The sequence below is a fragment of the Peromyscus maniculatus genome, chromosome 21 (assembly GCF_049852395.1).
Source record: "Peromyscus maniculatus bairdii isolate BWxNUB_F1_BW_parent chromosome 21, HU_Pman_BW_mat_3.1, whole genome shotgun sequence".
Lineage (NCBI taxonomy): Eukaryota > Metazoa > Chordata > Mammalia > Rodentia > Cricetidae > Peromyscus > Peromyscus maniculatus.
Genome location: NC_134872.1, coordinates 52,574,881 through 52,719,059, shown reverse-complemented (window position 1 = coordinate 52,719,059; position 144,179 = coordinate 52,574,881). Strand labels below are relative to the sequence as shown.

At 45.7% G+C, this 144,179-nt stretch overlaps 1 protein-coding gene and 1 long non-coding RNA gene across 5 annotated transcripts; one reads left to right on the top strand and one right to left on the bottom strand.

Moving 5' to 3' along the window:
* Positions 1 to 29,350: 29,350 nt before the first annotated feature.
* LOC121824764 (uncharacterized) lies at positions 29,351 to 44,431 on the bottom strand. Of its 4 annotated transcripts, XR_013046773.1 has the most exons (6): positions 44,245 to 44,431; positions 43,788 to 44,021; positions 42,077 to 42,347; positions 36,064 to 36,207; positions 35,391 to 35,728; positions 29,351 to 34,805 (listed from the first exon to the last, which is right to left on the bottom strand). It is a non-coding gene; the product is annotated as an uncharacterized LOC121824764 (long non-coding RNA). The 4 variants fall into 4 exon arrangements; XR_013046772.1 differs by having other exon boundaries at positions 42,077 to 44,021; XR_013046775.1 differs by having other exon boundaries at positions 36,084 to 36,207; positions 42,077 to 44,021.
* A 21,015-nt stretch (positions 44,432 to 65,446) lies between these two features.
* Positions 65,447 to 139,995, top strand: Tnfrsf21 (TNF receptor superfamily member 21). Its single transcript, XM_076557837.1, has 6 exons — positions 65,447 to 66,020; positions 86,963 to 87,611; positions 89,076 to 89,570; positions 115,350 to 115,615; positions 137,125 to 137,353; positions 138,615 to 139,995. The coding sequence occupies exons 1-6, from the start codon at positions 65,925 to 65,927 to the stop codon at positions 138,842 to 138,844; spliced, it is 1,965 nt and encodes a 654-aa protein (XP_076413952.1). The 5' UTR covers positions 65,447 to 65,924; the 3' UTR covers positions 138,845 to 139,995.
* Positions 139,996 to 144,179: the final 4,184 nt, after the last annotated feature.

Below are 144,179 nucleotides of genomic sequence, written 5' to 3'. Positions count from 1 at the left end.
CATCCTGCTTTAAAATTTCTCAAAGTATTGAACTCTTTTTGGAGGACTACAACTCAGAGATCTGACAGCCTCTGCCTCTTGAGTGCTGGGATTGTCTGCTCCACCACGCTGGTCTTGAACTCTTCGAACTTAAAAAATGTGTTACATTTAGTTATTTATTTGTGTGTGTTGTGGGGCATATGTGCTGCAGCCCTCACGGGGAGTTAGAGGACAGCTTCAGGAGTCATTTCTCTTCTATCTCATGGGGTCCAGGGATTGAACTCAGGTCATCAGGCTAGTTAGCAAGTGCCTTTACCTGCTATCTTACTGGCCTGAGCTCACAGCTTCAGCAGGATCCTGAATATTATGTATTAGTCTAAGACGATTTTGTAAGTGTTTTCTAACCTAAGCACAGATTCATCATTTTACATTGCCTTTATGAGGAGCTGTTCTAACTCAAATGGGGCTCTGTTATCTTGACGCTATTGCTTGTTGGGTGTTTATAATATCTCCAGCACTTTCCACTTATCCAGTTCTCAGGACGGCACAGCAGAGTGGACATTATCTGTCATTAGACATACTGTTAGAGAGGAAACCGAGACATGGGGTGAACTGACCTGCCAAAGGCAAAATGATGGATAAATCCTAGTATTTACAATTCAGTCCCAAAGCCATGAGGAGGGAAGACCCACTCAGAAGGTGGATGGAAATAATCACCAAGTGAATCAGTGAACTGATCCACCTCAGTGAAATCATCAAACAGATAAACAGAACACAAGTGTGAGCCAGGTAGCTGTGTTTTGTTTGTTTGTTTTGATTTTGGTTTTGGTTTTTTTTTTCAAGACAGGGTTTCTTTCTGTGGTTTTGGTGCCTGCCTTGGAACTCACTCTGTAGACCAGGCTGGCCTGGAACTCATAGAGATCTGCCTGGCTCTACCTCCCGAGTGCTGGGATTAAAGGTGTGTGCCACCACTGCCCAGCGATGTTTTATGAACATGCTTTTGTGACTGAAAAACAGAATCATGAGACAATAATGTCAACGTTTGGGTCTTGCTACGATTGGAAAGAGTGGGAATGAGGCATAGAAAAGGAAAATGGCAGATTCATTCACAAGAAGCAAGTGGCGAGGCCCCACAGTGGACCAGGCCTTGTGAGAGGTTTTTGAAGTCAGATGAACAAGGCCTAGGGCCTGCTTTGCAGTGATTCTGAATAGTATAGGTGGCGAATCTGTGGTGTTGAGAGGCTGGAAATCCAAGGAGACTCAACCCAGCCCCCTCCCCTTACCCAGAAGAATGAGGTAAACTTGCAGGGCCTCCCAAACTACAGTGGTGGAAAAGACATTTTCCCTTTACACAGCCACACTTTCTCCATTAATTTCTTTCCATAAAAAAAATAAAGGAACATTCTATTAACAACACTGCAGCCATGGCCAACTCACTCACTCTCAGCTCATGAAACGAAAAAGAATTCTGTTGCCCAGGATAGGGAATTTGCTCTGCAAAATCTTGCTATTATAATCCCCCCACCCCCCACCCCACCCCCCACGCTGAGATAGGGTTTCTGGCTGTCCTAGAACTCACTTTGTAGAGCAAGCTGGCCTCAAACTCACAGAAACCCACCTACTTCTGCCTCCCGAGTGCTGGGATTGAAGGCATGCACCATCACCACCTGCCTGTCATAATGTTTTAGGAAACAAAAATCATGCCTGCACAAATGACTTGAAATGGTCAGTAAAATCACCAGTCGAGGTTAGCAGGATATGGAAAGGAATTTATTTGATTGTACAATCCTCCAACTCAAATATGCCACAGGCCAGAAACTGCTTTCCACGGAGGTTGTTTGCAGTGGTGTTATTGAGATAGAGTCAGAGTCAGAGCGCACCCTGTAATCCCAGCACTTGGGAGATCGAGGCAGAAGGATTAGGAGTTCAAGGTCAGCCTGGGCTACAGGAGACTCACTCTCAAACAACAAAAAGGATAGAATTAGGACCGTCAAGATAGCAAAAGGGTTTGCCTTACACACCTGGAGACCTAACTTGGATCTCCAGAATTTGTGAAAAGGTGGAAGGAGAGAATTGACTCCACAGAGTTATCTTCTGATCCCCACACACGTGTTTTTGTGTACACACCCACAAGTACACACACAGCCCCACACAATGTTAAACATTCATTTTGTTGTTGTTGTTTCTAGGCAGGGTTTCTCTGTGTGGTTCTACTTGTCCTGGAACTCACTCCGTAGGCCAGACTGGACTCGAACTCTGAGATCTGCCTGCCTCTGCCTCTTGAGTGATAGGATAAAAGGTATGAGCCACCGCTGCCCAGCTTAATAGAGACATTTTAAAAAAAAGATTAAATTAAAGAAACACAGGGGTAGTTTCGTATCTGTAATTCCAATGTTTGGAAAATCTCAGAGGCAGGAAGATGAAGCCACAGGTCAACCCCAGGTGTTCCTCCCAGGCACTGGCCACCTCTGTTCCAACTTCCTAATGATTGTGTGCAACTGTATATGCAGGAAGCGTGGTGTGAGAGAGTGCATGTAGAACTTGGAGAACAACTTTGTGGGGTTAGTTCTCTCCTTCTACCTTTATGTGGCTTGTGGGGTTTGACCTCTGGTCTTTAGGCTTGCAGGGTAGGCACTTTTACCCACTGAACCCTCTTACCCTCCCCCATACTTGTGGAATATTAGTTAAAGATGTGTTCCATTTGTTTATGCTGTGGAATATTTGTTTATGATGCAAAGATGTGTTATATCCTTTTGTGTTGCATTTGTTTAACTCTGTGAAGCTGTGTTACTTTGCCTGTCTAAAACAACTTGATTGGTCTAATAAAGAGCTGAATAGCCAATAGCAAGACAGGAGAAAGGATAGGCGGGGCTGGCAGGCAGAGAGGATAAATAGGGGAAATCTGGGAAGAAAGATGAAGGAATGAGAAAAGGAGAGAGGATTCCAGGGGCCAGCCACCCAGCTGTACAGCAAGCCATGGAGTAAGAAGTAAAGAAAGGGATATAGAACAGAGAAAGATAGAAGCCCCGAGGCAAAAGGTAGATGGGATAATTTAAGAAATGCTGGCTAGAAGTAAACCAAACTAAGGCTGGGCGTTTATGAGTAATACGTCTCCATGTGTATTTATTTGGGAGCTGGGTGGCGGGCCCCCAAAGAATAAAAGAGTAAAGAGTAAAAACAACCGACAACACCACACCTTGATCTTTTGAGGCAGAGTTGTTCATTGGCCTGGAGCTGTTCAGGGGAGTCACCCCGTAGGCCGACTGGCGAGTGAGCCCCAGGGATCAGCCTGTTTCTGCTCTCTCAGTGCTGGGGGTTACAATGCATGCCACCATGAGCTGCTGCTGCTCTTTCGTTTCTATCTAGGTTCTGGGGATGGAATCCGGGCCCCTTGCTTGCAAGGTGAGCACTTTCTAACATCCTAGCCTGATAAGAGAGCTCTTTAGCTGCCTCATTTTACAGTGGGGAGGGACGGGGTAAAGACTTGGGTCACTTAGGTCAGTTTCTCAGACCTCCCTGCTGATCTGTAATGACCCAGAACTGGAAGCCAGGTCTGCACAGTCGGGATTCCTTCCTCCCATCCTCTCTCTCTAACCACACCCCCCTCCTCAGTTTCAGCACTATTCTGAGCATTTTCAGGGAACTCACCCTCTGGTGATTACTCCAAAAACACTTGCGGAATTGAGACATACCCCAAGCTAGGCTTGTCCACCAGACAGAGGGATCAGGCCTTCAAAGAAGTAGCCAGCAAAGCCAGCATGCAGCAGGGAGGGACCTAGGGACCGGGACCTAAATGCTCCCTACTGCTTCCCCTGACACGTCCACTCCAAAGGGGAAGGGGTTCCAAGTGAATCTGAGTTAATTCTGCAAAAGTGGGACAAAGAATTCAAAGCACACATTGCCAAGTCATTCGAGAGAGACCACTAGGAAAGGATTTGACTCCAGCTGAGCAGAAATTGAATGTTGGCATCCACCCAGCTCAGAAATAAGGTCAGTTATTTCAAATTGTGTCCCTAGGAAAGCTCGGGTGTCACCAGTGATTATCCTCAAAGTCCCCTGGAAAGCATGGTGGGGGTGGGGGCAAGCATGCATGCTTCAGTGTTTTCCCCTCTGCATTAGCTCTGATCTGCTCCTTCACTGTTTGGCTTCTGTGTACAGGGTTTACTCCATGCCCATAGCTGCCAGGCTACCCTGAGTCATCTAAAAGCTCCCTTCTCTACAGCAGTAAGTCTTTGTCCGTATTGCTCTGGTGTACTGCATACTTCTCGGGGAGGGCAAGCCATCGTTCTTGTTGATCTTCAGGAGGCAGCCAATTATGGATTTCTACAATTAGGATTCTGAAACAGGCCACTTGAGCCAAGCCTTTTCTCATCCAGAGGCCCCTAGGGCTTATTCTAGTTATGAACACAGTACAATGCCCACAGACTTTCAGAGCGCCCTGGAGAAAAGGCTCTATGTTGATCAGGGTCTTAGTGATAGACAGCTAGCTCCTGGGCCGGCATGTTTTGAATATTGGAAGGCTTGGTATGTCACAGGCTGATAACAAAGGGTTGGAGAATTCCTCCTGTGGCCCAGTGGGGCCTAGTTCTATTCCGGCTATGTTAAACTCTGTCTTGGTTAGGGTTTTATTGCTGTGATAGATGCATGACCATGGAAACTCTTATAAAGAAAAATATTTAATTGGGGCTTGCTTACAGATTCAGAGGTTTAGTCCATTATTGTTATGGAGAGAAGCATGGTGGCATGCAGGCAGACATGGTGCTGGAGAAGTAGCTGAGAGTTCTGCATCTGTATCAGCATGCAGCAGGAAGAGAGTAACACTGGGCCTGACTTGGACTTATGAAACCCCAAAGCCAACCCCCAATGACACACTCTCTCCTACAAGGCCACATCTACTCCAACAAGGCCACACACCCCAGTAGTGCCGCTCCCTATGAACTTATGGGGGCCCATTTCCATTCAAACCACCACAAACTCTAAGGGTTACCGGGGTCTGCCCTGCTCCTACACCATTGAATTGAAATAGGACCTGCCCAGCCTCATAGCAGAGAAGCAGAACAAACTCCCCCAGCATATCAGAGCTTCGAGACACTGGTTGTAAACATGGAGGAGAAAACAGCAGGTGGGAGGCACTCATCTTGAAAACTCATATGGTAGACGTGCCGACCACACAAGCCTGGTGGGAAGAAGGAAGCAATACAGTAACCACATTGATCTTTCCAGAGGTGTAAAAGAGGCCACATCTGTCTAGTGAGGATTTTATGTTTCACTTGGACACCACTCAGTATGAAGGTCTCATTTGTCCTTATCTTGTTCCCCTCTGGAATTCAACCTTGGGACCTGACCTTTCTGGATCCTGGCCATCCCCGATAGAGGAAGTACAGTGTGTGCACAATATCCTAGACCGAGCCTGGAGTTAACTCACGTCACTGGTGCTTCAATAACAACAGCCCTAAACCCAGAGCCTTCATGACCCCGGATGACTCACTGTCATATTAACTCCTGATCTTTTTGTAGAGTATAGTTGTCAGACTTCACAGCTGTCAACTTGACACAAACCCTAGAGAAACCTGAGAAACACAACAGAAGAGCTGCCTCAATCAGATTGGTCTGTGGGACATTTTCATAATTGGTAACTGATGTAGGAAGGCCCATCCCACGGTGTGTGGTGCCATTCCTAGGCAGGTGGAGGCCTGGAAAGCAGCATTCCTTCATGCATTCTGCTTTAATTACTGCCTTCTGGGTCTTGCCTTGGCTTCCCTCAGTGACCCTTTGGTCCAAGTTTCTATCACAGTAACAAAAAAAGCAAATCAAAACAAAAAGGAGAGGAACAAAGACAGGAGGAGATGCCGGAGCATCTTTTCTCAGTTGGAGCTGCAGTGTGCATGCATGGAATCGGGAAGACATAAACTCTAGTCTTCCTGCCGGTGATTCTCAATCCCGTGTTGGGTTAAGTGTCTGATGTCCACCCTGGTCTGCACCGGAGGAGCTTCCCTGAGTACCCGGGCCTCTCACAGCCAGGTTTAGCTGTGCAGTGTTTCTCTCAAGATGGCCTCTAGCCACAGCCTTCTGAGTCTTTAGAGAGTGACAACATGGGACTCCTCTCTGCTGGGACCCATTCTCCCAAGGAACTACTGAGAGCTTTGAGCACAGTCTCGCCACCAGAGTCACCTGGCTGCCTCCTGCTTCCCCTCCCCCACCGGGGAGTGGATTCCATGAGCTGTGCTCAGCTTGTTTTGCCCACGCCTCCTCCTCCTCCTCCTCCTCCTCCTCCTCCTCCTCCTCCTCCTCCTCCTCCTCCTGGTCAGTTCTTTTCTTCACTCTTCACTTCCAGCTGTCCTATTTCTGAAGCTCCCTCTCTGTGGAATAATCTATTTATCCTTTGAAGATTTTTTATTAGCGTATGTTGATTACGCAGAATAATGGGTTTCATCATGGCATTTTCATATATAATGTATTTCCCCCTCTTATCCTTCCTCGTCCTCACTCCTTGCTAATTCTCCCTTCTTTTCCTGACTAGCCTCCTGTCTAGTCGATGCTTTTTTTTTTTAATGACACATTGTGTTGCATTAGGGATGTCGATAGGAGCTTGGGTGGCGGTTTGTTTACAGGCGTGTGGGCACCTTGCTCTCGGTAATCACCACTGAAGAAAATATCTCTTCTTGCCCCATTGACAACATGTTATCTGCCAATCACTCCGTAGAGGGGCGGGGCCCCACGAGTCTCCCATTGTTCTATGACACTGTTACAAGTCCAACCCTGGGACTATCTTGTTCAGATAATTACAGCTGTTGTGAGTTTAAGAATGCAATGGCCGCGTCCTACCCAGGAGTCAACATTCCACACCGAGTCCCGCCCTTCTTCTGGCTCTTCCATTCTTTCTGCCTCTCCTTCTGTGATATTCCCCGGAGCCTTGGAGGGAGTTATGTGGATGTCCAACGTATAGCCAGGCATTCAACAGTCATGTGGTCTCAGTCCTTGAACCCATTTTGAGTCTTGCAGCTATTGCCAAAAAGAAGCTTCTAGGAGCAAAACTGGCGGGCACTGGAATAGTCTAGCTTTTTTCCTCACACTTCCTCATCGGGTCAAGTGAGAAGCCTCTAGTCCACCATCTTTACCCGGAAGTCTCCACATGCCTTTTATCTTTCCACATACCTTCTAAATATTACCTATGTGATACAGGCCGGGCACAGTGGTTTATGAATATAACTGCTGCATGCAGGAGGCTGAATTAGAAGAGGCACAGTTCGAGGCTAGCCTGGGCTGTAGAGTGAGACTTCGTTTTATTTTTTTCTTCTTTAAACATTTAAAACGTGACTTATTTGTTTGTTTACTTGCTTGTTCTTTGAAACAGGGTCTTACTGTGTGTAGCCCCGACTATCCTGAAACTTGTTATGTGGATCAGGCTGGCCTCAAACTCAAAGAGATCTATCTGCCTGCCTCTGCCTCCTGAGTGCTTGCTGAGGTGTGTGCAACATGTGTGTGCAATGCCCATGGAGGCCAGAAGAGGGTACTGGATCCCCTGGAACTGTGACTGTGGAGTTACAGACAGTAGTTGGTTGCCATGTGGGTGCTGGATGGAACCCAGGTTCCCTGGCAGAGCAGCCAGTGCTCCTAACCTCAGCCATTTGTCTAACCTAAGACTTTTTCTTATGTTCTAAAGAAAACAACAAACAAACGGAAACAAACCCAAACAGTGACACCATTACTTTCAGATAATTCTCCACCTTTGTGAAGGGACATGCCTGTGTGTAGTGTATCTGTGCATGTTTGTTCATATGTGTGCACACGTGTGTGTGCATTTATGTGTGGTGATAGGTGTAAACACTCATGTGTGTATGTGTGTGTGTGTGTGCATTTATGTGTAGTGATAGGTGTAAACACTCATACAGGTGTGTGTGTACACATGTGGAGGACAGAGGTCAGTGTCTAGTATCTTCTTCTATTGCTGTCCTGGGCTGTCTTCCTTATTTTTTAAATTTTCTTCCTTCCTTCCTTCCTTCCTTCCTTCCTTCCTTCCTTCCTTCCTTCCTTCCTTCCTTTCTTTCTTTCTTTCTTTCTTTCCTTCTCTCTCTCTCTCTCTCTCTCTCTCTCTCTCTCTCTTCCTCTCTTTAGTGTGTGTGTGTGTTCCCTTGATTACACCTCCTAAGCTCCACTTGAGCTTTTTTTTTTTTTTTTGTCCAGAGCTGTATTATTGCCACTGAACCCACAGATGAGGGTACAATCCCAGAGATACGACTGCACCCAAAAGGTCAGTGGTTTTCTTGGTCCTTGATGCTTAAGTTAAGACAAACAAACAGAAAGCAAGCAGTCAATTCTGTTTTATCTTGTACAAGATTTTCCAAGCCAGTTTTTAAAAGGTGGCTTGGTGGCTGCCTTGGAGTTTCTATTGCTATGATAAAACACCATGACCAAAAGCAATTTGAATAGGAAAGGGTTTATTTCAGCTTATATTTTGTAGTCCATCACAGTGGAACATCCAGGTAGGTGCCTGCAGGCAGGATCCTGGAGGTAGGAACTGAAGCAAAAAGCCATGGAGGGGTGCTGCTTACTGGCTTGCTCAGTTTGAATTCTCATGCATCCCAGGACTACTTGGCCAGAGTTGGCACAACCCACTGGAAGTTATGCCCTCCCACTTCAATCATTAATCAAGAAAATGCCCCACAGGTTTGCCAACAGGCTAATCTTTTTGTTTGTTTGTTTATCTACTTATTACATATATAGTGTTCTGCCTATCTATCTGCCTGCAGACCAGATGAACTCAGGTCCTCTGGAAGAGCAGACGGTGCTCTTAACCACTGAGCTGTCTCTCTAGCCCCCAACAGGCTAATCTTATGAAGGCGTTTTCTTAGTGGATGCTCCCATTTCCCAAATGACTCCAGCTTGTGCCAAATTGACATAAAACTAACTAACACAATGGTTCATGCTTGGGATCCAGAGTCACAAGTTCAATTCCAGACTGTAAGCCCTCCAAGGACTACGTAGCAGGATCCTGTTTTGAAAAATTGGAAGCGAGTGAGAGAGAGAGAGAGAGAGAGAGAGAGAGAGAGAGAGAGAGAGAGAGAGAGAGAGAGAGTGAGTATTTTTTTTAAACCCTACCTTGGCAAAACATGTTTTAATCCAAATTCCAAGCAAATTGTTAACATGGACCGTGTAATCATCTGTAGCAAAAATCTAGAAATCTAGCACAAGAGACTTGGGTTGCTTCTAAGGCATCTTAAGAACATCCAGTCTGTTATTTATCTCCTCAGTTTCCCTGTCATTAACATTTCAGTAATAGAAGTTTCTTCCACTTTCCTATCTCTCCCTGTATTTTTCAAGTTCTCTCTTACTTATGATTTATTCATATTGACTGCTGTGTTTCCCCGACACCACGAGGCTGAGACTGATGCATCGAAGCCTTCTGGGACTCCACCATGCCAATTATTTTCATCACATTCGCTGTCTGTTGTCTCCTCGGCAATAAGGCTCGAGGAGACATTCCAGCATGCTCTTTGAGTCATCACACTTTCTGTAATTTTATCTTGGAATGATGTAGGACTTGAAAGTAGTTGTTTAAAAAAAAAAAAAAAGACAGTAATAGAGGGGCTGGGAAGATGGCACCGTGGGTCAGAGTTACCGCTGCGAGCGCAAAAGAGCTGAGCTCAGTGGGCTGCACGTCTCCATTACTCGCATAGAAGCTGGGTGTGTGTAGCCCTGGCAGTGGGGGATGGACACAGGTAGATCCCGGGGGCTCAGCTCAGCCAGATGTCAAGCTCCAGGGTCAGTGAGAGACCTTGTCTCAAAACTAAGGTGGGCAATGATACAGGAAGACAATCAGCATCCTCATTTGGTCACTACAAGTGCACACACACACACACACACACACACACACACACACACACACGATTTCTAAAGAAAAGAGGTATTCATCTATATGGTGATTTGAAACCATTAAAAATTATATCTATAGGCTTAATAATAGAAAATCCGCCCACAAAATTTCTAAATTTATTTATTTTTAGAATCATTTACTTTATATCATGTGTATGAGTGTTTGCTGGCATGTATGTTTGCATGTGTACTGCAGGCACAGCCAGATTTCTGGGAGGACAGAAAAGGACATCAGACCCTCTGGAACTGCAGTTACAGATGGCTGTCAACCACCATGTGGGTGCTGGGTACTGGACCCTGATCCTCTGCAAGGGCTCGGAATCAAGGAGTCATTTCTCCAGTCCAAATTTATACAATTTTAAAACAATCTCAAGGGCCAGTGAGATGGTTTTATGAGTGAAACCTCCTGTTGCCAACCTAAATATCCGAGTTTGAACCCTGGGCCCCACACAGTGAATGGAGAGGACCAAATTGTCCTACAAATTGTCAGCACACCTCCACATAGACCAGGGAATGTCCACATTCACACAATAAATAATAAAAAAAATATGTAATGAAAATGTATTAACAATCTCAGAGAACACGCATTGGATCGATGCTTTCTTGCCTGCTTGGTACGCAGAAGGTAAAATCTATGAGATAATGATGAATTTTTTTTCCAAATTAGGTTTGTCTTTTAAAATAATTTTTAAGCTGGGCAGTAGTGGCGCATGCCTTTAATCCCAGCACTCAGGAGACAGAGGCAAGCGGATCTCTGTGAGTTCGAGGCCAGCCTGGTCTACAGAGCGAGATCCAGGAAAGGCGCAAAGCTACACAGAGAAACCCTGTCTCAAAAAACCAAAATAATAATAATAATAATAATAATAATAATAATAATAATAATAATAATAATAATAATTTTTAAAATCTATTTTATGTATATTTGTGTGTGTATTTGTGAGTTTATGAACACCCTGAACATAAAACTAGAGTTACTGACAGTTGTGAGCTACCATGTGGGTGCAGGTCCCCTGCTGGAGCAGCCAGTGCTGCTAACCACTGAACCACCTAGCCAACACCAATCTCAGATCTCTTAGTTCAAACTCCTTGCAGTAGTGGTTGAGTTGATCTGCCTCCGAGGCTTCTACCTAGAAATTATGTTAGCTCTTAAAGCTTCTAAAATGGTAGGTCTGGCTTCAGTTTACAAATTCCTTTAACATTTCATAAAAATAAAAAAAATCAAAATATACTTCTCTTAAAATTTATTCTCCTTTATGTGGGGATGAATCAAACCACTTAAAGTCTGTATATGGAGAGGCCCACCTGCCCGCCGCGTAGCACTACAAAGAGCAAATCTATGGTGGAGAAATGGGAGAGAAAGAGAAGCGGGGTGGTTCATGTGCTGTGGAGAGAGGTGGGACTGGGGAGGGGACAGTGGTGACCGAACAGGCTGATACGAGTGGCCTGTGCTGCCAAGGAGAGCCATGTCTGGGTCTGTGGCCCTACGGCAGCTGGGGTCTGTGTTGATGTCCGTGGCCCATGTTACCACCAAAGGCCATTTGGATGCCTGTGGTCTGTTCTGCTGCTGAAAGCCATGTTAATGTCTGAAGGCCGGGCTGAGCTGGTCCTGCCCCTTGGCTGGCCCTGCCCCCACCAGCCTTGGTGGCATGGGTACGAGAGAGCTGGCCCTGGTGGGCTGAGCATGAGAGAGACGACCCCGCCCCTCGCTGGCTGCCACATTTGGGGAAACTGACCCTGTCCCTTGCCAGCTGCAGCGAGGTGGCACCAGTGATGATGTGGGCTGACCAACTCAGGTACCACTTAGGCCCACATCCAAGGTTTTGAGTTGGCTGCTCCAACATCCATTCCGCCTTTGACCTGCTGGAGGATGTGAAAAGACTGGTCCCGTGGAACCCCAGCCACAGGATCTCCGTGACTCAAGACACCAGCAGGATATCAGAGAGGAGTTTGAGTGTCCAGTATTGATGGTGTACCAGAAGCCAGAGGCCTTTAACCAGACCAACAACTCATTACAATGAACATTTACAAGTAAAGTTGTTTGGGCGAAAGTGTGTACTGCGCAACACACCAAAGCTCCTGATATCACGAGTGAATATGTGATGGGGGGGGGGGCAAGATGGAGGATCAAAGTGGGGTACTTTTTTTTTCTTTTGGAGATGAGCGCAGACATGGAAGGACTGGGACATAAGTGGGACTGGGGTGCATGATGGGAAATTCCCAAAGAACCAATAAAAAAAAAATTAGTAACTTGAAATTCAGGGATTAGTCACAGCAAAAAGCAAAATAGTATTTGACTAGTCTGTTAAAAGGTCAAAATTAAGTATTCAGGCTTTCTGTAAACAGGGAAATCAGAGAACACAAAAGAGCCTGCTTGGATTTTATGCTGAGGGAGACCCATGGGACTTGGGGTGCTCTAGAAGTCAAGGGCACCATTTCCATCTCCCAGTGAACTTGGAGTGACCAAGCTAAACACTAAACAGCTAAACTGAGCAGCTAAGCCCTGCAAGGTGGTCAAGTCTGGGAGCAAAGCGGCCAGTTGGGATCTGTCGCTTCAAAGGTCACTTTTGAGCTATCGAGTCTCAACAGGAGGTTCTGTTTGGATTTGACTTCCATCTCTGGTTTGCACGGAAGCTACAGTCTTTAGTGTTGGTGGCCGCTAGACAGGCGGGTTTGCTAACCTGATAACATTTACTGGTAACCCCCCAACCAACACTCACGGTGCTTTTGAAGTTATCTTCAAACACACATACGGTTGTGGTCTCAGTAGAGGCGGTGCTGTGTAGAGGGCAGACCGGCCTTGTTGTACACGCAGATAAGCCCTGGAGAAGCCAGGGAAGTGAAACCTCTTCAGTGGAGTGGGGTGCACAGCTCTTCCTGGAATGCCAGAAACGATGTGGTTTTACAGCCTGGTGATCCTTGCTGTCTGATGAGGCAGGTTCCGCCCGTAGGCCCCAGAATTGATTTCTCTCAGACAATACCGTTTCCCCTTAAAGCCTTGAGATTGCTTTTAGGTCATGAAACCCATTCTTACGAGTGATGTCACTTGTGCTTCACAACAGCCTAAGTGACTTCTGTGTCATCTTCGGGCCTGGCCAACCCTGCCTCCACAGGCACTGTGTTTCCCTCAGTCCATCTCCCTAGACCCTTTTCTTGAGCATTGTGTCTAAGCCAACAAGAAACCATCTTATGGATGAAGTCACGTGTGCTTTGCAAAGAGCTTCCATGTAAACATGTCTTAAGCTTTGCTGTACTCATGGGGCTGAGTTTATTGTCACCTGAGCACTTTTTCCAAAACTGGGCTGTGTGTGGCTGAAGAAAAATGATCTGGGCCAGACTCTAGAAGTCCTGGCCGAGCAGCGGTGACGATAAAATCGGGCTGAGCTGAGTTTCCTCCTTACCTCACCCTGACTGGGTTTTCCCTGCCGGCTGTAAAGTCTGCAGAATAATCACCACGGTACTGCCTAACTGAGGATGAGCAAAGCGTGTTCCTCTTGTTCCAGCTAGTATGACAGAAACAGATGATCCTTGCCAAATCTCTTTAGTGCCACATTTTTCATAGTTTTTTTTTTCTTTTTTGTTGGTAGATTTGCTCTTTAGGATGTTCCTAGGGGGCCTTGGAGAGATGGCTCAGCAGTTAAAAATGCTTGCTGCTCCTCTAAAGGACCAGATTCAGTTCTTAGCACCCATGTCGGAGGACTTAACAATCACTTGTAACTTCAACTCCAGGAGATCTAATGCCCTCTTCTGGCCTCTGAGGGCAGTGCACTCATGTACACATACCATACGTATGAGCATGCATCCCCCCCCCTAATTAAAAATAAATCTTTTTAGCTGGGTATGGTAGTGCACACATTTAATCCCAGCACTTAGGACACAGAGTCAGGTGGATCTCTGAGTTTGAGGCCAATCTGGTCTATATATTGAGTTCCAGGCCAGCCAGAGACCTAGTCTCATAAATAAATAAATAATTTACTTTAAAAAACAATGTTCTTAAATACAGAAGTTGTAAGATGAATTTGAAAAAATAAGTGTGTTAATTATTTTTATCCTTTTCTGTGAGGAAATAAGAGAAAAGTTAGAAGTACTGAAAATACTGGGGAAAATTCATGTAGCTACTGCATGCAATCTCATTGAACAATATTTTGTTTATCTCTCATTTAATTACTTACTTATTTGATATTATTTGTTTGCCGCTCCTTTAATAAACAATATAGGGGCCGGAGAGATGGCTCAGAAGTTAAGAGCACTGACTGTTCTTTCAGAAGTCCTGAGTTCAATCCCAGCAACCACATGGTGGCTCATAACTGTCTAGAATGAGATCTGGCATCCTCCTCTGGCATACAGGAATACATGCAGACAGAATACATAATAAATACATAATAATACATAATAAATAAATAAATCTTTAAAAAAAACCAATATAAAACATGGCAGATAAAGTGGAAAGTCTCCTCATTCTATTATTTCCTCTCCTTCCTCAGGGGCAATGGCCGTTACAAATTTTTTTGAGCAGCCTTTATTCTGTATTTAGTGCATTTTTCACCGGAAAGCTAGATCTAATGGTATTGCATTGATTCTTGGCATTTTCATCATTGGCTTTGGGCATGTGATTGAACAGATTCAATAAATATGGTGGCATATACCCACTATCTCAGCACATGGAAAGCAGAGGCAGGACAATCATGATAGGACAATCAGGACAATCATAATCAAGGCCAGCCTAGTCTATATAATAAGCTCTAAGCTAGCCAGGACTATAAGAGGAGCCTCTGTCTCAAAACCAATTAACCAACCAACCAACCAATCATCAATCAAAGTTAGTTTCATTTCTTTTAATGACTCTAGTATCTCATCACATGAATGTATTATTCATCCTCACACTGGTATTCACAATTACTTTATTGCTATTTTAAGCAGGGCTAGAATGAGCATCTTGAATTTTTTTTCTCCTTGTATACACATGCAAAACGTTTTCTTTAAGCACATATGCCTAAAACTGGAATTGCTAGATCAGTGAATGAACATATTTAGTTGTATGAAATAGTTTCCAACTGGCTTTCAAACACTTGGAGTTTATATTCTTGCACCCAATCTGTGAGAACTCAGAAAAAGCCTGAAAAATGTTTATGTTAGACTCTTTGGAGATGTCTATTTGAGCAGCTTGAGGCTGGAAAATCTCAGGCTCCTTAGAGGTGAAGAATGAGTTTCTTTTCTGTCCAGTGGCTTCTAGTTTTTGCCATGCGATCTAAGAGCTAGGTAGCCCCTAAAATTGTGCCTACCATTGTGTGTGTGTGTATGTGTGTGTATGGTGGGGGTGGGTGGGAATAGAACTCACTCATGCTAGGCAAGTACTCTTGTCAAGTACTGAGTCAATCTCCAGTGTTTAAATTAGATTAAATAATTTTGGAGACAGAGTCTTACTCTGTAGGTCGGGATTTCCTACAACTTGTTATCTAACATAGGCTAGCCTTGAACACACAGTGATCCCCACTTCAGCTTTCTGATGGTGGAAATTAGAGGCATATGCCATCACATCTGACTTAAAATTGTGTTTTCAATACTACCTCCGATGTGGGAAATGCTCATGGTATAATATTTAATGTGCAAGGACCACGAGAACACCCAGCTGTGATGGTGCATCTGTGAGCCAAGCAAAGGTGGGAGGAAGAATAACAGTAACAATGGCTTTTCTCAGCCTTCATTTTTCTTTCCCTGTTCTTGTGTATTCTGAACTTTCTCAGAATATGATGTTTTTACAATCAGAGAAAAACTGAATAAGCATTAAATAATGATAAACAAATGTCAAAGTCCTAGTCCTTTATTGTTGTTGCTTTTCTGAGACAGTCTCACTCTGTAGACCAGGCTGGCTTTGAACTTGCAGCGATCCACCTTCCTCTGCTTCCTGAGTGCTGGGATCTAAAAGTGTGCACCACCCCAACTGCCCACTCCTAGTCTTTGTTAAAACCTCCGAATGCCAAGATCCAAACCAAGAATTATTTTCTTAATTTTTAATTATAAATGTGTAAGTGTCTGTGTGTACCTTTGTGGAGATATGCTCATATTTGAGTATAGATGCCTTCGGGGGCCAGAAGAGAATATCGGATTCCCTGGAGCTGGAGTCACAGGCTGTTGTGAGCCATCTGATGTAAGTGCTGGAACTAAAGTCCTATGCGAGAGCAATGTGTGCTCCCAACTGCAGAGCCAGGTCCCCAGTTAATCCCGGTGACTACCAATTCTGTTGCTTAGTTCTGAAAGAACATACTCTCCTAAGATGACCCATTTGCGTGCACTTTCTTGCTGTTTAGCACTTCATCCTTGTGTTCCTTGTCTCCTATCACTGAATAACACAGGAGCCTCAAGGCCCCACCTTAATTCTACATTGCTCTTCAAGGTTGAGTACCACTCCGGTGACCCATTTTTCAGTTTAGTGTGATGAGGGTGGAAGAGAACAAATGGATGGGTGGTAGCAGGAGTGAGGAGGGGCCCGTGAAATATCATCAAAGAGCCACAGGACTGCCAGGACACTGGACGGCATTTGTGTGGAAACTGCTGAAGGGACTAGGCGTTCTGCAGCTAAGCATCATAGACCGGTGTGTCTCAGTAGAGCAAATTCGCTTGTGGCAGCTGCAGAAATACTCGGCAGCGCTTGCCTAGGTATGCACTGTTAAGACGCAAAGCAATTGTGTAGATGATTACTTGGCAGCAAGTGCGAAAAAGTTCTGATATTTTATGAGACATCTTGCCAAATTTTACTTGAATGGTCTTACAGCTTGTTGTTAGCTTGAATTAGACTTTGGGGGGAGGCAAGTTTTCTGCAGTAGTAAGTGCATCTGTTGATATGTAAAACAAGCTGCTAGGACAGGATCTTGTCAGAAAAGCAAGGGAGGATTTACGGGACTAATGGTAGACCAGAAGGTTGAAATGGGATAAGATATAGAAAGCACAGAGCACAGCTATCTTTCAGATTCCACATTGTAAGTAATCTCTAAGATACCACCAATGAGCCTTTCTTTTGGAGGCAGGGTCTCATGTAACCTAACCTGGCCTCCAACTCTCTATATAGCCAAGGATAACCCTGAAGTCTTGATCTTCCTGCCTCCACCTCTTGAGTTATGGGATTACAGACATCTACTATCATGACTGGTGTAGGAAAAATGTGTGTGTGTGTGTGTGTGTGTGTGTGTGTGTGTGTGTGTGTGTGTGTGCATTGTGTGTTATACATGTATATATAAATGTTTGAATTTGTGTAGATGTGTGTACTCACGTGTGTGTGTGTGTGTTGTACACGTGTATATAAATGTTTGAATTTGTGTAGATGTGTGTGCTCACATGAGTGAGTGTGAGTGTAGCTGTCTAAGGTTGACACAGAGATTCTTCTTCAGTCACTTTCCACCTCATTCACCAAGACAGGGTCTCTTAGTTGCACCCAGAGCTTGGAGATACGGGTACTCTAGCCAGCTTGTTCTGGGAGTACCCCTATCTCCACTACCTTCCCAGACTTGAATTACAGGTGGCAGGCATTTCCATTTGGCATTTCCATGGCTGTTATCACACTTGTGGGACAAGTACTCTATCCACTGACCTATCTCCCCAGCCCAAGACCAATAAACTGTTGACAACCTCTGAGACTCTAAGGCAAGAGAAGCCTTTCAAGTTGGCATCCTGCCATGGAATTTACCAGGAGGGAAGATAAGCCATTATGTTTCCTGCTGTTCTATTGGAAGACTATGTTATGGTTAGCCTTTTAATATCTGCCATATAAACAAAACCAAGGAAAGGCTGGGAGGGAAGCGTGGGAGAAAGGCACTGTGTCTCATTAAATCTGCCAGCCAAGCAGATAGACTGAGCTCAGCTTCCTTTCTGCCTGGCAGCAGCCATCATGTGACAGGAGCTGGGTGGACACGAGTACACCCTGGAGCTGCGGAGGTGGCAGCATCGGCAGTGACTGGAAGTACTGCCAGCAATCTGTGCTCCACCGGGCTCCCTGCCCCACCTGACTGCACGCAAGGCCAAGTAAGGTTATGCCATAGTCAGGATTCATGTTCGCTGGGGTGGCCTCAGATGCCTGTTCCCTCAGGGTGCCTCTTATGGTAAGCCTGGCCATCATGGTGTGAACCACCTAAAGTTTGATGAAGCCTAAAGTCTGCTAGTGAGGAGGGAGGTCAGTGCTACTACTGAATTCTTACTGTGTTGGTGGAGTCCGTAAATGAATTCTTTGATGTTATACTTATTGATTCATCCCAAAAAGCTATCAGAAGATGCCTGACTCCCAGAAGATTACTGAAGTCTGAAAGCACAGGGAGCCTGGTGGGCTGACATCTGTGGGTCGTAAGTTTCATGGCATCATGGATGGTTCTCACCATGCATTGGGGAGGACAGTACTCTCCAGCTCTGCAGTTAACACTAGCATAGGCAATGTGCATAACAGTCTTACCCAATAGACAATTTAGGACAGTCATGACTGCTTAAGGTGTTAAGCCTGCCAAAACCAGTTTGCAGGGGCTGGGGAGAAGGCTCAGTGGTTAAGCGCACTGACTGTTCTTCCAGAGGACCTGGGTTCGGTTCCCACTACCCACATGGCATTACAATCTCTGTAACTCTAGTTGCAGAGGGCCCAATGCCCTCTCCTGACCTCTGGCACACATGGTACACAGACAAACAGACAGGCAAAACACTCATACTCAAAGTAATTTTTAAATATTAAAAAAAAAAAAACCAAAACCCAAAACGGGCCTGCAGTTTATTTCATGCATGCTTTGTGGAATTATAGTAGCTAAAGTGCAATAATGTTTGAAGACCGTGATGGTACATCTTATTTCTGATAGATAAACGTGTGATCTTTGTGTTGTCTGATTTGGAAGTTATGAGTATAGTGTGTGTAACATGCTGTGTAGCATCAAAGGTGTCAAAGAAAGTCTTTAAATGAAAGATTTTTTTTTTTTTTTTTTTTTTTTTTTTTTTTTTTTTTTTTGGAATTTTTGAGACAGGGTTTCTCTGTGTAGCTTTGCGCCTTTCCTGGAACTCACTTTGGAGACCAGGCTGGCCTCGAACTCACAGAGACCTGCCTGCCTCTGCCTCCCGAGTGCTGGGATTAAAGGCATGTGCCACCACTGCCTGGCCTGATTTTTTTTTTTAAATCAAGGCCTGGCTCATATCCAGCATTGGGTCTATAGACAAAAGCAGAAGCAAACAAACAAACAAACAAAACACCCCTGAACCCCCGCTCCACATCGCTGAATGATGGACAGACAAGAACCTGAGAACTGAAGCCGTGAGAACAGGGCTAGTGTTGCTCTTCCTCACACAAGGAAGAAGAGTAACTAGGTAAGATCATTTAGTTAAGGAGTTCACGGTAATGAATGATGAAAAGAGCCATTTCTTTCTTCTTTTCCTAAGCCCAGACTTAGTACAGGTTAATAATACTGGGTTGAGTTAACTACTTGTGTATGCAGGCTCTGTTTTTATTCTATTTGTGCCAAAATTCCCAGCTCAAACAGACCTCATCCATAGCAAAAGATTCCAGTTTCTCCACGAGCAGAAACTAACCCGTAACTGTTTCCCTAATGTCAAGGGACCTTCAGTGTGAGCAATGTAGCTTAGGAGGAGAGACATTGCCGGCGTTACCTCAGCAACCTAAAATCACGGCAACGACGGTGTGCCATCCTTCCCTGCCAGATGTCTGTGCTCTTTTCCTGTTTTGCTCACAGCTCAATTTTGTCTTTTCTTTCTTGCTTACTTTTTTTAAATGTGTGTTTAGTTTATTATCCTTTGACAAGTTTCTACATGTGTATATTGTATTTCGGTCATTTTCATCCTCTGTGACCCCTTCCTCTCCCACTGAGCCTCTCCTTTCCGACAGGCACCCCCACTCCTTGCATGCCTTTGCTTGTTGGTGCATTTGACCAACTGAATTTTATTAGAGTTGCTAGTATGAGCACGGACGGGCAACTTAACAGTGGCCACACCACAGCGGGAAAATACCTCGTCTACCCCAGCAGCCATTCACAGCCAACAGCCCTTTAGGGAGGGTGGGGCTTCACGAGCCCATCCCCCACCCACGATGACCCATTGAGTGGTCTGCTCTCGTTTAGGTAACTACAGATGCTGTACATTCCTGAGCGCAATAATGGTCATCCTGTATCCAGAAGCCAGTGTTTCACGGCACACCTACCGTTGTCTGGCTCTATATTCTTTCCGGCCCCTCTTCCAAGGTGTTCCTTGGCAACTCACTTTTTCTTTTTAAAACTGTGTGTGTGTGATGTGTACACATGTGTGGGTGGGTAGATAGATATATGGAGGCCAGAGGAGGGTGTCAGGTGTCTTTCTCTCTCACTCTGTCTTGTTCCTTTGAGGCAGGCCCTTTTGTTGAACCCAGAGTTTATATATATGTATATATATTTGTCTAGGGTAGCAGCCGGCAAGCCCCAGTAATTCTCCTATCTCCATCCCCCTCAGCGCTGGAGTTACAGGCTTATATGAGACCACATATGTGTATCCACATCTTTCTATGTATGCTCAGATCTAAACTCACACCTTCATGCTTGCATAGTAATCACTGCTAACTGCTCAGACGTCTCTTCATCTCTCACTTTTCTTTCTTTTTGAAAAAAAATCAATTTTTTATACATTATCTTTTGATTATATTCTTTCCCTTCCCCAATTCCTCCCAGAACTTCCCTACCTCTGTACCTACCCAACTTCATGTTATTCCTTTCTCTCCCAAAAAACAAAAGAACCAGAAAAACAAATAACAAAGATTAAAACAAAGAAGCTAAAAAAAAAGACAGAGAAAGGAAGGAAGAAAAAAAGAAGAGAAGAAGGAAAGAAGGAAGGGAGAGAGAGAGAGAGAAAGGAAGAAAGAAAGAAAATAAGTAAGACAAAAAAAAATGTACCAAAAGAAAACATAAAGTGGTTTTGTGTTGTCCAATGACTCCCGGGCACAAGGCCTTCCCTGGAGTGTGGTTGATACACCCGGTGACATTTCACAGGAGAAAACTGATTTCCCCTTCCCAGCAGGTGTCAATTGCAAAGAGTTTCTTAGTTAAGGACAGGACTTTGTGCTCCTCCTTCTCTGTCCTGGTCCTACCTATAAATGTCTGTGCAAAGATGTTGTTTATGACGCAGGCTGTATTTCCTGAGGCGAAGCTCTGAGGAAGATGCTAGTATGCAAGGAATTCACTGGAGAGCGTTTGAGGGTTCAACAGCCAGGAGAGGGAAAAGAAAGAAGAATTATTAAGTGGAGGGATAAATTGAACCCCAATACAGGTTCAGCAAATGCCCCACGTGGTCCTTAGGAGCTGCTCCAAGTTGGGGCAAGGGACTAGACCCTCATTTCCCCCACACTCACTCATTGGTGTAAACTGCTTAGAAACATGGTCTGACCTGTATGAGGCAGTTCTCTTTAGCAGAGGGCATTCACCAGAGTGGACAGAGGCTGCAGAGCAAATTCTTCAGTCAGAGCAGGATGTGGGACGGGCTCTGTCAGCCGGCACCAGGGGGCCATCAGCTCATCCATGCATACTGGAGGCTCCAACTCGCAGAGAAGTTTGGGTTGTTTATTTTTCTGAGATGCTGTCTCATGTAGACCAGGTTGGCCTCAAACTTGTTAGGTAGTCAAGGAGGGTCTTGAACTTCTGATCCCCTTGCCCTCACCTCTAGAGTGCTGGGGTTACAGGCCTGGTTTATGTGGTACTTGGTACTCAACCCAGGGTTTCATGAACCATAGGCAACCACTCCAATTGAGCGACACTCCCAGATTCACAGTAATCTTTTTTTTTTTTTTTTTTTTTTTTTTTTAAAGTTATAGAAGTGTGTCCTGAGGATGAAACTCAGACCATCAGGCTTGGCAGCAAGTGCCCTTAGTCTGCGGAGACATCTTGCCTTCTGGTTTGGTGTTTTGGGGCGACAGTGTCTTATGTAGTCCAGAATGGCCTTGAACTCCTGATTCTTCTGCCTCTCAAGTGTTGAGATCACAGACATGAGATCCCACAATCCGGTTTTGTCTATAACCTTCTTTTTGTTGTTGTTTTGTTTGTTTTTTTGGGAACAGGGTTTCTCTGTGTAATCCTGGCTGTCCTGGAACTCACTCTAGACCAGGCTGTCCTCGAACTCAGAGATCCACCTGCCTCTGCCTTTCGAGTGCTGGGATTAAGGCGTGCATCACCACTGCCTGGCTGTCTATAGCTTTCTTGGCATTGACAATTGGTACGTTTTCTTTCTTTCCCATTAGTCAAGTGTGAAGTTTGTCAATTTTACTGTACTTCTTAAATAGCCACTTTTTAAAGTTATTCGTTTCTCTTCAACTCTGTTTCACTGATTTGAATCTTATCTTCATTATGTACTTCCTTCTTACTTCTTATTTCCTTTATTTTTTTTTTGGAGGGGGTTATTTGTTCCCCTTTCTGTGTTCTCTTAGCCCAAGTCTTTCTTTTTTTTTTTATTTTTAAAAATATTTATTTTAGCCAGGCATGGTGTCTCACACCTTTAATCCCAGCACCGGGGAGGCAAGGCAGGAGGGTCTCTGAGTTCCTGGACAGCTAGGGCTGTTACACAAAGAAATCCTGTCTCAAAAAAAAAAAAAAAAAAAAAAAGATTTATTTTATTTTTATTTTTTGTGTGTCCATATACCTGTGTGTGGAGGCCAGAAGAGGGCAACAGGTCACATGGAGCTGGAGTGACAGGTGAGCCACCTGACATGAGGGTTGGGAACTGAACCCAGGACCTCACCAAAAGCAGCTGCAGGGTCATCTCTCCAGCCCTTATTGATTTAGTTTTTAAACATTTATTTATTTGTTTATTTATTTGTTTGTTTGTTTGTTTAGTGTGTGTGTATGTGTGTGTGTCCCCTCTTTGGTGATAGGCCCTCTCATTAATCCAGGTCTCATCCATTAGGCCAGTCTGGCGGCCAGCGAACCGTGGGATCCTGTCCCTACCTCCGAGGTGCTGGGATTACGAGCGTGCACCACCGTGCACAGCAGTTCTACATAGGTTCTAGGGATCGAACTCGGGGCCTTGGACTTGCCAGGCACACATTTTACCAACTACTCTCCCAGCCCCTTCCTTTCCTTTCTCTCCCCTTTCTCCTTCCAAACCTTTCATGATAGAAAGTTTTCTCTAAAAACTATTTTAACTGTATCCCACGAATTTGGGCATGGTATGTTTTCCCCCTCCCTCGTCCCCTCCCTCCTCCCCTCCCCCTCCCCCTCCTCCCCTTTTCTTTTTTTCTTTTCTTTTCTTTTCTTTTTTTTGTAAAGAGGCTAGCTTCACAATCCCCTGTACAGCTGAGGATAACCTTATTCTTTGAATATATATTCATATATATACAGGTAAAAGTGTGATAAAAACAAAAGGCCAGGTGGTGGTGGCGGCGGCGGCGGCGGCGGCAGCAGCGGCGGCGGCGGCGGCAGCAGCAGCAGCAGCAGCAGCAGCAGCAGCAGCAGCAGCAGCAGCAGCAGCAGCAGCGGCGCACGCCTTTAATCCCAGCACTCGGGAGGCAGAGCCAGGTGGATCTCTATGAGTTAGAGGCCAGCCTGGGCTACAGAGAGAGTTCCAGGAAAGGCACAAAGCTACACAGAGAAACCCTGTCTCAAAAAAAAAAAAAAATCAACTTGAATTTTGCAGGAAACAGAAATGAATTTGTTCTGATCTTCTAATAAAATGGTTTCCATCCTCAAGATATAAGATATTTATATATATATATAAAGAGGGGGGGGTTCTACTATGTAGCTCTAGCTGCCCTGGATCTCACTCTGTAAGACCAGGCTGGCCTTGAACTCATTGAGATCTGCCTAGCTCTGCCTCCCAAGTGCTGAGATTAAAGACATGTGCCACCAAGATACTTTTTGTTCATTCTTCAAAAAATGTATACATGTTTACAACGTGTTGTGGCCATTTCCAACACAAATCCCTCCTTCCACTTCCCCCTGGTGCCCAAACACACCCCCTGTGGTACCCCAACACACACCCCCTTTCTACCATCATTTCTTCTTTCTCTTCCTCCTCTTCTTGTTTTTAATAACCCACCAAGTTCAGTTAGTGCTGTCTACATGCATGGATGGAGGCCATTGGCTGAAGCATGGGCTGTCTGCTAGTGATTACTATGCCCACCCAAGGAGAGCATTCTTTGATCACATTAAGCAAGCTTTGTTTTCTGTCATTCAGGGCTATCTCCCTAAATCAGGGTTTGAAAATATAGCATTCAACATAGGAAAAAGTGTGGCTTGTATAGCCCCCCAAAAACCCTGCAAGCCTAGGAGGTTTTCAAAGTTTGGGGGATTTCCATAAGAATTTTGGTTACGTGGGAACTTGGCTGAACATTTCAAAATGATTTGGCAAAACATATTATCTTATCAGGGTAAATTCAAGGTGTGAATCAAACTCCATAGGGTGGGGAGCGAGTCAAATTCCAGAAACAGGTAAAAGCGTGATCAACTTGAATTTTGCAGGAAACAGAAATGAACTTGTTCTGATCTTCTAACAAAATGGTTTCCATCCTTAAGATGGAGTCAGGCTGGTCCATCAGTGACCAAACCCCTGAAGAAAAATTGCTTCCCCTCCCCTGAGTGTCATCAGTTGCCAGCAGCTTCTCGCCTAGGAATGGAGTTTCCTGAGCCCCTCTCCCAGTCAGACTGGATGTTTGTTGACTGGCTTGACCTTATGAGTGCCACAGCCATGGCACATCCAGAAGACGGCACCTCGCGGCGCTCCTCCCCCTCCTCTGGCTCATATGTTCATTTTGTTCCCTCTTCTGAAATGTACCCCCAGCCTTGCAGTAGAATTACTGCAGATGTCCCATTTGTGACTGAGAACTCCACAGTCACAGTCTCAGCACTTTGGCCACTTATGAGTCCCTGCGTTGTCTGCTGCCCACTGCGAAGTCTTCTCTATACACTAGAGCAGCGGGTCTCAACATGTGGATCTCGATCCACTGGAGGATGTCAAATGACCTTTTCAGAGGGGCTGCCCAAGACCATCAAAATATCAAATATTTATATTATGATTCGTAACAGTCGCAAAATTACAGTTATGAAGTAGCAACCAAAATAATTTCATGATTGAGGGTCGCCACAACATGATGATTTTTGTGAAAGTGTCACAGAATTAGGGAGGTTGAAAGCCACTGTCCTAGAACCTAGCTTTCCCAGCCCTGGGACCTGGACCAGTTTGCATCACTAGACATTAACTTTTTCATGTGGAGCAGCCACATGAAAATTCAAGTAAAATTAGAAAGCAGTTAGTTACCTCCAGTAACTGCCATGTCACTATTATATCAACAGACATTTCCTATAGCATGCAGGGTCCTTAGATGGTAAGTCCATCTTTTCCCCAGTGGCACGGTAGCACTTTCTAGCACGATAAAAGCTAGCCCGTGGAGAGGAAGTTTGTAATGACCTTGTACTTCTGATCTTCCTGTTCCACCTTCCGAGGGCTGGGATTAGAGGCCCGCAGCACCACACCCAGTTTGTGTGATACCAGGTCTCCTGCACACCGAGCAAACACTCTATTTAGCGGAACTACACTCAGTCCACAGCCATTTCATTTAGTCTATGTGTGGGTGTTTATTTTCTGTTCAACGTGCAGCAATTTATTTCCTGTGTGTCCCATTCATGTTTTTATTCCCTTTACTTTTCCTGCTTTGTTTCAGAATGCACGTACACACACACACACACACACACACACACACACACACACACACACACATACACACACGAGTTCCATTTTAGGGGCTTTGGTGTAGCTCATCGGTGCAGCATTTGTCTAGCATTCCATTTTATTTCTACTTTTGGCTGTTAGCTCTGCTTCGTCTATTGATGTAAGATTTACATTTGTTGTTGTTGTGTTTTGTTTTGTTTTTGAGATAGGGTTTCTCTGTGTAGACAGGGTTTCTCTCTTTGGCTGTCCTGGAACTCGTTCTGCAGACCAGGTTGGCTTCGAACTCAGAGATCCTCTTGAGTGCTGGGATTAAAGAAAGGTGTGCCACCACCACCCAACTTGTTTCAGTCTTGGGTTCAAATAACCGTAAACGTCTCTTTCTTTCTTAAAACCTTGTCTTTAGCAGGGTGGTGGTGGCGCATAGCCTCACGCACATGTGGTCCCACTTAGCTTCAGCTGTCAGCCTGTCACAGAGTCACCTGAGGGAGTTTCAGCTGAGTGATTGCCTACTCCAGACTGACCGGTGTTCATGTCTGTGGGAGATCATCCTGAGTGATAATTGATGTAGGAAGTCCCAGGCCATCGTGGGCGGTACTGTTAGTATTCTGACCCACCCCTTGGGGCCCTGTCTGGTGTCCTCCTGACGCCATCCTACATTCCCTTTAAGACGAAGGCACCTCCCCCGTTTGCTCTTCCTTCCCCGCCGTGAGGTGTGGACACCTCCCCTTTTGCTCCCTTCTCTCTTCCTCTCTCCCCCTTTCCCTGTCTTTCTCTCTATCTTCCTAATAAACTCTCTGCACATGGATGCAGTACCTGGGGTGTGAGTATCGGCCCACCATGTTCTCCTCACCTGCAGGACACCTGGGCCCGGCCAGCCAGGGCCTCCCACGCTGTATCATAACAGGTACCGTTCCTAGGCAAGTAGATGTGGACTGCACAGGAGAGCAGCTGAGCACGAGCCAGTAAACATGCTCCTGCATGGTTTCTGCTCCAGGCCCCTACCTGAAGTCCCTGTCTTCACTTCCCTCAGTGTTACAGTGTTGCCATGAAGTGTAAGCCAAATAAACCTTTTCCTCCTCAATTGCCTTCAGGAGGAATGCCGGCCATTTTCATGAAACTCAGAACTGATCTTGGAAGATGCTGGCTAAAGTTTCTGAGTTAGGCCAGCACTGTGGTCTACAGCTTTTCTCAGAAGCCTCTAGCAGACACAAGCTCCGGTTGCCTATGCCAAGGCCTCATTCTTTGGTATCTCCCATGTTTGTTTTCTTCTTTTTCCCTGTATTATTTATTCATTTGTCCCCAGACCTTCCTGGGATTGCCTTTTACACAAATTCTTCACACCCCAAGGTTCCTTTCAGGGTCTCCTTCTTGGAAAAACATCCCAAGTCATTAACTGTGACCAAAATGATAGCACATGAATGGGTGAAATTTGGGGGAAAATGCAGCAATAAAAGATGACTTAAAAAATGTAGTTAATGTTAATAATAAGAAGATAAACAATGTATGTGATAAATGTTCTCTGTAATGTCTATTAACTGAAAATATACAGTACAGTGAAGTTGACTCTCATAATTTGCTGTGTGAATAGCACATTACAGCAGAATGGCTACAACTGCCATGTAGCTGAAGTTTTATTTAGTCCTGTCTGGCCAACAGTCAGGACAAATCTCTCTCACCTTCCAGTTCCGCAGCAGCTCAGACCCAACCAAGTAAACACACAGAGACTTATATTGCTTACAAACTGTATGGCCGTGGCAGGCTTCTTGTTATCTAGTTCTTATATCTCAAATTAACCCATTTCTATTAGTCTATAAGTTGCCACGTGGCTCATGGCTTACTGGTACCTTATATCTCGCTTGTCATGCTGGCGGCTGGCAGCATCTCCTTGACTCAACCTTCCTGTTCCCAGAATTCTCTCTCCTTGTCCCGCCTATACTTTCTGCCTGGCTACTGGCCAATCAATGTTTTATTTATTAACCAATCAGAGCAACACATTTAACATACAGAACATCCCACAGCACTGCCATGCCATCATCCACATGTTCCTTTATGTCTCATTTCACCCATTTGTATCTCCTCTCTCCTTTGAGTATAGTGTTTGGAACTTTATTTCTCATATTGTATGATCGTCTTCCTTCTTTTCCCTGAATCTCTGGATCTGGAAAAGCTGCTTTTATTTTGTTGTTCTTCAGTGATGTTTCCAGCCTGCTTGCTAGCTAGCTTGCCTTTCTCTCCTGGAAACGCAGCAAATCTAATGATCATCATTCTTTTCCTATCCCTGACATTGCCACCCCTGACTTGTAGATTCCTGAAGAGGTTAAATTTCATGTGCTGACCAAGTTTCCTTCTCAGAATCTTTGAACTCTTTCTGAGAATCTGTAAATCCAATTTTAAAAAAGGACTTAGTTTTGTGTGTTTGGATGTTTTGCCTGCATTCATGTCTGGGTACCATGTGCATGCAGTGCCTGCAAGGGCTAGAAGAGGGCATCAGATCCTCCTGAACTGGAGTTACAGGTGGTTGTGAACCTTTGGAATCCAACTCAGCAGTCAGAGCTATTAACTCCTGAGCCATCTCTCCAGCCCTTACCTTTTCTTTCTTTATTCCTCATCTCAGTTCTTTCTCAACACCTTTTTTGCTATCTCCTTTTAAAGGTAGATGTTTCCTACTGTTCTTGACTCAGCTGTCCTACCCCATTTTGCAGGGAACAGGGGTATGAACAGGAGTGATGTAGGGCAGGATTCCACCACCTAAGCCTCAAGGCTGTTAACAAGGCAACCCGCTACAGAGCAGCCAGCCCAGCCTTTCACTTATCTATTTCCTTCTCTTCCTGGGAGCTTTCGCATTTTAAATGAGTACCATTATCGTGATCAGTCTGAAGACAGATCTGAGTGTTTGTCAGACACACCAAAGCTAACAGAATTCTAATGGCCTTGTCAAACATTTCCCCAATACTACCTATAGAAAAATTGTTATTAAAGTTTAATGATTTACTTTAGTGTTTTATCAAGTACATATAATGTTCAATTCTTTTTCCCCACTGTATTCATTGTTTAACCACAAAAGATTACTCACCTGTTCTAACAAAAATGCCCTTCATTCCCCCTTTCTCTCCCTCCTTTCTTTAACTCAACAAATATTTGTTGTGCACAACTACTTTCCAAGCTCAGTTCTGAGTGCTGGTGTGATATCCATAAAACATCAACTCTAGATGTCCTGCCCTCATGGAGCCTACATTAGAGAGAGGTTAGTGCAGACACACAATGAACACTAGGGATAATGAATGAGTAAATTAGTACCCTAAAAGCTAGGAAGAATAAAAATAATACATATGGGAAAGCGCAAGAATATGGTTTCCAGCCTTAGCGTGTGTGTGGGAGCAGGTTGTAAAGAATAGAGGTTGGTCAGGGAGTGTGCGCAGCAGATTGAGAGCCTCACAAACAGAGGGGGCCTCCAATGCAAAGTTCCTGTGCTTGACTCATCAGAGAGCAAATTAACTTCAGCATAGCTATTCTGCCAGGACTAACAGATTCTCCAGTGCCTCCGTGCCCGTGCATGTCACTCATAAGGCACTTTGATGGAGAAAGCAAGGAATGGATAATGTATTTAAACATATACTTCTGGGTAAGCAAGATGGCTCAGTGAGTAAGGGTGCTTGCTGCCCAGTGACCTGAGTTCAGTCCCTGGAATCCACATGGTGGAAGGAGAGAAGCACCTCCTGAAAGTTCTCCTCTGACCTACACAGGAGCACTGTTGTGAACACACACACAGACAATCAATGAAAATTTTTAAAAAGAAAAAATACCTCTGGTTAACATAGAATGCATTTTTATTATTTTAGATGTCTGGATTCCTAATACACACCAGCAGAGACAGCACAGATACACTGGGTAACATATGATAGCAAAGCGACTTACACCAAAACACATTAAATATTTAAAATGGGAAAACATGAAAAGCCAACATTTTGTTCAATATGAAAAGAAATTGAGAAGTCTTACTTAGCAGCAGGTATACACAGAGATGGAAAGATATCAGAACCCTCTACACACATGCACACAAGCTAACTTATGTTTTTAATCTTTATAGATCCACTTATTTTTTAGATATATTTATTTTATGTGTATGTGTATTTTATCGGCATGTATGTCTGTGCCATACTTGCATGCAGTGCCCAAAGAGGCCAGAAGAGGGCGTAGGATCCTCCAGGGACTGAAGTTACAGATGGTTGAGAGCAATCGTGTGGGTGCTGGGAATCTGAGCCGGGTCCTCTGGAAGAGCAGCCAGTGCTCTTAACATCTGAGCCGTCTCTCCAGCCTCATATATTCCCTTTTGAAGTAGAGGAACCCTGGGCTTTTCATTTTCGTAGAAATGACTTAAAGCATAGTCTGTGCTGTTTACAAACAGCAGAATGTCATTATCATATTCCAAAAACATTAGACAAACATTCAGACACCGTTAAACAATATTTTTTATTTGTTAAGGCAAGTGCTTCTAAGAGGCTCATGTTAGAGAAACTGAGTAGCACCAACTTAAAACACATGTTTTATTAGGGCTATGGAAATGGTTTAGAGGTTGAGTCGTGTGTACTGCTCTTACAGAGAATCTGAGTTTGGTTCCCGGACTCACGTCAGGGGGCTCACAACACAGCTTTCTGTAACTGCAGCTCCAGGGGATCCACTGCTCTCTTCTGGCCGTCTCAGGCACCAGCACACATGAGGCAGACATGCAAAGATGCACGTATACATGAATAAAACCAAAAATAAAATCTTTTTAAAAATCCAGTGTTCTGACAATGCTCCTGTGATTTACTCAACCATGACAGGTGGTGCTCCCACGTTTGTGACTTCTCTTTTTGAGCTAAATGTCATTCTCTGTGTGTGTGTCTGCCGTGTGTGTGTGTGTGTGTGTGTGTGTGTGTGTGTGTGTGTGTGTGCATATGTGCACAAAGCCGTTCCTTTCTGAGAGACCCTGGAGGGAATAAAACCTGGAACTGTGAAGCTTTTGGTATATGATGCTCTTATAGATGAATTCCTGTTACCATCTAACACTCACCACAGGGCCAGCAAGTTGACTCAGCAGGCAAGGGCATTTGCTGCCAAGCCTGATGACCAGGTTCAAGCCCCAGAACCCACATGATGGAAGGAGAGAACTGACGTCTGAAAGTTGACCTCTGACCCGCGCATGTGCACAATGGTACATGTGCACTCCTCTCCCCAACACATGCACATAACAGATATAATGGTAATAACTTACCCCCCTCCCAAGAGAGCCTGGCCTCTGTGTCTCCTCACTCCTCTCTGTTCCCGCTGGTTTTCTTCTGGTCCTTGAGATGCCACGTGTGCTACGTGGCCGTTACCTCCCATCAGACACTGAGTCACTGAGCACAACATCCCTGGCCTCTGTCTTGTCACCTACTAAGTCCACGTTCTTCTGCTACAGAAGCCGAGTCATCACCAGCCCTGTCGGTGTCTCATGTGTGTGATTCCTTGTGTAAGCCCTGCTCAGAAATGGTTGTCTTTTCTCTCAATCTGCCTTTGGCCAGTGTAGCTAAAAGGTTTCTCTGGTCCCATGCGGCTCCGTGGTCCCACCCAGCCCTGCAGTCCCACAGCTGCTTATACAATAATCATTCAGAGGCTTAATGTTATTTACAAACTGTATGGCCTATGGCAGGCTTCTTGCTAGCTAGCTCTTTTTGTCTGTTTGTTTGTTTGTTTGTTTTGTTTTTTGTTTTTCAAGACAGGGTTTCTCTGCATAGTTTTAGTGCTTGTCCTGGATCTACTCTGTAAACCAGGCTGGCCTCAAACTCACAGAGATCCGCCTGCCTTTGCCTCCCAAGTGCTGGGATTAAAGGTGTGCGCCACCACTGCCCAGCACTAGCTAGCTCTTATAGTTTAACTCAACCCATAACTATTAATCTATGTATTGCCATGTGTTCTGTGGCTTTACTTGCATCCTATTACATGTTGTTCCTAGGATGGCAGTCTAGCGTCTCCCCCATTCTGCCTTTTACTTTCCTGTCTCTCCCCTTGGATTTCTCACCTACCTCTAAGCTGCCTTGCCATAGGTCAAAGCAGCTTATTTATTAACCAAAGGGAACAACATACATTCACAGCATACAGAAAGATATCCCCCAGCAGGCCATCCCAATTTGTGAGCCTCTGCTGGGGACCCTGGAAGATAGTAACAACAACAACAACCAAAGAAACCATTTCTCTTCCTCATATCATAATGCCAACGCTGGTTGTTATTGTATAAACTACCAGTTGAAGATGATCGTGTTGTCTCTTACATTTTTATTTATTTGTTTTTTTTGTTCATAGATACATGTGTATGCCTGCTTATCTCTATGTGCACCACATGCATGCAGGTGCCCCTAGAGGATAGAAGAGAGGTCATTGAATCCTCTGGAGCTGGAGTTACAGGAAGTTGTGGGTGCTGAGAACCAAACTCAGGTCCTCTGGAAGAGCAGCCAGTTCTTATCAGCTGAGCCATGTCTCTAGACATCAAGAGTTTGTTTGTCTTGCTCAGCTCCACAGCTCTAAGACTTAGAAGAGTGCTTAGTAAGCAACCTGAGGCTCAAAAGATACTTTTTTCTTTTTCTTTTTCTCTTCTTTCCTTCCTTTCCTCCTTTTCTTTCTTTCTTTCTTTCTTTCTTTCTTTCTTTCTTTCTTTCTTTCTTTCTTTCTTTCTTTCTTTCTTTCTTTCTTCCTTTCTCCCTTCCTTCTTTCCTTCCTTCCTTCCTTCTTTCCTTCCTTCCTTCCTAACTTCCTTCCTTCCTTCCTTCCTTCCTTCCTTCCTTCCTTCCTTCCTTCCTTCCTTCCTTCCTTCCTTCCTTGTAGCTGAAGTTTTCCTGTGTCCCACCTGGCTCAAGGTCAGGACAAATCTCTCTCACTCACTAGTCCTGCAGCTGCTCGAACCCAAGTAAACACACAGAGGCTCATATTAATTAAAACTGCTTGGCCTTTAGCTCAGGCTAACTATTGACTAGCTCTTACACTTAAATTAACCCATAATTCTTATTTATGTTTAGCCACATGGCTTGGTACCTTTTCTCAGTTCTGCCTTCACATCTTGCTTCCTCTGTGCCTGGCTGGTGACTCCTAACTCAGCCTTCCTCTTCCCAGAATTCTCTTCTCTGCTTGTCCCACCTATACTTCTTACCTGGCTACTGGCCAATCAGTGTTTTATTTATTAATCAACCAGAGTGATATACACAGCTCTTCCTTCCTTCCTTCCTTCCTTCCTTCCTTCCTTCTTTCTTTCTTTCTTTCTTTTTTTTTTCTCTAAAGATGCTTTTAAAATAAGGTGAGAAAGGGCTCTGGGAAGTGACTCAGTTGACAGTTCTCATGCGTGTCCTGGTCTTTCTTAATTGTGTCATTTCTAGGGTGGTTCTGGTACTGTCATCTCCCGGGGAGGAAAGAGCATGAACAGACACCCAGGCCGGAGATAGTTTATGGTCTGAGCCTCTTTGCTGACTTCACTGAGTCCATTGCTCTTAAGCTCAATCAACCAGACTCTGTTGAGCCAGCCTCAGCCACACACTACACAGATGGAATCGAAACCCGAGGAAGCAGGACCAGGTGGAGGTGCCATCCCTAACTCCCACCATGTTTACCTGTCTCCTTCAGGGTGCCTGGAGGGTGGCAGATGGGCGCCACTCACTTACCTCACCAGATAGGAAGTGAGAGGGACAAAAACATGGTTTAGTGTGCAGCAGCTAAGTGGCAAGCACTGTGCCCTCCACCTACTCACGTTGGCTGTCCTCTGCCACTCTGAGCTGCTCTGGCTTTCGTCTTGTTTACCATCTTGGTCTTGTTTTCTTCTAGGATATCAGCTCAGTGCAAACTGAACGGAATGTCCCTGCATTTGGATACAACACTACGTGCAGGAATCCGAAATCCAAGTCAAGACTAGGTCAGTCACCCTTTTCCAGATTTGTGAGTCTAGATTTTTCTGGAGTCTTGTTTTTCTATCTCTAAAATGATGACCTCTCCCCCAGACACCTTGGGTATGGTTATTTGTAGCAGACTCAATACTCTTGTACTTGAATAATATCTCTCTTTGTACTTGGACCAAACTATTCACAAAGGGGAGGCTTGTCTGTCTGTCCATCTGCTGAGTCCTCAGCTTAGCATAGGGCATATGGGTATCCTGCTGAGGCTCAATAAAAATCTGTAGAACCTGTTAATCCATGATGCATGCATCACCTCATGTGTATATTTTTTAAATGTGTATGGGTGTTTTGCCTGCATGTGTCTGTGCACAGCTCACATGCAGATGCCTGAGGAGGCCAGCAGAGGGCATCAGATCTCCTGGAACTGGAGTTAGGGGTGGTTTTGTGTCACTATATGGGTGCTGGGAACGGAACAGGGATTCTCTGGAAGAACAACTCTTAACCACCGAGTCGTCACTCAGGCCCCTACCTCATCTTATTGAGGAGACTGAATGCCAAATGATTCAGCCTCACTACAGACAAGTGAAAATATGTGTTTTTGACCCTCTCAACCAAGAAGTGGGGGTCCTCCCTTGACATAGAAGCCAGAGAACAGCCCATGCTGACTTGACAGCATTCCTGTGCTATAGCTGTATTATTGTTCTATTTTCCAAATGCCACTGTGTATCTATCCCTGCAGATCTCTGGGTAGTGTGTGTGTGTGTGTGTGTGTGTGTGTGTGTGTATTCTAATTGTAAAGGAGATTTTCAGCTGCCTTTTAAAGGTCTTCAGTGCTACTGTATTTCTTTGCAAAGGTTACATATCAAAGCCCCCTTCAGGATGAAGAATTCATTATTATCGGGCAGGCAAGATGGCGCAGCAGTTTGAGGTGTTTGCTGCCAAGTCTGAGGACCTGGGTTCAACCCCTGGAATCCACATGGTGGGTGGGGAAAACTGTCTCCCACACGAGCCTACAGACATGCATATGCATGCACATACATGCTAATTAAACATAAGGGAAACTTTTTTTTAAAAGTATGCATTATTTGTTTTGTAAGAGAACATCAAAAGTGTCTTGAGAAGTATGGTAATTTCAGATAATTTGTCCTTCTGGAAAATACTAAAGTGGTCCTTTCCCCCATAAATTAGTAGAATAGTTAGCTTTATCTCAGGGGTGATCTAGATGAGCAAGCGTTTACAGCCCAGTGGAACAGAGTATTGGGGTTTTTCTTCCTATTTGTTTTCAGTAGTTCTGCTCCTCCATCCTCTGTGTGCCTAGCTGATCTATGAAATGGGTATGTGGGCACCGTACCTTCCCACAGGACCATAACAGACGTCAGCGAGCTTCATTAGATGCTGTTTGTCTGACTAAAGAGAACGGGGGGGTGGGGGTGGGAGTGGGGGTGGAAAGGATCTTAATTATCTGTCTTCCCACATGCCAGGTGCCTCTTGTCCCGTGTGCACACTGAGATTGCATCAGCTGACTAGGCAAACAAGGAACAGTGGAAATGGGAGACTGAGAAAGAGCCCAAGAGGGGCTGCCACGAGAGAGGGACTCACTGCTCCTGCTCCGTTCCAGGAGAGTGGAGCAGAGACACTTGTGGGCGGAAGCGAGGCCAACTCGGGTTCACATCTGTGCTGTGCACAGCAGCTGTGGGTCTAATGACTTAAACGCTTCAGCCCCGTTTCCAAGATTAAAATAGGGATGATGACAGAAACTTCGGGAAAAGGAAGAGACATGCATGTAAATCACATGCCTCCTTGTACCACTGGGTAATTGGCAGGAGTGGCTGTTTCTGACTCTACAGTAGCGAGAAGGGAAGCTTAATGACAGGTACTGTGTGTGCAGGTGGCAGAGAGCAGCTAAATATGACTTTCTAGGCTGAAAGAAAGCAGGCTAATTGTGGGTTTTAAAGACTGAACTCTGCTTCAAAAAAAAATTGCCTTCCTTACACACTGATGTTGCTTTAGTTCCTTTTCTCCGGAAGCATCCTCCGGATGGACTTGCCCTCGCTCCAGCAGACACCACTGGAAAGGAAAGGAAAGTGACATGTAAATTGTGCTGTGCCGAGGCTCCCCCACCCCTAGGCACACCGTTTTATTGTCTTTTCTCACATCTCATGCACCATGAGCCCAGTCGGCAGCAGAGGAATACCTCAGAAACACAGCAACCGTGCAAACACTCGAAGTCCCATGGATAGTTTCTCATCCCACTACCCAGCAGGCTTCTGGTCTCTGAAGTCAGAAGAATGCACACAGCTCTCAGGAGCAGGAAGTGGAGGTGTAGGAACCTTGTGTGAGGAGCCATACATTGTATGGTTACTTCTTTGGGGCAGCTTGTGGAGGGGGATAGCACAGAACCCCACTCCAGGTTAAAAAAAAATAAGACTCTTCCTAAGACTATGTATGGATAACCCAACACACAAGGAGAGGGTTAAAAAGTGAAGGAGAAAAAGAAAGAGTTGGCCATTAATCTTGCCAAGGTATAATTCCATGTGTTAGCAGGTAACTTCAGTTACGCTCTCTGTCCTCAGCCTTGTTCTCCACAGCTGTAAAATGGTGACGATACCTACTCCAACCCCTTATCAGCATGCTTAATTAGGATAGTGGTGTTGAAACATGTTACCTAGACTACCGATCAAATACCGTCTGTTCTGGCACATCTTCTGACGTCCAGTCATGTGCTGGAGCCGGCTCATGCCAGAGCTGCACTCAGCTGGGTGGGTCCCTTCCTCATTGAAGAACAGACATCATGCTGGTGCCTTCAAATCTGCAATAATGGGAAAATTCAAACCAGGAAAACTGGCAAATGAAACAAGTCAGCCTTTCCTCAGGAGTGTACTCTCCTTTCAGAGAAAATGAAATTTCATTTTAAAATATTTACAGTGTGTGCCCTTAACTGATAAGCCATCTCTCTGGCATCACAAATGCTTCTGAAAAAAAAATGATTAAGAGTAGCAATGATGAATGCTACAGAAGATCCCAGTGACATTCCCTCCTGAGAAGGACACTCAAGGCATTTCCCTGAGCACCCTGGGCAGGTAGACATCACAAGGCAAACATCTCAAAGTAGAAAATAAGGTCAGCATACTTACCTTCCAATCAAGCATGCTCAAGAAGCTGACAGACTGGAATCCTAGAATGCTGATGTTTGGGACACATCAACCACAAAGATTCTATCCGGTCTCTGTCTTTAGGGGGCTTGGCGCTAAATGGGAGCGGGCTGTCAACCCAGGAGAACACCCTGGGAAGAGTACTGTGGGTATCGGTGTTATTAGTCACATATGGGTATTGAGTTCTCCAGCCTGTGTGCATGTATACACGTGTGGGTGTGTACACGTGTGGGTGTGCATGTGTGTGGGTGCGTGCGTGTGGAGGTCAGAGGGCAGCCCTTGGGTATCAGCTCCGTCCTTCCACCATGTGTGTCCTGGGATCAACTCAGGCTCTCAGTCCTAACGGAAGGTGCCTTTGCCCACAGAGCCGTCTCACCAACCCATTTGGGTATCGAGAACTTGAAATTTCGCTTTGTGCACATACTAGACTGTGAAAATGTAGTGCTAAGAAAATAGACAATCCACAGTTTGCCATGTTGATTATATGTTGAAATATTAATGTTGTGAGTACATCGTATTAAGTAAAATGTTCAAATCAATTTCAGAAGGTGGAGAAACCGTTGAGGAAGACACACCTAGATGTGAACCCCTGTTCTCCATATACACGTAAGTTAATTAGTTAAAATTAATTTCATTTAATTAATTAATTCCATTTTAAAATGGAATTACTGGATAATTTACGATGGAATATGTAACTTCTGTTGGACATTTGCTTATCTTCTTTTGGAAAAGATGTATTCCAATCTGTTGCCTATTCTTAAATTGGACTGCTTGCTTTTATTGTTGTATTTTTTTCTTTCACAAATAATATAGTCTTAACAGAAAAATGATTTGGAAAAGTTTTTCTCAGTGTGTGGGCTCCCTTTTTTTTTTTTCCTTTTGAGACAAAGTCTCCCATGGCCTAGGCTGGCCTCGAACTTGCTAGGTAATGAAGAATAATCTTGGACATCTGCGCTCTTTCCCCCACTTCCTGGGCTGAGATTATAGGCATGTGCCACCACACACGGCCTTACTTTCTTTTTAAAAGATTTATTTTTTATTTTTCTCTCTATGTGTATGTGTCTGTGTATGCTCCATGTGTGCAGGTCCCTTTGGAGGCCAGAAGAGGGCACTCTACTCCTTGGAGCTGGTCGTTTAGGTGGTTGTGAGCTGCCTGACATGAGTGCTGGGAACTGAACCTGGGTACTCTGGGAGAGGAACCAGTGCTCTTAACTGCTGGGCATTTCTCCAGCCCAGCCTTACCTCCTTAACATGAGGATCTCTCCAGCCCAGGCTTACCTCCTTAACACGAGCATCTCTCCAGCCCAGGCTTACCTCCTTAACACGAGCATCTCTCCAGCCCAGGCTTACCTCCTTAACACGAGCATCTCTCCAGCCCAGCCTTACCTCCTTAACATGAGGATCTCTCCAGCCCAGGCTTACCTCCTTAACATGAGCATCTCTCCAACCTCAGCCTTACTTCCTTAACACAAGCATCTCTCCAGCCTCAGCCTTACCTCCTTAACATGAGCATCTCTCCAGCCCAGACTTACCTCCTTAACACAAGCATCTCTCCAGCCTCAGCCTTACCTCCTTAACATGAACATCTCTCCAGCCTCAGTATTACTTCCTTAACAGCCCATTTTCCCAGATTGCTTTATACTCAGGTCTCTTGCCTTTCCACACAAATCTGAGAATCAGCTGACCTATATTCTATGAAGTATATAGTTGAAATACTGACAAAGGCTTCCTTGACTCTGTAAGTGAGACTGGTATTTAAAAGTATGAAGTCTTCCAATCCACGCCTAGTTCTGTAGCTCTTCCTTAATATCCTTCTGCCACACGTGGCAATTTCAGTGCACTTGGACTTGCTTGGTTAAATCTTTTCCCATATATTTTTGAAAACACTAGGGTATGGACTGGAGAGATGGCTCCGTGTTTTAGGACACTTGCTGCTCATAAGAGGACTTGGGTTCAGTTCTCAGCACATGCAGGTAACAACCATCTGAAAACTCCAGTTCCAGGGGATCCAAAGCCCTTTTTTTTTTTTTTTTGCCTCCATTGGCATTGCACAAACATGGTACACAGATGTGCATGCACCTGTACACATAAAATAAAAACTAAATAAATATTTTAAAAATTAACTAAATAGATATTTTTAAAAATTAAAAAACCCATTGTAAATGACATTGTCACACTGGAGTGATGGAGACTTTATCAGGACTGACTTTGTTCATTTTTCTGTGAAGCCATCTGCTCTGCTGGTGCCAATGTCTAATTCTCCACTACTTAGCTGTTACTCCCATGGGTTCAGATCCCTGCTCTGTGGTCTGATCCAAGTAAATCCAGGCTCTTCTGGCCCTGAGGTCCTGAGAGCGGTTCCTGCCCCTCACCAGCTGCAGCACTTGGGAGAGCAGGCCCTGCACCTCGCCTGCACAGCATAGCAGAGCTGACCCTGTTGGTGGTAAGGTAGAGGGTTGGGAGTAAGGGGGTGGGGGAGCAGGTGAGCCAGCCTTGAGGACATGAGAGTCAGAGATCTGGCTCCACCCCTTACCTGCCATATGGTGGTGTGCGCAAAGGAGAAATTCTCCTCCCACCACCACATTCACTGCCTGTGGCAGTTGGGAGATCTGCCCTTGAGGCCATAAGAGTGAGAGAGCGGTCCCTGCTCCTCACCAGCTGCAGCACTCGGAAGAGCAGTCCCTGCATCTTGACTGGGCAACACAATAGAGCTGCTGGTGGTGTAGGTGTGGGTGGGCTGACCCTGAATGCATGAAAGCAGGAGAACTGGGCCTGCCCCTTGTTCCTTGCTACATAGGGCAAATTCGCTGGGGCAACACTGGAGAGCTCACCCTGGTGGTGAGGATGGAGGAGAGCTGGCAGACTGACCAGCCCTACAACTACCTAGGCCCAGAACCAGGGCTATGAGTTGGCCCACCCCAACATCCACCCCATCTGTGATCTGCTGGAGCATATGAAGGGACCAGTCCTGCAGACCCAAAGCTGCAGGATCTCCATGACACAGGGCAACAGGATATCCAAGAGGAGTCCCAGTGGGGGCCCAGCATTGATAGTGTAGCAGAAGCCAGAGGCCTCAAACCAGACCAATGACTCTGCAATGAACACTTGCAAGTAAAGATGTGTGGACTAAAGGGTTTACTGTGTGACTCACAGTGTCACAGTGCAACTTCTAAGACAAGACTGTTCTTTTTTTTTCTTTTTCCATTTCTCTCCTCTTAAATTTTATTTTATTTTACTTTGGGGAGGGGGGATTGCAAGGGCAGAGGGTGGATGCAAAGGGATGGGGAGACGAATGGAATCTAGATGCATGATGAGAAAGACATAAAGAATAAACAACGACAACAAAAATCCAGGCTCTTCACAAAGGTAGTTCTAGAATCGAATCTTTGGGGCTTATTCTGTTCTCTGGAGGGCTCTCCATAGCTGTCTCTTTCCCCAGTGCTTTTGGTAAACCAGATGGCAACTGGATTAACCTCTCCCTACAATGCATCATCCAGCCTCTTTCTCCATGCTCTCCACCAAAGTCTTATTGTTTTTCAAAGTGACCTTAGACTTGAACTTCCCCTAAACTCTCTTTCAAATGAGACCAGTTCCTTTGGGAAGAGTGCTGCAGCCTCCACACTTTAGAGATGCCTGTCCATCTTTGTAGTGTATCTGAGCTTTAAGGGCAGAGTGGGACAACACTCACTTAACAAGCTGGATGGGGATGAGAACCTCTGACCTTCTCAGCTCACCTTTCCTGGCATGGAATCTCAGTCTCATGAGCAATCTGGATTCACAGTCATTTAATAATAATTATTATTTGAAGTGTGTCACATCAGGGTCAAATCTTAGCCCCTAAAAATGGGAGATGGATGAATAAAGATGCCCTGTACCTTTTAGCTATACCTGCTAAGAATTTAGCCTCAGCAACATGGGGACAGAGGGGAGATAAACATGAGTGGGCTTCCCTAGGTGGCAGGCCAGCCTGTTGCTTGGCTGGAGGCTGAGAGGGGAGGAAGCTTGTTTTCTCAGCCACACGCTGCGGCTGAAGCTCCATCGCTGAGATGTGGACAAAGAAGAGGCGTGATGGCGGCTCTGGCTGCTTTTTCTGAGACTTAGGAAGTTTCTTGAACAAATGTTTCTTCACTTACTGTATGTCCTGAGAACAATTTCTACAGACTCTAAATGATCATTGTTATGCAGTTTTTTAGGAATCATCTGTTTCCCTGGAGTGGGTTCTCAAGAGTTCCTGATGCTGCCATTCTGGAAGTGGAATTAGTTGTGAGTCTTAGAGACAAAAAGTCTAAAACCGTGAAGAAGGAGATGGACTCATTTCCAGAAGAGCATTTGGTCAGCAAGGAGACAAGAAGTTAGCCAGTGCACACGAGTCAGCAGACTAAAGTGAGACCTTTACAAATACATGAATATTAAGATATTGCCTTTGTTAATGGATCCCAATTCTGTAAGCACACAAGAAAACAGGGAAATCCAATAGTAAAATGGACAATAGGTCTAAACAGGCGATCACAGTAACAAATTCATAAGTACATGTTTAATGCTACTGAGTCCTTTCAAATGCCATGCTGAGGAGATGCCTCAGCAGTTACAGAGCTTGCTGAGCAGCCAAGGGAACTGGAGTTTGGAACCCTGGTACCCAGGGAAATGCCAGGTGGCTATGGCAGCCTGCCTATAATTCTAGTGTTGGAAGGTGGAGGCAGGGCATCTCCAGAACCAACTGGCTTGTGAGATTAGCCATGTTGGTAAGCTCCGGGTTCAATCTAGAGAGCCTGAATCAGTGAATAAGGTGGGGAGTCACAGAGAGAGACTCCTGATGTCAACCTCAGGCCTCTGCATGTATGTGCACACATGCATACACATGCAGCCACACACACGTGTGTCCGCACACTTGAAAACAAGCCTTCACATACAGTCACACAAAAAAGACCCCAAAATAAGTAAGTCAATTCATGAAGAGTGGTTTAACATCATTAAGCATTTTTTTTAAAAATAAAATTAAGGGCCAGTGAGATGGCTCTGTGGTTAAGACTGCTTGTTGCAGGGGGCTGGAGAGATGGCTCAGTGGTTAGGAGCACTGGCTGCTCTTCCAAGAGGTCCTGAGTTTAATTCCCAGCAACCACATGGTGGCTCATAACCATCTGTAATGAGATCTGGCACTCAGGTAGAACACTGTATACATAATAAATAAATAGATCTTAAAAAAAAAAAAAAAAAGACTGCTTGTTGCCAAGTCTGAAGGCCTGAGTTCAATCTCCAGGATTCAGATGGGGGAAGGAGAGAAGAAATAGTGAATAGTGTCCTCTGACCTCCATATACAAGGTGTGGTACACTCATGCCCACACAAATATACATGCACATATAAACAAATATATGCAAAGTAAGTATAAACATAATTTTTTTAAAAAAATGAGTAAAATGCAATTAAAGTGAGACCACACTTTCCTCTTACTATTAGCAAAAGTAGTATGTTATTGTCCTACATTGTATGTTGTCTGTTGCTGGGATAAAACATGGACCCAAACCAACCTGGGGATGAAAGGGTTGCAGGTCACACTCCATCACTGAGGGAAGTCAGGGCAGGAGCCTGGAGGTCAGAACTGAAGCAAAGACCATGGAGGAATGCTGCTTACGGGCTTGCTCCCAGGCTCACATTCAGCTACCTTCCTTATACCTCCCAGGACCACAGGGTAGCACTGCCTTCAGAGGCACACAGACACGTCCACAGGCCAAGATCTCTTCTTCTTACATGACACAAGATTGTGTCAACTCTGTGAAAATCAGCACAGTTTACCAAATCCTGGTGAAAAACATGGAGAAACAGAAAACTTCATGAACTGTTGCTAATAATATAAGCTTTGAGGAGCAACTTGGTGGTATTAAGTGAAATTAGGTATATTTGGTGCATTACTAAGGAAATCACATCCTTGAGCCAATATCTTAGAACATCTTTCATAAACAAACTTTCGGAAGTAACTCACTATTAATGTGATCTCAAACCAACCTAAACACCCACAGGGAATGCATGATGATGCTAGTGTTTGTATGTCTACTCTGAAATATGGATGGGAATCAAAAAGACAGAACTGGTCCGTATGCACCAGCAAGGACAGCTTTTAAAGGTGATATGGATCATAAAGAGTAAAAAGCAGAATGAAATGATGGCATATTAACATCTATCTAAAATGTGAACTGATGCTTTATGTCGTTCATTGTTACACAGGTTTATGAATGAAGTTGTGGTTGGCACACATCAGACTCACAGACACGGGTACGGGTGGTGGGAGAAGAGATGCACATGTGTGCGTACAGAAGGCAAGGGGTTCTAGAGCCTGGGGAGATGGCTCAGTTGATAAAGTGTTTGTCATGCAAGCATGGAGATCTGAGTTCAAATCCCCAGCACCCATGTAAAAAGCTGGACATAGCAGCACATGTTTGTAATCTCAGAGCTGGGGAAGCAGAGACAGGCAGATCCCTGGAGCTCATGGGCCAGCTAACATAGCTGAATCCATGGGCTCCAGGTTCAGTGAGGGACTCTGTCTCTCTCTCTCACACACACACAGAGGAAGAGATTATAAAGGGGGTGGTGTCAGTAATGTGTGGCAGACAAGGAGTACGATTGGTCCTTCCGATCTGAATCTTAGTGATAAGATGAGATGATGGCATCAATGCTGGGCAGCACAGCCAGCTGGTGCTACATCTCCTTTCATTTCGGATTATCTTATTGGGTCACACCAGAACCAGGGAGAAACATATTCAAGACAGACTTTGAAAATCGCACACACACACCCTACGGTTTGAATTAGCTTTGTAAAAACCAGGTCTGAGCTGCTATTTTGAAAGGTACTATTTACTTGTTTACACTGGCCAGTCGCTCAGTCGGGTAAAAACACACCAAACGGGGAGGGCAGAGTTTCAAAAGAAAATGTTTCAACAAGACAGGCTGTCATGGCTTGTGTGAATTATACATTGAAAGTGAAAAATAAAAAAAAGCATGCTGGACCAAAATCTCTAAGTTCTGAAATATGGCCCAAGTGGTACCATCTGCTCACGAAAAGCATGAAGAGGCTTCTGGAACTTTCCAGTACTGGGTTGGGTTGTCTCCACAAAGCTGCCTGGGTATGATCCTGTGGCACTGGATGTCAGTAGGGTCCCTGTGAGGGAGGGATAACACTCTTCTGCTTTACCTCCGGGTTTCTCTCCGGCACCCCTGGATCGCAGGACAAGAGGGTCTACTTACCCTGTTAAGCCAATAGTCAAACGATACCTTCTCTTCTCCAGCTGCAGTCTGGGATACCTCAACTTTATTACGGCCGTGCACCCAACTCATAAGAATTCGTCAGTTCTCATTCCAAGCCCAAGAGAGGGTGGACTGAGCATGGGGACAAGAGATGGTCACATCTGGGACGAAGCTCCACTCGGGGCCAGCAGCATGAGGTTGCATGTGGTTTCAATCCCACTGTGCAGCCGTTTCCTGAGGAAAACAGAGATGGTATCTAGTTTTGGAGTCCCTGAAAGAATTCGATAATCTAAGCTCTCACTCAGGATTTGCACATTATTACAATTTATGGTCCTTGACGTCTCTGTCCCTGACCATCTGTCCTCTCAGAATTTCCCCGTCCCTTGTAGGCGCAGCCCCACAATTTACTGTCCTGATTGCGATCTCACTTCGTGGCAGGAATTAAGTCTTATCTTACCAGGAAGTTCTTGGCACGGGTGTTCTTTTCTTTTTCCTGACGCCCCTTCCTGGGCCTCTTCTCTCCGTTTCTTCTCTACACTGTTCAGGGAAAGAGGTTCTGGGCTCCAGGCAAGTCTCAATTAAGCGTGGGATGTCTGTACTGAAAAAGTTCGTGGCCAGAAAATGAAGCAAAGTGTTCTGGCTGGATCGACTGACTGCAGAAGTTGTTGGCAAGTGTGTCTGCATTCCCAGAGTTCCTCTGGTGTCCTGACAGTGCCTACCTCACACAGGCAACGGGAAGCATTTCTGATAGGGTCTTTCCTTTATCTTCCCTCATGATTGTTTCTTTTAAGGACGCCTGGCATTTATGGTGACCCCAGAGTTTCCCTGTATATAGCTGAATACGGCTTTAATGCTTCCAGATTCTTCCGAGGGAAGCAGCTGAGTCAAACACAATGTCTCCTTTGCCAGTAGAGAATCCTGCTCAGCTGACAAGGCCCTTGTTTCTATGTTGAAGGATAACAGCGATGGCCTTCATTTATTAACCTCATAACTAGACCTATGAGACATGCATATCATCGTTTATTACCTTATGTAGCTACCAACGCATAGTTAAATAAGGATGGAGGAAAAGGCATACCCATGAGACAATATGTGGAAATGCCTCCTCTGAAGGCCCCCCAGATTTCTCAGTGAGTAAATGCATGGCATAGGAGTGTTTTGTTTTGTTTTGTTTTTGTTTTTGTTTTTTTGAGACAGGATTTCTCTGTGTAGTTTTGGTGCCTATCTTGGATCTCACTCTGTAGATCAGGCTGGCCTCGAACTCACAGAAGTCTGCCTGCCTCTGCTTCTTGAGTGCTGGGATTAAAGGCTTGCACCACTGCCTCCCGGCGTCATAGGAGTTTTGTTTTCTGGTTCCCTAAAGAGAATAGGAAGGGATTAGGTCTCAGCAAGAACATGGCTTCTTAAGTGGTCAGCGGAAAGCACAGAAATCTTAGGCTTTTCCCTAAGGATGTCTTCAGGAGGCTTCATAACCAGGTGAGCCAGTTACTACCAGCTAAGAGAAAAGGGTTGTGTGACATGAAGCGTGAAGAAAAGCCTTCTGTATCTGGGAGACTGTTCTGTGGTAAAGTGTTTGCTGAGCAACAACGAGGCTCTGAGCTGAGCTCTCCAGAGCCCACATAAAGCTGGGCACAGTGGAGTACACACCATCTCCAATTCTGGCGCTCCTGTGGGAAGAGAGGAGGTGGAGAAAAGCGAGTCTCCAGAAGCTGCCCGGAAAGCTAATTGGCACGTGAAGTGGAGAAACAAGAGATGCCGCCTCAAACAAGGTGTACATGTGCCATGACATGAGCATACCTGCATCCACATGAGAGAAGCGTATAAACACACACACATAAACACACACACACACACACACACACACACACACACACACACACACACACACGAGAGAGAGAGAGAGAGAGAGAGACAGAGAGACAGAGAGAGACAGAAACAGAGACACACAGAGAGAGACAGAGACAGAGACAGAGACAGAGAGAGGAGTTTTAAAAAGGAAAAGCATTTCAGGGCTGAGGAGATGACTCATTTGGTAATGTGCTTGCCTTACATGCATGGAACCCTGAGTTGGGAACCCCAGAACCCATATCAAAGCCAGGGGTGGAATGTGCTTGTAGCCTCAGCACTGGAAACAACTGCCTGGCTGTCTATTATTGCCAAAGAGCTGCCAACAGGTAAGGACTGAGGGAGCCCCACTTGTCACATAAAACACCCCACAGACAGAAAAAAGACAGGTGAAGACTAGTCCTCAGCAAAGGGGAGACAGTCTTTCTTTTGTCCAAATGGTGTTGTAGCCCCCACTTTCAGAAGGGATATTCTTTTTCTACGTGACTTCACCTTTACATTTACAAAATGGGTTGGTTTTATCCCGCTGTTCTCAATCTGGAAATAGTTTGGTTTAATGAAGGAGGAGTAATAACTACATTTAGTATCAAACTTTTAAGCCATGTAGTTGAATTTACGGTCACATCACTTGACAGTTTCCCCCAATGCAGTAGGGAAAGGGAGGCTTCCTGCTTTTCCAGGACAAGGAGCTATGGATCCTGCTGGGAGTGAACACACACAGAGGGTCTTTCAGTTTCTTTGTCATACCCAAGAGCATCACTGAGCAGCTCTGGGATGTCCAAAGGGGATGCCCATGTCTCTGTGTGCCTTGTGGTCTTCAAAGGAGTGTAAAGCTCTGTGTTCTGACTATTATGTAAAGGGCACTTGTTCCAATCTAGTTACAGTTCAGTTTGTGCAGCCAGTATGTGAACAGCTGCTGTGATGAGAGCGCTCTGGAAACCTCTGAGGACAACTGTACTCACATTCTGAGAGGTAGAGGACCAGAAAACACAGGGGACTTTTCTTTCTCTTTTAACCAGCCACATTGAAGATTCACATACATGCCACTTAACTTACTCATGTGAAGTGAGTGTCTGGTCACTTCACCCGACAGTTTCCCTAAAATGTACTAGGACATTTCAGTAAATAACTCAATCACTTTCAGTAGATTTACAAACCATGTGAAACATTCATAGTCCAATTTTAGAACATTCCCATTATCACAAAAGCTAAAAGAAGAGGAGGAAGAGGGAAGAGAAGAGAAAAGGGTATAAGGAAGGAGATAAACAGATGGATAGATAGATAGATAGATAGATAGATAGATAGATAGATAGATAGATAGGTAGGTAGATAGATGATGGATAGGTAGACAGATGATAGATAGATAGACCAAATTTCACTTCAGACTGATTATTACAGGGTTTTTTTTTCTTGTTTTGAGTGAAGGGTTCGTGTATTTAAGGCTTGCCTCAAATTCTTTATGGAATGGAGGATGGCCTTTAACCTCTGGTCCTTCTGCCCTGACTTCTTGAATGCTGGGATGACAGGTGAGTGTCACCACACTTCTAAGTCAGAGTTGGTTTTTTGTTTTGGTGGTGGTGGGTGGCGTGGGTGGTGGTGGATGACTTCAGTAGCTTCTTAGGGAACCAGCTTTGGTAACATTTGCTAACTCTATGTCATGGAGAGCTGCCATGTGTACTGTGGTATGTTTCCAGGCATCCTTGGCCCCTTTCCTCTGGTTGCCAGAAACATTTGTAGACATGGACAAATGTCCTCTGGGGAGGGAATAGTTCTGAGGACCATTAATCTGCATTCTTTCTATCATGACTACAAACAAATAGGAAACTTGACAAACAATACTACAAGAAATTCAGAAACCAACATGATAGTATTTTCTTTGAGACAAAAGTCTCATGAGACCCAGGCTGGCCTTGAACTTCCTGTGGGAGTCTGTCAGAGTCCAGTTCTGACCTGCTACCACTTTTCAAAGGGTTCTTGGGTGGAGGAGAGAGGAATGAGGAAATGATAGATGGAAAGACAGTGACAAGGAGAAAGATAGAGACACAGGATAACTTGGGGAGCTTTATTCAAAGGGGCTTTTTGTAATATGCCAAGGGGAGAGGCAAAAGACCTCCCCCTTGCAAGATCAAATTGCACCATACAGCCAAATGCAGACCCTTTAAAACACCCAATACCCACACCTGTGGCCAAAGCATCCCATTATGCAGCCCTGCCGGGTAAAGCAAGCTCAGATTCCCTGACCCTGAGTAAGGTCCCACTAGGAAGCCTCTGTGGCCCATCATAGCTTCCTGTGCAGCCAAGGATGATGTTGAACATCTGGTTCTCCCACCTCTACCTTCTGAGTACTAGGATTATGAGAATGAGCTATGACACTCAGTTTATATGGTGCTGAGATGAAACCAAAGGCTTCCTTAGTGTAAGGCAAGGACTCTATCTACCAACTGAGCTACATCTTTGATTTTAGAAATTAAGTTGAAGGAAAGGAAGGGGCAAGAGATTACATTTGTTTTAAAGCATTGTAAGTGGTGAGATATTGGGATTTGTATTAATAGGAGGTAGACTGCTGTCCCGGTTCTTTGTCTGGTTTTATGATCTTGAACACCGTAGTCTGATTTGGTGAGTCTGTTTTCTCAGCAACTGTTGACTATGTCTTAGTCCAGTGCTATCTACAGAATGATGATGTATCTCTTCAGGTGCACCCTTGCCAAGGGAAGACATTGTCTGTCCAATATTGTCTTGCGTTGACTGGGCACTTACTCTGTGCCAAGTGCTGCTGTGGTAAATGCATTATTTTTTATTCCTTCCTCACGGCAATCCTACCAAATGGTAAAAATTATCATCCCCAGTTGTAGATAAGGAAACCGAGCCACTGATCCATTAAGTGACTTACCCAGCTCAGAGCATGGTATATGTAGAATTTAGGAAGTAGACTTGAAAACGGGTATAGTTGACAGCTCTGCCCAATGACGATGCCTGTGAAGTGTGGTCATCAGTAAGATGCTCTCAGTATTGAAGAATTCTGGGATACGTCCATAGATCAGCATTGCCTACAACCCCACGGATGACCTTTATGATTAGCCAAGTTTGGAGATGGTTATTTCATGCTTGGTAATGGTTCTTATCAGTACCAAATAAATATTAAATAAAAATTAGTTAATTAAAAATGAACTAAGTAAAAATTTCTGGTTTGGAAGTATATTAGTTACTTTTCTGTTGCTGTGATGAACTATCGTGACTAAGACAACAACAGATGGGAGATTTATTTGGGCTTATGCTTCCAGAGGGAAAAGAGTCTACCATTACAGGGAGTCTTGGCAGCAGGCAGGCATGGTGGCGGTACAGGAAGCAGACTGAGCAAACAGGAAGTGGGCCAAGCAATGAACTCTCAAAGCTTGTCCATCAAGGCCCCACCACATCCCCAGCTAGGACCACCACTGGGGGTGACCAAGTGTTCAAACGTATGAGCTCCTGAGGGCCATTCTCTTTAAGCCACCACATTCCACCCCCTGGCCTCCACAAGCTTGGAGCCATATCAGAATGCAAAATGCATTAGTTCAACTTCGAAAGTCCCCATACTCTATCACAGTCTCAACATCGACTAAACGTCCAAGGTTTCTTCTGAGACTCAAGGTAATTTCTTAATCTTGCCTGCTTGCAAAATAAAAAAGGAAGTTGCATACTTCTGATGTATAATGGCACAGAATAAATATTCTCATGCTGAAAGGGTGAAGGGGCCATAGAGAGGAAATACTGGAGCAAGGCAAGACCAGATCCCAGCAGGGCAACCATCAATCTTAGAGCACCCTGTTTGGTATCAAAAGCCTCATAAGGCTCTGCCCTTCTAGATTTAGTGACTGCCTCGAACATCTCTCATTAGCTGGCTCTACTCCCTGTGTGCGGCTCTCCTTGGCTCTGGCATCTCCAACATTTTAGGCTATTCACTGTAGCCCAGGCTTTACTTTAGCTTCAGACAACGGCCTCACACGGACTTCCCTGCAACACGTTGATGGCTTCGTTTCCCTCTGAAACAGAGGGGAAGAGGTAAGACTTCTTCTCTCTGGTGCTCTTTTTTTTAAAAAAAAAAAAATAATGATTTATTTATTTTTATTTCATGTGCATTCATGTTTTGCCTGTCTGTGTGAAGATGTCAGATCCCCTGAAACCGGAGCCATAGGCAGTTGTGAGCTGCCATGTGGGTGCTGGAAATTGAACCCAAGTCCTCTGGAAGAACAGCCAGTGCTTGCTCTTCAATTGCTGAGCCATCTCTCCAATCCCTTATAATCTATTTTCTTTTCTTTTTTGTTTTGTTGTTGTTTGTTTGTTTTTGAGACAGGGCTTCTCTGAGTAGCCACAGCTGTCCTGGAACTTGCTCTATAGACCAGAGTAGCCTCGAACTCACAGAGATCTGCCTGCCTCTGCCTCCCAAGTTCTAGGATTAAAGGTGTGCGCCACCACCCCCACTCCGGCACTTCATACCCCTAAAGCTAATTTTTTTTTTTGTGGACAATGCTGCCAAATTTGGGTATTTTTCCAGTTGGGATGACCCCTCACCCCCCTTACCACATTAGCCTCATCTTTTGTATGTTGAAGAAATTGCTTTCTAGGAGCCTGAAACTTTTCCTTTCAGAAAGAAACTTACCTGGATGGTCTTGTCTTGGGGAACCTCTCCCTTTGTTCCACTGCAGAGCAGGAGGCCTCTGTGTAAGTGCACTAATTTCTCTAACCATCACAGCCTCCCTGTCAGCACAAGCATCAGAAGTGACGTTCCATTGCCTCGTGCTCTTTTTCTCTCCAAACTGTACGTTTTGTATTTCTCTCTGCCCCACTTGCTCATTTTTATTTAGCCCTGAGTAAGGGAAATCAGCAACAAAAGCGGACTCAATGTTATCTTGACATTTCCTCTGCCCAAAATGAATCTATTACTTTTTAATTTAACCCCAGGCAAGTTCTCAGGGCACTGGCTGAAAACAGCCATATTTTTGCCAGAATTTCAAGTGAAGGGCCCTTGGCCTGGTTGCAAATACTGTTCTTCTCTGAAGCTTCTAGGGCTGGGCCTGCAAAGGGCTCATTTCTCTGAGCACTCCTGTATTCCAGGATTTTACCAGCATGGTCCTTTCTGCTCTGCTCACAACATTCAACCGCTTTTCTAGTACCGTTCCAAGATCTTCCACATTCCTCCAGCCAACAACACAATCGGGTTCTTCACGGCAACAGCCATTCTTTTTTTGGCTGTTGTATTACTGACTTTTATGTTGCTGTAATAAAACACCCTGACTAAGGCAACTTACAGAAGAAAGAATTTTCTGGGCTCACAGTTCCAGAGGGACAAGGGTCTATCATGGAGGGAAGACATGGTAACAGTCAGGCATGACGTCAGGCCAGAGTAGCAGAAAGTAGGGTCAGGCTAAGAAAAGAACTCTCAAATCCCACCACCAGAGATATGCTCCTTCAGCAAAGCCATGTCTGCTCTCCAGACAACACCATCACCTGGGGACCAAGTGTTCCAATACATGAGCCTATGAGGAGGAATATGTTCATTAGAGCCACCACAGCAAAGTTAGGACATGTATAAAATCCTCTACGCAGCTGGAAGGGGGCAAGGATTGACAGGTTGTCTCTGCTTTCCTTTAAAAAGTTCCTTAAAGACATAGAAAACAGATTTATATTTTCCTAAGTGTTAACATGATACCCTTATCTTCAGTCACATTGTTTTTATTCGTTTTAGATTTTATTTTTAATTATGTATAATTGCATGTGACTCCATGGGAGGGTAGAAGAGGCCATCAGATCTTGTGGAGCTGGAATTAAAGGCATTTATGAGCTTTTTGAGTGCTGGGAAGAAAACTCCATTCCTCTGCAAGAGCAGCAAGGGCTCTTAACAGCTGAGCCATCTTCCAGATCTATTTTTCTTTTCCTTTCTTCTTCTTCTTCTTCTTCTTCTTCTTCTTCTTCTTCTTCTTCTTCTTCTTCTTCTTCTTCTTCTTCTTCTTCTTCTTCTTCTTCCCCCCCCCCTCTCTCTCTCTCTCTCTCTCTCTCTCTCTCTCTCTATATATATATATATATATATATATATATATATATATATTATTTTGAGACAGGGTCTCGTGTAGCCCAGGTTGGCCTCGACCTTGCCATGCAGCGATAGATGATCTTGACCTTCTGGTTCCCCTCCTCTACCTTTCCAATGCTGATGTTGCAGACACACACCCTGGCATTGCAGGCATACACCACCACACCTAGTTTTATGTAGTGCTGGGGAATGGACCCAGGGCACTTTACACATCCTAGGCAAACACTCAACAACCCACTGATCTACTCTTCTAGTCCCCACATATTGCTGTTAAAGTTAAAAACCTTAAGTGTTAATTGGCATAATCATGGTGCATATATATGGGGTGCACTGAGATCATAGAGTGTGCAAAGATCAAGGCAGGGTGATTGGCGTTTCCAGATCTTTAAACTTTTTAACACTTGATCTTATTGGGAGCCTCCCCCCTTCTATTACTTTACAAAAGTACAATAATTCTTTAATCCCAGTGCTCAGGAGACAGAGGCAGAGGCAGAGGCAGAGGTAAGGCAGATCTCTGTGACTTTCAGGCCAACCTGGTGTATATAGTGAGTTCCAGGCCAGCCAGAGCTGCCAGTGACACTGTCTCAAAAAACCATCCTTAGTTGTCATTGCCATGCATGGCTTTTCCTCCTTCCTGCTTCCTCCTTCTCTGCAGCTGGGCCCTCTCTACATGTCAGCGCATGCGAGTCTGTGTGGATGGGACCACTGGCTCATTTGAGCAGACACGTGTCAACATCACTCGGAGAAAAGGCAGTAGACTCACCACATACACACAGCTAACACGATTGGGACCAGTTTGAGAGCAGCAGTCCTCTGGCCTCCAGATTCAGTCCTGTCTGTGTCGGGACTCTAGACTGTCTTCTTAGCTATGTTCCCCTTCCCTGTCTCTCCTTCCCAACCTCACCCCTTCCCTAACACACACACACACACACACACACACACACACACACACACACATACACACACACAACCTACACCACAGGTACACACTATACATACACACACACACCCCATGTACACACCACACACACACAGAGTGGAAGGGACAATGTGTGTGTGCGTGTGCGTGTGCGTGTGCGTGTGCGTGTGCGTGTGTGTGTGTGTGTGTGTGTGTGTGTGTTAACCCTTTGTCCTTCCTTTGCTGTTCTGTAACTTGTTAGGGTAAGTTACAATATCTATGGGGTTTCCTGGCAAGAAGAGGTAAATTCTTAGACCCTAACACCCTTGATTGGGGGGGGGGTATGATTATATGATATTGGATCCAATCCTAATCCCCTCCTATCATTATTAGATTCATAGAATCCTAAAGGCCAGAGACCTTAGATCCTGTCTTGTGAAATTCAACTCTCATTTTAGAGTAGTATCAGTCTCAGAGAAACTTATTTGTAAAAGACTGTGGAGTTGAAAGCAATTGGGGCTTGTTCTGGTTCTCTCTCTCTCTCTGTCTCTCTCTCTCTCTCTCTCTCTTTCTCTCTCTCTCTCTCTCTCGTGTGTGTGTGTGTGTGTGTGTGTGTGTGTGTGTGTGTATGGTGTGTACATATGTGGCGTGCGTGTATACTGGGAGTTACAAAACCAAGTGAAGAAGGTTAGACATGCTCAGTGCAGCTTGTACCCATGGTGGGCACACTCACTCAGTGCAGCTTGTACCCACGGTGGGCACACTCACTCAGTGCAGCTTGTACCCACCGTGGACACACTCACTCAGGGCAGCTTGTACCCACAGTGGGCACACTCGCTCAGTGCAGCTTGTACCCATGGTGGGCACACTCGCTCAGTGCCGTTTATACCCACGGTGGGCACACTCGCTCAGTGCAGCTTGTACCCACCATGGGCACACTTGCTCAGTACAGCTTGTACCCACCATGGGCACACTCACTCAGTGCAGCTTGTACCCACCGTGGACACACTCGCTCAGTGCAGCTTGTACACACCGTGGGCACACTCACTCAGTGCAGCTTGTACCCATGGTGGGCACACTCACTACTCACTCAGCGCAGCTTGTACCCACAGTGGGCACACTCACTCAGTGCAGCTTGTACCCACCATGGGCACACTCAGTGCAGCTTGTACCCACCATGGGCACACTCACTCAGTGCAGCTTGTACCCACCATGGGCACACTCGCTCAGTGCAGCTTGTACCCACCGTGGACACACTCGCTCAGTACAGCTTGTACCCGCCATGGGCACACTTGCTCAGTACAGCTTGTACCCACGGTGGGCACACTCGCTCTCTTTCTGTCTAGCCTCCAAATCCTCTGAGAGAGAGGGACTGGCTGACTCAGTCAGTTTTATAATTAGTTCTTCAGGAAAATATCTTTTTCCTTTTTCTTTTTCTTTTTTTTTAGTTTAATTTGTTTTAAAGATTAATTTATTTTATTTTATGTGCGTGTATGCTTTTACCTGCATATATGTCTGCACACCAAAGTCAGGAGAGGGTATCAGATACCTTGAAACCAGCCATGGACCTCTATGAACTCCATGTGGATGCTGGGAAGCAAGCCCAGGCCCTCCACAAGAACAAATGCTTCTGATGGCTGAACCATCTCCCCAGCCCAGAAAAATATTTTTGTGTGTGTGCCAGATTTTTCTGACCCATAGGTCAGCCCTGCCTGGATCCATCGCCTGTGACCAGCCTGGTAGTAGCCTTCATTCTTCTTGTAAGGGACTTTAGAGTATGGAAGCCATTAAGCTTTGTTGGACTTCCACTTCAAGCATATTCTCCCATAGCTGGGAGACAAAGGTGGACTTTGTTCAGGTGGGTGTTCATATTCCTAGTTCAATGTTTCTTGCTTAAAAATATTTTATTTTAGGAGTGTGTGTGTGTGTGTGTCTGTACGCGTGCAGGTGTGTGTGTGTGCGTGCGCACGCATGCGCCATATTGCACACATAGAAGCCAGAGCCCAACTTTGTGGAGTCGTTTCTCTCCTTCTGCCCTGATGTGGGTACCAGGATTTGAACTCAGGTCACTGGGCTTGCAGAGCAAACACCTTTACCTGCTGAACGATCTCATTGGCTCCTAGTCCAGTGCTTTTACTGTGGCTAAGTCATCTGAGTTCTCAGGGGGTCAGCATTTTCTTCCTCATGTCCTTCCTGTCAGTTCGCTGCTTCTCAGACCCTGCATAGCATCCCAGAGATTAGAGCAAGGCTCTTTCAGAGCTTGATACGATTCAAAAGTATCTGATTGAATTATAACCGAGAATGACTTACTCTATTCTTTTTGAGAAATTTACATTTGTGTGTGTGTGTGTGTGTGTGTGTGTGTGTGTGTGTGTGTGTGTGTGTGTGGTGTGGGTTCTTTTGCACCGTGAAGCGTCTGTCACAGAAGACAACTTGTGGAAGTGAGTGCCTTTTACCCATTGAACCATTTTGCTGCCTGTCCTGAGCACTTTATTAAAAACTCTAAATTAAAAATAATATTTTGGGGGCTTAGCAAACCAAGAACTTGATTCTCTTATATTTAAAATGTAAGTGAATATTTCAGATTTCACAGTTAGCCCCCTGAGATAACACCGAAGCTCCTGCTCCTTCACATCTGTTTCTCTTGGACATAAGCATTTATTGATGTAAGCTTCTTCTGGGAACCGTCTCTGATCATCTTGCGGGCCTGGGTATGTCCTGCTTCCGTTTCCATTTTCTCAAGATCAGTTTTAATTTCTCTCTCAACTTTTTCGTGACCTGTTGGCTATTGAGGAGCACATCCAATTTCCCGGGTTATGCCATTTCCAAAGATTTTGAAAGCACATATGCTACAAATGACAACTGAGTCACTTGAAAGTGTCTTCATTTCCTTGTGTCGGTACAGTTTGGTGAATTCTGAATTTACTTTGTTGTTTTGGCCAGTGTTTGCCATGCTCTATCTTCCCCTCTGCTGCTGTGGTAAAACACTCTGACCAAAAGCAACTTCGGGGAGAAAAGGGTCTGTTTGGCTTGTACTTCCAGGTCACAGTCCATTTTTGAAAGAAGTCAGGGTAAGAACCCCAAGCAGGAACAAGCATCCAGGAGCTCTGACGGGATGTTTCTTGCTGGCTGACTTTCTGGTTTGCTCAACTAGCTTTGTTATATAGTCCAGACCCACTTGCCTAGGGATGGTGCTGCCCACAGTGGGCTCGTCTCTCCCACATCAATCAATCATTATGACATTCTCTAAGAGACATGGCCACAGGCCAATAGGATCTAAGAAATCCCTCACCTGAAACTTCCTCTTCAGGTGACTCTAGGTTGTGTCGAGCTGACAGCTGAACCTAAGCAAGGTAGTCATCTTTAATCCGAAAAAAAAAAAATGGAAAGTATAAATACCCTTACCGTAAGGTTTTATGCTGAGACACCTGTAAGGAAAGGCAGATTAATAAGAAAAAGAGGAAACAACACAATTCAATGTACATTTTTGGAGATGAAGACCCAAAGAAGCAGGGCAGCCTGTGTATCAGTTACTTTTCTGTTGCTGTGTTGGTGGAAGAAGAAGGACAGATGTATATGGATGCGATGACTTCCTTACGGTGCAGGTATCAGCAGCAAAGTAGAGGGAGGACATAGGAGTGGTGAAGAGGGGGCATCAAAGATGGTTCTGGAAACTTGGCTTATACGCAATGGCTTATAGCACCATTATACGCAAACTGACGGCGGCAACACCTGAGCTGCTGGTTTAGCAAGAGGAGGTAAGAGGTGCTTTCTGAACTGAGCGAGGACATTTCTCTGTTGAGGAAGAAGCCTTTAGCAAAGCGATGGATGGTCTCACTGGAAGGATTGGGCCGGAGGTAAAGAGCTGAGGATGGAGAAGGTGTAACAAGGACAGAGACCCCTTGGGGAGCCAACATGCTCTCTGGAAGGAGGCAGTGCTCAGCCCCATGGGTGCTGGGGGTCTGGGGATCGGCAGCACAGAACAGGAGGTGGTGCAGATGGCCGTATGATGAGAGGGACGGCCAAACCGAAGAGATGAGGATGTGGATACGGAAAACAAATTACGTTTACTGGTCAAGAAGGAAAGGATCAAGTAGCAATTTTAAAACAACTTGAAGGTGGAGCAGGCTAACACGCCAGGGTTTGCTTTAATCCTTTAAGCGTTTATTGATGTACACAGAGATGACGACACCCAGGTGTCCTATGTCTGGGGACAACCAGAAAAGGGAGGTACTTCAAGAGGTCAGGAGAAAAGTTGGGAAGTGAGAGGAGGGAGCTATAAACTCACGACCCTAAGAAGCCTTGACAAGGACAGTGACTTGCCTATGGAGCAGCATCAGCAGGTGAGGTCTGCGGACTCAAAGGAGAGGCACTATCAGAAGAAGGGAATGTTGGGCCACAGGGCGTGACCTTAGGGCAAGCGATGGGTCAACAAGAAGAGAGAGACAGCAGTCCAGGAGAGCTGGAACAGACACACGGACTCTAGCGAGCATCCAGGTCGCGCTTAAAAGGGCTGCGGGACGGAGGGAAGAAAAGGGCTTCTGTCTGTAAAAGGAGAGTTTGGAGTTTCAAATGATGTGTCACGCCTGTCTTGAGTTCTGAGGCTAAGCAACCCAGCCAGTTTACTTCGGTACAAACCTTCCCGATTCAGGGAATAACTCACTTAGCCTTGCCCAAGTACAGCGATACTCCGGTTTTCCTCCCACCCGTGAGTCACCTGTCGAGGGACTTTACATTGGAGAGAGTGTACATAGAAGAAACCTCTTCCATGTGAGTTACTTTCTGTTGTTGAATGGTGATTAAGCTTCCTGTACACTTTACTGAATAGTCTGCCAGTAGCCCTGACTCTTAACACTGTCCTGGGCCAGGGCAAATCATCAGTGACTTCTTGGTGATTGACAGATGGAAGCTGACCAATCAGAGAAGGTGAAAAGGGTCCGAGGGGGGGTGGGGGATGGGGGTGGGGACAATTCAACAGTTGATATATCCTAAACTAGATGAGCAACATCTACTTGGAGACTCTGTACAAACAGTTCCTTCTTAACTTGTCTCTTCTTCAGACAGCCTACGCAATTCACAGCCAAGAGAAAGCAGCCATATGATGTTTTCCAATTAGCCTTCTAGAACTTCAGTAGTGGAAAGGTTATAAAAAATGACTGGGATGGGTGTTCCCCTGGGATCTCCAGCTCAGCCCCATTTCCCCCTCTTCTCTCTCTCTCTCTCTCTCTCTCTCTCTCTCTCTCTCTCTCTCTCTCTCTCTCTCTCTCTCTCTCTCTCTCTCTCTCTCCCTCCAAACCCATCCTTCTCAGAAAAACCACCAAAGGTAATGGCGGTTCCTCCTCCGAGGCTGCCACCTCTCCAAGTCCCTACCCAAAGCTTACAAATGGGCACAAAGCCAGTTTGTGAAGGAGGCAGACAGATCTCTGTGAGTTTGAGGCCAACCTGGTCTACAAATCAAGTTCTAGGTCAACAAGGACTGCATTATGAGACCTTGTCTCAGCAAAACAAAACAAACAACAACAAAACCCAAAAAATAAAAAGCAAAATGAAAAGTTAGAGATAGGACTCCTAAGAGCGCATGGGATGGGCGTTTCCAGGCAAACATCCTTGTACACGGGGTTATACATATTATTGACCAGGATTCGTTCAGGAAATGGTGGGCATTTAATCATACCACTGTCCTAGGGAGTGGAACAGAGATGTCACACCTTCTGATTAGACTGGCCATCTTATTTCCAAACCATTCGCTCCTTGTCTGAGAAAGCAGGAAGGCCCTGGAACAAAGCCTGTTCTGCAATTCTCTCCCCACTTGATCTTATCCAAGGGTGCTCTCTTTGTCACAGTCACCATGGAGACCCGATCAAACTCATGCACAGGCACTTGATCTTGCAATCTGTCACTGAATAGTGGATATTCTTTCCAAGACCAAAGAACAGGAGGTTCTTAACTCAGTTCTTGTAAGGAAACAGAGCTATAGAGAAACTGTTTAATCTGAGTCCAGGACTGAGCAGGACATTGGTAATACCCTAGATTCAAGCTTTATCGATTGTACACAACTCAGAATGTTTGAGTTAAGTCTTGGAAAAGCAAGGTATATCTCATGTGTTAACTACTCCATTGCTGTTGAATTTTCCAAGCTGTTTGGTTTAACAAATATTTATTGAGTGAGGTCATTAGCTCCAATTGTGGCTATGGAGATCCAAAGAATAAGACATGTACTTTGCCCTCCAGGACCTCAAAGACTGGGTAGGATAGGCACACAGAGGTAAGCTGGGCATAGGATAACATCACAAAGGCCACCACTGAGCCATGTGGGGGAGAACTAGAAGAAGGCTCATCTCTTTTACAGATGGAGAGAACGTTTTTGAGGTACAGTGCCATTTGACATGGCTCTTGAAAGCCCCCAAAGCTCATTTTTTCTTAGCACATGAAGGAAAGATTTATTGAAGGGCTGAGAGATCACAGGAAAACTATCAGGAGGGAAAAAGGCTTGCCTGCGTGGAAGGGTTTTTACCACAGGCAACAGAAGTCAATTAGAATTTAGATGGAATTAGCAAGTCTCCAAGATACTGTATGAACAGGATGATGATAACTCAGCCTTAGCCAATGAGAGCTTTTCTAGAAGGAACACAAAGCAATTCTGATTGGACAGATCTTTAGCCGCATGCAGTGGGTGGGGAGTAGAAAATGAATCCTCTTATTCTGGGCAACCACACTGTCAGCTGAAAACAGGTGTGTGCATTATCATGGGGACAATGGCAGTTCCGATCATCCATACCTATGTAGTCACTACACTCTTTGATTTACACACACACACACACACACACACACACACACACACACACACACACACACTTGCATGAACGGGCATTGAACCCTGGACCTTGCACACAGCAAACAGGCACTTGACCATTGCGCTACACCCGCTGGTGCTATGCTGTGCTCTTTTCTTACCCATTTCCTCTGGAAAGGAGATGATGGGGTCTTCAGAGGTAACACAGGTTCTTATTGTATCTACGGCATCCAACAGCACTGTGTACACACTGCATACACAGATACGCAGGACGTGTAGAAGCAGAATTTCACTCTTAGATAGCCTTTCATGTTCTTTCTCCCTATGAATTTGGCTTCTTACATTTTTGGGTGTTCAAACACGTTCTTGTTAAATTTCTGCTGCTCCATCCTAGATCAGCCCAATCCTAGGCTTTTGAACAGGTTTGCAGAACCAAACACAAATTTTCTCCTATGGATCAGACCATAAGTCCCATCAGAAAGCAGTTGGTTACCCCACACAGTCATGTGGACCTACGTTTTGAAACTAGAATGTTTTGTTTTATATATATATGAGTGTTTTTCTTGTGTGTGTATATGTGTACCCATGTGCATGCCAGGAGCCTGTAGAGGTCAGAAGAGGGTGTTGGATCTCCTGGAACTGGAGTTATAAATGACTGTGAGCTGCAGCGTGGGTGCTGGGAACCAAATCCAGATTCTCTACAAGAGTAGCAAATGATCTTTAAAAAAAAAATAAATTTTAAGAGAATATCATACATGGCTACTGTATTTACATAATTTCTACCCCTCTCAACCCAATTCTTCCCTTGTCTCCCAACCACTTCCTCCCAAATTTGTACTCTCTCCTTTATTTTTGAGACTTCTTTTCTTTCTTTCTTTCTTTCTTTCTTTCTTTCTTTCTTTCTTTCTTTCTTCTTCTTCTTCTTCTTCTTCTTCTTCTTCTTCTTCTTCTTCTTCTTCTTCTTCTTCTTCTTCTTCTTCTTCTTCTTCTTCTTCTTCTTTAGTTTTTCGAGACAGGATTTCTCTGTGTAGCTTTGCTCCTTTTCTGGAACTCGCTTTGTAGACCAGGCTAGCCTCGAACTCACAGAGATCTGCCTGCCTCGACCTTCCGAGTGCTGGGATTAAAGGTGTGCGCCACCACCACCCGGCGACTTATTTCTTTTCTATGTGTAGGTGTTTTGCCTGCTTGTATATCTGTGCACCACATGCATGCCTGGTGCCCAAAGAGGCCAGCAGAGGGCATCAGAGGAACTGGAGTTAAGAGACAGCTGTGGCTTTTCTCCCTTTCGACTATGAGACCCAGTCCTCAGAGTGGAGGCTTCCAGGTCAGTTTCAATTTGATTCCTTCAAGTCCCGTGTCTAAAGTGTGTGGTGTCTTCAGCCATATTACCTTCAAGTTTTGGGAGGCAGCAAAGGGCAGCTGCAGAATTCTCTTGGCCTCTGACAAACCACTCAGAAGGAAGTTTTTCATGCCTGGCACTCAGTATTTTGTTAGATAGTCTATTGTTCTTGTGGGGAGCGTTATCACCCTAAGTGGTGTAACTCCATTGAAACCACACACACACACACACACATATATATATATATATATGTACACACATGCAGTTATGTTTATATCTATTATGCATGTATTCCCTTAAAGACTTACTATATGTGTATGAATGTTTTGCCTGCATGTGTAGTACATGTGTGTCTGATGCCCGAGGAAGTTAGAAGATGTCATCATATCCCTTGGAACTGGAGTTACAGGCAATTGTGAGTTTCCATGTGGGTGCTGGGGAATGAACCTCGGTCCTCTACAAAAGCAGTCAGTACTTTTAACCACTTAGCCATGTATCCATTGCATACATTTTTAAGTAATCATGAAATAACACTTCCCTATGGCTTTTCCGAACACACTTATTCTTATTTATCCCTCGCTCTCCTCTCCCTCTCATACCCTCCTTTCCCCTCTCCCCGTTAAAGTCCTGGTCCTGCTTTTCCCATCTCCCCCTTCACAGCCCCACAGCAAGTGCTCTCAACTGTGGAGCCATCTCTCCAGCCCACACTTCCAAAGGGAAGCACGACAGAGTTTAGAAATACGACAGAACAAGGAGAGGATGGAAAGCCTGGTGCTTCCTTCAGTACATGGGGACTTTCCACTAGAAAAGGAAAAAGATGGAAGCATAGAAAATTCATTGATTAGAAATATACTAAGGAAATGGGAAATTCGAGTGACGACGAGTTCAAGGCTGGGAAAAGAGGAGATTTGCACAGTACTGGAAGAAGTATGAAAAGTTCAAATCAGGCTGGAGGTCAAAGGAAGTTATTTTATGGCAATGATCGGATTGGGCTTATTCCTTTTGTCCTCACTTACATTTTTCAGTTTTAGCTATAATCATGCTTTATTAATAATACTTATCTCTTCTTTCTTTGAAGCTTCGGCAGAAAATCCATTATTTATGGTTGAGTATTCACCATTTATGAGTAAATAAAGACATCTGTATGGCCATATTGGATATGTGGCTGTGAAGTCGTCAGTGATTAAAGCATTTTACAATCTGAAATGAAAGACATTTCTCTTTTTTAAACATACAATAGAGAAATGAAATTTTATTATTCTACCTAGATTCAATTGATCCTTTATTGGTTTATCACTGATACCAAGGAACATTTACTTAATTAGCAGTAAGTAAGAACAACTGATTTTTTTTCCCCAACAAGAGGCATAGAGGTTGCATGCCTGCAATTCTAGTACTTGATGGGACGCTGATGCAGGATGATCATGTACTGGAGGCTAACCTGAGCTACACAGCTAGACCTAGTCCAAAACAAACAAAAACCAACCAACCAACCAAACCCAACCCAACCCAAAAGGTGTGTAAAAATTTGAGTTCAGGTGACTAATGCCCCATAGGGACCTAATGGACCGTAAATGTAGTGCTAAGAACAAAGGGAATGAGCAGGTCCGAGCTGCAGTTACCCAAATGAAACTCCCCCAGCTCAGAGGAATGAGTCATGTTACCTCGAGGAACTCACCTTTGGATGTAAGGGAGTAACTGACTGCCTCCTTTAATAGCTCATGTCCTTTTCCTTTAGACAAAAGACCTACAATAGTAGTGGTCAATGATTTGAATTTTTTCAGAATTAATTAGCCCTGGCATGGATGGAGACATAGTAAACACCCCTCACTTTGGGAAGTTTTGGAGACAGCTTGAGAATTTCAAATTGAAATATCACCCCCTCACACACACCCTGCTTCCCCAAATTCTGTACCTAACGATAGTATTTTTCAGAACCACTTTGATTTTACCGTAGACTTTATACTGCAGCTTTTCCCTTCAGCGTTTATGAACAATCCTTTTCTTTACTGGCAGATGTTTGAAAGATGAGATTGGAATTAGTCCTCAAATTAATTTTTAAATACATTTGCTGTGGGACGGTCTGTATGTCAAATTGCTCTGATTGGTCAATAAATAAAACACTGGTTGGCCAGTGGCCAGGCAGGAAGTAGGTGGGACAAGGAGAGAGGAGAGTTCTGGGAAGGAGAAGGCTGAGGCAGAGAGACACTGCCAGCCGCAGCCATGACCAGCAGCATGTGAAGACGCCGGTAAGCCACCAGCCACGTGGCAAGGTATAGATTTGTGGAAATGGTTAATTTAAGATAAAAGAACAGTTAGCAAGAAGCCTGCCACGGCCATACAGTTTGTAAGCAATATAAGTCTCTGTGTTTACTTGGTTGGGTCTGAGCGGCTGTGGGACTGGCGGGTGACAAAGATTTGTCCTGACTGTGGGCAAGGCAGGAAACTCTAGCTACAAATGGCGCCCAACGTGTTGGCAAGAGTTTCCACCTAAAACCTGAGAAAAGATTCTAAAACGGAACTAAAAACAGTTTCCTAATTGTCTCTCTCAAATGAGCAGCAGCTGCCAGTTTGAGTTACTGGCGGGTTCCTGGCGTGTGCGCTTAACCTGCAGTATGGCAGGAATGAGGCCTCTGCAAGTGGCACATTAAGCTGCATGGTGGATTTAGCCTTTGCTAGTACAAAACAAAAAGAGGTTTCTGGGCTACACGCTGCTTGGATAAAAGCACAGACCCACGATGGCTCCCAGACCTGGCGGAAAACATACCACCGCCATGTTGGGAAGCTGAAATGGGCGGAGCCAGCAGCCACAGCACCATTTCAGGCTTAAAAGGCTGCAGTTTAAAGCAATAGGCTCAAGGTAATATAAAACATAAGCCACATAAAGATGGCTACCACACAGAGAATCTGGATTATGTTCTCTTTGATATTTGTAGCTGAAGAAAAACATTTGATTGCAAAAGCTGTTGAGTTATGCCAAAATGTGTGTTTTAAAGGTACCTTAACTTCAAAATTTGGATGTAAGGATATGTTGCTTTGGAAAGGAGGCTCTGCTTTTGTTTCCACAGAAAGCCAGAGGCTATGGATTTGTTCCAGATTAAGATACATCAGGTTTGACCAGCCAAGACCACCTGAAAGGTCTCCGATGACACCATGGCCCAGATGATCCAACATCCAGAATCGTTTCAAGGCAACTGGCTCAGACAATACGGTCTCACGGACTACTCCATGATCCTAAAATTTTCTTTGTGTCCCCATAAGATACAGCGCCCCCCTCCAGCAGGAAGTAGTAAGAGAAGCTACGCCCAAATTCCCAAATATACCAAGCTGACTTTGGAGATGTGTAAAAGTTAAAACCTTCCTTTTAAAAAAAAAGAAAGGGGAAGTGCTGTGGGACGGTCTGTATGTCAAATTGCTCTGATTGGTCAATAAATAAAACACTGGTTGGCCAGTGGCCAGGCAGGAAGTAGGTGGGACAAGGAGAGAGGAGAGTTCTGGGAAGGAGAAGGCTGAGGCAGAGAGACACTGCCAGCCGCAGCCATGACCAGCAGCATGTGAAGACGCCGGTAAGCCACCAGCCACGTGGCAAGGTATAGATTTGTGGAAATGGTTAATTTAAGATAAAAGAACAGTTAGCAAGAAGCCTGCCACGGCCATACAGTTTGTAAGCAATATAAGTCTCTGTGTTTACTTGGTTGGGTCTGAGCGGCTGTGGGACTGGCGGGTGACAAAGATTTGTCCTGACTGTGGGCAAGGCAGGAAACTCTAGCTACATACATTTTTAATCTACCAAAGGATGCTGAGAAAAAGAATGAACGGTCAATGTACTGGCCGATAAGGAAGTAAACAGGACCCTATGCCGGCTGTTTAGTGTTGTGTCTCTGTTCTAGTTTTCCCATTGATGAGATCCAATACACAGCAAAAGCAGGGGAGAGGAGAGGTTTGTGACGGTTTCAGGGGATACAGTTACTGTGGGAGTGGAGCCTCCGCAGCTCGTTACATTGTATGTGCAGTCAGAAAGTAGAAAGAGCCACAGATCAATGCTGATACAAAGCTTGCTTTCCTTTTGACCCAGTGAGACCCCGGGAGACACCAGGACACAGCAGACTTTGGCAATCAACATACAAGACTTTCCGTGTCTGACAGTTGACGTAAACTCCATGGTTGTTTATTCCTTGCTTGTTTGGTTAATTAATTATTAATTTTTGAGACATGTTTTTGCTCTGTAAGCCAGGTTTGAGTGGAACCCTAGCTTTGACTGGCCTGGGACTGGAGAGTTTCATGCCTCAGCTTCCAGAGTACTTAATGGCACCATTATGCTCAGTTAATTCATTCATTCATGTACTCATTCATTCATTCATAAGTGCATGTATGTATACATTCATGAGACAGGAATTCCTTTCCTCCAACTCCAAATTCTCCTGTCTCAGCTTTCCTAGCGATGAACATACAGGCGAGCGCCATAATGCTCAAGGTATATTGGTTGTTGTTAATACTTGTGTTAGAAAAAGAAAATAGTCTCTGCTTTACATAAATTTTACTTGGAATCATTTTACAAAAAAAAAGAAAAGTTAAGGGATGTTTACTGTACTCCCAGGCTAGCAAGAAAACGCAATTCCTCCAGCTAACGCCAAGGGGCACCCTTTCCTTCCCCTTGGTATCTGGAACGCCTTGAGCTCTCCATCTGCACAAAGAGCCCGGCCTCCTCCCGGGTGACATCACAAAGGGCCGGTTCTCCGCCCCTTCGGCGCCACCACGTGTGTCCCCGAGCTGAGTGGCCACCCGACTCAGTCCCTCGCCGGCCGGTCTGGGCAGCGGAGGAGGCGAGTAGCTGGTAGTGACTGGAGGTTTCGCTATGGGAAGTCGTGTGTCTCCGTCAGCCCTGCTCCCTGGTTCTCCGCAGCCGCTGTCGCTGGAGAGCACCGGGAGGCGCGGGTTCCAAGCGCGCCTGCTTCTCCCCGCCCGGGCGCCCGCGCCCCTGGGCAGGTGCTGAGCGCCTTCCCGAGCCTCCCCTGCCGCCTCCCTCTTCCGCCCGGCCGCCCGGCTGCTGCAGTGCACATGGGCTGCTGGAGGTAGATGGGCTCCCCGCCCGGGAGGCGGCGGTGGATGCGGCGCTGGGCAGAAACAGCCACCGATTCCAGCTGCCGTGGGGCCGCGCGCTCCGGGCGCCCCTGCGAGCCCCAGGCTCGGCCATGGGGACCTCGGCAAGCAGCACCACCGCCCTCGCCTCTGGCAGCCGCATCACCGGCCAAGTCGGAACCACGATGGTCGCCGGCTCCCTTCTCCTGGTGAGCGATCCGAAGGAACCCTAGGGTGGCGGTTGCATTCAAGCCGATGTACGGGAGCGGGGCGGGTCCCCGGGCCCGTAGCGCCTGGGGCGCACGGTGGGACCAGCTGGGTTGGAAGGTTATAAGGAAATGGCCAGACAGAGGGGGACTCATACTAGATCATTTTGAGGGGGATAGAGGGCGAGCTATGGCTGGGGAGTGCTAGCGAATTATTTTTTTTTGCAATCTGGCTGCTTGGAGGAAGCGCGAGGGGTGGCCGCCCCGGAGTCCTGCGCATTTCAGGGCTTTTGCCCGGGACTCGGCCTACCTCGCACCCCAACACAGCCTCACCCCAGTGTCATCCGCTGCCAGCCCCTCCGCGTGGTGCAAGGCCCGAGCCATGTCAGTTGCCAGTGGCCGGTTGTGGCCGCCGCTTTGTCGCTGCTGCAATGTCACGTCCGGATGCTACCGCAGTGGAGACAGCGGGACCGGTGCGCTCCGGACACGAGCAACCGCTGCGTGCTTCCGCGCGCCGGGCATTCCGGAGTAGGGAGCAGGCCGCCCCTTGCTCTAACCTCCTTGATTCTCTCCTCGTCTTGGCTCGGATGGGTCCTGGTTTCTGCACGCCAAAAAAGAGGAGAAAACAAGGGACCCAGAGACCCATTCGCAGGCGCCTCCAAAGCACCGGCTCAGAGCCAACCGGCGCTCTGGCTCTCCAGTAGAGGGGGAGGGGGAAAGAGCTACATAAAGAAGGATTAATTTTCTCCATCCTTATTTCTCCTTTTCTGTGTTTAGGCATGTCACCACGCAGGATGATGCGGGCTCCCTCAGCGCCCAAAGCTGGGGCGTGCCCTGAACATAGTCCTCCATCACTTTGACTAAACCCTGACATCATCCCTTATCCAAAACTTGCCGGGACTGTCCCTTTATCCCGACCACTAGGGCCAAGTGGGGAATTAGGTGGAAGATAATTTGAATTCAAACCCTTGAGCCATCATAAACCAGCCATGCCTTTTATCCCTGCAGGGAGGATGAAGGTTGTTAGCTAAAAACCAAACAAAAACAAAAAAGAGTCTGTTTTCATGGTTGGGCTGTGTGAGGGAAGGCAGGCCTCTTGTCTCCTTCTCCTAAAGGACTTACTGCCTGGCCAGCCAAGATCTACTGCTTCCATTTCAAGACATTGCAGTTGCTATGGCCTGGGAATTCATCCTACACTCAGATCCCACCCCCTCTGGTGTGTGTGTGTGTGTGTGTGAGAGAGAGAGAGAGAGAGAGAGAGAGAGAGAGAGAGAGAGAGAGAGAGAGAGAGAGAGAGAGAGAGAGAGAGAGAGAGAGAGAGGAGACAGACAGAGAGACAGAGAGAGAGAGACTAAAAAAAGTTTGTTGTTCTTAGCATGTATAATGAGGCCGATCTCAGTATCTCTGAGGAGACTTTTTTCCCTGTCCATTTATAATAACAGCAAAATCCAAGTTTGTACCCTTGAAACAAACAGTCAGAGAGTCCTCAGGGCAATGAACTTGAACTGACAGTCTTAAGTAGAGTTCATGGGAACACTGATCCTAATGACTGGAGTGAGGTCCCTTGCTGAGTTTGCCTCTAAGGCAGATCTGGCCAGCACATGTCGTGTGCCCCTGCTTTAAACGACAGTCCGTTCACACATTCCGTCTTAAGTTATTGCTCAGGGTGTAGGTTTTCATACTTTTTTTAAAAAAAACTTTGAGAGTGAAATAGGTGCTTGAAGTTCTCAGTCTATAAAGATGTATGCTTTAACTAACCAAGAAAGGGCCCAGCTCCTTTTATTCGATTCTCAGACTCCACTTACCCACAAACTGCACAGCAGATTTGCAACTCATGACCTGACAATGTAAGTTTGACAGTTAAGTGAAATCTACGAAGGGGTTTTAGATGCAATCTCTGGGTGATAATACGGCAAGGTCCCTTGATCTTCTGGTAACTATAGCAAAAAGGCTTTACTTAATTGACGGCTTGGAAGGGTGACTGATGGGGTATGCCAGGCACCATCAGGAACTGTGTGATAACCTTCTCTTTCATCCCACTTCGCATGCCCTGGCCAGTCATCAGGACAGGCTTTGTTAATAGTACAACATTGATCTGGTGACGCTGATCTCAGGACAACTTGCCCCGCTGGTAGTCTTGGCCACGTTAATGACTGACACCAGGCAGAATAGCTCAAGTAAAGATAGTGTGAGGTACCTAGAAGACTAACGGGGGCTGTAGAGAGGCGACTGCCGCACTCATACAGTGTGGTTAGATTAAAGGAAATAATGACGCCAGTGAAGCATCTCATAATGTCTCTCAGTTGCCCCTTTCCCACTTTTTTTTCATAGCAGTCTTTGTTATTGTTATGTTTGCGATACTTTTATTTATTTATTTATTTTTTTTAGCATGACAGGCTAAAAGGGAGCTTACTATAGGCTCTGATGTAGCTACACACTGTATGACGTACAATATGATATATTTGTATGGCAACTATATGGACAAGTGGTAAGAGCAGCAAGGTGTTTTATACACAGCATCTCACCATCCCTGTCAACGTGTGTTGCCTCCATTCCTCAGGGGAGAAAATCGTCTCCAAGATTTTGCTGGTCTCTTGTAGGTCAGACTGCATGTGTGTGGTGACTCTGGGATAGAACTCCTTGACTCAGGCTCTCCTTTACCCGTGGGCCACACTGCTTGTTCCCCGCAGCTTCAGACTGTTTGGTGACAAGGACGGAGAAGGGTCCCTGGGGGACAGCTGAGTTGGTGGCTTGGTTAGCTGCAGAATATAAGTGAGAATTCCAGTTGCTTGCATTTCTGCCGTTGATGAGTGGAGGTGACCGTGCCGTGCTTGAAAGATACACACAAACTGAAAGGCGGCACACGTGTTCCAGGCTAACGTTCTGGAAATGAGATATTCAGATTCATAGTAGTTTAGGGACTGTCCTAGGAGGACTTAGTCATGCAACACTGGATGCAGTCAGAGGTGCCCATGTCTTTAGGGAGCTTGTTTTGACTCTACAGACTGATGGCAAGGGCCAGTCAAGGCTGTTAAAGACATTGGGCCTGAAGCTTGGGAAACGACTGTTGTCTCCAGATTGAGAAGTCCTGTACCCAAGGAGCAGGGGACACAGAGGAAGAGGGAGTGGAAAGATTCTGAAAGCCAGAGGAACAGAAAAGTCTGCTGTGGGATGGTGCTTCCTAGAAATGTCAAGGAAGCTCCACTCATGGAGTCTCAAAACATGGCTGCCTAAGCAGGATCTGAACAGGGACAACACTGACAGACATGGCAGCATGGAAGGAGGCAATCTCATGGGTCTCCGACCCTAGATAAAGAATTAGAATTATGGGCAACTAAGAAATATATATATATAATGTATATACACACATACACACATAAAAAAAATCTATGTAACAGCAATTGAAAAGGAGGCCATGAATTTGAGAGCAAACAAATGATTGGTACATGGGAAAGGTGGAGGGAAGAAAGGAAAGACAGAAAATTAATAATTAATAATTAAAATATTAAAGTAATAATTAAAAGCGAATAATTACAATTTAATTTAAACATAAAAGGACTCCAGACACAGGGCCATGTGCTTAGTATCTTGTCCAGCTCTCTGTCCATCTGTCCCTTTTCTAGGCAGTTGGCATCTCACCGTATCCCGTCACCAAGAGAAACAGTTTTATTCACTATTCAGTTTTCTTTTTGGTGGTGGGAAACGGTGAGACACATGATCAAGCTATCTTTCTGCTGAGAGAGCACCACATGTTACTGTCGGCCCCTGTTACTGAGTTCTGTCTTCATCTGTCACAGTACATGGCCACCTGCCTAGGCAGGTGGGGCGGGGGTCGGGTCGGGTCGGGGCTCAGACCTTTAAGACTTGGTGGCAAGCTCAGGCAGAACATGGAATCAGAGCTGGCACGATGTCCAGGGGACTTTCTCCCCTTTATATATTTTGCACCATCTTAGACTGTGGAGCTGGAAGGGAACCCCAGCTGTTACTGCTCTAACACCCCACACAGCTTGGCTGAGTGAAGGAACAGCCTACGCCGAGGAAGTGACTAGTTATCAAATCCACACGGTGCACCCTTTCCGAGTGAGGTGTCATCCTAGGCAGTGGAAGTGCAGTGGGGAAGCGGGATGAGAACCTTGCCACGAAGCTAGTTTCTGTGGCTTATAAAACATGTGGCTGTCCATAGAACTGATTGAGTGTCCCTGCAGTGGGGTCAGGGGATGAGCACGCTAGACCCAGACTGACGCACAAATGCAACGTTCACGTCTTTAAAAATATTGCAACTAACTTCGCCATTAGGTTCAAAGCCAGGAGAAGAAAACGCTTCTCTTTTGGAAAACTTTTTAATCTTGGAATAATATACCACTCTTAGTAGGGAAATGGACTTATGGGAAATAAGGAAAAACAAGCAACTCAGAACTTGTACTGGATTGAACAATTCCCGATTTTACCGCATGACTTATCCCCACAACCAAACCAGAGAATAGGATCAGGCTTTCTCATCTGGACTAAAGGTGTATGTCTGGCTCTCTCTCAGGTCTAGTCCCTAACAAACAGACAGACAGACACACAGACAGAATCTCTAGCACAACTAAGCTAAATCTACAAGAAAAATATTTCTTCAAATAAGATGTAGACTTAGAATGAAAAAAAAAAAAGACCCCTCTGTGACTACATGGGCACAGATCTGCCAACTGCTTACATTACACACGTGGACAATGTCTACCAAGTTACGTAGAGCAAGCATAGTTAATGCCACATTTTTGGGGGTAGTTTGCAGGGTACCGCCTTCCCCAGTGGTCAGCAGTGGGTGTGGCTTGTTGGCTGGGTCTGGTGAGTTGTAGTTGTTGAAGGTTGGGGTTTGGAGACATCACACCTTGACTTTGCACTTGACTTCATCTTGAAGAGAGGCAAAGCCTCCTGGGAAGCTTGGTAGAGAAGTTGCAAGTTGGTTTTGTGCTTACTCAGCCAGTAGGTAAACTATAATTGGCTTAAGTCAAGTCCATTTTTTTTTTCTTTTGGTGACGGGAAATGGTGAGACGCGTCCTCAGACTATTCGGGGGCTGGGATGAATCAGGTGACTTTCCCTTGCATAAACAGCTCTGCCTATTTTCCAGAAAACACTAATACTCTGCTGGCCTTCTTTCCCCACACAGGCCTGGCACACTGCGGTAATGCCAGGTCACCACCGGCAACTTCTTGGCAAACTCAGGTGCTTCTCCTCTGTGACGAGAAGAGCCCAGATTATCTCAGAGCTTTGGTGGCTGTCCAATGGTCGTTTGGAGTTGAAGCCCTTTGGACCACGAAATGCAGATAGGTTTGATGGATAGCGTGACCCCTAAAGCCATTAACAGGAGCAGCTTGGTCCCCATTTTTAATCTCCATTGAGTGTCCGCAGTTGGCTGGGCTTCGTTAGCAGCTGCTGAGCTTTGTGTTCTTTAGGAATTGGGGCGAGATCATGAATAAACACTGACTTTCCCCAGTGTTTATATTTGTCAAATACCTAAAAATCAACAGCATCTTAAATTGACTTGAGCACTGCCACCTGGTTGGGCAGTGGTTATTAACCTGGGGGAAGCTGGCAGCGGTCCAGAAGTATGGGTAGGGCCCCTGCCGCTGGAGAGAGGGACGGATGATCGTGGTGTTGACCGAAGGCAGGTGTGCAGTCCTTGTCGCGGAAGAGTGCTGAAGTCATGGGTGCGTACTGGTGTGGTGTCAGTGCGCTAGCTTTGGAGAAGACACGTCTGTAGTGTTGGGAAAGTTGTGCTCAGAAGGCTCTCAGGGAGGTGTGGGATGCAGCAGGATCTGGGTATGTTGGCAGGGTGCTGCACCGTGTCCTTTTCATCTTCTCTTCAGGGTATTTGAAGACTATGCATGACACTTCTCTAGACTAAACAAATGAAAGGCATGGAGAAGCACGTGACTGTCCAAATTGAAACATGGCGCCAATTATCTAATATCTATATAATTTTCCACTTGTTCTTCTGCAACCAGAAGGATGTGGTGGCTCTGTTGCTTGGTACCATTTGCAAATCTTCCTGTTTGGGGGGGAAAGGAACAGGAGCTTAATGGATTTGGAAGAGAACATGGAGGATGTTCATGTGCCCCAGACTCAGAAGAGAACAGCTGTGCATTCAGTGGAGCTTCTGGGCTAGCAGCCTTCGGAGGAGGGCTAGGCAAATGGCTGGCGACCGTTCCCATCAGGATCTGACTGGCCCTTGTTATTGAGAACTTTCCACTTCATCAGGTGTCTTCTATAAAGCACCACAGCATACGTCTTCCAAGTCCCCAGGTCTGAGCTTTAGTGCCATTTTTGCAGATTACAGGAGGTTTGATAGAGTTGACTCTTCTGCCCATCGTTAGGTCTGGAGAGAGGAATGACGTCTAGATCAGCAGAGTTTCATACATTCAGCTCTGCCAAGGGGCGGGTACAGGTTCACTGCAATTTACCCTATGTTTGTGTCCTCTAAAGGGAATGATTTTACCCCAGAGTTGAGCATGCCCTCTTTATTTTCTGGATTTCATGATGGTGCCTGGAGGGTTTGCCAAAACTTCTGGTAAGAGCCTGGTGTGAGGGGGTTGGAAGGGGAGGGTGTGGAGACATGGGCGAGTGAGCATTTTCCTATGGTGTGACTCTGACAGGCCATGGTGCCATGGTTGAGATGGAAAGACACTCCTGCAAACTGAAGTGTTATAAATAGGGAATGGGCACACTGCTCTCCTGCTGCCTGGGTCATTTTAAAAAATATTTGTTTAGTGAGTAACAGTGTGGTGTGGGTTCTGCCTCACGGTGCCATTTCTGCTCACTTATTCTGAGGACCTGAGGACCGGGTAGGGTCTTCACTGCCAGCCTGACTATTTGTACAGGATAAGTTCTCAGCTTGTACCAGCTGTGACTAGTATTTGTTCACTTTTCATTTCAGTTCTCTGAGAAGTGGATTTGACTCCATGATTTGAATGGCTCACGAATGCTGTCAATGAGACATGTAGGTTGCCACAGTGACTGGAGGCAGCTTCATAAGTAAGCTGTTAGAAAACATTGAGAGCTTCCTACATGCATATAATGTGTTTTGATCAAATCCACAGTCCTCCATTCTCTCCCCTTCCAACTGTTCCCACACCCCCTCCCCATCACTTTTCCCTCCCAATTTGCTGTTCACTTTTTCTAAACCTGCTGATTCCATAGAGGGCTACCTGCATGGGCGTGAGTGTAGGACCATCTCCTGGAGCGTGTCCAGCCTGCCAGGAGCCCCGTCCCTGAAGAAAATGGAGTCTCCCTACCCAAACAGCCATCAGTTGCTAATAGGTCCTCAGCTAGGGGTGAGACTGCGTGGCTCCGTCCCCTGTCCCCGAAAGCTTTTGGCTGGCTTGATCTTGTGCAGGTCTTGTGCAGGCTGTTCCAATCACTGTGAGTTCACGTATGCCATGGCTTGTACATGACTGAGTGAGTACATACCATGACTGTCTTTCTGGGTTTGGGTTACCTCACTCAGGATGATTTTTTCTAGTTCCATCCATTTGCCTGCAAATTTCATGCTTTCATTGTTTTTCTCTGCTGAGTAGTACTCCATTGTGTATATGTACCACATTTTTTCCAGAACAGTCTTAACGAGTGTGTTTGCAATTGCTTATGCCCCTCTTTTCTCTCTGTAGTAATTTTCCTTTCCCTTACAGATGTATATTTGTGCTTTTCATTTATTTATTCAAATGTAAGGACCGTCTATTAACTAACAGGTATGATTAGACTGTGGGTATGTAGGAGGGAAAGGCTTATCTGTGGTCTCCCCTTGGAGCTCCCAGAAAGGGTGATGTTTCATGGTAATCACCACAGAGCAGAAGGGGGAGGGTTCCAGTGGGAGGGAGCCCTATGTGGAACAGCCAAGTGTGTGTAGGACAGACTCTGTGTCCTGTGACCTCCGGCCGCCATGGCTGGGGCTCTGTGAGACGGTGCAGTGGGAGTTCAGTGGGAGGAGGCATCAGGACTGTCATGTGGGACCCTGGAAGGTGGGACAGCATCGCTCAGTTCATGAGAGGCTGGATGACAATATGGCTTGAAACATTTTCTTAAAGACATGTATTTGGTGTGTGTGTGTGTGTGTGTGTGTGTGTGTGTGTGTGTGTGTGTGAAGGTGGCCTCAGAGGCCGGAAAAGGGCATCCGATCTCCAGGAGCTCAACTTACTGACAGTTTCGAGACACCAATGTGGGTTCTGGGAACCAAATTCCTCTGCAAGAGCAGCAAGTGCTCTTAGCCGCTGAGCGTCTCTCCAGCTTGCAAACATATAACAATAATAAGAATAATAATGTCTTAATTAATTCTTGGAGAATTTCATTGGGGATATTTTGGTCCTGTCACCCACTCCCAGAGCTCCTTCCAGGTTCCTTCTATCTCCTTTCTTATCCAACTCTGTCTCCCTCTCCCACCTCCCTGCACTGAGTATACTTTGCATTGGCCAACTACTCTTGGGCATCAGGCTACAAACAATAAGAAAAAAAAAAAAACAAAGAAACAAAAAACACAAAGAAGAAAGAAACTTGTTTTTCAAGTTGAGGGATGGAACGTAGGGCCCTGGACATACTGAGCCAGAACTCTACCACCGAGTTACACTCTCAGATCTCAGATCACTGTAGAAGCCTTGGTAGAGCAAAGATTAAAGAGAGGAGTCTTGGAAACAGGGGGCCAGCAGCATTAAAGATCTTGGAGAATTTATGGGTAGTGAGATGGGAATGGCAGGCGGTGTCATAGAAGGCAGGACTCCTGGGTTCCTAAATTGAACAGTCTATGATGGGAAGGACAGGCTGGGGAGGGGTGGATGGGACGGGACCTCCAAGGCTCGGATGTTTATTAAGTACGTTTGAGGTGCCGATGACGTCATCGGCACAGGTCTTTACCTTGCCATTTAAAAATACTGACATTGCAAGTCCAAAAGTGTGTTGAGCCATCGCTTCAGTCGCCAGGGGCTTGGGCTGCTATCATCAGCCTGCAGCACTAGGCGGGACAGACATCTCTGTACACACCAACACTCTACCCCCTTTTAGGGTTCCCCCCAAGTGCATTCCCCAAAGTGGCATTGCCAGGTCAGAGGAAACGAATGAGTGGTTTTATGGCGTTTGCTGCAGGTTGCCAGATTGTTTTTTAGGAAGACAATCAATTCAGAATGCCACCAGCCACCCATAAATGTGCTTTCTAGCCCATGAACCTGCCAGCCCTGGAGTTTCTCATTGCAAATTACTTATCCTCTTTCTAATTCAGATAGGTAAGGACCTTCGGTGGTCTCAGTGACATTTTAGTCATTTAGGGACATCATAAACTTACCTGTGCTTGGCTTTTAATGACTCGTGCCTCTCACTATTGAGTAGAAGTTATGCTAACCTTATTTTTATTAGTTCTATGTATCTTTCTGGTTATAAGTTTGCGTTTTCTATGTATGGCATTTTTTTACATTTTGTTCATTTTTTTCTGACGTTTATGCATTTATGTATTTATTTATTTTTTTGTGTGTGTATGTATGCATGCGTGTGGACATCCCCATGCCACAGCGTATAGGTGGAGGTCAGATACAATTTATGGAGTTTGTGGGTCCTGGGGATAGAAGTCCCCAGGTTGCCAGGCTCAGTTAAGCACTTTTGTTCACTGATTGGTTTCACCAGCACTATATTCTATTTTTAATATTACTATAATAACATGAAAAATTAGGCTTGTGTGATTAACCCTTTTCATTTCTGGGTCTGAGAATATTCTTTTTTTTTTTTCCTCCCATTTTGACAGGTAGTATAAAGGATTCTGATAACTTTGAATTTTGTAATTTTTATCTTTTGACTGTTGGGCTTATTGATGTTTCTGGGCGTTGGTGTCCTATCTGTAGTGAGAAGCTCCTCAGTGTGTTCTGAAGGCTATCTGTACATAATGTGTGTATAAAGGGTTTTGTGGGTAAACACACAGGGGAATGCTGGACACAGCTGATTCGCGTTGTCAGGTAGAGTCTTGGAGTCAGTTGTTGGCTGATAAATTAGTTGTGCCCTTCTGGGAATGTTTCCTGAACTCTAGACTAGATCGGTAAACTTTTTCTGTAAAGTACCGGTCAGTACTTTCATGATATCTGCAGAAACTACTTAATTCTGCCTTTGTGTGGACATGGCATCCCTAGACAATGCCTCAAAAAATGAGCCTGGCTGTGTTTCAATAAAACTTTATTTGTAGATACTGAAATTTGAATTTCACATAGTTTTCACTGGCACTATTTATTATTCTTTTTATTCCTCCCCACCTCCCAGCTATTCAGAATATAGAACCGTTGTTAGCCTACAGGCTATACAAAAACAGGAGGTGCTGAGGTCCAGTGTGTTTCTAGACCAGGGCATTAATATTGTGTGAGACCAGATTAGGGAAACTCACTCTGGAAAAACCCTTACTTAATTATGCCATGAGCAATGAAAATGAGATTATTAATTGTACATCCTTTCTCTTCTTATGATTTTTCTTTTGTTATAAACCAAGATTTATTTCATTTTAATGAATTAACTAACTTACTTTGAGATAGTCTCAGGTTGTCTAGGCTGACTCAAGGCTGACCTTGAACAGCCTCCATTTTGAATCCTGGGTTATAGTGTGTGCTGGTCCTGGAACCGAGGGTTTGCACATGCCAGGCAAGCTCTACTAGCTGAGCAACATCCCCAGAACCTTGAGTATTTGTTTGTTTGTTTGTTTGTTTGAAAAGTAGCCTTTGTTTTTCTTGTCTTTATCTTGACATCTGCTTTAAAAACAAACCAATGTAGTATGTTCTATGTTCAGGGAAGTATGTTTCAGGATTAAAGTCTTTTATTAAATTAAATAAAATAAATAACCAAATTTTTGGTTTTTGAGAAAGGATATCCCTATGCAAATCAGCCTAAATAGGAACTCAGTGTCTAGCCCAAGCTGGCCTTGAACCTGTGATCTTCCTGCCTTTACATCCTAACGTCTGTGATCTTAGGCATGCACCACCATGTACATAGACATTCATCACCATGTACATAGGCATTCATCACCTTGTACATAGGCGTGCACCAGCATGTACATAGGCATGTACTTCCATGTACATAGGCATGTATCACTATGTACATAGATATGAACCACCACGTACATAGGCGTGAATCACCATGTACATAGGCATTCATCACCATGTACATAGGCATGCACCAGCATGTACATAGGCTTGCACCACCATGTACATAGGCATTCATCACCATGTGCATAGGCATGTATCACTATGTACATAGATATGAACCACCATGTACATAGGCATGAATCACCATGTACATAGGCATGAATCACCATGTACATAGGCATGTACTACCATGTACATAGGTATGCACCACCGTGTACATAGGCATCCATCACTATGTACATAGGCATGTACCACAGTGTACATAGGCATGAATCACCATGTACATAGGCATGTACCACTGGGTACATAGGCATGCAACTAGGTGGCAGTTTTTGCTTTGTTTTCTTTTTTGAGCCAGTTTTGCTGTGGGTCCCTGCTGAACTTTGACTGCTCTTTATATGCCAAGCTAGTCTTGAACTAACTATATACACCAAACTGGCCGGCCCAGAACTTACCTTGTAGTTAGACAAAGCTAGTCTTGAACTTAGTTTGTAGGTAGGCCAAGCTAGCCTTGAACTCATTAAGTACACCAAGCTGGCCTTGAACTCATCTAAGTAGACCAAACTGGCTTTGAACTCACTGTGTATGTCAAGATGGCCTTGAACTTACTATGCACACCAAGCTGATCTTGAACAAGTTATGTAAGTAGATCAAGCTGGCCTTGAACTTGTGATGTCCCTCATGCCTTTGTCCTCTGAGTGTTAGAACTACAGGTGTGTGCCACTCTGCTGGTGTTGGATTACACCTTTCTAAAATCCAGAATTTGGGGGCTGGAAATGTAATCTGCCCAGCACATAAATAATTCCAGCGTGACAAATAATACACAAATAAATAAGAAGAAAAAAACTCCAATTTTTGTTATGTATCTCAGGAGTCACATATTTGAGATATAATTGAGATGTTTTAAAAGATTGTCTAATCTCAAGGCAATAGACTTAAAGTATAGTAAAATATTAAATTGGTGGGGTGATAATTTCCCAAACTAATAATCATGCAGCAATTACTATGTCAGGCATGCTCTCTATGCTTTTTTTTTTGTATGAACCATTAATTATCAAAATAACTTTGAATAGTAGTTACTATTGCTGTCTCCATTTTACAAGTGATGTGGTAGGGCTCAGAAGCTGAGCCACTTTCCAAGGTCACCCAGGATAGAAGGATCGAAGAAATCCAAAGTGATTTGCCTACTCCCAGACTAGCATCCAACACCCTATGTGCTTGGAGATATCCAGTGCTACGTGTGATGGCGGACCTTGATTTCAAACATCAATAGCAAAACCCAGGTTGTCACCTGTGCTTCAGGTTGTCTGGCTGTAAATCGGAATTCTCATGACCCTCTAGGGGTCAGTTAACTAGCAAGCGTGGCCTCACATATCTCAGGGAGACACCTTCTGTTTATCACTCGCTTCTATATAAAGGAGATTCTAAAGGTTACAGAGGAAGGCATGCATAGGGCAGCCAAATAGGAAGCAGCACTGTGGGGCTACCGTGTCCACTGTGGACACTTCACCCTCCAGGTATTTGCACCTGTTCAGCTGGCTTCGAGCTCTCTGAACCTTGTCCTCTCAGGGTTTTATGGAGGCGTCATTATGAAGGCATGATTGACTGCGTCATTAGCCATTGGTGATTAGCTTCACCTTTAGCCCCTTTCCCTGTCTCGGAGATTGGGGTGGAGCTGTTTTCTGGTCACGCAGATCTTGGTGGATCCATCTCAGAGCCTCCAGCCCCTGTCATATCATTAACATACAAAGGACCCTATCGCACTTGCTTTGAGGTTTCCCACTTTGATGGGAACCACCGGAAGAGACCAAGTCTATATTTCCTATTATCACAGTAGCACACCCAGCTAGTACCTGGAAGAGCAGGCTTTACATGGTACATTCTAGGCTTAAATAGGTTTTTCTTACACTTTGTAGCCTCAGTAGCTGTATTGGCTGGAAAAGTGGATTTGGCCTGGGTTTATATGCTCTTCCGGACATGCCCAGTCATCATGAAGCAGCATCCTTCCATCGTCTCCCACTGTCTTCTATGCAATGGCACTTCATTTGTTCCTCAGCGGGCACCCTGTTGGCACCGCTCAGTGGGTAGAGGACAGAGGAACAGCCGCTGTGATGGCTGGAGCCAGTTCTGTGGTCCAGTGACTGAGTGCTCTGTGTACAGTCTCTCCTGCACTGCAGGTTTCTGAGAAGACAGCTCCTGGGTGAAATCTCCCTGGTTTTTTCCTCTCCAGTGTCCCCTGAGCTTGCCGCCTCCTGTTCCTGCAGTCAGCACATTCTGCCTTTGGTATTCTCTCCAGTCACCAGCTTTCAAAACTGTCTCGGCTTCTTTTGCTTTGGCAACAGGGGGCAGCTCTCTCTCTCTCTCTCTCTCTCTCTCTCTCTCTCTCTCTCTCTCTCTCTCTCTCTCTCTCTCTCTCTTTCTCTCTCTCTCTCTCTCCTTCCCTCCCTCCCTCCTTTCCTATCAGAGAGGGCAGTAGGAAATGAGAGAGAGCCAACCAAGTTTATATAACATAACTGGAAATATTCTGTGTGGTTTGTGGGAACTTTATCCTTGAACTGTTTCTTTTTCTGCATTCTGTTGTCATCCCCCCACACCTCCACCTTCAAATCTGGGGAATTCTTACCACCCAGTATGTTGATATTAGAAACTGAAAATGATGCCCCAGATATAATAGTCAGCAATTCTGAGGGCTGCCCAGCTCGCCATGGCTCTTACCCATCGCCATTTGTTAGCATATGTCTCAGTCATCCTCTCAGGAAACTTGATCACCTTACAGTCTCTACAGTAACCGAATTTCTTATTTAAAAAAAAAATACTAGCTTTATACAGAATTAAAAGATTCTATAGCAAACTCCAGAGCGAATTTCAGGCTTGTTCATAAGGAAAAGCAGGTCTATCTCTGCCTTCCTTGACTTTGCTTATTTCACATTCGATTATTATTAGAACTTCATAGGGAATAAAAATAAGTCTGGGAGAGGGGAGGTGGCTCAGTGGGTAAGAGGCTGGTTGCACAAGGGTGAGGACCAGAGTTCGAATCCCTGGCATTGATGTAAAAACCTGGATGTGGCCTTATGTGTGCCTGTAACCCTAGCATTGTTGAGGCTAGAGACAGGAGGATTGCTGGGGCGAGCTGGCTGCCAGTCTAGTGGAAATGCAAGCTCCAAGTTCAATGGGAAAGCCTGTCTCCGGGGAATAAAGGGATGATAGAGCAGGACACTACCATTCTTCTCTAGTCTCCCCATGGGCGGGGACACCTGTACACACATGTGCATACACCACACACACACACACACACACACACACACACACATACACACATACACACACACATATACACACACACACACATATACACACACATACACACACCACACTGCACACACACTGTACACACACATGTGCATTTACCATACACACACATACATACGCACACACACTGCACACACACTGTACACACACACACACACATACATACACAAAAACATGCACACACACACACACATACACACACACACACATACACACATACCCCCCGCCCCACACACACACACACACCAGGATGAATGTTGTAACCCTTAAACTGCAAGGGATCTCTTGTTTGTTTCAAGGATGAGGTCATGGAAGGGGAATTGTTGAAGAGCAGGTAGATGTCAACATTCTGACGTGTGCTCTCACACATCCAGGTGCTTCTTGTCTTCAGCTAGGCCTACCTCTGTGCTATAAAATACAGTGGCACATCATAGGTGTGCTACAGGCCACCAGCATGAGCAGTGAGACCCGGGAGACTTCACAGTGAGTCATGTAAACTGACTACAGTTTTTCACTTGGCTTTTGTTTCTTTCTCCTTTTGAAATTTTTAATCATTCAATAAGCTCTTGCAGTGTTTCTACCAGATACGCATGCTGATATTTACCTCATCTAGCCATTGTTGGTGAAGTGAGTTCATCCTTGGATAAATGGAATTTTCATAATAACACAGAGAGAACCTAAGCTCCTTATACTGCAAATAATCTTAAGCACAGAGGTGACTTCCTTTCTTTTCTTTTTTTAAATGAAAGGGGAATATTTGAACCCTCTGGTATATTAGCTTTTTATTTTCAGGACCATGAAGAAACCAATTCTTATGAGCCAATTGTAGTTCTTTTAAGACAGAGCAATGTTCTCAGGATCTTTGGAGGGGAATGAACTCTTAGCTTTCACGACGAAGGAACCAGCATGCTTTAGTTAGATCTTCAGTTACTACCGTGGCACCGTGGTGGAGGGGTTTGGGGTTTCTAACTGCTGGTGACATCCTCCACCACCACCCTTTAACTTACTAATTCCAATTATTTATGGTGTGCAAATTCACCTTTTTAGTCAACAAGTCCTTGTCAGACAGACCAGGAACTAGGTCCTTGAGGATTTGGATAGTATCAATGGTTCCTATCAACCCTCCCTTCTCTAGATGAAGGGAAGAGAGGTTCTGTGGTCCAATGAGTGGATGCTGAGTCTACACGCTGCTCCTGCATTGCAGGTCCCAGGGAAGACACACATGCAGATAACCGTGTAAGTAGAAAATGGTGACAGCTATGCAGGGAAAAGAAGGAACAGAGGAGGGCTTTTCAGTTGGGGACGGGAGGCAGGGAGAGCATCCAGAAGGAAGTCTCTTGTCTCTCTGGCTGATTTTGCTTTTCATCGGATGTCAGGTGGGAAGTGAGAGTTTTAAGCTGGGTGTGAAAGGATCAGATTGAGCGTGTGTGTTAGAGTGGGTGTAGAAAGAGGGAGAGAGAGAACTCAGTGCTCACTGAGAAGCTCATGGTGGGGGGGAGAGCGATGCCGGGGCGTTCCCATGAGCTTCTGGTCTCAGTATTGTTGGTATTTCTTTAGATGCCCTCCTGGGAGTTGGCAGACCTTGTCTGTAAAGGGCCAAATGGTAACAGTCGGCCACGGAGGTTTCTGGGCATGGTGTAGCTTTTCAGCTTTTCCACAGAAGCATGAAAGCACCCATGAATGATACCAACGTTGGTGCCTGGATTCTAGGAAGCTTGTTTATAAGAACAGCTGGCATGGCAGCTGGATTGCCTTTGCTGGCCCCTGGCTTGAAGGATGCTTTGCTTATTATTTTTCTAGTCTTCATTAGGTAGTTGAGCAAGTGAGGAAATGTGGCGGTCTATGTGGCGGTCCCTAGCCTTGAGCTGCTGCTAACCATTAAGGGAAGATAAGTATATGCACTTAGGAGGCTGCCAGCCAGCATTACGAGACACTCTGTAATTAGGCACTAACATGATGGACAGAAACAGGAAATGTCATGGGCCGCTTGCTCATCTGCTTGGCATCTAGGTGTCTAGAAAGAGTTCTAAAGGCTACATATGGATGGCGGGACTTGACAAAATCACAACATACAGAAGGTTAGGGTTGATTGACTCCTAGTCCAACCTGCTAATAAGCGAGCAACCCAAGATCCTGTTGACTCTGAGACAGGTTGGGTCAGACTGTGCCTCCTGTTTTCACAATCTTTATGCAGTTCTTCCTTCGACTCTAGCCTAATCCACCCACGGGTGCATATATGCACATGCACATATTTATGTGTGTATATGTTTTATATTGTTTAAGGATGAGAGGATGGAGCGAGGGCTTCAGGTTATTGATTGCAATTTGGATTTCAAGAGACTGAGAGCGGTTTGGTTGTGTCGGCCTCTTGGAATGAGGAAGAAAGAAAAAAGGGGATCTGGGTGGGACATACGAAGGGGAAGAGGGAAGTAGGCAAGATAGAAAAGTGTCCGCTGAGCGATACACAAGGAAGCAGTCCACGCAGCCTCAGTGGGAAGACCCTCTATTTTATTGGTTGTAAGTCTAGCCTTTCACAGCTCAGCCAGCTCTCTAGCCTGGATTCATTCCGTGGAAGAAAGCTGGAGGGTTAGAATGAGGCAATTTGTATGTTCATACAGACGGACCTCAGTGATGGAGAACCAGGAGTTGAGTAAAAAAAAAAAAAAAAAAAAAAGAGATTCCAGACTTTAGGGGTGGCTGGCTCTTCCTTTGCATATATAACACCAAACCCAAACAAGAGACAGAGAAGCTGACTCAAGTGTATGTGTATTTTGTGTAAATGCTCAGCAAAGGGCCTGGGAAGGTGGCCGCCAATGTTTACAGTGACTCTCTCTGGCGATGAGTCGATGCGCACAGAGCAGTTCCCAGCTGATAGGATTATTACAAGGATGTTTATTCTGGGTGGTAAAATGCAATATCAAGAGAACCATATCAAGGTAATTAACAATGCCAGGTTGGGTAGAGATGGAGGGGATGATTCTGATAAGTGCGGTTGGGCTGTGTCCAAAATGTGGCTCAGGATCAAAGAATATTAGAGCCGGAGGGGTCCTGGCGTAGTGTTAGGGGTCCAAAACTTAGCTGGATGTCCGAAACACTCGGAGAGCTCAAAGACAAGAACCAGCAAAACAAAATCAGGTCCTCACCCCGTTGTCATTCACAATGATCTCAGAGATAAGGTGGGACGCAGGAAAGTAGTTTCAAAAATCATCCCAGGCAGTATTGTGTTTTCTTTTTCCATTTTCGTGTGTGTGTGTGTGTGTGTGTGTGTGTGTGTGTGTGTGTGTGTGTGTGTGTGAACACGTGTGTGTGGATGTGCACATGGAGGCCTGAGGTTGATGTGGGAACCATCCTCAATTATTCTTCCACCCTATTCAGTGAGGTAGGGGCTCCCAATCAGACCCAGAGCTTGCTGATACGGGTAGTCTCTGGCCAGCTTGCTCTAGGGACCCCCTGACTTCCTACGCTGGAACTCCAGGTAGATCGCTGCACCCACTTGCTCTTGGCATGGGCTCTCGTAATCTGAACTGTGGTTTCCTGCCTGTGTGGCAAACACTTTACATCTGAGCCATCTCCCTACTCTTCCCAGACAATTTTAGTGCCGTATTTGGGGCCTGAGACTTTGTAGACCCCTCTGATCTGTCTTATCCGTGTCCACACAGAGTGGGGGAATCAAGGGTCATGGTTGGCAGGGCCCAGCCTCAGCTTACTTGCTCTTACTATCCAGCACCTATCAATGACTTGGAGTCCCAGTTCCAATGTTTTGTTTTGTTTTGTTTTTTTTCTAGTATTATCTTTCACTATCATCTTTTTATATTGTACCGAGGCTATCTTTACATACTGTCTTTCACTTGATCTAGGTTAGAGGGAAAAGCTAATGTGTGTGTGTGTGTGTGTGTGTGTGTGTGTGTGTGTGTGTGTGTGTTGCACTATTTATTTATATATTTAGAGGCATGTTCTCGTGGAGCTCAAGCTAGTTTCAAACTTACCGTGTAGCCGAGGACGTAGCCTTGAACTCCTGATCCTCCTGCCTCAGCCTCTCAAGTGCTGGGTTTACAATCGTGCTCCATCACAAGGGGATATTGTTTTGTTTGGGGACTAAGTCTCTTCATGTAGCCCAGACCAGTGTGGATCCTACGCTCCTCTTGCCTGAGCCTCGCTAGTGCCGGAATTACAGGCAAGCGCTTCCACACCCGATGGGAAAGCTCTAGTTTAGACAGGGGCATCTTAGTTGACTGAAGCCCTTAGGAGAATAGCTTTTCTTAGGTGCCTTGTCTCTTTCTCCATTTCAGCCTCTGGGAGGAAAAGGCACCCAGTGGGATGCTTTCCCCAGTTTTTTGGCACAGTGAGATTAGCCATTGTCTGGAATCGGAAGAGACTATCGAGGCTCCTGTAGTCCTTGCTCTAGTAATAAGTTTTGCTGTAAACAGACCCTCACTCAGAAGCCCGATTAAACTTTGCAAAGCAGAGCGGCTTGTTCGAGACAGAAACGAGGGGCTTGGGGCCTCCCTCCCATTGCTCCTTGGCCAAGAGGCAGCCCTGTGATCTTTGTCCAGCCCAGGGCCAGCTTCTGTCCCACTGGTTTCTTCCTCTTTCCACTTCACCAGACACAGTTAATCCACACTCTCCTTTCCTCTGTTTGTAGGAGATAGAATTGTATGAGGTAATTTATAGGTCAATATTATAGTCTCTTCAGAACTGATAAATCAGCCAGGCATTGTTGTGCCTACCTGTCATCTCAGCCCTTGGGAGTCTGAGGCAGGAGGATTGCAAGTCTGACATCAGCCTGGGTTGCATGTTGGCAGCCTGTATCAACAAAACCAACTGGAAAAAAAAATTAGCAAAAACAACTAGCCTAGCTCAGTGGCTCATACCTGTAACCCCAGTGACTGAGGAGTCTGAGTCAGGATTGCCACAAGTTTGAGGCCAGCCTGGGTTATAAAGTAAGACTCTATCTCAAAAGAAAAATACCTTCACAGTGAACTAACAACTGCCAACCCCCTATACCCTGAGAAATCAAGAAGTCCAAATGGAGGGATGTGGGGTGGGGGTGGGGTGGGTTTTGTACACTGCTAGGTGGCCTCTGACGAGTCAGACACCAGGGGACTGGCACAGTACCTATCATTTCCCATCTTAGACTCACAAGTCTGAATCCTCTTCCAGACTGGTGGGCAGCCAGCCACAGGCGCACTCGGGGGTGGCTCCGTGGATCAGAGCCCTGGGTAGGGGCGGCCGGTGTTGAGGATCCATTTCCTAGAGCTTTGTGTATCTCCCCAGGGTGCACACTTCTGAGCCTAAGATGTGGGAGTGGTGGCACCACACTAATCTTGTGCTTGGGCTCCACTGGGCAGATGGTTCCCTCCACCCAGTGCGGCTGCTGGGCTCGGAAGAGGGCGTCTGCGCTCCTCACTGTGCAAGTAGAGGGAGCAGGAAAAGGAGCGCAAAGCCAAAAGCTGCACAAAAGGGAAGACACGGAACTTACCGCAAGCAGCAGGCTCTTCTTTCTCAGTCTCCAAGATGGCATTACGTTGCTCGACGAGAAAATCAACCACTACCCACCCCTGGCCATCCACACCACCCTTTCAGGCTCAGACTGAAGGAAAACAAATTATATCGGAAGCCAGGAATTAGCCATATTCATTCCCTTTTTCCTTCCTTCCTTCCTTCCTTCCTTCCTTCCTTCCTTCCTTCCTTCCTTCCTTCCTTCCTTCCTTCCTTCCTTCCTTCCTTCTTTTCTTCTTTCCTTCCTCCCTTTCTTCTTTCCTTCCTCCCTTTCTTCTTTCCTTCCTTTCTTCTTTCTTTCCTTCCTTTCTTCTTTCTTTCCTTCCTTCCTTCTCTCTCTCTCTCTCTCTCTCTCTCTCTCTCTCTCTCTCTCTCTCTCTCTCTCTCTTTGAGATAGGGTCTCAATGTGTAGCTTTGGCTGTCCTGGAACTCACTCTAGACCAGTCTGACCTTGAACACAGAGATCTGCCTTCCTCTGCCTCCCAAGTGCTGGGATCAAAGGCATGCACCGCCACCACCCCCACCCCCACCAGGTCCCCAAGTTATTATTCTCGAAGCTGGTGTAACTCTGGCTGCTGGGCAAGGTTTTTATCTTAGGCATGAAACGGCTGCTGAATTGTTCTTGTTGGACCCAGCTCAGTGGGTAGATCGATTCCCTCAGTGGGTGCTGCAGGAATATGCACCTATCTGTTGTGACCTTCAGAAATGGGACAGACACCGTTTGACTCTAAAAGCATCAGCTCTGATGTTTAAGGCACGTACTAGGAATGTCAAAAGTATGCCTGTTTTTAAAAAGGAAATGAAACAAAAGTTTATCATCAGGCATGCAGGTGGTATAGAACTGATAACTTCAGCACAGGCCTTCCTGTTTCTGACGTCAAGCTGACATGGTTGGTACCAGCCGGATCCTGAACAGTGATGATGACAGCGTTGTTGCTATGGCTGGCACTTTATCCTCCTCCATTCCTAGCTGATGCCTCTCTTATTTCTTTCAGCTGGGATTCCTCAGCGCCATCACAGCTCAGACAGAACAAAAGACTCCGGGTCTCACGGGCACATACCGCCATGTTGACCGAACCACTGGCCAGGTGCTAACCTGTGACAAGTGTCCAGCAGGAACGTATGTCTCCGAGCACTGTACCAACGTGAGCCTGCGAGTTTGCAGCAGTTGCCCTGCGGGGACCTTTACCAGGCATGAGAACGGCATAGAGAGATGCCATGACTGTAGTCAGCCGTGCCCATGGCCGATGATCGAGAGATTTCCTTGTGCCGCCTTGACTGACCGAGAATGCACTTGCCCACCTGGAATGTATCAGTCGAACGGTACCTGCGCTCCCCATTCAGTGTGCCCTGTGGGCTGGGGTGTGCGCAAGAAAGGGACGGAGAATGAGGATGTGAGGTGCAAGCAGTGTGCTCGGGGTACCTTCTCTGATGTGCCTTCCAGTGTGATGAAATGCAAAGCCCACACGGACTGTCTGGGTCAGAACCTGGTGGTGGTCAAGCCGGGGACCAAGGAGACAGACAACGTCTGTGGCACACGCCTGTCCTCCAGCACAACCCCACCTCCCCCTGGCACAGCTCTCTTTTCTCACCCTGAGCACATGGAATCCCATGAAGTCCCTTCCTCCACCTATGAGCCCCAAGGTAACTTAAACCTCATGACTTTCTTGCTGGAGGAAGGCTTTGAGCTCAGTAGAGTGGGCTTATAACTAAGGATGTTTTCTCCACTTTGCTGAATCTAAAAATCATCCCTTGGAGAAGGGAGCCTTCATTTTTGTGGCTAATTAAATTTGGCGTCTTTGGACTTAATAGAAACATTTAAACTCAGAAGGTTTCTATTAGGAGACAACAGATACCTAAAAAACTAGGTTACATCAAACTGGCCAATAAGAACGGAGAGAAATAAGGACAGTGTGTGACCTTACGTAAATCACTTAACCACTTCAGCTGTTGGCTCCGAACTGGCCGAGTGAGTAGATGAGTGATTTTAAGCATTTAAGGTTTCTTTCAGATTAAAAAGTTATGCACCATGGAGTTAATCCAGGCTAGACAAAGCCAGAAGGAGAGACAGTAAGGGGGAGCTTGTCATCATATCTAGAAGGAAAAAGGACTGTCGTCCAAGGTAGGACAAAATCATAGGAAGGGAAGTTAAAAAACTTCAGAAAGCAAGCTCATTGAAATCCACATAAAGATAACCAGCCCTCACACAAGGATTCCCGGCAATCCCGACTTCATGTCCTTTCCGTGGTATCCCTGTTTGCCCAGCATTCTTCTAGTCCACCCTCAGATGGAATGAACACATTTCGCCATATCCTCTTTCATGGCATTTAGTTTCTATGCGATGGCGGCCACGGTAAACCGCGCGTCCCAGCACACTGTGGAGCGTGCCCACGCCCGGTCTTCATTGTTAGCTGCAGGGGATGCTCTCTCACCCCACCGTCTTCGCAAGGAAGAAATGGGTGTGAGAGCCTCAGGGGCTGACCCAGGCCAGCTTCTGTCCCCCGAGAAGCTCAGCTCCCCCGCCTCACACTCTTTCGTGACGACTACTGTGGAAATGTCTCAGGAGTCCACAGAGCCCGGCCCAGCTCTGTTATCTGTTGGTTACAGCCGCTGGAAGGTCCAGCCTTCCGTTATTTCCTGACCTGTTGTGCAGGGTTGGATTTGGGCCTGAGCTCTTTATCTCAGTCACAGACTGTTTCACCACTGAGTCACGACACAAAGCTAAAGGTGAGAGAGGAGGAGAATGCGCAGAGAGATTAACTGAAGCGAGTTCTTTGCGTAATCAAATCAACGGAGGGTTGACTAGCGGCAGACACACACTTGTCCACTTAGTATTCGAAGTCTAGGAGAAGCTATCTGGAGCTCAAACATTTTATCTCCGAAGAGGTCCATGTCCTGGGTACCAGAAACTGAGTTTAACTATTCAGATTTTTAACCTTTTATATAAAGATGCTGTTAGGACCTTTATGAAAATGTGCAAAGTAATGTTTGATCTTAAGCTCCATCAGTCACGTCTTCTTTGACGGTGTGACCTGACCAGGGACAGGAGAGAATGTGTAGATGCCCAAATATGGAAAAGCTCTTCCCCCTCCTTACTCTTTCTTCTAGGCATGAACTCCACAGACTCCAACTCTACTGCCTCTGTTAGACCAAAGGTACCCAGTGGCATCCAGGAAGGGACAGTCCCCGACAACACAAGTTCAACCAGTGGGGAGGAAGGCGTGAACAAGACCCTCCCAGGCCCACCACAAGTCACCCACCAGCAAGGCCCCCACCACAGACACATTCTGAAGCTGCTACCCACATCCATGGAGGCCACTGGCGAGAAGCCCAGCACGGCCATCAAGGCCCCCAAGCGGGGCCATCCCAGACAGAACCTGCACAAGCATTTCGACATCAATGAGCATTTGCCCTGGATGATTGTCCTCTTCCTCCTGCTGGCGCTGGTGCTGATCGTGGTGTGCAGCATCCGCAAGAGTTCCAGGACTCTCAAGAAGGGGCCCCGGCAGGACCCCAGTGCCATCGTGGAAAAGGCGGGGCTGAAGAAATCCTTGACCTCGACCCAGAACCGGGAGAAGTGGATCTACTACTGCAATGGCCATGGTGAGTCTCTTTGGTTTCCTCTGGGATGGCAGGGCGCTCAGCCTCACCCCTGCTTTCTAAAGGCGGGGGGAAATCCACAGCCTCTTCTGTTTCCTCTGGGATGGTAGGGCTCTCAGCCTCACCCCTGCTTTCTAGAGGAGGGGGAAATCCACAGCCCCTTCTGTTTCCTCTGGGATGGTAGGGCTCTCAGCCTCACCCCTGCTTTCTAGAGGAGGGGGAAATCCACAGCCCCTTCTGTTTCCTCTGGGATGGTAGGGCTCTCAGCCTCACCCCTGCTTTCTAAAGGAGGGGGAAATCCACAGCCCCTTCTGTTTCCTCTGGGATGGCAGGGCTCTCAGCCTCACCCCTGCTTTCTAAAGGAGGGGGAAATCCACAGCCTCTTCTGTTTCCTCTGGGATGGCAGGGCTCTCAGCCTCACCCCTGCTTTCTAAAGGAGGGGGAAATCCACAGTCTCTTCTGTTTCCTCTGGGATGGCAGGGCTCTCAGCCTCACCCCTATTTTCTAAAGAAGGGGGAAATCCAGAGTTTGTGGAGCCCCTTTGTTTTCTAAGTGCTTCTTGGTGTAGTGTGTTCTAGAAAATGTTTCTGAGCACCTATTCCAAATAATGCATTCAGAGGGGAACATCTCTTTTCATTTCCCTCCCTGGCACTACTGAAACTGGGAAATGTTGCAGAATCAGAGACCTTCGAGTCACTTTGAGGGACTTTTTGTTTAACTGTGTCATTTAGCAAATGAAGGAATGTAATTCAGAGAGGTTTCGCCCAAACAAGAGGCTAGTTGTTTGTTCAGGACAGATGGCATGAAACTGCACATCTCTAACTACTGGAGCCCTTCCCTGATTCTGTTCTAAAAACTAATATATATATATAATTTGTGTATGGGTTATGGTGTGTGTGTATGCTGTGTGTATGTGTGTGTGTGTGTGTGTGTGTGTGTGTGTGTGTGTACGTGCATGTGTGATGGCACATGTGTGGAGGTCAGAGGACAACTTTTAGGAGTCAGTTCTCTCCTTCACACACACCTCCTACCTAAATGTTTAGGGTCTCACTCAATCCAGGGGGCAGGAAGGTCATTTAGATGATAGCCACCCACAACATAAAGAATTTCCTCTTTGTCTGAGTGTGTCCTACATCTCTCACTTAGTAGTCCGTGTGTGTGGATAGATGCTGGAATATTTTGCTCTTTTCTCTTTTAAGGGCAAAAATAGCTTACAGTACTTATTTGTCTCTGAGCTCAGTTTGACTTGAAGGCTGCAATTTTGTTCCCCTGCTGCGGTTGGAACTTCCTTTCCTGAGTGAAGGCCGCCTCTGGAAATCCCATTCAGATGTTTCCTTTCCAGTTACAGATAAAGGTGTGTGCTCACCTTCCTTAGAAAAGTTAGAATCTTTTCTATTGAATGCTGAAAATGCTTATACTGTTTGGTCTAGTAGTTCTATTTCTGGAACGCTGTCACTGAAGTATAAACAGATTTTTTTTTTTAAGTAAGCAAGGTGAAGATAAACGTCTCTTGTAGGGAGAGGAAGGCAGCTTAAGACAGGAGCTGGCTCTGCAGCCAGGCGGGCCTTGAACTTGTGATTCTCTGTGTCAGCCTCCTTAGTGTTGGGATTAGAGGGATGGGACGCCATGCCTGGCTGACAGCATAACCATTTAACTTAGCCCTGTGAATCATAAACATTGCAAACAAATAAAGTACCAATGTTAGCGAAATAACTGGGTAAATGGTGAAGTGTGTGTGTATAATGAAACATTTTCACCCAGTCAAAAGAGAAAAGAGACATTTATATTAGGTTAAAAAACAAACAAACAAAAACAAACGGAACTACACAGTTTATAACAGTCCCAACTCTTCTAAGCCTTAGAGGCTGAAAGGAAAGATGCCAGAGAAAGAATGTTTTTTTTCCAGTGTGGCAGGATTTTCTCCTCCTTCCCCTCAATTTCTTAGCACCCCAAACTTTCCCTAAGTTTTGAATAATAAAAAAACTATAGGAAGTTGGGGGCGCATTAAGACCTGCTTAGTCTGCCTCCCTGAGTGACTCAGTCAGGGGGATGCTTCGGCAGCACTCTGCCTGGTGCAGACTCCCAGGGCTGTCCGATGTTTTGACATCGCAGCCTGAATTTGTCACCTGTGAATGTGGTGGCCCGGGTGCTGACCCAGGATGCCTATGGTCTTTGGGCTGCGGATTGGACGTGCCTGGCTGAGAGCTTGTGTAAACCCCACTAAGGCAGCTCCTTAGTAAAGAATATAAATTCCTGTGCCCAGGTTGATCTTACTCTTATTATTGCTATTGTGTTAAGACGGTACCTCACATAGTCCAAGGTTGCCCTCAAACTCACCATATAGCCAGAGCTCTCCTGGAGCGCCTTATCCTCCTGCCTCAGACTCTCTAATGATAGAATTACACACATGTGCGGCCACATCTGGATTAAATTTCACTTTGTCATTTGTCCTCAGCTTCCAAAGCCACACACTGATTTCTACATAATAAAGTATGGATTATAGAATAGCTTGTTATATTGAATGACATGTATAATGCATGTCACGTGTTTTTATGCATGTTCTCAAAGGACAAGATAAATTTCCCAAACTGTTTCATGGCCCTTTACACCTCAATAAATTAGTGTATTTCCTAACAATAAGGCCATTCTCCTTGTGAAATATTTTGTAGTTTCCAGCCTCAGTAAGTAGAACATGAGAACAGTTCTTTGTTGTATACATGTCACTGTCTTTTGTTGTTGACCCAGTGCCCTGGTTAGCTTTCTGTTGCTAAGATAAACGCTGTGGCCAAAAGAACCCTGTGGAGGGAAGAAGAGTTTATTTGGCTCACACTTCCAGGTCATAGTTCATCATGGAGGGAAGTTAGGGGAGGAACTCAAATAGGAACCTGGAGGCAAGAACTGAATCAGAAGCCTCAGAGGAGCACGGCTTCCTGGCTTCCTGGCTTCCTGGCTTCCTGGCTTCCTGGCTTGCTCTCCATGGCTCCCTCAGCTTGATTTTTTTTTTTATACAACCTTCCTAGTGGCAGCACCATTCACAGTGGCCAGGGATCCCCCACATCAAACATAAGTCAAGAAAGTGTCTCACAGACCATGGCCCCCTAAAGGGCGTGGCAGTATTGGGAGGTGTGGCCTTGTTGGAAGAAGTGTGTCACTGTGGAGGTGGGCTGTGAGGTCTCGTATATGTTCAAGATGCCACCCAGGGTCTCAGAGCTCTTCCTTTGCCTGTCAGGTGTAGGCAAAGTAAGTATCTACTTTTCCAGCACCAAGTCTGCCTGCAGGCCACCAAGTCGCACCATGATGATAATGGACTAAACCTCTGAAAATGTAAGCCACACCAATGAAAGGCTTTTTCCTTCTAAGAGTTGCCGTGGTCATCGTGGTGGCTCTTCAAATCAAAAGAAACCCTAACTAAGGCACAGACTTTATTTACCGGCCAATTCGATGGGGACATTTTTCTTTTTAGGGGATGGGGTTCCAGACAGGATTTTTCTGTATAGCCCTGGCTGTCCTGGAACTCACTCTGTAGACCAGGCTGGCCTCAAACTCACAGAGATCCACCTGCCTCTGCCTCCCAGATGCTGAGATTGAAGGTGTGTGCCACCGCTGCCCGGTTAGTGCTCCAGCCTTTTCTTAGCAGTCCTCCATCTCCCCCTCCTGAGTGCTGGGACTGCAGGTGGGCCTGGTAGCACCCTGGCTTTTATAAAGGTGCTGGGGATGCAAACTCCAGTCCTCACGCCTACATGGCAAGCCCTTTGTTCATTGACCCACCTTACCCTAAGAAGTACACCTTTTCCCTTGAGTAGAAGATACTGTCTAGGACTGAACTTTGTAGTAGGCTAGCCCATGTAGTTACCTGTGCTCTGAATTTACCTCATTAGTAGAAAATCGTATGACTATCCCTTTAAGATCATGTAAATCTCGAACTATCCTCCTGTGAACATTTCCTTAATCAGTAGTTGCTGTTATAGTTTATGATTAGATACATTTTATAAACTGTTTGGGGGGCATGGTTCTAAAATTCTAGAGAACACAGCAAGTTGTAGAAATAAAGGCTGGTCCAGGAGCAGGAAACAATAGAGTACCATGACCTTGAACATGCTTTTAAAAAGTGTATTACATTATTTATTTAGTGCGTTGGGGTGCAGGCATGCTTGGGAAGGTTAGAGGAGAGTCTGCGGGAGTCAGTTCTTTCCTACCACTAGGTGGGCCCCAGGGATGGGAAGCAGGTCTTCAGGCTTAGAGCCAAGGGCCTTTGCCCCCACACACACACACCCCCAGCCATCTCACCCGCCTGACCGTCAATGTTCTTAAAACTCTTTTTACCTTATGAAATAGCATGTGTCCTTGCAACTATGTCCTGTCTTACAGAAAAAGATTGGAAATGGCACATCAAACCCAGCCCAGTGGCACCCTTGTGCCACGTTAGTGGAGTACCTTTCAGTTGTCTCCGTCAGGTGTAAGCAGCCCTTCCCGTAGCTTAGCTTTCCCCAATCCCTTTTTCTGCATTGGGATGTTTGTTTGAGGTGTTTCTGTAAGGAGGGCCTTTTCTTTCCAAATTGCTGGTTTCAAGGGTGCATGCAAGCCGGTAAGATCCTCTTACAAAGAGAGGTTCTGTTCAGTAAAGGCCACTCCAGGTGCACCGATTTCTCTATAAACAATGCCTTGTTGATCTAACTGCATTGTGCTCTGGCATCAGATTATCCCGCATCATGAGATGGTGTCTGTCCATTCACACTGAATGGCTTATGAGCTTGAGGACTGAATGCCCAGGAGTTTTCTATCAGAAGTCCTGTGAACCTTCCTTTACCCACGCCCACTATAAGAGGGACATGCTGGGCTCTTCTCTAAAAAATGATTATTATTTGATAGTTTCATACATACGTACAATGCATTGTGATTCTATTCACCCACCATTAACCCCCTGGTTGTCTGTCTTCCTTTCTCTGAATGTTTTCCTCTATCTAACTAGTCTCCTCCTTGCTCCCCATTAAAAAAAATGATACCCCCTCTCGCAGCATCCATTAGTGGTCAGATCTTCAGGAAGGGAATGGGGACTCATGTTGCTTCTTATTTCCATGACATAGCCTGGAAGGGCTCAATCTTGAGCAGGTTTCCATGGCTGCTCTTCATGGTTGCAATGGCTGGGTTGTGTCTCAGTGAACCGTGAACTTTCGATTACCTTGTTGGACCTCAGCACGCTGAAGCCTTTGGTTCCTGTCTTCTCACATAAAGACCCCTTACACCTCTCTGTCTGTCATTGACATATAGTTTCTACAGGTGATATTCCCAGGACCGCAGTCCTATTGTCATAGGGTCCTGTGGTTAGACCCTGGAGCCGCACCTTCTGAGGCTGGGTGTCTTGGTACTCTAGCATCCTTCGTTTCTGAAGTCTCTTCTGACTTAATGGTTGCTAGGCTGGAAGGACCTGTGGGTTCTTGCAGTACATTCACTTTAGCATTAGGGACTGTAAGTGAGTCCGTCTATAATTGTTATCTATGAAACCTACTTAAGGTTTTATTATTAGGTTACGTTGTCATAATGATGTGAGTCTATTGTTTGGGCTCTAATTATACTCCTTTTGTCATTTTGTGGAAATGGAGTTCTTTTTGTGTTATAACCCCGAGATGGTGGGGTCAGTGTGGGTGGGAGTACAAAAGTTCCATCTGATTTAAAATGGAAAGGAAGGGGCTGGAGAGATGGTTCAGCAGGTAAAAGTTCAGGCTGTTCTTCTAGAAGATCCGGAGTGGCTTATAACCACCTATATATAACTCCAGCTCTGAGGGAGCTAGCATCTCTGGTCTCCGCGAGCACACCTGCTCTCACATGCACATACCCCTCTATACATATCATTTAAACAGATGAGCATTTTCTAAGAACAATTGGTGTAAAGACAGGTATAGAGGCTCGTACCTGTAATTCCAGCATTTGTAAGGCTGAGGCAGGGGGATTGCTGTGACTTGCAGGCTGCATAGTGAGTCAAAACAAACAAACAAACAAATAAATAAATAGCCTGACTACATAGTGAGCCAAATAAATAGATGGCTAGCTAAATACATACATACATACATACATACATACATACATACATACATACATACATACATAGAGTGAAATAAATGTGGGCTATGCAGAAAATGACATTTTTTTAAATTTAACTTGTTTGGTTTTTTTTCCCCCTCATACACAAGCACACACACACATACACACACACACACACACACACACACACACACACACACACACACACACACATACACACACACAGACCAAATGATAAAGATAGTAAAACTTAGCCTCCTCATAACTGGCTGCACTGAGGAGGTATGGAAAGATCTCAAAAAAAAAAAAAAAAGAGGTCACCATCTCTCTTCCTTATGTCTGCAGAGGGTACACAACCTTGGTCAGGCCCCGTTGGCAGCGAGGTGGCTGAGACCAGGAACCAACCTTGTAAGCTCTCATGGTTGTTTCTAACTGGCGCTATTGCTGTTCCTTTCCCTTCTACCATTTCCCTTCCCCCCACCCCGCCCCGTGTCTTTCTTCCCCATTCCTGGCCTTTGCAAAAGCTCCTGAAGTTGGAGACCAGGCAGCCTGTTTTTCTAGAAGCTTTAAGGGGATGTTTGGAAGTAGTGCTAGAGAAGAATGTCTGTGTCCTCAAGGCACCGGCGGAGCAAGTGCGGGAGAGGGAGGAAAAGCACGTGACCAGGCTGTGACTGCATTGGATCGTGTTTTTGCTCTTAGATGTTAGGCTTCGAAGAAAAATGAGAAGTCAAGAAGGGATCGAGAAAGGGGAACTGGATTTTCCTAGTTTAAAGAATGCTTAGTTTCTGACTAGCCTAGTTATTCTGTGCTCTGCCTTAGGCAGCTAATGTGCATTTGACATGATCGCTCCTGTGTATCAATGTAACAAGCATGACCCAGGGAGACAGCATGTCCTTAAGTGGACAGCGGCAAGCGTTGTGAGGGCCCTGGGGCTCTCTTACATGGACTGCTGTGCTTCGGTAGCCAAAAGAGTTTCACGTAGCCCAGGCTAGCTTTAAACTTGCTGTGTAGCAGAGGATTACCTTAAGCTTTTTCTGCCTACATTTCCTGAGCTCTGGGATTTCGGGAATCACAGGCATGCACGACCTCGTTTATGGTGCTGGGGGCTGAACCCAGGGTTTCGTATATGCAGACAGATACTCTGCCAACTCAACTACAGTCTATAGTAATCCGTATAGTAATCCATTCTATGATATTAGTTCTGAATGTCTGGTTCTTTCCATCTGCCACGGTAACTAGCATGCTTCATCTCTTCCCATAGCCTGTAAATTCATAGTGGAGAGTTACTAGATTTTACTGTGTATCCCCTACACTTGGCCCATGCCTCTAGACTCAAATGATCAGTCTGAGCTGGTCCCTGTGGTAAGCTACAAGCCATGAGTTATTTTAGCTAAAATTAACTAGCAAGCAAAATTCAGCTTCTCAGTTGCACCGACCACGCCTGAAGTGCCCAGTAACTAGGAGGCACACGTAACTAGAACTTGCCTGACCACACTGGAAAAGACAGAACATTTCCATCATCTAGGACATTCTGTTAGGTAGCCATGGACTAGAACATCCTTATTCTTATCTCCTTGCTCTTTCAAGGTTGTAAGGTGAGCTTGTTTAAATTCAAAGCCATTGAACCATGGAGTTTGTCCCTGTTGGCTTACAGTGATGTTGTGTTAGAGAATTAAGCACAGATTTTATTTTCAAGATTTTTTGTTTATTTTTAATTATGTGACTCTGTGCGGGGGTCATGTGGACATTCATGCAGGCATACGCACATTAGCCCAGAAGAAGACTCTGGTTCCCCTAGAGCTGGGGTTACAGGCATTTGTGAACCACCCAATGTGGATGCTGGGAACCAAACTCAGGGCCTCTGCAAGAGCAGCATGCACTCTTATCCACGGGGCCATCTCTCCAGCCCCTAAACCAAGAGCTCTTACGGTAGGCTGGTTGGATTGCAGATGCAGATGCTCAGGCAGATTATTTTTTAGTGCCACAGGAAGTCTCCATGACTACAGTAAGTCATGGTACAGTTTGTTTTGGAACCATTTAGTTCTGATTTTGTAATATGAAAATAGCCCACAGACAGTGTGTAACTTATTGCAGGGGTCCTATTCTAATACAAGAAAACGTTATTTGTAAGACCAGGGGGCATGTGCTGGGCCGCATCTACCAGCAAGTGAACTCTACCATAGGTCTGTCATCCTCCTCAGCTTTCCCTCACCTTCTGCTAACTGGAGCTGCTTAGACAAGCGGTCCCACTCTTCTCGGAGCCCTCCTTGAGTGTAACTCCTCAATTTTACCTTGAGGGGCAACTATTTCTTATTCTGCATAACAAAGGGGGGGCGCTAGAATGTTTACAATGTGTAACAGTTAGCCATGTCTCTGATTCCCAAATCCCTCCACTTCTTCCCAGTTCATCCTGGCTTTTACTCAGAGACTGCCATCTCTGAGACATGTGGGCCTTCCTCACAGGTGCTCCTGCCTGGACCTGCTACAGCTTGTCTCTTAGTCAGAGCAGAGCCATAGAGGAAGACGGGGGTTGGGGGTCTAACCTTGAATTCCAGTATACTTTGGGAGGGGGGGGAGTGAGTCTAAGAAAAATCGTGGACAAATGCCTAGAGATTTGGAATGTGGGTTCCACTCTGCGTGCCTGAAGTGGGAAACAGGGAGGATTGATTGACTCCAATCAGTATTCATAGAGGTGTTTGTGGGCTGGGAGGGAAAGTGTGCAGAATGTATTGACAAGAAAAAGCCATCCGCAATGCAGTTGCTTACAAAATGGGAGACGGCTGCGTGGAGCTGTGGACTTATTTCCCGAAGGTTTGTTTGCAGCTCTGAAGAGCAGCCACAGGCTGCAGAAATGGCACGTGGCCAGGACAGCTGATGTTTAGATCTGCCTGCCTACTGCAAAAAGGCCGTGGACAGACATGCACGGTCTTTGGTGGTCAGCTGTTTTCAGTAAAATGAGGGAACCTAAGCCCATCCCAGGGTTCAAGGCTGAAGATGACCAAGGTGACAGTGTGTTGTTGCCTTACCTGGGTATACTTTCTGTCACCCTGATATCTGACAGGAGAAATGCAGGCCCTGTGGGTTCTACAATATATCGTAGTGTGGGAGCAGTGTGTGGCTAGTCAGAGGGAGGAAGCCAGACTTAATCCCAACTTGATACTGAAGAAGGATCCTACAGGAAGAGGGAGGGGGCAGAAATGGGAGGAGAGGAAGGAGGGAAAACTGTGATTGGGATTAAATGAATAAATTTAATTAATAAGAAGAAGAATAAAAGACATTGAGTCCTCTGGTATTCAGGTTCATGAATACCAGGGCACATGGGAGGTTGCCGGTGGGAGGTAGATAAAATGTATTTTTTAAATAATAAATCATTGTAAGCTTGAATGAAAAAAAAAAAAGAGGGAGGATCCTGTGACGGAGTGACTGGAGGGTGGGGAATGGGTTTCCTTGTGTCAGGAGATGTGGCTGGGCAGGGCTGAGAGGAAGTACCTTTGCTCTGTGCTTTTGTGGGAGATCCTTCGGTACTGAGATCGACTCAGCAGCTGTTCCAGAACTAATCTTTGGAGCCAATCTTTTCAAGTGTGTCACCGGAAATTCCCGTACTCCAACGTGCACAGTGATGGCAATGGAGCGGGGAAGCCCCGACCAAGGCTCTCGTTTATCTCTGAACTGTAGTGCTTAGAGACACCTCGGGGTCATGGCGGAGCCCCAGCCGCAACTCCCGAGAGCAGTTTTGAGGCTTCTGGAGCCTTGCTTATCACTCATGCCAGCTGAGAAAAGGTCCGCAGCTCCCACCTATCTGTAAAGAGCAGGACTGGGGGTGGACACATCTGAAACCCTCCAATTCCTCCTCAGTATCCACACATATGGTTTTAGCTAGCCTGCAGCCTCTTTAAGTTTTATATATTCTAACCACAGCCTATTAGTGCCAACGTAAGTCTGTAGTAAAAGGATTCTTAAATTGCATGTTTACTACAGGTTAGTGTCTGTTTGAGATTCATCGAAACTATGAATTTAAGTTCTGTAGACTAGTCCAAAGTGGTCCTTTGGGGTGGGAAAAAAAAAAAAAAACTATCTCTTGCATAAAGGTATTAAGCTCAAGTCCCAGAAATGAGCTCCTTCACTTACAGAAAGGCCACGGCAGAGCCTGGTTTTGCCTGTGGGGTTAAGTTCCCTGCCTTGACGACGGTGACTCTCCAGGGGCCCAGGCAAAGCTCGTTTCCGTCGGGGACATCTTTAGTCATGACAACCGTGGATTTCTTCAGAGACAGATGAAGCAAGAGATGTCGGGCTGGAGGGAGAGTGTCCTCTGTCTTAGTTACAGCCTCCTCCCTCTTTGCCCCGCTTCTTGCCGGCTTCCCTCCCATCTGGGAATTGTTGTTAACTGTATGATGACCTGTTGTCCTAAGGGGAACCTGACTAGCCAGACAGCTGCAAGTGAGTTACTTTGTGCTCACCTGTTCCCAGACATTAGGGGAAGTGTGGGATAGAGTCGTAGCCAGCTCCACATTTGGGGAATCCCAAGGTAAAGAAAACATTGGAATTTAAAAAAAAAAAAGATTGATTATTAAGTTGTTTTTCATGTGATATTTTCATTTAATTACATGTGTTTGAACTTTAAGAACGATGCTTGTCTTAGCAGACTAGGGCCCACAGGGCCTTGGTAACACAAAGAGTGTTTTTGTTTTGGTTTTGGAAAGCATAGCTGGACAGTGATGAGATCACGGGGGATTGATTGTGGGGTGGGGAGAGGGAGAGAGAGAGATCTCCTGTCCCCTAATTGTCACATTTTACATATGGTAGAGCTGAGCAGAGGGAAGTGACTTGCTCAAGGTGGCATGCTACAGTCAGGGGAGATAGTTGAGGCCTCGGTCTCCTGACTCCTGGGACAGTATTCTGCATGTGGTGCATACTGCCTTTCTCGTCAAAGGAGCACCTGATTTTGGCCACGGGTACAGGCAACAGTGTGGTTTGCAAATTACAATTATTGAGTAAGATGACAGAGGGGTCATTTGCCTTTGAGGGTCCTGGAGGCAGAGGCTGTCGGGAAAGAAGTACACCTTGGTCTTCAGTAGTGGGTCCAAGTAGGTGAGGATGAGGGAAATAGTCAGATGGCCAGACTAGGAATACCCTTTGACCTGCTGTCTCTCCCGAGATGCCTCTATGAGAGGGGTGATGGTCTGAGGAGGGAGTTGGTGTGTCTCTTCTTTTGCTGAACACCTCAGCTGGATGATTCCAGGCTGTGGGAAACCAAGACCCATAGTTGTGAGATGAATGAGGAGGTCTGGTCCTAGGGGACCAAGATCAAATTGTTAATCTCGTATACACAAAACCTTCCCACCTTCATCTGAAAGAGCGAAGGCAGTTCTCTCCAGTTATCTTTTTTTATCACCCCAACACAGACACTGGAGCACGATATGACTGCTTCTGACTCAGTTTTTCTTGAAAATTCTCTTGTCTGGGGCAAATCTATAAGATTTTCTCTTTTTCTTCTTTCTTTGCTCTCTTCCTTTCTCTCCCCCCCCCCCTCATATGCATTTGTTTGTGTGTGTGGAGGTCAAGGGCAACTTCTAGTGTCAGCCCTCACCTTCTGCCTTATTTGGACACAGGATCTTTTCTTCCTTGATGCATGCTCCTGCTCAGCTGATCTGCAGGCTCCCGGAGATGCTCCCATCTCTGCCTCCCCTGTCTCCACAGAGGCATGGGGATCACAGATTCCTCACCACTGCAACTGACTCCTAAGGATTCCAGCTCAGTTCCTCATGCAGGGACATGATTCACCCACTGAACCATCTCCGCAGACCAGCTTAGAAAAACACTGTATTATTGATGCTGGTTTGGGAAGAAGAAGAAAAATCACAGCTCATTTGCATCAGATGCTTACTCTGTGCTGTGGAATTTATCTATAGGTTCCCATTTAGTTCTTAGAAAAACTTTATGGTGTGATGATTGTACCCATTTTGCCTATCAGGAACACAGAGGAAGGTGCATTACCCTGAGTTCATACCCGGTTGGTAGCAGGCCTGGATTGGCACTCAGGCACTTGCACTTGGACTCTAGCTGGTATGAGTGTGATACACGACTTCCCATTCTTGCCATCTATGGAGATGAAGGGTTGGGATGCGGACAGAGAGTTTGAAGCCAGACCATCACAACTATACTATCACAACAATTTTTCCTGTCTGCCTTTCTATGACCCTATGGTGGGGAATGGGCAGTTGTAGGGAGTCACATTCACAATATTTATGTTAAAAGATGCATCCAAGGTGCTGAAGGGATGGCTTAGTTGGTACAGTGCTTGCCTTGCAAGATCGAAGACCTGAGTTTGATTCTGAGAAGCCATGCAAAGATGCCAGGCAGGGTATCTCAGGGTAACTCCCTCCCAGTGCTGAGGAGGCGGAGACAGCAGGTCCCCGAGGCTCACCGGCTGGTCTCTCTAGACCCTGACACTGAAGACTCTTTTCTGGCTTCCAAATGCATGTGCACACATGTACTTCGAAACAAACTCAAACACACATGTGTGCACATGCACACACAAACACATGAAGACACATTCGGGACTTGTAAAGATGGAGTAGGGAACTCTTAGTCCCAGGAAGCAGCATGGTGCGGTGACAGGTGAGGGGCATGAATCCGCTTCACTGAGAATTAACATCTGTGACATGCTCTTGAGCCTCCACTTTGCTTCTCATCTGTGCTGTGGGCGTGGCTCCTCTCTCATGGGCTTCCTCCTATGGGCCGAATGAGATCATCAGTAATATTGATAGATCAACTAGCTAGCTTGGTTCCCCACCCCTGAGGACCATGCCATGAACTGCCCCAAGGCTTTGATGGAGAGCAGAGGTCAGGACAGAGACCCAATATTTTTAACCGAATTAGAAATTCTTATGGGTCAAATTTAATGAGTCATGTGTAGCAAGAGAAATGACTACAGAGAAAACAATATTTCCCCAAAGAAGTTTGGCTATAAAATGTCACAAAGTCTAATTGTCCATTATAAAAGGAACTAGAAAAGAACGTCCCAGTGTTGCCTGGCTCTTCTCATTTTAATACTTCTGAGGCTGGAGGCAAAGCCCTTTGTTCCTGCAGTGAGTGGAACTCCCCGTATGGTGATGTGGGAAAAGGAACCATTCCAGGCACAGGAAGACATGGGTACCTGCTCTTATAGGAGGTGTGAAGGAGCATCTCTAGATTGGCTCCTGGCGGGAAGCAAAAGGAAGCATGTTGTGAGACTTGATTTTGCTTACATGTATCATGAAGGTCTTGGGTTCAAAAAACTATAAATGTCTCTTTCTTTCTGAAAATTCTGTCCTTAGCAGTAGTGGTGCATGCCTTTAATTCCAGCACTGGGGAGGCAGAGGCAGGTGGGTCTCTGAGTTCGAGGACAGCCTGGTCTACTGAGTGAGTTCCAGGACAGCCAGGGCTACACAGAGAATCCTGTCTCAAAAAACAAAGCAACAGAACAAAACAAAAAATCTCCTGTCCTCGGTGATACAAAAATTGAAACAGGAGCTAGGGATATATTGGCTCATGCTTGTAACCCTAGCTCCTAGAAGGTGAGGCAGGAGAATCACTGTGACTTTGAAGCTAGCTTTGGCTATATGGTAAGTTCCATGAGAACCCTGCTACAGAGTGACATCCTGTCTCAGGAAAAGAAGAGTCCCAACTTACAACCAAATTCCTCCCATCGATATTTAAAACTCAAGGTTGGCTTGGTGGCCAACCTTCCTATTTGCATGGTGTTGATGCTCCAAGCAGCATGGAAAGTTGGCTTAGGGCAGCAGCGGTTGCTTAAAAAGGGGGGGCTTAATTTGCAGAGTGCTCATTTTTAAAAGGTTTGGACACTGCTGCTGAACTGAGCTATGGTGTGGTGTCAGTCTTGAAATTTTGGAGATAACATTTGTTATTTCTTCCATTCTACCCCTTTCCAAAGCTCACTCACTGTCTGAGCAAGGGAAAGCATCACATCATCCCACCTTACCTGGTTTGCAAAAGCAAATGGTTTTTCTCAGCCTCATTCAAAGGCTTCCAAGTTTTTCTTGGCCCCCAAGTATAGTTCTTCCTTCAGGACTGGTCCATGGCGAGGACTGTGAAGGAAGCAGACCCTCTAGATGGTTCTTCCTCTTTCTAGGGTGAGCAATAGACCTAGTCCAATAGTGGAATTGATTTACGAGCCAGTGCCGGTCTGGGAATGGGACTCTATTTGTGTTTCACATGTAAGTATTTCTCAGAGGTTGCAGATGTGTCCTTGGTATAATAGGAAAATAATGAATCCAGACCTCCAGAGCACTTTGAGGAAACATTTCATCATCTGAGTTAAGAAACGTGCAACGTTCAGTGCTCAGAAGTGGAGGCCATCAAGTGTTAGGAATTGGAAGTTAACTTAGTGCTTTTCCATTCAGTTTTTTTTTCAAAGTGGGGTATGAAATGTTGGCCAATAGTGGTCCAAATGTGATTTCGGGGTGTAGACTTGACAGACTTTATCTACTAAAATAGACTTTTCATTTTGGTGTGTGTGTGTGTGTGTGTGTGTGTGTGTGTGTGTGTGTGTGTGTGTGTGTGTGTTGGTGCAGGCATATGTGTATGTGTGGAGGTCAAAGGGTAACCAGTGGAGGTCAGTTCTCTCTTTCCACCATCTGGGTCTCAGAGATCAAACTATGTTATCAGACTTGATGATAGACACCTTTACACACTCTCTCTGGCCCCTAAAACGGACTTCTTAGAGCTTTTTACCTTTCTTGTTGCTGTGACTCTATCTAACAAAAGCGGTGTGGGCAAAGACGTTTACATCAGCTCACAGCATGAGGAATACAGTCCATCATGGCAGGCGGGGCATGGTGACAGGCGTGTGAGGTGGCGGGTCAAGTTGCCATATGCAGCCAGAAAGCAGAGAGAGAGAAATGCCCATTTCCTTCTTCTCTGTTTTAATTCAGTCTGGGATCACAGCCAGTGGGATAATGCCCTCGGCTGCAAGGTGGGTCGCTCTCTTCAGTTAAACCTCTCAGGAGACCTCTTAGAGACACACCCAGGTGCTTCCAAATCCTGACAAGTTCATGGTAAAGATGTACCACCACGTAGGGATTCCGCCACCATTACATTTTCATTGCTTGCTTTATTTTCTCTACAGAGTCCCAGGATGGCCTTAAACTTACTGTATAGCCCAAGGCTAGCCTTGAAGTCAAGATTCTCCTGCCTTGGCCTCCTGAGTGCTGAGAGACACAAGCAGACACCCCCCAGCTGCCATTGCCTACTTCGCCTAATGCAAGGCACAGTGCTCTACCACTGAGCCAACCCTCCTTGGAAGCCACATAGCTAGAAAATGGCAATGCCAGCCAGGTCTTAAACTGAAGACTCACTGTCTCTCCAGTTTTCCACCTGTTACTCGACATTAAACACATCTAAGTCTTTGGAGTGATTATTATTATCCTAATTATTCTTGGTGCTGGGGACTAAAAGGGTCTTGACCGTGCTAGTGAGGTCAGTGTTCTACCACTGAGCTGTGCTCCACAAATCCCTATAGTTGCTATTTTAACACATGCCCGGTCCAGGCAACTGTATTTCCCTTAGTAAAACCCAGCTTGTTCTGAAGTACAACACCTGTAGTTTATCATTAACAATGAGCTTTTTCTCTCAGAATTTGCTCCAGTTTCCTGATTTTTTTCCCCCATGAACTGATTGGAGTGGAAAACTTATAAAAGAAAAAGAAAAAAAAAAAGACAGACAGTGGTCGACAGGTCTCCAGGGCTGTTGGTGGTGTTGGAGGTAGCAGCGTCCTGCCGATCCAGCTCACTTGTCTGTGTGTCTTGAGGCTGCATCCCCCCCACCAGACAGCGGCAGCCATGAGCACGCCACACCCTCCTTGCCCGAGACTCCTTGACCCAGAATCCCAGACGGTCATCCTGTCTGTCAGGCCAGATTTCCTACGGGAAGTAGACTTGAAGTGTAAACAGCAGGAGGCCTCACTGAAGGGAGCGGATTATTCCGTGTAAGAGGCTGCTGTGTGCTGCCGCTGCAGCCCACCGCGGTCATTATACAGGGTGGCAGTGGTGGGGCTGGTCTCCACCCCGGACTTCACCTCAGCGCCTCAGCCACATTTGCTCTCAGGAATGCCGGTTCCCCGTAGACAGCACCATCTGTTTAAAGTGCTCAGGTTCCTTCCCCGCTCCACCCTTACCCCTCTCCTCTCTTTTCATTTATTGCTGTTCTGGGGCTAGAACCCAGGGCTTGCCCATGGTGGGCAAGCTGAGCTATAGCCTCGATAACCTCAGCTTCTTCTGTTCATTTAACCTGTTAGGATATTAGAGTTTATTCTACTGTGTGTGTGTGTGTGTGTGTGTGTGTGTGTGTGTGTGTGTGTGTGTGTGTGTGTGCTCGCTGAGAGATTGGCTCAGATAATGGAGGAGTCATCTGCCTTGGGAGGGGTTGATGTGTTAGCCGCCCCCTTGAGAATATTCCCATTCTACAGCTTTCACCTCTCTTTGTAGGAGGGCGCTGTGAACTGACTCCATATTTAATGGATGAATGTACAGGGGGGTGCTTGAGTCTTTTGAAAGGATGAGTTTGGCACCAAGAAAATGTTTACAGCCACCTTTGTCTCTTGGATGTAAAGTCCTGGTGTGCAGCATGGACCTCAGTGTCCTGGTTTGCTTCTGTGTCTGTGATAAACCCATGGCCAAAAGCAACTTGGGGACGAAAGGATTACACTTTACGGGTTCCAGTCCATCGCGAAGGGAAGTCTGGGCAGGAAACCAAGCAGGATCTTGGAGGCCGGAACTGAAGCAGAAACCATGGAGGAACACTGCCTGCTGCTTGCTCTCCGTGACTTGCTCAGCCTGCTTTCTTTCACAACCCAGGACCATCTGCTTGGGGCTGGCACGGCCCACAGCTGGGTGGTGCCCACCCACATCAATCACCAATCAAGAAAATATCCCACAGACTTGCCCACTGTCCACTCTGATAGAAGCAGTTCCTACTGAGGATTATACTGCCCAGGTGACTGTGGTTTATGTCACGTGGACAAAGACTAGCCAGCACATCCAGAGTACTATGTCTGACATGGAGTTAGTTACAGCCAGCCTTTGGTTCTCCTGACTCGCCATTTCTGAATTTCATACTTCTCTTCCAAGGACGGTTTCCACTTAGGTTCTTCCTGGTGGCAGTTATTTCAGATGTTTATCTCCAAGGACAAAAGAGCTTTAACCCTTCTTCCAATGGGAGAGGTCAGTTCAGGTGTTTATAAAGACAGAACTAATTTTCTTATTCACATTGAAGCGGACAGTAAACTTCTAAAGTAGTGGTTCTCAACCTTCCTAGTGCTGCGACCTTTAGTACAGTTCCTCATGTCGTGGTGACCCCCCCCCCAACCATATAATCATTTTCCTTGCTACTTCTTAACTGTAATTTTGCTACTGTTATGGATTGTAATGTAAATATCTGATATACAGGATATCTGCTGTGGGACCCCTGTGAAAGGGTTGTTCATCCTCCAAAGGGGTCACAACCCACAGATTGATAACCGATTTTCTAAAGAGTGGGACTTTGAGGTGGTCACATGGCATTCATGTTTGCTCTACTGTTGTGATAGAACATCACCACCAAGAACAACTTGGGGAGGAAAGGGGTTATTTCATTTTGCAGCTTATAAGCCATCATCAGAGGAGGTCAGCTCAGGAAATCCAGGCCGGAAGTGAAGCAGAGGCCATGGCAGAATGTTGCTCGATGGCTTACTGCCCAGGGTTTGCTCAGCCTGCCTCTTATACCTACGAAGACTGCCTGCTTAGGTGTGGCACCCCTACATCAATAGTTAATCACGAAAATGCCCCCCACATACTAACTTGATAGAGTTAATTCTTAAACAAGATTTCCTCTTCCCAGATATGTCTAGGTTTGTGTCAAGTTGACCAGCATGCCCAGATAATATCTAGTTCAGGTCTTTATCGTGTTCTGAAGAATGCCGTTTCTGCCGTGATAACCGTTTAGCACGTCATGCCTCTGTCTCAGGTTTTCTTGCTGGGGACTGGGTCAGTCTCACCACACTTGGAAGAGCCCAGTGACTGCTGCCATGACTGCCTGTCTATGGTAGGAGTGTGGCACTTCCCCTCCCATTTACCTCTCTGTGAGTGATCTTGGACATGACTTTTCCCCAGACATGTACTAGTGAGGTTCATGAAACACGAATAGCAGAAATCCATTGTTGGTGTCACCCAGTGCTGAAGTCCATTATAGTCCATTCTCCCAGAGCCCCTTGTCCATGCAGACCTGCAGCAGGCAGAGGAAGGAGTACTACAGTATGTAGTACTACAGTACTACCGTAAGTCTTAGCCTTCCTGCCTGACAAGAGGTTGATACTGACATTGTTGAGATTGTTCTTTGCCCATGGCATGGTGCTAGAGTTTGAAGCTTTACCTTGTGACTGTCATTTCATGATCTTTCACTATGTTGACCCTTTGTTTTCAGGATCCCCCCTCCTCCACCCCCCACCCCCGCCCCGGTATTCAAAGCCACCAAACTTCCAAGATAGTTCCTGGAAGATGTGGCCTCTGACTTGTATGGTTTGATTCCCTCAACAACCTCTTTAGGAATGTTGACCATGGAGCCAGGCATGGTGATTTATGCTTGTTATTCTAGTACCTGAGAGGTAGAGACAGGAGGAGAGCTGATAGTTTGAGCTATCTTAGCCTAGACAGCAAGCTTTGGGCCAGTCAGGGCAACAAGACCCCATCTACTTGAGGTGGGAGAATATCACCTCCAGAACTCTAGTACCTTTAGTAGGTTGAGGGTCTTGTCACTTTTCAGTGTGTAGTTTGTGGAACCCCCTGCCAGGGTTAAGGTTTAATTTTGAAGAAAAGAAATTTGTAGCCTCAGAGCAATCTGTCCAAGTACTAATGGTCCAGGAAGAAACATCTATACCATGGCTAGCCTGGAGTGTACTCAGAAGCATACCATGGCTAGCCTGGATTGTGTTCACATCAACATCACATGGCCATGCTCAACGATGAACTGATGAACTAAAGGGACTGATCACATTCCTTTACTGTGTCACACTCCCAATTAATAACAGCAAAGGCACTCCTAATTGGTTGAGTGGCCTTGAAGTGGTCCCAATCTCTCTTCACAAGATGAGTCACCAATAGTGTGAAATGCTTTCAATACATGTTTCTAAAGCTTACATACATCTACATGTCATAAGTATAGTCTTTCAATGTTGTCTTGGCTAGATTTTCTATTGCTGTTATAAAACTCCATGACCAAGGGGAATTTGGGAAGGGAAGGGTTTATTTGGCTTTCAGGTCATGCTCCATCAGTGAGAGAAATCAGGGCAGGAACTCAAGCAGGGAGGCAACTCGAGAAATATGGAGGCAGGCTCTCAAGCGGAGGAACAGAGGAATGCTTCTTACTGGCTTGCTCCTCCTGTTGTTCAGCCCACTTTCTTATAGCACCCAGGACCACTGCCCAGGAGTACTACTGCCCACATCGAGTTGGGCCCTTCCTACATCAATCATTAATCAAGAAAATGTCCCACTGGTTTGCCCACAGGCCAGTCTGGTAGAGGCATTTTCTCAGTTGAAGTTCCCTCTTTCCAAATGACTCTAGCTTGTGTCAAGGTGACATAAAACTAGCCAGCACAGGTATTCATATTTGTATATATGTGTCATGCTGTAGTGGTCTCCCGGGGTGCACAAACACATATATGTTAAGTGTACAGTGATCTTTCAGTATCCATACACATGTATGACACATATACCTGTCTTTTGACATCCATGGAAGACTGGTCTTGAAGCTGTTTACGTCATATGTACTGTGATCTCTTGGTATCCATGGGAGACTGTTCTGAGGACCTGTTTATTTGTGCCAGAGTCTAAAGATACTAAAGTCCCTTATGTAAGATGGCATAAAACTTGCAATATAATCTATACACATTTCTGGATTACTCGTAATACCTCATACAATGTGAATACTTTGTAAATAGTTTTTCTACTGTATTATTAAGAGTAGTCATCATCAAAAATGCCTGTACATGTCCAATACAGATGCAAAATTCAAGAAAACATGCTTGAGATGGGTGTGGTGGTGCACACCTGTAATCCTTGGAGGTAGACACAGGGCAATCATGAGTTGAAGGTGACCTTCAGACTTTTTTTTTAAATTAAAGATTATTTTATTTTTGAAATTATGTAGGTGTGCATGTCTGAGTGTGGGAATGTGCACGTGAGTGCAGATGATCAAGGAGGCCAGAAGAGGAGGTAGGAGACCCTGGAGCTAGAGTTGTAGATGGTTGTGAGCTGCCCAACACGGTGCTGAGAACCAAACCCCTGTCCTTTGCAAGAGTAGTGTGCTCTTGTAATGGCTGAGCCATCTCTCCTGCTCCCCAGCCCCAGTCTCACGGGCAGTGTGGGGCCAGCTTGGGCCACACTGGGCCCTTTCTCAAGAAAACAAAACAAAACAGCAAAAAAGCAAAGAACCGAAAGAATTAAACAGGGCCCCATGTACTTATTAATTTTCGATCTAAAGCTATTTAAACTCACAGATACAGAATTCATTTATATGAAGAGTGACTGATGTTTATATGCTGTGAATACATATTGGAAGGAATACTAAGAGACATACAAAGTACTAAGGGAATAGGAATCTGAATAACTGTCATTGACATCATCCTAAGCACATTCCTCTCATCCTTCCCAATTTGGTTTATCATCTGGTGCTTTTCTCTGTCATTGTATGGCTTCTTACTTTTTTATTATTTATTTTATTTTATTTTACAATACCATTCAGTTCTACATATCAGCCACGGGTTCCCTTATTCTCCCACCTCCCACTCCCTCCCATTACCCCCAGCCTACACCCCATTCCCACCTCCTCCAGGGCAAATCCTCCCCCGAGGAATGCAATCAACCTGGTAGACTCAGTCGAGGCAGGTCCAGTCCCTTCCTCCCAGACTGAGCCAAGTGTCCCTGCATAAGCTCCAGGTTTCAGACAGCCAACTCATGCAATGAGCACAGGACTTGGTCCCACTGGTATGGCTTCTCTTTACCTAATGCTTTTTCTATGCACAGCTGTGTATGTGATGCGTTTGCGTGTGCACGTGTGTGTTCACTTGTCTGTGTAGGCATCTGGAGGCCAAGGCTGATGTGGGCCGTCTTCCTCCTCATCTTACCCACTGAGGCAGGGTCTCTCAGTTGAACCCAGAACTCTTCGACTCAGCTAGTCTGGCTGCCCACTTGCTCCAGGGATCCCCTCTCTCTCCCTTCTAAGAACTGGAATTACTGGCAGGTCAAGCCTAGCTCCCAACACTTTTTTTTTTAATTAAGGAAGAGCATGTTCTAGGTGTGACAGCTTTGGGTTCCTTGGTATTGATCCACTTCCTTGTTAATGAACTTCTCGGCCTTCAGATTTCATGCAGCAATCTGCTGGAGAAGCAGCGTGACACAGTGTCTGCTCCTTAGACCCCTGTGAAGTAGTTCCCAAGTCTTTCTTTTCCCTGGTGGCGATGGCGTGGGGGACCAGGGACTCGTTCTGGCCGTTTCTCTCCCTCTTTTTGTGACTGTATGTTGGAAGGCAGCTGTATCCCGGGAAAGCCACTGTCTACTCTAGAGAATCAGCTCCAGAATGGGAGAGAGCAGTGGTAAAGAACGCTGATGGGAAAGTGAGTCTGTGGAGTGGGCTCCACGTTTCACAGTGGGAGCGTCTTCCCCGGGAAGAGGGCAAGATAGAACTCAACGTGGAGGTTTTAAATGTAACTTAAAGTTCATTTGAGTTAAGGAAATCTCACTGTACCCATTCTCCGTCTTTTTCTTTTCTCTCGTTTTCTCCCTGCTCCCCCATCTCTGTTCTCTTTTTTTTTATTTTTATTTTTTTTTGTGTGTGTGCCTTAAAAAAATTACTGAGTGTTGAATGAGGGACCATTCTTAAGGCTTCTACGCTTATATCACTACATAAATTACTGTGTTTTTGGATGTGAAATGACTGAGCCTCAAGTTTCCATGTTCAGCATATATGGAGCATTTAAAGTCATGTGGGTAATTTCTACAATAAATTAACTCTGCAGAAAAGGTTGGTCAGCTCATCCCCAGGGATGACAGTGAGCCTCACCATTGTAAGTTGAGGAAATGGACTTGACAGTCAGTGGTTTGCCCAAAGCCACACTGTCACAGGCATCGAGAGGATGGAAGCCACGGGTCTTGCTTATAAGCAAAAGCACCAGTGTTTTCATGGAAGACACTGTAGGCCTTAGTCATATTGACCTAAATTAAGATTCAGGGACTAACAAGCCTCTGGTGTTTGGACGAGCCTACCACATGAACCACAAAGAGCTGACTTGTTTCTTCAAGTTACCTGCAGAGGTTTTAAATAGGCCTTAGGTTTCTTTCTTTCTTTTTTTTCCTTTTTGGAGGGGACTTGTTTGCTTGAGATCAAAAGCTGTATGTACATCTGGCCAAATATTGCCAGGAAAACTGACAAGCCGCTGCCTGAGGTTCACCACGAGGACGGCAGCGCCTCAGTTTGTAACAGTCCACTATTATTGTTGTTGCTGTTTTATTTTGTTTGTTTGTTTGTTGTTGTTGTTGTTGTTCTTATTTATTTTGAGAAAGGGTTTTTCTGTGTAGCCCTGGCTGTCTTGGAACTCTTTCTGTAGACCCCACTGGCCTCGAACTCAGAGATCTGCCTGCCTCTATCTCCAAGTGCTCGGATTAAAGGCATGCTCCAGCACCACTTGGCTTCCCCTCCCCAAGGTTTTTTTTTTTTTGTGTGTGTGTGTGTGTGTGTGTGTGTGTGTGATTATTGTTTTTAGTGGATGAGAAAAAAGCCTTCTGTTAGAAACTTAGGTTTTAAAAACAGTTTGCAGGGGTTGACCTGACCTGTACTTAAACACAATCTCCCAACACATTTACTTCTATAAAACTGAGTGGCGGGGTAAGAACTTCTACTGAGGAACTACCAAGTCCTCCACTTTCACAGAGGTTCCTCTAGTTATTACTGTCCTTAGCCAGAATTTGCCAGCTTATTTTGTAATATTTTCATCAAAAACTGGATTTTAAAAAAGTTTTTTATTCTCTTTTCTTCTTCCCTAACCTTCACTTGGAAACTTGACCTCATTTACAAAGAAACATGTAATTTAGTGCCACTTTTGGGACATCACTACCATGAACAGCTCTGGTGTAGGGACTCACTCACACTCCTACTGACCCAAAACACAGTGTAGAAATCCGAGCAAAACCAACTTGGAGCTGCAGAGAGCAGATGCCAGAGACACCAAACACCCTTGCCTGACAGACGGTTCTGCCAGGTGATTATCTAAGTGTGTGGCTCCTGAGATTTGATTTCACCCTCGATCCGTCAGATTTAGGGACCAACATGCATGTTCACAGAGCTGGCGAATGGCTGATTGAATAATGACCAGAGGCGAATCCTCCACTTACCACACTTGCAGTCTGCTCAGAGAAACATGGTGAAGTCTCCCAGCATCCAGTTCATTCTGCCCGGAAGTCATCATCCCTCCGCCTAGTGTGTTCACGCTGTACATGCTACCTGCTTGCTGGTCACATAGTGCCTGGCTGTTGTGGTTAAAGGTGAAGACCATTATTTCCCTTAGTGGTGGTCTTGGAGTGTGGGAGTAACAAAGTCAGAGGTTCAAATAAGTAAAAAGGAAGCCACGAAGTACTTCCTTTCAGTGAAAAGGTAGATGTTCTCAACTCAAAGAAAAGAAAAATCCTATACTGAGGATGATCCATCTCATCCCCAGCACCCCACCTCTGCCTCCCGGGCACTGAGATTGTAGGTGTGCTTGGTTACATCTTTAGTTAGATGTTCTTAAGGAATGATTGTCTTGGACTGAAATCGTTGGGTGTGTGGTCTGTTGATACAGTAAAAATGGATCCTCTATTCAATTGTGAAGAAAAAAGAAATACATGCTAGTTTTGTCTTGTGCCTCAAACTGGAAGGTGTAGACCACCGTATGTGATAAGTGCCAGATAAGATGGGACAGGCATCGGATTACAAGGTTGGGCACTATCTGTGTTTTTAAGCATCTGTGGATGTATGGGGAGTCCTAGATCATATCCTTTGCATGAGGGAGACTAGTGGATATTAAACCATGGGGCAGGATACAGATATTTTATAGATATTATTTACTCAAAAACATTTTCTCTGTCTCAGAAGGTAGCATGTATTTACACATTTATTGCTGCTTGCTTCTGTGGAAATTTTTTGTTTGTTTGTTTGTTTGTTTTTGTTTTTCAAGACAGGGTTTCTCTGTGTAGCTTTGCACCTTTCCTGGAACGAGCTTTGTAGACCAGGCTAGCCTCGGACTCACAGAGATCCGCCTGCCTTTGCCTCCTGAGTGCTGGAATTAAAGGCGTGCGCCACCACCGCCCAGCATGTGGGAATTCTTATGGCCAACCTGATAAGTGGGCTCAAGTTCCGACCACCTCCCTTTGCAATACTGGGGTGCTAGCAGTCTAGCTTTTCTGATGTTTTTTCCTTCTTCTTCTAAGTGTATAGTTGGAATGCTAACATCTTCTGAAGATGTTCCATGAGCTAAATGTCTTAACATAAAACCTAGAAGATAATAACTGCTATTAGTATTATGCTGTCATTTGGGCCATTGTCTGCATTGAAACTGTACAAGTCAACATAGAAGACTGAATAATAGGCAGAAAATTGCTCGTAGAATCATTTGAGATGATAGATGGTCTTTTTTTTTTTTCTGTTCTTTTTGAGACAGGGTCTCACCATGTATCCTGGGCTGTCTTCAAACTGGTCCTTCTGCCTCTAGCTGCCTAGTTCAGGGATTACAGACCTGTGCTGATATGGCCCACTTAGTCAGATGTTCTTTCAGACAAGTTATTTTATTTCTCTCTCCCCACCCTCTCTCTCTGTGGGGTGTGTGCACATGGGTGCAGTGCCCTCAGAGGATAGAAGAAGGTGTATGATCCCCTGGAGAAGCTGGAGTTACAGGTAGCTGTGAGCCACCTGATGTGGGTTCCGGAACTGGAAAGAGCAGTAGGAGCTTTTCACTGCTGGACCAGCCCTCAGCCTCCTAGTTAGATGTTCTTAAACAGTGACTCCATTGTGCTGGAACAATGGGGTATGTGGTCAGTTGATGTAAAAGATGCTGGTTCTAGAATCTGCATGTTGTTTAGTAAAAACTAACTGTAAAGTCCACTAAAGTCTTCATTTGTGGTTTCTAGTTTTCTGAATTTCATGAAGTCATCACTTTGTGTGTGGAGGGGGTGCCTGATTTCTTTTACTGCAGTTGTATATAGTAGTAACAAAGGGGTCATTTGTTGTCTTGATTGGTTTAGCTTTCAAAAGCAGCTCCTGGGGGATGATTTGTTGTGCCTCTAAGACCAACTCTTCTTTTGATGTGCATTCAGGAAGCTAACCTGTTGTTAAAAGGCTCATCATTTATTTATTTGTTTATTCTCTCTCTCTCTCCCTCTCTCCCGTGTGTGCGTGCGTGTGTGTGTGTGTGTGTGTGTGTGTGTGTGTGTGTGTGTGTTTGTGTGTGTGTTTGTGTATCTAATACAGCACCTCCTGCATGCTAACCCAGTGCTCTACCCCCAATCCCTCTCTCCTTCACAAAGTAAAGTTTATAATGGTGTCACGTTGTGCCCATGGTGGGCTGGGTATGCCAAGTGCTTACGGAAGATGATTCGTTTATCTGACACAACACAACCAGGAAAGATTCCTTCTAAGACGTGCTTGGCTTGCGTTTACTTTTATTTTCTTTGGTCCCTGGCACAGGGATTGACATCTTGAAGCTCGTCGCGGCCCAGGTGGGAAGCCAGTGGAAGGACATCTATCAGTTTCTTTGCAACGCCAGCGAGAGGGAGGTGGCTGCTTTCTCCAATGGCTACACCGCTGACCATGAACGGGCTTACGCAGCCCTGCAGCACTGGACCATCCGTGGCCCCGAGGCCAGCCTCGCCCAGCTAATCAGTGCCCTGCGCCAACACCGACGCAATGACGTTGTGGAGAAGATTCGTGGGCTGATGGAAGATACTACGCAGGTAATAGAGCCCTCCGTGGTTGTTTGCTTTGCCACTAATCTGTTTGTCTTTGAACCTCACACTTCATCAGGTATGTTTGCAAGGAAAAACAGCTGATCTTAGGGGTTTGGGTAGTTGTGCATGCAAGTGCTTACACACACACACACACACACACACACACACACACACACACACACTCAAGCGTACCTCTACTTTTTAGGGCAAAAGTCCTCAATGGCGGTGGTTTACAATCGTCTTGGGAATTCTGCCATTGTTTGATGCTTGGACCCCCACTGCACACCTATCAAACAGACTATCAAGGGTTGGGGGATTGCAAATCACCTGTTTTTAAAGCTGTCCAAATGTCTCCAGTGTGAGGAATTAAGAATCCTTGTCTTTGGAAGTACGTTCTAGAATCAACCTATGCAGCCAGAACCATTGTTTGTTAAAATCAACTTAAAACCTCATTTTTCATTGCATGTTTTGAACAAAACCAAACAGGGGAGGAACCCTTCCTCTTCCAGAGGTTGTGTGCCCACTCATGTGGGTTTTCTGGCTTAGTTAGGGAGGCCCTCCTTGCTTGATGAAAAACCAACAGCGATTGGTAACAGAACTGACTCCCATTGGTTGTTCAGCTGCCTTCATCACGTGGGAACTGCAAACATCCAGGAGTGTATGTTATTGATGCAGTGAGCACTAATTTTGGAGCCAAACACTGGATCCAAATCCTGGCTCTGACCCTTGTTAGATGAATGATCAAAGACAAGTTACATCCAGTCTTTCTGATACTGATCATATTTGCAAGCCTTCTTTGTGGGCATTAATAACAACAGTGTAAATATGGAGTGTGAGATGCCCGAGTTATTGCTGTTATTTATCCTAGCATGGTAATTACTATCATCATGTAACTCATTTCACTCAGCCATTCTTTACCTAATAGTTCCCCGAAAAACATGAATTAAGTAGAAGATTCAGTATCGGATCGTATTTCAAATTGACTTTGATTAAAATTTGGGGATGTATTCTGCCATTAAAAGACTTGATAAAACCCCCTTGAGGTTAAAGGCCATTCTGCATGTGTTACGCCTTCTAAGGTTCCAATTCATTAGTTAGAAGAGCTAAGTAGAGATTAATTCGCCACTTTAACTCACTTCATGACCATTCTGCACCAAATCTTGTACAAGGGACTCAGGGTTATGTATCTTTTATCTTTTTACATTAACAGTATAATAGCCCTCCATTAGTAATGTAAACATTGATCAGGTGAGTTTTATTATAGTGATATTAGGATATGAATGTGTAGTTGTTGGCTGTCTTTGAAGGTGGCTTTCGTAGTTCTTGGTATATTTTTAACCTCTTTGAAATGTGCAATTTCAGAAAAATGTTTACTGAGAAGCCAGTTATAAACATTAATAGGCACACACCAATGTGTTGCAAGAGTTTTTTAATGTGTATTTTATCTGCATGTATGTGTGTGCACCTTATGTGTGCCTGTTGCTCTCAGAGGCCAGAAGACAGTGTAGGAGCCCCAGGAACTGGAGTCAGAGATGGCTGTGAGCCTCCAGATGGCTGCTGGGAGTCAAACTCAGGTTCTCTGCAAGAGAGGTCAGTGCTACTAACCACTGAGCCGCCTCTGGAACCTTTGTTTTGTGAATTTTAAGAGACGTTTTTGAGAAGCCTCATACACAGCCATAGCTAAGCTTTTAAATAGTTGGGTTTGGAAAAGCAAGAGAAATATTTACCCTCCATTTAAATAAGATACTTGCAGTTGAAATAGAGGGAGTCCAGAGGTGGTGTGTCATGCTTTCATGAATGTTGGCTTTAAGGGACAGAACTAGTCAGACAATGGGAGACTCAAGATGGGTTCAGATATTTGGGAATAAATTGCCAAATCACCTTGACAACACCTAGGAGAAAGATAATGCAAGTTAGGCTGTATTAGGATTTGGTTATCGCAAATCTGTGATGATCCCAGAAGATAAGAGGTAACTGTGGCCAGGTGGTGGTGGCTCATGCCTTTACTCCATCCCAGCACTTGGGAGGCAGAGGCAGGTGGATCTCGAGGCTAGCCTGGTCTACATAGTGAGTTTCAGAACAGCCAGGGCTACACAGTGAGACTGTCTCAAAAGAGCCAAACTAGACAAATAAATAAAATAAAAAGAGGTGACTGGGTATCCAGTGGAATGACTGATAACCTAAAAGGCATAAGGAATTTACAAGAATGAGTTAAAACACAAAGTGTCTCATCCTAGACGATAACCTTATACACATCTCTTTCTTATCTCTCATCTCCTCTGTACTAAAAAAAAAATCCTAACCACACCTACTTTTTTAATTTGTATTTTGAGTGGCCATGGTGTGCAAGCATTCTATAGCTCCCAGCTTGATTTTTCTGTAGCTTGGGCATGATGACGCATGCTGAGAGGACAATGCTAAGCTTCTCATTGCATGTTGTAATGATGCACATCATTGCATTGCACCATTCTGGGTCCAGTTCTTAACTAATTTTCGGAGCTAACGAGCCTGATTCCTGACTGCCGGTCCTTAACAACTGCACAGCTGTGTGGAACAGTCCGCCGTCCATAGCTTCTCTCTGAGATTTGTCAAGTCAAGCAAGAGACCTGGAAAGCAGAGGGCATAATTAAGACTCACTCTGCACATTTTCTGGTGGAATTGCTTTCCCGGTGTATTGTGGTACTATTGGTGATTCAGGACTTTGCCCCAGGAGTTAATGGACTCTTAATGTGTAAAAATGACTCATTTTAAATGGTTAATGTTTCTTCCTGTTCGTGAGGCCGAGAACACTTACATTACACTGCTTTTCAAAGGTTGGCATTCGTGTGGCTTTTAGTTACTCTGTCCAGAACAGCTGGTTCGATATTAACTATGGTAGCCATTATTATGTCCATCCTGAGGCTGGTTCTTTCTTCATCTGAGATAGGAAGTGCATTTTGCAGGCCATTTTGCAGGCCTTCTCTTCTAGGATCAGTGTCTAAACTGAACCCAGATCCTCCAGAGTTGTAGCTTTTCTTCCAGCCCCCCACATGCTGCAATTTCAGATTTACCTTATTTTTTTTTAATGAATACCACGAGGACTGCAGCATCCATACTTAAGCTACAAAGTGCATTACAAATGCGTGCTCTTCACCATTTTCGGGAAACTTTAATCTTATTTATGTTTGTTTTCATTGACAAGATTTCAGAGGTTGGGGATAGAGCTCTGTGGGCAGAGTGATTACCTAGTGTCGGGCAGGCCTGGGTTCGACCCCCAGCACTTCATACACCAGACATAGTAGCACATATCTGTGATCACAGAACTCCAGTGACGGCAGGAGGATCAGGAGTTCAAGATCACCCTCGGTCATAAGGAGAGTTTGAGGTCAGCCTGGGATATTCTATCTTAAAAGAAAAAGTAATAACCATAAAAAAAAGAGAACTGTCATGCTCTACCCTCACTGCCCTGCAAAACATGGTGAGTATGTTCTTCCACAGTTCAGATTTGTGCTGAGTTCCCGGCCCTTCTCTGTTGTCTTCCTGCGGCCTCTGCTTCTGCCTGGATCATTCTTCTTTGTCTAAACAACACTTCTCGTTTTTGGGCATCTCATGAAAACTCATTGTCTGGAATAGGCCCCACCGGATAAATAAGCAAACACCTAGGAGAATATTATTTCACTGTAGTTTTTTGTTTTTTGTTTTTTTTCGGTTTTTTGAGACAGGGTTTCTCTGTAGCTTTGGAGCCTGTCCTGGACTAGCTCTGTAGACCAGGCTGGCCTCGAACTCACAGAGATCCGCCTGCCTCTGCCTCCCGAGTGCTGGGATTACAGGCGTGCGCCACCACTGCCCGGCTCACTGTAGTTTTGAGGGATAGCTAGGAATTAGAAGTGTGGCTTCCCAGTTCCTTTCTTTTGGTACCTTTGCTCAGGTTTGTTTCTCCTCCTGGAGCAGCAAGGAGATGACGTGGATTTTATCTCTCAATCTCTATTATGTAAGAATTCATGAGCACAGTTTGATGCCAGGCACTTCAGGCCCCACAGATAAGACTGTCAAGGGAGCTTGCAGTTGACCAGAAGTAACTCATAGAGACCTGTGTAATCAAAGAGACTGAGTCCAGGAGGTTGGAGGGCAAATGTACTCGATGTTCTTGGAAGCAGCCGTTAAGATTCCAGTGAGAACAGAGGCATGGAGATGAGTGACGAGCTAAATTCCTCGGTATGATCATCTGGAAGACCCTGGGTACACCACCATGCTCCTCTGTCTCAGTTTCTTTGTGACAAAACATGATGCTCGTGGGTTGTTTGGGGGACGAACGTGGTGTGGCTGCCAGAAAGCAGTCCGTGTATGTTTATTTCTTTTTAGATGTAATGACTTCCCGACTTGTTCCTAACCAGCTCCAACTCACACACATAATGGACCTTTTAAATCCTGAAGGCTGGGGTCACATAGTTTTGGGCAGGGAGGCTCACCAGGTTTCGAGGCTGCTGGAAGTGGATGGTCTGTCAAGGCGGAGTTGCCTGGGTTCGGTGGCCAAGAACTAGAAAATCCAGCTAACTGTAAATATTTATTCCTTCCTGCCCCAGAGAGTGCTCCTAGACTGGCTGGAATGTTCTCCCTTGCGGGGAAACAAAGGTGTGTGTGGAGAGAAGGCTTCCCCTCTTCATGGTTTTCAAGAGGAGAGAAATGACTTTCGTTAGCTGAATTTCTAGGTTTTCTTTTTAACGTTCTTTTTCTTCTTTTCCCCTGCTTTTATTTTTGGCCCCTTGGGAATGTAGATAGACTTAGTGAGTGCTGTATTTGTTTTCTGATCTCTTCCTTACAATCCCTGTCCCTTCCTTCAGTGGGGTCTGAGGGCTAAGAAGGGACTCCTTTTCGCCTTAGGAAGCCCTGGGTGAAGTCTGTACATTTGCATGGGAATTCAATGCTTACCAGAATTGACTGAGGTACTGACTTGTCATGCTCTGGGATGTATAGAGCCAGGTGTGAGAGCAGTGGCCAAGCTCAGGAACAATTTGATAATCTGATTTGTGTGCCAACAACTTTTTATGATTTCATTTTGAGTTTTTTTTTTTTTTTAAACTGGGTCTTGCCATGTAACTCTGGCTGTCCTAGAACTTAGGAAGCAAAGGTAGGCAGATCTCTGAGTTTGAGGCCAGCATGGTCTACACAATGAGTCCCAGGACAGTCAGTGCTATAGAGAGAGATCCTGTCTTAAAACAACAACAGCAGTTTTTTTGTTTTGTTTTGTTTTGTTTTGTTTTTGTTTTTCCAGACAGGGTTTCTCTGTGTAGTCCTGGCAGTCCTGGATCTCATTCTGTAGACCAGGCTGGCCTTGAACTCACAGAGATCCGCTTGCCTCTACCTCCCGAGTGCTGGGATTAAAGGTGGGTGCCACCACTGCCCAGTGTTTTTTTTTGTTGTTGTTGTTGTTGTTGTTTAAACAATAATAATTTTTTTAAAATGAAGGGGCTGGGGAGATGTCTCAGCATTTAACAGCCCCCGCTGCTTTTGCAGAGGTCCAACCTCAGTTCTCAGCACCCTCATGGAGGATTATGCCATCCTGTTTCATAGGGTCTGATGCCTCTTGGCTTCTGTGGGCACCAGACACACATACATACATGAAAGTACACATCCGTACACATAAAATAAAAACAACAGAAAGTTAAGTGTAGTAGAACATCCTGTGGTTCTGTTTGTTTGTTTGTTTGTTTGTTTGATCTCGCTCTATAGACCAGGCTGGCCTCGAACTCATGGAGATCCACTTGGCTCTGCCTCCCGAGTGCTGGGATTAAAGGTGTGCGCCACCACCGCCCGGCTTCATCCTGTGATTCTTAGGAGGTTGATGCATGCAGAAGGACTGCAAATTTGTGGGTAACCTTGGCTAACACAGCACGACTCTGTAGAAAGAGGCAAGGAGGGGGAGAGGAGGATAGAGATGAGAGAGAGAGGGAGGAAGGAGAGAAGGAAGGAAGGAGGGAGGGAGAGAGGGGTGAGAGAAGCAGCATGGCTTCAGCTGCAGGCTGGAGTGGTGTTGTGCAGGGCCGTTGAGCCTGGGTGCCTTCCTCTGGCCCTCTTTGCCTAGTGACGTCAGGTAGGTGAGGCTACACTGTGATTTAACAGCCACGGAACTCAGCTGATTTTGTTGTTTCTTACTTGAATCGATTCCTTGTCCTTAGGGAATGTTTGGCCTTTGTAGAAGCACATAGAAGAATTAACCTTCTCGGGATCAGAGTGCCTGGCCACGCTTATGTCCGTCCCGTGTCCCGTGTCCTGTCCCCGTAACCCCCCCCCACCCTCCAGCCCTCCCCTCCCTCTGTCTTATATAGTAGTAGCCTTTGTGTTAGGCACTGGGTGGCGTTGCTCTAGCAGCTGGGAGAATCCCAAGTGCCAGGGGAAGACTGGGCTTCCCTTTGCTGCGGACCCTGCTGCTCTGGCTGCTGGGGGGACCACAGCTCCCGACTTTTGCTGCCAAGCTGCAGGATGCAGCTGTCCTTATCTATGGGGCTAGCTATTTTCAGAAACGTAGTGAGCGTGAGTTGAGGCAAATACCAGCTGTACATTTCAGTTGGCTTTTTAGGGATTCGAATGAGGATGATTTTTTGTTTGTTTGTTTGTTTGTTTTGCTTTGTTTTTATGTTGTCGTTATTGTTAGTTTTCTAGAAAATAGAACATATTGTCCTCAGGCTTGAGGACCTAAGAAGACCCGAGGTGTTAGCCAGACTTGCATGGATGTCGTCTCTGCTCTTTGCTGTGTCACTACGGCCCAGAGGGTCATTTAAGGACGTTACTTAATCACAGGGCGTGACTGTGGGCTCTGGGGAACTTCCAGGGTAGCGAGAGGAGGTCAGCACAGAGGGATTGCTGACACATTCAGGCTCAGGTGTGGACTCAGGTATGTTGTGTGTTGCTGACTATGGAGCTCAAAGGAGCCATGTCAGTGAATAGACTTCAGACTTTTAGTGGCATGTCGGGCTGATTGACTTATTATATCTCAAAGTCTCAGCTGAACACGGTGGCTTACATCTGTCGCCCCAGCACAAGAGACTGAAACAGGAGGGTCACCAAGAGTTTGAGGCCAGCCTGGGCTCCCCAGTTTAGCCAGGATTCACAGAAAGAACCTGTCAAACAAACAAACAAATCAGCAAACAAAACAAGAACCAAAACCGCTCTCTGAAGTTTCATACAGTTATTCACAGTAGCGCTGCATGCACTCGATGCTTGCCTGATACCAGGTGAAGAAGAAAGGCGGCCCCTGCCTCTCAGAGCACTCCGTCCCCAGGGTGACGGCCAATGGGCAAGGACTGGTAATCAGAATTCACTAACATGAGCAGATGTTACATTGGCAATGTGTGTTTCAGTTTAGAGCATGGGGCCGTTCTTGGTCCAAAGATGGCTAGGAAACTACAGCTGATGCTTGCTTGTGCGTTTTAGAGGACAAGGTCGTGGTTTCACCCATAACTGTGCTTTGCTCCTCTTCCCTGAGACTTCTCTTGCTGCCAGCAGGTAGCCACATCTGCCTGTGCACAGTGAGGACGTCATCACCCTTCGCCCTTGCAAACAACGTGTGTTTTCTTGCATCTCATTTGACTTGGCTCCATAGCAAGCTTTATAGACACTTTGGACAGGTCTGTAGTAAGAAAGGAACCAGAGTGAGGGTCTACTGCCCCCTCCATCTCAAATGCACGGCTTCAAAGTTTGCATAACAGGAAATGGGAATGGGTAAATCCAAGACTTGGGCTTTCTCTTGGTTAGAGTGAATTTTTTTCCTCCACCTCCTTTGTGACCTTGGGAAAGCCCATTTATGTTCCCACGCCTCAGTTTCTTCGGGACAGCTTTGTAAAGCTCGCTTAAACTAGAAGGGGTACGCACCCAGTCCTGCGTGTGACACGGATCATAGTGGCCCTTCTACTTCCTTTTGGAACAGGGAACTCCTAACTGTGAAACAAGGTGGGGCATGAGATAGAGCAGAGCAGACTTTGAGTGTCCGTCCATCACATTCAGAACCTTTCACATCTGTGATCAGTGAGCAGTATACATGTCACAGTTCCTAACTGTTACTGTTTTTCCTTGGCTCCTGGGTTGATTGTAAGATGCACCAGTGTGTGCCCCTGAAAACAAAATAAGAACGCCACCAGTTGTAGTTGAGAGATACAGTCCTGAATAGAAAGAAAAAGGTAAATGATGGGTGATGTCGTTCTGTATGCTGTGAATATGTGTTGCTCTGATTAGTTGATAAATAAAGCTGTTTGGACAATGGTGAGGCAAAATAAGGTTAGGCGGGACATTCTAACTAGAAAGAGAAAAAAAGGCAGAGAACAGAAGAGATGCTGCTGGCCACCGCCAGGAGAAGCAAGATATAAAGATACTGGTAAGCCATAAGCCACGTGGCAAAGAATAGATAATAATAGAAATGAGTTAATTTAAGATATAAGAGCTAGTTAACAAGCCTGCCATGGCCATAGTTTAAAAATAATACAAGCCTGTGTGTGTGTGTGTTTATTTGGGACGGTAGGGCCACGGGAGCCGGGTGGACACAGGAAACTCTCACTACACACGTGCCTTTTCTTATGTGACTTCTGGGGGTCCAAACTCAAGTCTTCATGTTTACATTTTACTGACTGAGCTAGCCCTTCAGCCCAGAAATGGAGTCTTAATGCACCCTACGCCTAACACTCGAGTATACCCACAGGTACCCACTTTTTATTATTATCCCCTGTGTTTATAAGAAGGGCAGGTATGTGGGACAAATTTTTAGACTCTGTTCTTTGAAACTGCTATGAAGAAGATTGAAGTGGATTTTAAAAGATATCTCCCCTCCCCCTCCAGAGATAGTGACTCAATATCCCCAAAAGGATAAGTCTATTATTGATGACATTTTCCATCCTTTTAATCCATTCTCGTACTGACTTCCTCCAAAAGCTCACTGGGAGGAAATCAGAATTGATATTATAGAAAAAAAAATTTACAAAAGCAGGGCTGGAGAGATGGCTCAGAGGTTAAGAGCACTGACTGCTCTTCCAGAGGGCCTGAGTTCAATTCCCAGCAACCACATGGTGGCCCACAACCATCTGTAATGAGATCTGCTGCCCTCTTCTGTATACATAATAAATAAATAAATCTTTAAAAAAAAAAATTTACAAAAGCTTGTTTTCACCATCAATTACCAACACTTGAGGACACATTTTGTTTTATTTATTTATTTATTTATTTATTTATTTATTTATTTATTTATTTATTTATTTATTTAAGCCTAAACACACACAGAGGTAAACTGATGGCTTCCAGATTGACCAGGCTTCTCCATCCTGCATTTTGAGACTGTCCCTTGAACTGTAACAATTTCATGTCACTAGCTCATGAGGAAATCACATCCTGTCAGAAGTAGTCTTTATTGTACAGCCACTAATTTCAACGTTTTCCTTGAAGGATAGACAACATGGCTTTGATTTTCCCGTAAAAATCGTCATTGGGGAAACATCCATCCATTTACCTCCAGGAGTGAGTTAGAAAGGGCAGTATCATCCATCATTCAATAATTCATTGTCAAAAGTAGGGGGGGGGCTGTTTTTGTCTATTTTTTATCCCATCTGTAGGTGAGGTGCTCCTGAAAATGGCAGAGAACACAGAAGATGTAGACAGTCTTCCTAAAAGTGGAATCATGGGTCACTTGGCATACACTTCAACGAGTACTGCCAGATCCTTGCAGAGAACCTGTATGCAATCTTTTGAATTGTGTACAGTGTGTGATGTTCTGATCTGCACAGGATTAATTTCCTCAAAAAAAAAATTATTTGCACAAAGTAAGAGAAAAGTCAGTTGGTATTAGAAAGGAATCTGAGGTCTTTGAATGCATGCTTAGCTTCAGGCTGACAGGGAGCTTTGAAAGGGCGTGGCATTATGCATTCTTGTGCCTTTAGGAATGCTTCCCTTCTACACACTTACATTCAGAGAGATGCAGATCCTAGAATGTGCCCTGCCAGTGATGTTTGCTATAGCAAGAGTCAAAGCCACATGAATGTCAGAACAGGTGAGGTCCACTGTGGACATCTACACACCTATTCCAGGAGTGAGTCAGCTCCGGCTGCTAACCTCAAGAATGTGCAGGCTGAGATTGTTTGTTCCTGTTGGTACTGTGTACATATAGACCCAAGGAACAGTGTGCAAGAAATCGTAATATACTGGTTAACCTCTGTGGGGACAGGGGCTGAGAAGTTGGCACCTTAAGTCTCAGAGGGGTTTGATTGAAACCGTTACGATTGAAACCGGGTGTGCTGAGGTTATAATAGCACAAACTCAATGAATTGATTAAGCAATACTAGTCTGTTGAGCTCAAAAAAACTAATGGAGGGCCTCTGAAGTGACTTGGTGGGTAAAGGCACCTGCTGCCCAACCTGGCTCCTTGAGTTCCATCCCTACATAGTGGAAGGAGAAATGCAACTCCACATAACTGTCCTCTGACCCCCACATGATTGCTGTTGGATGTGTGTGTAGTACACACACCACCTACAATCAATCAATCAATTAATGTAATAGTAATATATTTTAAACAAACAAATAAGGAGAAATCTAAAACCAAACAAACAAACCCAAAACTTTATGTGAGCCAGGTGTGGTGGCGCACACCTTTAATCCCAGCACTCGGGAGGCAGAGGCAGGTGAATCTCTGTGAGTTCGAGGCCAGCCTGGTCTACAAAGCTAGTTCCAGGAAAGGCACAAAGCTACACAGAGAAACCCTGTCTTGGAAAAAATAAATAGATAAAATAAAATAAAATAAAACAAAAACTTACTAACAAAGACAAACTTGAGTCTTTTTACTTCAAGGCATTTTTTCCTGTGAAATTACTTTCTATTTTTCCTTAGGTCCTCAGGCTAGGTTTTAGAAAGTCTGTGCAGTGTGTTTTCATGGTGAGAACTGTCTAGACTGCACTGAGGGGAACCCCTGGTTTCTAACAATGTGACCTCGCAATGTCCTGATGGTGCTGAGCTTAGCAATAATATTCTAAGATGTGAGTGGGCTTCCACTGGGAACCAAGAAAGCCAGTTTACTCCCTTCCTCACTTCCTCTATTCATGAGAAAGCTAGTCAGTGAGTCAACTCAAGGCTGCAACATCAGTTCTGTTGCTGTCAGCGGCCAGGGACAGCTCACAGACACCCGCCCCAGCACCTGGGCGGGGCCTTCCCTCCTTCCCTCCCTCCCTCCCTCCGGAGCCAGCTGGTTCTTACCAGCTTTGGCAGCATTTGAAGTACATCTTGTGGCTTCCTGCAGCTCTCCTCTGAGCACCCAGGAAAGGAAGAGTCCTTTTGCTTGGGGCAAAGATTGACAGATTACACTTGGAGTTAAATTGAATCTTTGGGGTTCCTTTTTGTAGCTAACTCTTGGGAATGGTCAGAATTCATGGATGCCATAGAGGTGCAACGTTGCAGTAACTACCTGGTTTTAAGAAGCGATCTACCGTGGCCAATTAACTCCTGGCTAACTTATGTACAGTCTTCAGAAAGACTTCAGCTGTAACAAAATCTTGACCGATTGTCCTGGGCCTCAACTCATCAGGGTGGGTGGAGTTGTCTCTTCAGATAATTTCCCAGGAGCTTCAGGCATTGGCTAGCCAGGTTAATATTGAGTTTCTCTCCATGTGGGTAAATTGATGCTATAGGCTTGCATTGGTTCCCAGATTCCGTTTAGACATCCATGCTTCGTCTGTGGCTTTCTCAGGGAGGCCCACCCTGGCTTGTATTCCTGTTCCTACTCCATCCCATGACCTTCAGTGACCCCAGGGAGAGTGAGACAGCAGAGGGCCTGTGCTGTCTGTCGGCCTGCTCATTGGTGATTTCGGCTGGAAGAGTCAGCATCGTTCCTTCCTTCTGCAATAAATATGCCGCCTCACACGTCTCCGGAGGCCTGGCCTGAGCCGGAGAGGAGGAAAGAAGGAAAGATAAGAGGCTTGTCAACAATTCTTTTCATTTCAGCATACTTGCTTTATCTCTGTATATGTGGCTGTTTCCAATCCATGTTCCCATTTCTGTGACTCCAAATATCAAATAACTGACCGACTTTTCCTGAAAGCCTTGGCAATCAGCACCATGCCAGTTCCATCTAGGTACTTTTTGTCTAAAAAAAAAAATTGCTCAGCAAATTTAGTTTATTTCTGAGTTGGGTCCAGCAAGAATTCACACTTCCAAAGTGTGCATTTAGAAGTCATTGTCAGGGTTGGAGAGATGGTTCGGTAGTTCAGAGAGCTTATTGTTTTTGCAGAGTCCCTGAGTTTGAGTCCCAGGGCCAACATCAGGCAGCTCACAACTCTTTGTAACTCTAGCCCCAAGGGATCTGACAACCCTCTGAACACACACACACACACACACACACACACACACACACGTAATAATAAATGTTTTTTTTAATTATTGTTTCCTCTCATTTAAAATTTAAAGGAAACCTACCCTTCCTTTTAATCAAAGCAAGGTGGTTTTTGCTATTTCTTTTGCTTTTGAGATTTTAATATAATTGCATCATCCCCCCTTCCTTCTCCTCCCCCTAAACCATCCCATATACCCTTTCTTGCTCTCTTTCAATGCACGCCCTTTTTTTTCACCAATGATTGTTAAGAAGTCATTATGGCAGCCATCTTTTAGTCTGTGAACTTAGGAATGGAATATATTCAGATAATAAAAAATTTTTATGATCTGGCTGCTAGCTCTCTTCCCTCCTACCTGAAATCCTGGGAGCACATAGATTTAGATTCCTTTTTTAATTTTATTTTATTTACCGTGTAGGCATGTTTTGCTTGCATTTGAGTATGTGTACTACATGCATGCCTGGTGCCTGTGGGGGTCAGAAGAAAGTACTGAGTCATCTGCAACTGGAGTCACAGAAGGTTGTGAGTCACCATGCCGTTCCTGGGAATCGAACTTCGGGTCCTTCGTAAGAGTAACAAGTGCTCTTAACGACTGACATCTCTCCAGCCCTGGGTTGAACTTCTTTACTGCCTTTTTTTGTCTGAGTTCTTGTTCTCTAGCATAAGAACCAGTGAGTTCGATGGAGTCAGACATTACAAAGTCCTGACCTGGCAAGGAAGACAGGGCCCAGGCTGGGATTCCTACACGAACCTGCAGATGGTCTCAAATCTAATTTCATCTTCATTAATGAGCAGCTGGTCGGCAGGGGAAACAAGCTTGAGATAGCATCGCACTCCCCACATCGCTGTCATTTTTCACTTATTTGTGACCATAATTCCTTTGAGATAAACCTTTAGTGGAAATTCAGTTTGTTTGTTTTTCTTAACTGGTCCATCCCTGGTCTGCCAGGATCTCAAATATTTTCAAATAGAAAACAAATTATCAGTCTCAATCAAAGTCTGTGGTGTTTACAGAATGTCTCATCCGTCCTTCTGTCCTAGGACATCTGTCCAGCCGGAGGGTAAGACCACTATTGAGTTCCATGCCCTGGCAGCCCCTTCTGATCAGCCCTTCCTACGCCGCCCAGAGGCCAGAGCATCTTCTGGTACTCCTGTACTCTTAGTGATGAGTTCACGGAGCTCAGCTTCTCTAAGCGCTGCGGGCTTTTGTTCCTCAGCATGGATTCCAGATGGGTTGTACGGATTCATCTCTGCATTTTGTGAGAGCCAGCTTTCCAGCGTTTTTCTCCCCCTTCCTCTTTTCAAAGATAGGGTCTCTTAGAGTCCAGGCTGCTCTTAAATTTGACTTTGAACTTCTGACCCGCCTACCTTCAGCTGCTGAGTGCTAGGCAGGGATGTGCCATCATGCCCAGTTTTAAGTGGTGCTGAATCTCAAACCCAGGGGCTTCATGCAAGCTAGAGGAGCACACTGCCAACTGAGTTCATCCCCAGCCCTGGGCAGGACTTACTTCTTAAAGCCCTTCTTGTTTATAGGATCCAGGTGGCAAGCTATTCAACTCACAGAATAGCGATTAGTTTCAGTTGGGATTAGCAAAGGGTGCTCTTGGAAACATTACTAAAATGATATTTTCACAAGCAAACAGAGAACTCTCTTCCTTTGGGGTGTTACTTGAGACGTGGAGGGAGCATCAGGTGGGAAGGTAACTTTTGTGTATCCGACTTCCTTAGAAGCCACCAGGCCTCTGTGGCCAGTGGCTACATTGTGGAGAAGAGAACATGGTGATATCCACGTGGGAAATGCCAGGGGCTAAGGGGCTAAGTTGAACCATTTTAACAGGCGGACAAGGAGCACCCAGGCTGCATAATTAATGCTTCATTTCGGGGAATCACTGATGAATCAAAGTCGTTAGTTCGTTTTGTGAGTACAGATTGTGTAACCGCAGGGAAATCGTAATTGGGTAGTAGCTGACAATAACTGGTCATCCTGAGTTGAGTGAAATAATTGGGGATCACTTGGCAAGGAGAACGGGACTTGGTCGTTGGGGGGGGGTTAAGAGAATGAAATGGCACTAATAAAGTAAGCAGCATGTGAGACAGTTTGGGTGGAAGTGACTTAGAGGTGACTAACTTACACTTTGTAGTTTAGGAATAAAGAAAGAAGTCGGGTCTGATGGGGAAGTGGTTTCTCCAAGACCACACAGCTGGTGAATGGGATGTCTCCTTTGCCCCTTGCATGATTTTCTGAGACTTTGGAGGATTTTTTAATTTGACTTAATCTCTTGAGCATTTAAATGTGGAGAATAGGAAATGCATGCTGGAGGGTGCTTAGGGGGTCAGGACAGGCACCTATTCCAGCCTGCAGGGGACACCCAGTGCTGCTGCCTGGCTGTGGGAAGAAAGTTAGGCGACTCAAAACCTCCCTTGATTTCAGCACCACTCCGATCACGAGTAAGCTGGCGAAGGGTTTTCCTTCAGTGGCCATGGTTCACCATCCCCAGAAGCTGTGGAACACTGCACCCTCTGAGTTGGCCTTCCTGGGAAGGCTGGCCAGGGGAGGGATTTTTTTCCCCACCTTCAGCATAGTGTTGGAGGTTTCCAGTTGAGTTGAGGACCCAGAGTGGGCCCCCTTCAGCTTGGAACTGGGCGAGTTGACAAGGACAAGAAGATGCACCGTCACAGGCCTCAGAGTCCAGAGATGCTCAGGCCCCAGACTCTGCTGTGTTTATCAAGTCTGAGTAGATGACTCTTTGTCGTCCATGTTCCTGATGTTCTGAGAGGAAGTCACAACAGCCATGGGGTGATAGGGCTGACTCAGCTGGAAGGCAAGGGTGGCTGTTTATCTACCCTCCCTACCAGCTTTAATAAGCATCTGGAAGCACTAAGTGTACCTGTGTGGAGACTAATCAGGGGGAACACCAACGGCTCCTTGGGCCAAACAAAATACCATGTTCTGGAAGTGCACTCAATAGCCCTGTTCTCTGGCCCTTCTGCCCTTTGCCCTGTCCCGCCCCTTCCCATCTGTCTCTCTGTCTCTCCCTTCTTTCTCAGATTGTCTCTCAACTATCTCACCTGACAGCTTCAAAGCAAAAGGAACCATGGTTTTCTAGTTTTTCTGGCAGAGCAACAAGTATGTGGTGGACACATTTCCTTTCTGGCCAAGGTTTGCCAGAGTCCTTCCTTCTCGGTTGCGGAGCGCGCTTCTCTTCAGTCAGATGGGGGTGTTTGAGTCCATGGACACTTCACGGAAGTACCGAGGGACTGAGCTGTGGAGAATCTCTGCCAGCACTCCTGTTTTTCAACCCAATATAAATACAAGTTGCCACAGCCACAATAGCTTCCAATTAGCAGAAGGAAAATATACTTACCAGTAGGGAGGCTTTTAAAAATAACACGCCTTGTTTTTTCTATTATAAAATTAATATGCCCCCACAGAGAACTTGGAGAGCCTGAAGATGCTTAGGGAATCAATGAAGCTACTCTATTTTGTGATTATTTTCACAAAGCTTTTGCATAGGTTTTTAAAGACCACGAGACTCTTCTGAGGAAATCTGGCTTTCTTGTTTTGGTGTGTGCCTTCTCTGGCTGGGAATGTGGCTCAGTGGGCAGAGCCCTTGTCTAACGTGCACAAAGCCCTAGGTTTGATTCCTCATCACTGCATAATCCAGACTGTAGAAGCAAGAGGATCAGGAGTTCAAGGTCATCCTCGGCTACATAGTGAGTTAGAAGCAGGGATATATGAAATTGTGTCTTAAGAAAAAAAAAAGACGGTACTTACCTTCTCTTTTAAATAATATGACCATATTAATATTGATGTTCTTTGTTGCTATAAACTCAAAACACCAAATCATGAACTTTTCATAATTACTAGAGTGACTGTTTCATCCCCCAGAGCCTGATGATCCAGTTTCTTGGTTAGAGATGTGCCAGGAAACGCAGTAGCTAATACAGGGTTCCAAAGCGGCTCTGGGAGCTGTTGTTAATATTGTGTAAGAGGAGGAGAGACGTTTCTATGAGCTTACAGGAAAGCGGCAAATAACTTCCAGCTCGATTCCAAATGCAACCCGCCACCCAAAGCCGGAGAGGAGGTGTTTCGAAGGATGCTTGTCACGTGGTCTGTGGCTCCAATGGGATGATGCAGAGGCATTCACGGGGCACCTCCGTATTCACCTGGCTCTTGTTAGTTACAGTCGCATCCATCAGCTCAGGACCTTGGGCAGTTCTGCTGGAAGTCTGGTGCTTCCTTTCCAACATCTAGCGAAGCTGTTGGGAAAATAAAGATTGGAAGTTTGAAATGGGTGCAGGAAATAGGTGGGTGGACTTCTCTGTTGGCACTCATTTGTGGGTGGGAGGTGCTTTCTTTCTTTCTTTTCTTTCTTTCTTTTTTAAAGCAAGAACAGTGTGCTATATTGATGGGCCATGTCAGCCAGTGTCATGTCCCTGAGAATCAGAATGTAGACAAGTGCTCTTTGTCAGCTGGGGGCACAGAGGGGATTGTTGGCATGAGTGTGTAACTGCGTGCGTTTTCAGGGGACAGCACCCTATGCCGGGGCCTGTTGAATTAAAACTCAAAGCATGTGCACAACTCTTATCTGGGGATCAGAAGGGCCCCTCTGGGGATGCATGTCAACCAGCTCTGGAAGCAGAGCCAGCTGTGGGCGGTGCTTTAAGGGAACATCCTGTTAGAATGTCAGCGCTGTGCAGGAATTGGTGGTCTTTGCAGATATTCAATCACTTGCAAAAAATGTCTCGGTCGTTAAGAGTTGTAAAAGAGGCAGGCATGTTTACTTCATGTCTTTAATGTAATCCTATGAAATCAGAGTCGTTGTTTTGCCTGGAGAGCTCGACAGCATCTCACTTGAAGGGCTTAGGAGAAGGATAAGAGTTCTCAGGGTGGTCAGCAGCAGCTTTGGGAGAGTGTATGTCATCTCCGAACACTGTCCTGTGTGACTGGCCATCTGCTTCCTGGACAGTCACCCATTCTCATTCTGGGTATATTAGTTGGGTTTTTGTTGTTGTTGTTGTTGTTTTTCTCCTCATTGCTGTGAACAAATACCTAACAAGAAGCAATTTAAGAAGGATTCTATTAATTGATAGTTCAAGGGGATGCAGTCCAGGCATGGCATCAGGAACTCGATTACACTGGTTACACTGCCTCTATAGTCGGGAAACAGAGAAATGAATGCTAGCACTCAGCTCGCTTCTTCCTTTAAAAGATATTCATTTATGTTGTGTGTGTAAATGTGTATAACCACATGTATGGGGGGTGCCTGTGAAGACCAGAAGAGGGCATTGGATCCTCTGGAGCTTCGGTTTTAAGCATTGGTGAAGGCTAGGAACTGCACTCTGGTCTTCTGTAAGAGCAGCAAGTCTTCTTAACTGCCAGGCCATCTCTCACTGCACACAGTCCTTTTTCTCCCAGCCAGTGGAATAGTCCCTACATTTAGGGTGAGGCCTTCCACCTCAGTTAACCCAATCTACAAACACCCTCACAGGCATTCCCGGAGGCTTATCTGCTAGGTGATCCTACAGCTTGTCAACTTGACAATCAGTAATAACCATTATACCAGGAAAGCCAATAAAAGCATAAAATCAGTGGACTGGGGGATGCCATAAGTACCTGATGGAGTTCTAAAGCACTTCTTAAAAGTGAGGAGGTTAAATGGACTTGAACACTGGGTCTCTCGGGGTGACTGTGTGCCCTCTCTGGGCTTTGGTCTCTTCACCCATAAAGTGAACCCCACTCCCATGTCCACTGCATGCTCCTGGCATAAGCCCTGGTCATACCTCACTGTCATACTTAGGAGTATCCGTCCAGGTTCCTGGTTTCTGGCCTCCCTGAAACCATTCTTCACAGAGCAGGGGGAGGGGTGGGAACGTACCTGTCTCCATCGGAACTGGCTCCACTGTGGAAAGCAGGCATCATGGTCTCCGCAGCCTTAGGGCTGCCCCCCCCCCTTTCTCTGCTGTGAGTCTCTGGAAATGAAAACCTGAGTGTAGCAGGCTTTCTTGTGGGCCACCAACCAGCTCCCAAATCATGACACAGAGACTTGTTATTGGTTATGAATGCTTGGCCTTACCTTAGCTCCTGTTCTAATCTTGTTTCTCTTGACGTTTGGCCTCGAGGCTTCTTACCTTTCTTTCATTCTGTACGTCTTGCTTTCCTGTTTCCTCCATGGCTGGCTGGCTGGCGGCTGCCTGGCTTCTGGCCAGGTGTCTCCCTTTTTTTCTCTTGTTCTCTCTTTTCTCTCATTCCTCGAGTCTAGAGTTCTCCTCCTACTTATTTTCTCTGCCTGCCAGCCCTGCCTATCTCTCTTCTGCCTAGCTATTGGCCATTAAGTTTTTTGTTAGACCAGTCAAGTGCCTTAGGCAGGCAAGGTGAAACAGCAACACATCTTTACATAATTAAACAAATGCAGCATAAACGAATGAAACACGCCTCTTCCTAGTAAAAGAACTATCCCTCAACATAAACAAATGTAATACATCTTTGCCTAGTTAAAGTAATATTCCACAGTACCTGAGGTCTGGTGTCAGTTCTGCTTCCTGCCTGTTGGACCTTCAGAAATCACTTCCATGAGGCTGGAGAGATGGTTTAGTGGTTAAGAGTGCTTCCCGCTCTTCCGATTTGGTTCACAGTACCTATGCCGAATGGCTTACAACTATCTATAACTCCATCTCCAGGGATTCTGATGCCTTCTTATAACCTTCCTAAGCATGCACACACCTATGGCATACACACAGACACATAAAAAAAAAAAAAAAAGAACTATTTAAAAAGAAAAGGAGGGGATAGAGAGATGGCTCAGCTGTTACAAGCACACACTCCTCTTGCAGAAGACCTGATTTTGATTCTCAGTATGTACAATGTGTAGGTAGTTCAGGTGATCCTCCAGCTCTGGGTATCCAATGCCCCCTTCTGGTCTCTGTGAGCACCTGCACTAGTGTTCATATCCACTCCCCCCCACCCCACCCACACACACAATTTAAAAATAAAGAAGATATTTCACATTTCTAGGCTGAAGTTTGGTGGTTTGGTTTGGTTTTTTTCTTTCTTTCTTTCTTTCTTTCTTTCTTTCTTTCTTTCTTTCTTTCTTTCTTTCTTTCTTTCTTTCTTTCTCTCTTTCTCTCTCTTTCTTTCTTTCTTTCTTTCTTTCTTTCTTTCTTTTTTGTTCTTTTTTGGTTTTTGTTTTTATTTTTGGAGATAGGGTTTCTATGTGTCATTTTGGTGCCTGTCCTGGATCTAACTCTGTGGACCAACCAGGCTGGCCTCAAACTCACAGAGATCTGCCCGGCTCTGCCTCCTGAGTGCTGAGATTAAAGGCGTGTGCCATCACTGCCAGCCCAGGCTGAAGTTTTTACCTGTTTGGGATGTAGCACTAGTTTTATTGTGAAGCATTTACCAGAGAAGACCCCTCGGAGACAGGTTCAAGCCGATGGAAAGTCTTTATCAGCTGACCAGTGACTGGGTTTGGGGACCCTTTCAGAGTAAACTTTTCAGCCCAGCTGGGTTGACACACCTCAGTTGGCAAGAGCAGTGAACCAGTGCCAGACCTCCAGAAGCCGAAAGGCAAGGTTAGTGCGTGTGGGGACTTTCCCCGAACTTGGATGGATTAGGTTTTTCTAAGTTTTGACAGGTGCTGCAGCCTATGTGCTGGGTCCATGTCCGAACGGGGCTTCCCTCATGGTGTCGGTCATGCTAAGGTCTGGGGGCCTGTGACGGATTGCCACGGCTGGGGTGACAGAACACCACAAATGGGGTGCCTCCAGCAAAGACACTTGTTTCCTCCCTATTTTTGGAGCCTTCTTGGGCCTCTCACCTTCGCTGATGACGGGTGGCTTCACGGGTCTCCCCTCGGTGTGGCTGTGGGTGTGGCTGTGTCCTCTGTCTTTATGAAGGATGCCGTGGTGCTGGATTAGGACCCACGCTCACGACCTCTTTTTCTTCATAACTTCTTTAATGGCCTTATCTGTAATCATCGTCTGAGGCGTGGTGTTAGGGTTACGTTGTCTTCAGCTCCTGGCAGAGGGGAACATCTGGGTACGATCTAAGACTCCTTCTGGTTGTTAGAGTTTGAGTTTAGACTGAGTTTTTTCTTAACCTGTGTCCAGTTCCACGCCCCTGAGGTAACAGCTCAGTGAGTGTGGCAGTTCCTGTTGTCAACTTGACAGGGTCTAGAATCCCTCAGGAATGGGCCTCTGGACATGTCTGTGTTGACTGATGTGAGAAGACTCATCATTTCCCTTCCTCTCTTCCTCCCTCCCTCTCTCCTTCCTTTCTTCCTTCCTTTTAAAGGAGACAGCACCATGATCACACAGGGCAGCCTGAAACCCACCAGGCCAGCCCCAAACTTACAGGTGCCATTCTGCCTCAGCCTTCCACATCGCTAGGCATGAGCCACCATGCCCCGTCTAAAGATCCACTGTAGGCAGGGCCATTCCCAAGGCTGGGTTCCTGGCTTGCACTAGACTTCCTGCCCTCATTGCTCCCTGAAGCTGCCGCTGCCGTGGACCGTGCCTTGAACCGTGAGCTGGGATAAACGCTTTCTCCCTCCAGTTGCTCTCCAGAGTATTTCATCACATCAATAAGACAAGTCACTAAAATAGCACATGCATATGTCCCCTCAGTTTTTGTTTGTATTTTTTTTTTCAGAGCAGTGCCTTGCCATGTTGCTCAGGTTGGCACTGAACTTGCCATCTCCAGAGTAGCTGGATGACATCACCTTACAGGTCTCCTCATTTTTAGTATTACACTTTCTGCTCATGTGTGCTTTTTTTTGTTTGTTTGTTTTGTTGGTTGGTTTTTTTAAAATGATAGAATCTTGTTAGCCCAGGCTATCCTCAAACCCAAACTTGGTCTGTCACCACCACCCGTGGCTTCACATGTACTCTGAAGAGGTTGAAGAATGAGTTGGGGCATGGTGTGGTGGCGCACACCTTCATTCCCAGCACTCAGGAGGTAGAGGGAGGTGAATCTGTGAGTTCAAAGCCGGTTTGATCTACATAGTAAGACACTGTCTAAAAGTGAGTCTGTGTTTACTCACAATGGAACGACATATCAAAAAATACACATATAAATGGAAGAATCAAAAATTATTAAATGTTAAGGGAGTGGGGGGTTACTTTTATTTTATTCCTATATGATTTTGATATATATATAATAAATTTTTTTTTTTCTTTCCACAGTTGGAAACCGACAAACTGGCTCTCCCCATGAGCCCCAGTCCACTTAGCCCAAGTCCCATCCCCAGTCCTAACGTGAAGCTTGAGAATTCCACTCTCCTGACTGTAGAGCCCTCCCCTCTAGACAAAAACAAGGGCTTCTTCGTGGACGAGTCGGAGCCGCTTCTGCGCTGCGACTCCACGTCCAGCGGTTCATCGGCACTGAGCAGGAACGGCTCCTTTATTACCAAAGGTACCAGCATCCACGGGGCCTGGGGGCTTCTCCCCGGCCACTTCCACAGCCCAGCTGTAGCCGAGCCAATGGAATGGCGGGTTCAGGACGCCCTCCAAGATAAAAGTGGCCTCAAGGAAGCCACACCACTGGTTCACATGGACACACTTAGGAAGTCTTGACAAGCCTGTCCCAGAGCCAGCGTTCACACATACCCATTACTTCTGTCCTGAGCATGCTATCCAGTGGGTGTTTCAGGGGTCATCTGATAAAACGCACTATAGCTGGTGTTTTAAAATGACTTACCACACTTGCTAAGTCTAAGGATTAAAAGTATAACCCATCTGGGAAGTCAGAAGTCATTTTTCTGTTTTGTCTTTCGAGACAGAGTTTCTCTGTGTAGCTCTGGATGTCCCAGAACTCACTCTGTAGACCAGGCTGGCCTTGAACTCACAGAGATCTGCCTGCCTCTGCCTCCCAAGTGCTGGGATTAAAGGCGTGCGCCACCACCGCCCAGCTTTTTTGTTGTTTTTTTTAAGTATCACGATGCAATTGTAAAGAGACAGGAACAGAGTACCCTGGCTTGGGACTTTTGTTCCCACGCATGTCAACACTTTCCTTCTGAGTTTTAGAAGAATTTAGAAGCCGTTAAAGACTTGGTAAATGTCACATTATCACCACATTAGGAATCCATTCAAGGAGACTAAAGAGATCACTCAGAGGTAAACAGCGAAGACTGATTTTTGCCATCTGTATTCTCTTCCCAGAAGAACCCGTATTGGGTGGCTTACAAATACCTGTAAACCCCAGTTCTAGGGGATCTGATGCCTCTGGCGTCAGATAGTACCTACATCCGTGTGCAAATTTGCACACAAAGACACGTAAACATACACGGGATTGAAAATAAGAATAAGTCTTTTAAAATAACCCATTCCAGCAGGTCTTTGGCTCATTTCTGTTAAGCAGATCTTTTTCTGTTGGTGTCTTTGTTTTATGAAACAGGGTCTCATGTTGCTCAGGCTGGAGGATGGTCTTGAACTCCTCTTCCTGCCTTGACGTTCCAAGTGCTGGGATTACAGACTTGGGTCACCACAGCCCTGAAAAGCTTATTTGCTGTCCTTATGCACCAGGCCAATAAAGAGGCCTGTGTTGTTTAAAATGTCCCGGAAGGTTCGCTCACTCACATTGGTGGGAACCTGCTAGGCTCAGAACGCGGGCAGCTCCTCACCTCCTCCTCTGGCCCCTCTCAGCTGTCACGTTCTCTTTCCCCTGTCCCCCGCAGAAAAGAAGGACACGGTGTTGCGGCAGGTCCGCCTGGACCCCTGTGACTTGCAGCCCATCTTCGATGACATGCTGCACATCCTGAATCCCGAGGAGCTGCGGGTGATTGAAGAGATCCCCCAGGCTGAGGACAAACTGGACAGGCTCTTTGAGATCATTGGGGTCAAAAGCCAAGAAGCCAGCCAGACCCTCCTGGACTCTGTGTACAGCCATCTTCCCGACCTGTTGTAGAACACCGGGGCCCTGCATTCTGGAAACGGACCTTCTGGCGGGCTGGTTTCATTTCGTTTCTGACGTTTGTGTTCTGGTGTGTGCGCGCGTATGTATGTGTTTAACAGAGTATGGCCGGTGCTTGAGTTTGGGGTTTGGGGATTTTTCTTTCCTCGTTTTTCTCTTCTTGAAAGGGAATTTATAAAGCCTTTTCGATGTATAACTGTTGGAAAATGCCCACCACTAAAGTTTTTTTTTAAGTTCCACAGATGCTCCATTTTTGCCTTCTTACATCTTTTCAAAACTGTTCTGTGCACTTTAAAAACTTAACGTAAATGCAGTGTGACTTTTCCTACATGCTGGGTTCTGAGACTCTTAACTTCTTAAAATCATGATGGCATCTTGTGGCTTCTATAAGCAAATACCAGTCTTTCAACAGCCGCACCTACTTTTTCTGTTTTGGTTTTTTTTTTCCTCTTTATCTTACTGTTTGTCCTTTCCAAGTGTTCTTAAGGACCGAGGGGATTTAAGATCCTGTTGATTACTGTAATGCAATTAGACTTCCAGTTATCTTTTTCATGTCTTGTTGTAAAGTTCATCATATTCATGGCTGAAACTTGACCACACTATCTATCGCCGATTGTATGGTTTCATCTGGACGCCGTACACTGCTTGGTAACTTGTACTCCTCTTAACGCTACTACGCTCTGGGCTGGAGAATGACATCTTCAAGTCATCAGGACTTCGCTGTTTCAGTGGCTTGACACCTGGGCCACCAAAGAACTTGATCTTCCTCCTTTAGGGACACCTCTGCTGCATCTTGGAAAGTCAACCAAGCCAGTGGCAGCTTTTGCCCAGCTTTGCTTTGGAAGATTTTTTTTTTTTCTTTTTTAATACACATAGTCAATAGGTCCAGTTTGCCCTCAAGGCCTTGCTGGGTTTTCATCATCAATCACTTCATTTAAAACTGGCTGCAGCTGTAAGAACTCTTGTCTGATCAATCTGCAACTACGCTCTCACTCATCAACTCGCCCCCTAACGCTCAGCTGTCAGGCTCTACCGCAAAGGTGGTGTCGGCTGCCTTTGTGTGGGGGGGCTGGGTGGTGAGGAACTGATAGCAGAAAAATGCCTTCAAGTATACTAATTTATTAATAAATATTAGGTGTTTGTTACTTGAGTGGTTTGAGTGTATTTACTCCTTAGCTTCCTCCTTTGCCTCTGTTCTCCAGTTCCAACCCTGTTCATCTCTTGGGAAAAGATGTATGTTCTAATGGGTAAATCATGTCCAATAGGTCCATCATGCAAACTAGCAGAAGTCCTTTTCGGAAGGTGCCTGACGGTTCAGAGCACCGGGCGCTGGTGAGAACTACCAAGCCTTTCTCAGTCTTTCAAGTTAAACCTTAGGCGTTTATTTCCTCCGCTTCCAGCTGAAGCCTCGGTATCCCTGCCTAACTCCAGAGGGCTTTCTCAGCAGTGAGGCAGGTGGGGTCTTGTGTTAGTGGGATATCTCATGCTCACTGTAGGTTCCCCTTAGCTTAGGGCACCCCCATCTGCAAAATTCCAATGACCAAACATTAGCAAGTTTAACTTCCTCTTTTGGCGAGAACCTGGAAGTGAGTACTCTGCACACTGTGACACCCATGTAAGCAATACAGATTCTTCTGGTTTTACCCATTTCCATGAGGCTGCTTTCTAAAGAATCCTGGCACTCCCTGGTTCTCACGATGGGTTTCTCTTCCCTCTTGTTGATAGAAGACAAGAACTCTGTCACATACACAGGCACACACACACACACACACACACACACACACACACACACACACACACGCACACATGCACACATACACACAGAGACAGACAACAACGAGTCAGCGATTGTGGGGGAGGAGCAAATTGTGTCAGGTTTTCATTGTTTCAGAGGATTTAGGACTCAGAGAAATACAATTCATTCATTAATTACTATTATGGTTAAGTTTATAGACTATTAGTAACTTGGGGATGCTTTTATTAATAGCCTGAGTTTATAGTTTTATATTTTATGAGGTGCTCTTTGTATTGCTTTATTGGATCTTTATATCTGTCTTGTAAAACAGGTACCTGTCATTATGCCCATTTTACAGATGAAAATAGGCTTGTAAAGCTGAGTATATTGAGCAGTTTCCTAACAGTAGAACAGAGTACCTGCAGGGAGGAAATTGCTTTAAGGGAGGAAAGATTTACCTCAACTCATGGTTTCCGGAGTCTTAGGTCTATCTTCGGCTGGCTCTGTTGTTCTCAGATTGATGGCAAAGGAGACATATGGTTGGAAGATATTTCAACAGAGAAAGTTGTTTACCTCATGGTGGCCAGGAAGCAGATAGAGACACAGGAAGGGTCTTGGGACTTTTAACTCTTCAGTGACACAAGTCCAGTGACCTTCCAGCTAGGACCCACTACCTCATAGCCTATGCAGCCATGAACTCATCAATGGCCTAATACACTGATAAAGTTAGGGCTGTCATGATCCAACATCACCCTCAGCTGAAGCCCACGCCTTCCTCAGATGAGCCTTGGTGGGGACACTTAATATCCAAAGCATAACACCAAGGAACTTGCTTAAGACTTAACTGAAAAGTTAAAAAGATTAGGCTGGGATGTGTTGTGTATTTGGGGGAAGTGGAAGGAGTGGCCCTAATCCAAGACTGTTCATCCTCCTGAAGACCAGCAACCGGAAATCCACTGTCAGCCGGAACCATGGGCAGAATCGTGGCGGTGGAATTTGTCTGGGTCATGAGTAGAGTTCAAATGCAAGTTAACATAAGCTAAACATAAGCATCACACTGTGATCACATGGCGCGTAGCTTTTCCAGTACCATTGGCTACTTCATGAAAACACACAGAGCCAAGTGTGGGGGCACACACCTGTAACCCAGCACTCAGAGACACAAGCTGGGAGCCTGGGGTAAACCATGTGCCACACAAGAATGAGAACCCAAGTTTGGATACCTCGCACAGTAAAACACAAGGCTCCGTGGTACACACCTACTATCTCAGTGTTGACCAGACAGAAACAGAAGACTCACCGGGGCTTGCTGGCTGGCCAGCCTAGCTAAGTTGTGAATTGGCAAGTACCAGGTAAAGCAAGACACCCGGCTCCAAAAAGAAGGTGTAGAACAATTGAAGAAGGCACCTAACATCCAACTCCAACCTCCACACACACACATGCTCATATGTGCAGAAGGGGGATATGCCAGAGAGAGAGAGAGAGAGAGAGAGAGAGAGAGAGAGGGGAATTCAAGGCCAGCCTGGGCTACACAGTAAGAATCTGTCTCAAAAGAGCTGTAGAGGGACCGGGATTATAGATCATTTGGTGGAGTGCCTGCCGTGCGTGCGTGCGTGCGTGCGTGCGTGCGTGCGTGCGTGCGTGAAGCCCGAGGTTTGATTACCAGCACTGCGGAAACCAGGTGTGATGATGCGTGTCTTCAAATCCCATCACTCCAGAGGTGAAGGCAGGAGGATAAGAAGTTCAAAGTAATCTTTGGATATATAGCAAGTTGGAAACCAGCCTGGGACAGGTGAGATGCTGTGAAAACCAAAACAACTGAAACAAAACAAAAACCAACCTAAAACACTAAAACTCGCAAAGTTCTGATCAAAGCCCATGAGAACACTACACCAGGGAAAGGTTCTTCTCTGCTTTGGGCTGCCTTCCTCTGAGGAATATAGAAAGTTGAACTGGAAGTCTGTCTGTGTGAGGGCGGAGGAGTAGGAGGGTAGCCAGAAGAAGAGGGAATCGAAGCAACTGTTGGAAAGTCTAGCCAGATAGCCAGATGACTGTCACGCAGGCAGGAGAATGACTCGCTTCAGAAATTTGAAGGACTAAGGAAGAGACCGTTTCTTTTTCTTCAGAGAGTAACTCAGTTTCCTCTGGGCTGGTGCAGGCTAAACTCAATTAGACGGGGCTGCTTTTCAAGGGGGAAGTGTAAGGCCGGCATTTGTGGTTCTCCGACTTCCATGTAAATCAGTGACCTGTGAGCGAGCAGCCTGCTCACTTTAAAAAGGCCGATTCCCACAACCTGACGGGGAAGGTTTGTAGTGAAGTCCGAAATGAAGCCCTTGCAGGCTTTTGGACCGCACTTGGAAAATTATCCTTAGAGAATTCCCACCCCTGCCGCTGGGGATGAGACCAGCTGAGGCAAGCTGGTTCCCCTGCACTCTGTGAGGTCTCCTGTCTGCCCTTCTAATGTGCAAATGAGACAGACACCTGGAGGTCTTGTTAAAATGCAAACTCAGTTTTCCTAGGGAAAGGGCCACTGGGCACCTGTGTTTCCCAGGCTTTGGGGTAATGTGGGCACTGCTGTTTTGTTTTGTTTTGTTCATGAAACCAGGTAACCCGAGATGATGCCTTGCCTCCAGGAAAGGGGCAGAATAAATATAGGAGACAATTACAACAATTTTGCCAGAGGGAAGAAAACAAATTCAGATGGCCTGAAGAAATGTCCAGAACCAAGCAAATCTGGTCAGAACTTGTAACTGGTTGGGGCTGGGGAGACCAATGGTAAGTGCCTGCAGCACAAGAGTGAGGATCTGAGTTCAAATCCCCCGTGCCCACCTTAGAAAATAAGCCAGGAACGGTGGTGCACGCCCCATACTCCCAGAGCCGGGGGTGGGGGGGTGGGGGGGGGTGGGGGGTGGGGGGGTGTTGTTGACCTCTCCACTCCAGGTCCCATGAGAGACTGCCTAAAAAATAATGTAGAAAAGCAATAAAGAAGACATTGAATGTTGAAAACACACACACACACACACACAAGCACACGCCGTACCTCCTCCAGCAGGGTTATATGAGCAGCAACAATTAGCGAAAGAAGACTCCTCACAGCCCAGGTATTTGGAATTAGCACAGGGATCTCCAGGGATGTAACTTCCACGGGTGGGCTTCTCCGTGGCACCCTTGCCTTTCAGTCACCCATACTTCTACAAGCAACCCAATAAACTCAACTAGACTTGAGAAGAATCATTTCTTAATTCTATCATCAGTGTCCTATCAGAGGCAAACAGATATTTGCTTGCGTCTCCCCGGGAAAAGTCACACAACAGACGGTGAGGCTGTGTGGCTGAGGAACCCTGTTTACTTTGTGGTGAACAAGAAAGAAAGAGACAAGGAAGGCCAGAGTATTAATAGCCCCTAGAAAAGCGTTTCCCCAGTGACCCAGCTTCCGACTTCCTCCCACTAGGCTCCACCTAATCAAGTTTCCACTACTTCCCAATAATCAGCCGGACACAAAGATTTTAACACACGCCCTCTGGGGCTCGCTTCCGCACTGCAGCACTGGGCTGTGAACGTTTTACTTTCCTATTGCGGAGACAAAATACCATG

Bases quoted from the DNA above. Each gene is read 5' to 3' on its own strand.
- Tnfrsf21 (XM_076557837.1), top strand. From the start codon at position 65,925: ATGGGGACCTCGGCAAGCAGCACCACCGCCCTCGCCTCTGGCAGCCGC. The intron at 66,021-86,962 runs GTGAGCGATCCG...TATTTCTTTCAG, and splicing joins TCGCCGGCTCCCTTCTCCTG to CTGGGATTCCTCAGCGCCAT. The intron at 87,612-89,075 runs GTAACTTAAACC...TCTTTCTTCTAG, and splicing joins CTCCACCTATGAGCCCCAAG to GCATGAACTCCACAGACTCC.